The sequence below is a fragment of the Haliotis cracherodii genome, unplaced genomic scaffold, assembly GCF_022045235.1.
Source record: "Haliotis cracherodii isolate W230 unplaced genomic scaffold, xgHalCrac1.p SCAF_19, whole genome shotgun sequence".
Lineage (NCBI taxonomy): Eukaryota > Metazoa > Mollusca > Gastropoda > Lepetellida > Haliotidae > Haliotis > Haliotis cracherodii.
This window is the reverse complement of record NW_027266274.1, coordinates 8,158,073-8,302,251: the sequence shown is the minus strand read 5'-3', so window position 1 is coordinate 8,302,251 and position 144,179 is coordinate 8,158,073. Positions and strand designations below refer to the sequence as shown.

The window sequence follows — 144,179 nt, the reverse complement described above, 5'->3', positions numbered from 1 at the left end:
TATACAGTGAGCACAGAGTAAAAACAACGTTCAAAGTTAGTCGCACTGCAACAGCTTGGAGATTTGTGTTGAGTATAATTGGACTGTGGATAACATCATTCTTAACTATGATTGAAGATCCTCCAGTGGCCCTATCACCAGGAGGAGAAAAATAATGATATGCTTGAAATTGGCGTAAGTTAAAAGTATCTGTCTGCTTTAGATAAGTCTCCTGTAGACAGAATGCCGAAGGTTTTAAATCCTGAACGAATAGATGTAATTCATTAAAATTAGTCCTTAGTCCTCTACAATTCCACTGTACAATATTATTAAAAGAAACTATCTCTTCTGGGGATTGATGGGGGATCTACCCCGCAATTTCTTGTAGGGCGACAAGCTATGTGCCCTAAGTGGATGTTTTCGGACACATCCATGTCCTCCAGGGATCCAAACTTATTAAAAAGTTGGATCGGATTTTCTGACCCCTTTGAGGCTCCGCCTCTTTGATAATTTTTTGAAGTTTCTGATTTTGGTTTCATTTTGCTTTTGGCAAGTTTCAAATCTGATTCAGAGCGAGGTTGTTGAGCAGGTTGAGATGTTGGTTCCTGAGATATTGAAGAACTCTGAGAAGATGACTGTGAGCGAACTTGAGATAGCAGCTGTGTGTCAGGACTAGATTTAGTGGTCTGTGTGGACTGTTCAGTTGCGACAATCTGAGGTGTGTCACTTTTAACCGAAGTCAAGTCAGTTTGACACGTCATAGACGATGTCGTTACTTTTGAGGTGGATTGAGTGGGTGTTCTAGTGACAGAAGCATAAGTTTCTGTTGCTGCTTTGTCGTCAACATTTTTTTTGCATCAGCAAAGCTAATGTTCCTGGTGAACTTAATTTTAGTTATTTCCATTTGTTTTTTCCAAATAGAACAATCTTTAGAAAAAGTTGAATGACTCCCTGAACATTTGGCACACTTTTTGAAATTACTATCACAGTCCTCCGTTTCATGAGTGGTCTCGCTACAGTGAGCACATGTAACAGCCTTCGTGCAGGTATTGACACCATGGCCGTACTTTTGACATTAAAAGCATCTCAGCGGATTGGGAATATAGGTGTCAACTGTAACATTGCAATAACCTACCTTGATTGATTTTGGAGTGGTAGGAGCGGAAAACGAAAATAGGTAGGTGTTTGTTTGAATAGTTTCATTGTTTATGCGGCTTGTAAATCGTTTGACATTGATAACTCCTTGATCTTTCATTTCACATACAATGTCAAATTCACTCATATCAGCTAACAAACGATCATGGTCTCTCACAATGCCTTTACTGGTGTTCAGTGTTCTGTGCGCTGTGACAAACTGAGACTCCAACAAACATTTCTGTTGACATCAGGTTTGTAGCCTGCTGTTTTCTATTGCATTCAATCAATAGAGAGCCTGAACGCAAGCGTTTAATGTTTTTAACATCACCTGCTATGCCATATATTCCCTTAGAAATGACAAAAGGGTTTAGCTTGAGAGGTGTTTTGTCTTGAGTTTCAATAACTAGAAACTGAGGCCAGTATCCTACCGAGTTGGATAGACGCTGTTCAGAATCATCATTGTCAAGTGGACGTTTTGTTTTCTTTGAGGGGGTTTCGTAATCCATGTTGAGTGGTTAAATGTTTCATCATCCGAGCTCCCCACCCACCATGGAGTATCACAATGACAATGCTATGAACAAGTGGACCTCCGACTTGTAGCACCAAGGATACTCGGATGATATACTTAAGCAGAAAAATAAAAAAATCAATTTTTCCACCAGATTGGCCCATGAGCCACCGCCTTCTGGGCATAGGACTCTAGGCAAATTTCATACTTGAAATACATATATTTGAAACACATACATTTGAAACACAACTATTACAACAGTTGTAATAAACAAGGCCAAACCTCAAGTAAAATATAATTTGTGCAAATACAATTTTGAATGCACAGGGCTCGGCATGACCAGCCAATTGATAGGACCGGGCCCATCCTACCACCCGTCTAGGCGAAGTAAGGGTCAAAGTGGTGTATTGGGCAAAGGAACGCTAATCCTGGAACCAGTGCCCTCAACCACCAGACTCCCGTCCTCCGCCGACACAGGGGCGCAACCCACGGCAAACTGGTTGCCCAATTTAGTCGCCTCATACGACCAGCAATGGGAGGCTGTGGAAATATTCTACCCCGGTTCCACACGGGGGAAGAGCGATTAGCGTTACCCAGCACTCACCACGAGGAGGCTGCTCTTCACGAGTGCCCATGTGCATTGTGTAGGCAATGCAATGCAAACATGTATATAAAGTATTCTATGGCTCTGAAGCCACAATGCATGATGATGGTAAACACAATTGCAACAATGAGTATTATAACAGCTCTCCAGCATTATCAACATATATGGGGGATTGCCTAAAAGTCGGGCCAAGAGAACGGGATCAGCGGGTAATACTAAAAATTCATTGCAGAATAATAAAACGAAACGAACATATCTCGGCAGATCTCAAATGTCCACATACCTATAGTTTTTTTCTCATTTAATTGAGTGTAAAAAAATGCATCTTCAACAATGTAATAAATTGATAATTATGACTACATACCATGAGTCTTTGTAGAAAAGTCAGTGTCTTGACTGTGTGGGGTTCTTTTATAAGAAGGTTTCTCTAGGACCTTAGCGTGTAGGGGTGTGATGTCCTGGGCAGGAAATGACAGTATTTTGACTACTCTTCTTTCATTAATTAACGTGTTGGGCATCCCTAATTAAACTTTACTAGTTCATGTTAAACCAACATAGGATGTTTTCTGGAAGTGAATATTCGCTAATGTCATCGGGCTGACACGACACGTGTTAATAACTGTCCTAGCACTTCAAAAGTTACTTAACATTCTTTACAATCACAATCTTCACAATCACATGTATGGTGCTTGCTGTGCGGATTTGAGCACAGTTTCAAGTAGTCCACTGTATATAAAGTATGATTCATACCGTTTCATACGGCGTTTCGTGGCTCTGCATGGTTTATCATATTGACAGATGTTTAACTTCCTGCAGAGATTATACATCTGTATAAGTTCTTTTCTTCTGGATACATTGGAACTTAACATGTTGGCCTGTAGTTTGCAATTATTTTCCTGAAAAATAATTCGGTTGTATGATATAATCCACGATGTTTGGCTTAAACATAGTAACAATCTTCTAAACATACTTCAAATATTAACCGGAAGTAATCACAAAACAAACCCAACTAATCAAACGGGACAGAACACAAGAGTAGTGAGTGAGTGAGATGGGTTTAACGCTGCTTTGAATAGAATAATTCCAGTTATATCACGCCGAGTCAGCTTCATGTGGGAGGAAAGCAGGTCTTAGACGTTCACTACTTTGTTGAAACCCACGAGCACGGGGCGAACCGGGATACGAACACAACTGGGCCATCCGTGCTGTTACAACTGTGGCACTCGTGAAGAGCAACCTCTCTCGTGGTGAAAGCTGGGTAACGCTAATAGCTCTTCCCCTGTGCGGAACCGGGGCAGAATATTTCCAAAGCACCACATTGCTGGTCGTATGAGACGACTAAATTGGGCAACCCGTTTGCCGTGGGTTGCGCCCCTGTGTCGGCAGAGGAAGGGAGTCTGGTAGTAAAGGGCGACGGAACCGGCAATAGTGTTCCTCAGTCCAACACACAACTTTGACCCTAACTTTGCCTAGACGGGCGGTAGAATGGGCCCGGTTCTGTCAATCGGCTGGTCATCTCAAGCCCTGTGTATGAAGTCTTTGATATAGTTTGATACTGTACATTTACGTTTTGAATAGTCTTCTGTTCGTATACTTGTTTAGATACTTGCCTAGAGCATATACCCAGAAGGTGGTGGCTCATGGGCCAATCTGGTTGATCTTTTCGATCCTCTGGAGTATACCATTCCTGTATCCCTATGGTGTTAGTTTGCTGGAACTCCGCATACATACGACATCGCCCTTGTTTGCGCTCCGTGGTGGGCAGGGACCAGGTTTGCTGAATAAATACATATATAACCATTGGTAAAAACAATCAAAAAAACAAACAAAACGGCAGTTTTCAGAATCTGATTCTGAACTTGATTCATCTGATGATGAAACAGTGACGAAATTATTGTATTCCGAAAGGAATACTTGGCCTCTTTTTCTGGTAATGGAAGCTAAGGGTGACCGTACTCTAGCTTCCTATTCACCATTTCTGTTGGAAAAAGGACTGAAGGGTAAAGCTGGTGAGTTGAAGGATGTAAAGAAATTACGTTCTGGAGCGCTTTTAATTAAATGTACTCGGAAAACACAGGCTATCAATCTCATGACATCCACTAAGTTGGTTGATATACCCGTTACATGTTCTGCTCACAAAACCCTAAATTTCAGCAAGGGTATAATCATCAATAGTTTCTTCAGCCAGACATCTCGCAGTCTGGCTGAAGAAACTATTGATGAAATTGTGTCTGAACTTCGGTATCAAGGTGCCATTGAGGCCAAAAGATTTATATATCGTAAAGAGGGCCGTGTTTTTCCATCAAACACATATCTTTTGACTTTCGACACAACTGTTCTACCAAGTTCCATTAAAGTTGGTTGTTTCTCCATGCCTGTGGATCTCTACATCCCATGACCTACTCGTTGCTTTAAATGTCAAAAGTTTGGACATGGGCAGAATTCATGCACACGTAAAGCTGCTTGCTTTAGTTGTGGTCAACTCAATCATGATGGTAACACCTGTACCCAGCCTCCTAAATGCTCAAACTGTCAGGGTGATCACATGTCTTCCTCCACTGACTGCAATGGATACAAGTTTCAGTCTGTTGTGCAGAAAAATAAATATGAACAAAACTTAAGCTACTTTGATGCTAGGAAACAGGCAAAATGAGTTTCATCTGCGAACATAAGAGGACATTCGTCTGCTTCTGTTGTTAAAACTGTTACAGCAATTAAAACCGCAACAGTTCATTGTCAGACAGATCTGTCATGGACAGTTGGTGAAACACCAAAGCTTGTTACTGAAACCGAAACTATTAAACATCCTACAAACAAAGTTACTGCTCCAAAATCTACCCAGGAAGCATCCACATCAACATCAAAAGAAACCATCCCAAAAGCTAGGTCATCAAACATTTTTGAAAATCCAAAAAAGAAAATTCAATCTGAAGGAGTGTCAAAGGCACTCAAGGATCCTGTGCAGCTCTTCAACAAGTATGGGCTGCTCGAGGACATGGATACTGAGGTATCCCCTCCTGTGAGTACTAGTGGTCATACAAGTGGCCATTCTCCCAAGAAGAAAGACAGGAGTCCTTCTCCTGTTAACCCACCTTAATGAATTACAATAATTATTTAATTCAGTGGAATTGCAGAGGTCTCAGGACCAATTTTAATGATTTACAACTACTAATACAAGATTATAGGCCGTCAGCAATCGTTGGTATTCGACTTACATTGACATGGCATTTACCTTGTGAACTTTATATATACCACCTTCAACTGCTCTTCACATGTCTGATCTTCAGAATCTTTATGATCAGCTCCCTTAGGCCTGTATCATAATGGGCGATTTAAATGGGCATAACCACTTTGGGGAAGTGCAAGTACAAACGGTAAGGGGCAAATCTTTGAAGATTTCATTTCTGATAACACTTTATGTCTCTTTAATGACGACTCAAACACCTATTTACATCCTGCTAGTGGAACATATTCTGCCCTTGATCTGTCCCTTACTGATAAATCTGTTTACCATGAATTTGAAGGTTTGTACATGATGACCTTTGTGGAAGTGATCATTTCCCTACTGTCCTAAAAGCTATAAGACCAGATGTTAAACCCTCTTCTTCACGTTGGAATTTCACAAAGGCTAACTGGCCCTTGCATGAAACACTATGTAAAGAAACATTGAAACCTGACAATTTCAGAAATGTCCCAGATCCAATCCAGTTGTTTTAAGGTCAATTAAATAGTAGTGCTGACAAAACAACTCCTAAGTTATTTGCAATTCCTCATGTTCGTAAACCATGGTTTACCAATGAATGCAAACAAGCAAGAAAGTGTAGGAAGAAAGCAGAAAAGTACTGCTGGCCGGGATCATACAGCTCCCTCAAATTATCGCCCTATATCGTTAACCAGTTGTGTTTGCAAAACCATGGAACGAATGGTGAATAATAGATTAGTTTGGTATCTGGAAACCAATAACCTCCTCACAAATATTCAGTGTGGTTTCCGGAAAAATAGAAGTACTATTGATCATTTAGTACGATTAGAATCCTATGTTAAAAATGCTATTGGTAATAAACAATACGTTACCTCATTTTATATCTCAGTTTTTAACAGACAGGCAATTTAAAGTACAGGCAATTTAAAGTCCGAGTGGGTACAACCCTGTCTGACCATTATAATCAGGATCAGGGTGTCCCACAAGGACGTATTTTGTCTGTCACTCTATTTAGTATAATGATGAATAGCCTTTTAAAGGTTTTAAGTGACTCAGTGGATGGATCACTTCTCGTGGATGACTTTAATGTTTCTTGCTGTGAAAAAAATATGCATACAATAGAGAGGCAGTTACAAATCTGTCTAAATAAAATTCATAAATGGCCCCTCGAAAATGGGTTTAAATTTTCTACATCCAAAACTAATTGTATACATTACTGCAGAAAATATAAGCCGCATAAGGACCCTGAACTGTACTTAAATGGTACCCCTATAAAAGTTGTGAAGGAGGCCAAGTTCTTGGGACTTATTTTCGATAGCCATTTAACTTTTTTACCACACATTAAATACCTTAAAGCTAAATGCCTGAAGGCACTTGATTTGTTGAAAGTCGTTTCTAATTCGAAGTAGGGAGGGGATCAGACAATACTCTTGCACTTGTACAGGTCCCTGATCCGCTCAAAACTTGATTACGGCTCCATCGTCTATGGTGGAGCCTGCAAAAGTAACTTTAAAAAACTAGATACTGTCCATCAGCAGGGCCTGAGGCTTTGCCTTGGAGCCTTTAGAACGTCTCCAATTCACAGTCTGTATGTAGAAGCGGATGAACCTTCTCTTAAACAACATCGTTACATTCTGTCACTACATTATATTCTAATCAGTGAAATCCAGCTTTTAATTGCGTCTTTAATCCTCTTTTCCAAGATATTTACAATGCAAAATCATCTCTCGTTCCACCACTTGGAATAAGAATCCAGTCTGCCATGTTTGCTTCATAATTAAATTGCACGATATTGCTCCCTCTCAACTGTTTTCATCACTTCCTTGGCAAATGGTGAGACCAGAGGTAGACCTTACATTAACAAAATTAAAGAAATCAGACACAAATCAACTTATTTACCAACAAGAATACAATTAAGAAACATTTACCGCACTAAACTATATCAAAAACCAATCTAAACATAAACAATTCATTATTTTTTCAGATTCTTTATCGTGCCTTCAGGCGATTAAAAATACATGTATATCAGGCAAACATCCACTTTTAATCAAAATTCTTGAATTATTTAATCATCTTGCTACTGGCCAATATGACATCGTTTTTTGTTGGCTGCCAAGCCATGCTGGTATCATTGGTAACACAATGGCCGATGATGCTGCAAAAGCAGCACTCAACAAATCTGTGACACCACTTTTAATCCCATATTCTGATTATAAACCTGTAATCAGATCTTACATCCGTGCTATTATGCAAAAGAAGTGGGACACCCAGGTAGGTTCCAATAAATTACATGAAATTAAACCACATATCGGTTTCACCTACTTGGGCTGTCAGTCCAGATTTGAAGAGGTCATTATGCGACGATGTCGTATTGGCCATTCTAGATATACAAATGAATATTTGTTAAAAGGTGAGGTTCCTCCGTTTTGTATCCCTTGTGATGAAAGAATCACGGTCAAGCATGTCCTGCTTGACAGCATTGATTTTTCCATCACAAGGGATAAATATTTCAGCGTCAAAACATTTAATGTCAATTCTCATTTAATATTTAACTTTTTCAAAGAAATAGAACTTGTCCATAAATTTTGATGTACTGAATATATTATTTTATATATTGGTAGTGCTAAGTAATAACTTAGATCGAGAGTGGCTGTACCCTCGGTGGGGGGGGGGGGGGGGGGGGGGGGGGTTGAAGTAGCGTAAAATTATTGTCCCCCTAAGAGGGTATGTAAGTCCCATATCATTCGAAGTATTTTTATGCATACCAGACTTTTAGAACGTAGCATTTTTGTCATTTTAATCTCAGGCTTAACTGGTAAACTATCGCCAGTGACTGAAGGGATGATATAAATCCTGCCGGGGTCCAGGCAGGAAGCAAAGGCATGGAGATCTACCTTCAGTTGCTGGGGATCTCTAGCCCATTTTTATATTGTGTTGTTCTCTGATACTTATGACTTTTATATATTCTCAGCTAGTTTTAAATAGATTCTGGGATATTCTAGTTATTGTACTGTCCTTCGTTGACAGCTTTTTATATTGTATACATTTATGTATTATTAATGCACTTCTCGTCACGATATGGCTGAAATATTGCCGATGTGACGTTAAATATTAACTCACTCACTCACTCACTGTTACAACTGTTACAAACTATCATACAAAGATGTTTAAAATAAGACATTGTTTGCGTAACATTCCCTGAAGAGACAGTGGCAATAAAAAATTACAAAATATATGCAAAATAAGTGCAAAGCACACAAGTACATTCAACATAAAAAGAAGGCACATTGTAACAAGTTTATTTTAAAACAAGTGTATTATAATTGTAGGGAATGAAATTTAAGGCAATATTTCTGTACGCAGTCATTTATTCAACAACCGCAGCTGTTAAACACATGTTTCGAACCATGTCACAATTCCAACTGACCGCAGACAGAAGGAAAAATGTCACAATTTTCACATTACTCCAAATCAGCATTCAAATAGTTTGGCTGGCCAATTCAACATTGACAACATATTGTGGTTGAACGACTGTCTTGACTGAACAAACTTGACTGACAGACCGATTGTCATAATGTTCACTGGTTTACAAAGTTGACTTTGACTGAATGACTGCATGAAACTGGTACATTGATTGGTACAAGCTGTAATAAAATAAATAAAACCTAATAAGTATAAAGTTCAAACAAAATTAAGTTGATCTACAAAAGAAATGATACATGAATGTGATAGTAGCATGAAAATACCACATTGTTACACCATAATGCGGACAGCATTGTTTACATAATATTTTAATAATAATATTTAAGCAGTTACAATGATCGAAATCTTTCGCCGATAAAATATACAAAATTTACCTTTTTACAACATGTAAACTGAAGAATATTATGTATTTGATACAGACAAAGCATTCTCCGTTCAAACTCACAAAATTTTGGTGCCTCAAATCCCCACAAAAGTCAAAGTTTGTCGATAACCGCAGCTATCATCTTCAATACAAAACGTGGTTTCCAAAATAGTGACCAAAATCATAAACAGCACAAACCAAAACCGAGCAACTGAAACTTGGTGAAACATCTGGGACAAACCCAAACCCGGTAAATTCAAACTTGGTAAAACAGCCTTGAAATACAAAAACTGTTTCAATTCCCAACAATAATGATATGGGAATTGAGCCAAACACTTTTGATATAGTTTATGTTCAGAATGTAGAGGGAAAAGGGCTTCATTTTGAGCACCTTATTTTCTTTAAATACCGCGATACCCGTGCTCGTGTACTGTGACAAACGAAATGCCTGAAACACATGAAAAAGATATTAGAAACAGATTTACAAAAAAGAAGAAGAATCAGACATCAACAAATGTACTTGTTATTTGAACTGCCGTGAAATCAAGCGAGAGAGGCGACATCATAAAACACTACCCTTATATACCCCCGAATATCAGCGCCATTACCTCCCTTGATTATAGAACATACCACTTGGAGAAAGTAGTTTTCCTCTAGTTCAATACTTCAAACGAGGGAAACATCATTTCAACACAACACAAATATACACTGGAACGACTGTAAACAAGGGAAAGTGAAACTTTCAGCCTGAATTGAAGACTATATTTCACGTAGCATCTTTGGCTTTTTCACTTCTCCAACGACCGTGTCTTTTAAACAAGCGGTCGGGGATGCCGTTATTAGCTGCTGCAAACGCACCACCACTTCGAAGACTGCAGTCCAAAATGCTTTATATTGTCAGCAAATGGCGTAAATGCTTCAAAGAACGATTCCCTCAAACAAGAATAAGGTACATTAATATTTTTAAGTTTATAACCAGCAATACATTTGGACAAATTTCTGAATATATATTCAGATGAATCGAGACTTATCTCGGCACTATTGAGATATCTCAGAAACATACCACTGAATTAAGCTTGGTGTTTGTCCGCCCAATAACCAGCTACAACCAGTCTCTGTAGACATCAGGTTTATACTGCTCATTAAATACCATCATATGAGCATCATAATATATGATGTCTGATCTCGTGATCTGCAACAATTCTGCTGACCTTTAAATCCAAGCAAAGGCTAATAAGCACATTGACATAATTCGCAAATCATACAGTAATGGATCTGCCATTCCACCATCAAACCATATTTCAGTCAATTGAACGAAAATGGGGTCCACATCAAACAGACCGATTTCCGTCATATTATAACAGTAAACTTCAGTGTTTAAATTCCCGGTACAGCAATCCTGGAAGTGACGCTGTGGACTGTTTCATTGTCAACTGGGGTGGTGGTATGAACTGGGTGGTTCCTCCTGTATGTTTGATTCCGAGGGCAATCAAACACATGTCGGAATGTAAAGCTAAAGGTACCCTTGTGATACCAGGGTGGCACGCTGTTTGTTTTTGATATGTCCAAACTCAGTATTCATTCAACAAGTGAGAGATTGGATGTATTTCGATGTAAAATCAATCATTCTGCTAAGATTGTCAACTCTGATTATCACATTGTGAAATCCACTGCATATACAACTGTATTGACTGTTTTGTACATATTTCAAATATATGCAAAGCAAAATTTTGCAACTGTATTTTCATACTGCCTTTCTAAATGATTGATATAACGCTTGTCTTGTCAATACACCACATAACACGGTCGTTCTTCAGGTTGTGAATCTAGCACAGTAATGTCAAGTGAACAGCCTTTAACTCCCTCCATGTAGAACTTCCACGAACTTCTTCCGCAGACCACTGACCATGGGACTTCCCAACACAGTATCCACCATAACCACTATCACTGGCATCAGAATAAACAAGTCTTCTAGTTAGAGATTCATCAACAAGTGCTCTGGAAGAATGTTTGTCAATATTACCCAGCCAAAATTTCAATTGATGGATACTGTCACATAAAGATTTAATTAACTATGCCAATAAGAAACAATAAGTGTGTCTATGCTTGTCATAAGCTGTGATAACAAACCCAGTACCAGTTTCATGGACACTAGCTGACCGACAACAGAAGCTACATCACGCACTTTGACATTGTTTGAATTGGATTTTAATAGGTCTGTATTGAACACTTCAACTTGACTATATTCCTCTGAGGAACAGATGTAGTCATATTTATAGTCTGAATATGAAAACCAAGCCATTCCAAGGACTGTGATGGTGCTCATTAATATTTCTCAACTTAAGGTACAAACTAAGACTTAATCAAGTCATGTTTAATGATTCTTGATTCTGACACAGTCACATTCTTGGATGGTGGTATATTATCAGCTATGACATGTCTCTTCTTTACAAGCTGGCGAGTGACTTTTGTAAAAACGTATGGAGCTGTTGTCAGTCTAAAGGGAAGTACTACAAAACTATTAAAAAGTGTTTTTCCATCAAAGGCAAGCAAAGGCCAAAAAAGTCAGTATGCCCTTCGTAGATATCTATATGATGACATTCTGAATGGATGTCAAACTTGATTAGCCAATCATTTTCACTGATATATTCTGAAGCAGTCTTCCAATCTTCAAATTTCAAAGTCTGTTTGAACACAAACATATATACGATACTCAGGTCTAAAATCAAGCGTTTCTTATCCGATGACTGTATAGCGACAGATAGAGGATTAACAGCATACAGCGGAGTATCACACTCGACAACTAGATGCTTTTTGACAATCTCTGATACAGCTTCACACACAAAATCAGCGTTATTCAGGGCACACTTGTTGTTGTGTAAGTACATTTTGGGTGGCATGCACAAAAAGGAATTGTGTATCCATTTTTGATTATATTTGATTGTTGCCTAAAGTTTTCATTTTGTTTCAAACGACCTTAACGACAATGTCTGCAGCACCCTTCTCATATTCAAAGTACTTATCAGTCAATTTAAGATCATATGCATCAAAGCATTGAGCAGATGAACACTTAACTGATAGACCTTGGTCTGTGCCCTCTCTACTGCTTGACAACCTTACAGTCTGGACATGTGCGTTGATATAGGGACAATCTCGTGAATTCTCCGCAGTGAAAACATGATCCTTGTCGCTGACCTCTGCCTTGAAAAAGCTTGTTGTTGATTGGTAGAATCGACTGCACACCAGAACACTGCAGGTAATGCAAACTGCACGGGCTGTGTCGTGAAAGTCGTGGACCTGGCTCTTGACCTTGTCGAATACGGCGCATTCCAGTTTCGTTTTTGCTTGATTTTTCTTACTGCTTTTAAATGAGCCCTCGTAATGTTCTTTTCATCGTCAGAATCATCTGCTTAATCGTTTGTCACGTAGTTCGAACTGTTTCCCAACCACATTCTGATGAATCTGCAATCTTGATAAGCTTGTTCCTCTGCTGTATTCTCTGGAACCATTACCAATTGTTGAAGCATAATTCGCTGTTAATGCTTCTTGGTATATTTATACATATGGGAACGTGGTACATTACCAGATTCCTGATACCAAGCAATCATCCATCATTCCTCTTCTTGAGCCAGGCAAAGATAATACAAATCCATCAAATTCCATCCAACTGCCTCGACGAGCTATGTTTGTAAAAAGTTGTAGAAAGAAATATTGACAATAGACTTGTTTGACATCTTGAATCTTAATTAATAATGATAACTTAATAACATATATCCAATGTCGACTTAGACGTCATAAAAGTACAGTTGATCATCTTGTTCGTAATGCCTTCATAAATAAACAACAAGCTGTTTCAATATTCTTTGATTTGGAGAAGGCCTATGATACCACTTGGAAATATGGTATATTGAATGACATATATTAGATAGGTTTCAATGGGTGTATGCCTGCTTTTATTTCTCAATTCCTTGACAATAGAAAATTTCAAGTTCGTGTTGGATAGACTGGGTGTATCACAGGTGAGTATTCTACCAATTACCTTGTTTATCATTAAGATCAATAGTCTCGCCAAAGTACCAAATGTACATACTGATGGTTCTTTGTTTGTTGACGACAGTAATGTGTGTTGTTGTAGAACTAACATGCAGACCATTTAGAGACAGCTGCAAATGTGTCGCAACAAAATTCAAAAGTGGTCTAAAGAGAATGGTTTTAAGTTCTGCAATAAGAGGAAAATACATAATAATGCTGAATTGTTCTTGAATACTACACCGATCAAAGTAGTTAAAGAGACAAAGTTTTTGGGTTTTACATGTGATAGCAAACTGTCGTTTTTCCCCATATTAAAAATCTTAAGACCAAATGTCTAAAGGCACTGGATATTATTAAAGTTGGGTCGAATGCTCATCATGGTGGAGATAAAGAAACGCTTCTGTATCTCTACAGAGCGTTAGTTCGAACTAAGCTAGACTATGGATGTTTTATCTATGGTTAAACCCGTAAATCCTATTTATGGTTACTAGATAGTATTCACCATCAGGGACTGAGGTTGTGCTCCGCAGCATTCAGAACCTCTCCTATCAAAAGTCTCTATGCTGAAGCCAAAGAACCATGTCCTAAATTAAGACGGATTAAGCTTGCTCTTCAATATATCACGGAACTCAAATCGAATCCTCCTAATCCAGCCTTTGACAGTGTTTTTGAACCCCTGTACAATGTATGTGGGTTTGTTTGCCCAAAGGTGTAACGCATGAAACCTCACAACACAGATGCTAATTTAAATCTTGCTTCTATGGCCAGGTTGCAAATGTCAGATTAACCTGGATAGCAATGTCTACAGCCTTTGGTCAATATTGAACCATCAAGACTGAAAAAGGCCAATACAAATGCATTACAATATCAGCAAGCTTTTCCAGAAGTTAGAGATGAATTCCCCTCTTATGCATGCATTTACACAGATGGCTCAAAAGAAGGGGAACTGATAGTACGTTTTTGCATAGATTGACTAATGGCACTTCCGTTTTTGCTGCAGAGGCAAAAGGCTATTTTGTAAGCTTTGCAGTTTATTAAGCACTCGCCGAACATACATTTTATCATTTTTCCTGATAGTTAATCATGCATGCAGGCGATAAATGGTCGGAAATCTGATCATCCTTTTGGGGCTGAAATTTTAGAACGAAACCTGAACTTATCGGTGGCCGATGATGATATTGACTTTTGTTGGCTTCCAAGCCATGTTGCAATAAAAGGTAACAACAAAGTTGCGCAGCAGCAAAAGCTGCTATTGAACAAAGAGTAACGCAAACTTAACTCCCTTATACTGATAGTAAACCAGTTATTAGGCAATATGTTAATAAATTTTGACAGTCCATTTGGGATACACAAACCACAGTAACAAGCTGCACAATATTCATCCACTCATATGTCATAACAATATCAGTGTCTAAATTGTTTGATAGGCATTACTTAGAAGTTGACGGAAGACAAGATAGACAAATTTTTTATGGATAACAACTTCTTTAATACTGTGAAAAGCGACGTTTTGGTATAGATCCTTATACCGTTGTCAAGCAAAAATTGTGTCTATCTTGAATATCAGTGTCGGTTGTCATAGAAATGACATTGTTTTAAGCCGATGCCTTATAGGACATTCACATTTTACTCATGCTTTCTTTTTAATCCATCACCAAGTAATCTACTACCTTAACTATAAAGCGCCAAAACTCGTAGGTCTATGAAAAGAATTAAACGTTCTTCATGGCGAACATTTGTTTCTAAAATAAATACTCGAACGCCTCTAAATAAGGTGTGGAACATGATCCAGAAAATTAAATGTAAGGGATCTCGACACAGTGTGCATCATCTCAGGATTCATGGTGCTATTTTAACAAGTAAACAAGACATCAAAAACAAATGAGGGGAAACAATAGCAAATAGTTCTAATGAAACTCCTGAATTTCTAAAATATAAAACCAAGCAAGAGCAGAAGCATATCAAATTTTCCTCCGACAATTCGGATGATTATTGTTTTAAGCCGATGCCTTATAGGACATTCACATTTTACTCCTTTTAAAGGGAGAAGATGTTCCCATGTGTATTCCTTGTTGATGTCAAGTTACCATGAAACACATACTTTTTAAACTGTGTAGATGCTGATTTAATACATCAGACATATACTGAACAGCATTGAAAACGCACCAGCAATAAATCTTGAAATATACTGATTGAAAAAAATAAGGGATCGGATAGTGTGTTTGGTCAATGAGTCCGAATGGTGTGATATTTTTGTGGCCGTTTTTCGGAAGTACATGGTCAACATCTCCATAACGCAGACTATCACCTATAGAAAGATATGCAGTGCAAGTGTTTCAGTAGTTTTGCATGGCACACCATGTTCAGCGATGAGTCTCGTTTAGATATGGACAATGCAGAAAGTCGGATACGTGTTTGGAGACGACGTAATGAACGATACAAAGCATGCACTGTCAACAGCATGACAGATACGGAAAGGGATCAGTGATGGTCTGGGGTGGAATCACCTACGACAACCGAACAGATTTGATTCGTGTGGATGGTCGCCTAACTGGTGTTCTTTACCGTGACGAAGTGTTACGCCCAGTGGTGCTTCCGTTCGCTAACAGAGTTGGGCGGTTGTTCGAGTTTCAGCAGGACAATGCAAGGCCACATACTGCTCATGTTTCAGCCGATTTTTTTAGGCAGAACCAGGTCGCTGTGCTTTCATGGCCGGCTAAAAGTCTAGACGTTACCCTATAGAACATTTATGGGACGTTCTTGGTCGTCGCGTGCGAGATCGCATTAATCAACCTCGTAATCTGGACGAGATGTTTGACTGTTTAAGACACGAGTCTTCAAGTTCCAAAGTTCCAAGGGCTACAATCCGGGCATTATTTCGGAGTATGCCACGACGTTGTCAGGCTGTTGTGAGAGCTCGTGGTATTCACACGTCATACTGAAGAACTGAGATTAAGTCATTATTTACCCTGTAGCTTTCATTTGATCAAGTGTTGTATTAAAATCTCATGTGTGCACCATCTATGCGATCCTTTATTTTATTCCATCAGTGTATTACAAAAACAACTTGAGCAATGACCGATTTTGATTAGAACAGACATAGACATAGATATAGGATTATTAAGAAAGACGACAAAGGAAACAGGAATACCACACAGTAATTACAATTACGTCATCAGTGTAAGGAAGACACATAGGGTTAAAATGAAAAGTCAATATCTGGTATGTCCGCCATTGACAGCATCACAGGCCATGCAACGTCTTCTCATTGATCGAATAAGTCTGCGAATAGTGTTCTGGGGCATTCCACTCTTGACGTAGTGTATCTTCAAGTCCTCTCAGGTTCTGTTGACCCAGAAAATCCCATAAATGTTCAATTGGCAATAGATCAGGTGACAGGGCTGGCCATCATAGAACAGCACACCATGCCACTGCCGCAATCTGCAATGACGATGCCTTTTGGCTCTATGCAGACGTTCATTTCGATGTCGATCAGTGAGTATGGGTCCACCATATGGACGTCGAGCATGTAGCCCTGCTGAGCGGAGACGTCGACGTACGGTGTCAGCACTGATCAATTCCGTCGGCCTGGTACGGTTGCTGCAGTCCTGGTAGCCGTAAGTGTACGATCAAGAAGATGCCGACGAACAATATGGCGATCCTGACGTGGTGTAGTTACACGACGTTTACCCGGACGTGGTCGTTCTCTGGTGGTTCTTGTCTGGTGGTATCTGCTCAGTAGCCTGAGGACTGTTGAATGATCACATTGAAACTGTTGTGCAACGACTCTACATGACGTACAAACTTGAAGCATGCCCAAGGCACGTTCGCGTTCCTCTGCTGTTAATCTTGGCATTTCTTGTGTCAGTACCCTTTACGTCTGCAGCAACAAGTGATGTGGCTTTTAAAAGTCTGTCTTTTATAGCCCTATTCTGCAGGCTTCCCATGAAACAAAACACGTTTTCCATGATGTGCACGCAATTTGTTGCGTTTTGGCGATTTCGCTCACAAAAAAATTAGGAATGTGTTTTGACGAGCTGTTCTTCTTCATGCTTCGTCCAGAACGTCGTATATTACTCATACACTTATATATTTTCATATGACAAGCCCTGATAAAAATACATCCGTTTTCATGGTTGTGCGTTTTTCAATGCTGTTCAGTATATTTGAATATTTCTACTTTGAAACAACTTTTTACTCAAGTTCATAGCTGAAAAATTATAGCATTTATGAAAAAAAAAATCTTTATGACAAGATATAGGTTTCAACCCAAATGGTAAGTTCTTTTCTATTTGTATATGATATATGACTGATATTTTATATACTTAATAAGTACGTTTTTTAAATATTGATTCATTCATTTCCACCCTCCTCACATCTGCTGACACGTGACCTTCCTCCCACCGTCCATACATTTGCTGACACGTGACCTTCTTCCAACCGTCCATACACCTGCTGACACGTGACCATACCCCCACCGTCCTTCCATCTGCTGACACGTGACCTTCCTCCCACTGTCCTTACATCTACTGACACGTGACCTTACTCCCACCGTGATTACATCTACTGACACGTGACCTTCCTCCTACTGTCCATACATCTGCTGACACGAGACCTTCCTCCCACCGTCCTTACATCTGCTGACACGTGACCTTACTCCCACCGTGATTACATCTACTGACACGTGACCTTCCTCCTACTGTCCATACATCTGCTGACACGTGACCTTCCTCCCACCGTCCATACACCTGCCCCTCTATGGGGTAGTTCCAATACAAACAACAAAGGGAAAATACTTGAAGATTTTATTTCTAATAATAATCTATGCATATTCAACGATGGCTCGAACACATATTTGCATCCTGCAACGGGTACGTATTCTGCATTAGATCTGTCAATCACTGATTCTAACATATATAATGATTTGAATGGTCAGTCCATGATGACCTTTGTGGAAGTGATCATTTTCCAACGGTACTTACAGCTATAAATCCCACTGATGCTCCACCTTCCACACGATGGAATTTTTTCAAAGCAAATTGGCCATTATATCAAACCATATGTGCTAACACACTGAAACCAAACCTTTTTATAGATGTTCATGACCCAATTCAATTGTTTTCTGACAAACTGAAGAACATAGCTGATGAAACTATTCCTAGGTCCTCTGTGAACCCACATATTCGTAAACCATGGTTTACTGACGAATGCAAACAAGCTAGGAAGCGTAGGAAGAAGGCAGAGAAGTATTTTCGACGCCATCCTACCGTTCATAATTTAAACAATGTGAAAATCAATTCTGCCAAGGCTCGACGAACATTTAAACAAAATAAACGTCAGTCTTGGAAGAATTATGTGTCTAAAATAAATTCACGCACGCCTATGTCAACGGTATGGAACATGATCCAAAGAATTAAAGGCAAAGGTTCTAAAACGAGTATTCATCATCTCAAGGATGACAATAACTTATTGACTGAAAAATCTGACATTGCCAACAAATTGGGCGAAACTTTAGCTACCCATTCTTCTTCATCAAATTATAATCCAAAGTTTCAGAAGTATAAACAACAACAAGAGAGAAAAAAAGTTAATTTGAGTTCTGACAATGGCGAAGACTATAATGAAGTTTTTTCACTACATGAACTACATACTGCTTTAGCTCAAGCTCATGATACTGCTACTGGTGCTGATGATATTCATTATCAGCTTTTAAAACACTTGCCTGAATCTTGCCTCACAACACTACTGACTATTTTTGATGATATTTGGACAACAGGACATTTTCCTCCTTCATGGAGACATGCGATAGTTATACCCATACCAAAGCCTGGCAGGGATCATACAGATCCATCCAATTATAGACCTATTTCGTTAAGTAGCTGTGTTTGTAAAACCATGGAGCGCATGGTAAATAATCGATTAGTTTGGTTTTTAGAGACCAATAAGTTGATTAGTAATATCCAATGTGGTTTCCGTAAAAACCGAAGTACAATAGACCATTTGGTTCGTTTAGAATCATTTATTAAAAATGGTTTTGTCAATAAACAACATGCTGTATCTATCTTTTTTGATCTTGAAAAAGCTTATGATACCACTTGGAAGCATGGTATTTTAAAAGATTTACATGACTTTGGTTTAAGAGGCCGCTTGCCTCAATTTGTATCACAGTTTTTAACAGACAGACAATTTCAAGTTCGTGTTGGTTCAACCCTGTCTGATCATTATAATCAGGATCAGGGTGTTCCACAGGGCAGTATTTTGTCTGTTACATTGTTTAGCATAAAAATAGATAGTTTAACTACAGTATTAAATGACTCAATAGATGGGTCATTGTTTGTGGATGATTTTAATATTTCATGTCGTGGTAAAAATATGCGTACCATTGAAAGACAGTTACAGTTGTGTCTTAATAAAATTAATAAATGGTGTCTTGAGAATGGATTTAAGTTTTCACAGACCAAAACAAATTGTATTCATTTCTGTCGGAAATATAAACTCCATAAAGATCCAGAACTCTCTTTAGATGGCACTCCAATTAAGGTTGTTAAAGAAGCCAAATTTTTTGGATTAATTTTCGACCACCATTTGACGTTTTTGCCACATATCAAATATTTAAAGACTAAATGCCTGAAGGCCCTAGATCTGTTAAAAGTCGTCTCGAATTCTAAGTGGGGAGGTGATCAGACAACCCTCCTTCACCTTTATAGATCTTTGATTCGTTCTAAATTAGATTATTGCTCCATTGTATATGCTGGAGCTTGCAAGAGCAATTTAAAAAAGCTAGATTCAATCCACCACCAAGGACTCAGACTGTGCCTTGGTGCTTTTAGAACTTCTGTTAACAGCCTCTATGTCGAGGCTGATGAACTCTCTTTGAAACAACGCTGTGTTAAACTGTCTCTTCAATATATCACTAAAATACACTCTAATCCTTTAAATCCTGCTTATGACTCCATTTTTCAACCCCTATATGAAGAGCTGTTTCAGAAAAAAACAAAGCTGATTCCACCACTTGGAATTCTGATGAAATCACATATTATTGCTGCAAATATAGATCTTGATATTATCTCACCATATCGTCTCTTGTCTACTCCTCCCTGGCAGCTGGTGAGGCCAGAAGTAGATGTTTCTCTAACCCGTTTTATTAAATCTGACACTAATCAACTTATATATCAACAGGAATATGTACAATTAAGAAATAAATATGACACCCACCGTTCAATCTTTACTGATGGATCCAAGGATGGTGGCAAGGTGGCATGTGCCACTGTCGTTGGAACAAAACATATCTCATCTAGAATACCAGACACTAGCTCTATTTTCACTGCTGAGGCCAATGCTCTTCTTACAGCCTTAAAATACATTCAACGACAGTCTGCATATAAACAATTTATCATCTTTTCTGATTCTTTGTCTTGCCTTCAGGCACTGAAAAAAGTCTCCTCTAATCATCCAATTATTTTAAACATTTTAGAACTTTATAATGATTTTTCAACTGGCCAATATGACATCGTCTTTTGTTGGTTGCCCAGTCATGTGGGCATAAAAGGCAACACAATGGCTGATGCTGCAGCTAAAGCAGCACTCAACAAATCTGTGACACCACTTCTTCTTCCCTACAGTGACTATAAACCTGTTATCCGTTCTTACATCAGAAATCTAATGCAGAAGAAGTGGGACACCCAAGTGGGTATAAATAAATTACATGCAATAAAACCAAATATCGGTTATACCTACTTGGGTTGTCAGTCCAGATTTGAAGAGGTCATTATGCGACGATGTCGTATTGGCCATTCAGGATATACACATGAGTATCTATTGAAAGGTGAGGATCCTCCGTTTTGCATCCCTTGTGATGAAAGAATCACAGTCAAGCATGTCCTGCTTGACTGTATTGATTTTGCCATCACAAGGGATAAATATTTCAAATCTTCATCTCTTAAGGATCTTTTTAATAATATCAGTTGTCATTTAATTGTTGGATTTTTAAAAGAAATAGAACTTCTTGATAAATTTTGATTGTGTACATAGTTTATTTTTATAATATTGGTAGTGTTTAATGAGTAACATAGATGGTAAGTGGCTGTATCCTCAAAGGGGGTTGAAGTAGTGTAAAATTATTGTCCCCCTGAGAGGATATGTAAGACCACGTCCTGAAAGTACGTTTCTTCATACCACTGTTTTTAAACGTAGTATATTTGTTTTGTTTTAATTATGGCTTAATTGCGTACCATGGTGTAAATCCTGCTGGGGAGCCGTGCAGGTAGCAGAAGTATTGTAAGTCCCCACGGGCCCCAGTTAGGTGGCCTAACTTTGGTTGCTGGCGATCTCTAGCCCGTTTTTTATACTGTATTGTTGAATAATAGGTTATTCTTTTAATTGTTTTAAACTAGTTTTACTTATAAACTGTGATATGCTAGTTGTTCTACTGTCCGTCGATGACAGGTGTTTTATTGTAATGTCCGTATTATAACTGTTCTCGTCACGATATGGCTGAAATATTGCCGATGTGACGTAAAGCTTTAACTCACTCACTCACTCACCATACACCTGCTGACTCGTGACCTTCCTCCCACCGTCCATACACCTGCTGACACGTGACCTTCCTCCCACCGTCCATACACCTGCTGACACGTGACCTTACTCCCATTGTCCTTACATCTGCTGACACGTGACCTTCCTCCCACCGTCCATACACCTGCTGACACGTGACCTTCCTCCCACAGTCCATACATCTGCTGACACCTGACCTTCCCCCTACCGTCCTTACATCTGCTGACACGTGACCTTCCTCCCATTGTCCTTACATCTGCTGACACGTGACCTTCCCCCCACCGTCCATACATCTGCTGACACGTGACCTTCCCCCCACCGTCCTTACATCTGCTGACACGTGATCTTCCTCCCACTGTCCTTACATCTGCTGACACGTGACCTTCCTCCCACCGTCCTTACATCTGCTGACACGTGACCTTCCTCCCACTGTCCATACATCTACTGACACGTGACCTTCCTCCCACCGTCCATACATCTGCTGACACGTGACCTTCCTCCCACCGTCTTTACATCTGCTGACACGTGACCTTCCTCCCACAGTCCTTACATCTGCTGACACGTGACCTTTCTCCCACCGTCCTAACATCTGCTGACACGTGACCTTCCTCACACCATCCTTCCATCTGCTGACACGTGACCTTCCTCCCACCGTCCTTACATCTGCTGACACGTGACCTTCCTCCCACCGTCCTTACATCTGCCACATTGTGATCTTTTTACTAGTATTACTTCTCGTTTAATTATAGGTTTTTTTTAAAGAATATTGAATTGTTTGCAAAATTTGGATTAATAATATGAATAATTTTGTATCAAATAATATGTTTTAAATTTGGTAGATTTAATTAACTGCGTTAAAATCGTTAGTGGTTAAGGTACTTTATAATTCAGTACTAGTTTTAAATCCTTTTCTGTGATACGTCTAGTTATTTTACTGTCCTTCGTTGGCAGGATTTTATATAAGTCTCACTGTTTTTATTACGTTTAACCCTTAATAGTCACGATGTGGCTGAAATATTGCCAATGTGACTTAAATTTGTAACTCACTCACTCAAATACCTGCTGGCTCGTGACCTTCCACCTACCGCCCTTACATTTGCTAAAACTCTCCTACTGAAAACTATGTGAATGTATTAGAGAAAATCAGTTATCATGCCATGCCAGAAATCAACTTCCCTTTATTTGAAGACAACTTAAATAATTAAGATTTTTTTTAAATTTCAGCTTCAATGCATCTTGTATTTTGGAGAAGAGACTGGGTTATTTTTCAATGACTTCATGCAATCAGTGTAATGATATCAATATAGACATGAGTGAGATGAAACCATTTATTGACAATTGCATAAACACGAATAGGGCATATTTCCTTTTACGTACTTTGAGAACCAGTGAACAGAAGCGTTAGTAATAGAACCGAGCAGGGCGGCGATAACACATTTAATTATGAGGCAAACTGTACGCAGCTGTAAGTGTAAGCTATATATAAACTGTGCTATTAACGTAGTCACCAGGTTAAACAGAGACAGAAGACTTTCAGTGACTCTTATCTTTGTATGTTTACACAGGGCGCTTGATATATTTTGAGATGAGAAATATCATGAAATATATGAAATGTCGCCGTATTTACTTTAACTCTGAATTAATGTGACGTTCACATTTATTTATACTTGGATATTAGAGACCCATTAGTTTAAATTCATCGAGTAATTTTGCAGTCATCAGTGTGGTAGTGCTAAATATTCGACATTGATGCAGTCACAAACTACTTGAAAAAAACAATCAGAATAGGGGATGATGACAGGATAAAACATCTATTCAGTAATACGTCAGCCTACGCGTTAAGCATACAAATAACGACTACCCTAGATTCTTTCACGGGCACCGATGCAGGAGACACAATGTTGTAGTGAAAAGTTTCTCTCTGGGATAGCTTTGTAAAATAATTATGATGTGTATGCGCAAACTGGTCAGATGAAGCCAGTATGAGAGGGTGAATCGACATTTGAAGCAGCATTGGTTCCAGCATTTGTCAGTATAATGTGGGAGAAACATTTACCACTTTTATGAAGCTTCAGGTCTAATGGTAGAGCGTCCGCCAGGAGAACGGAAGGTCCGAGATTCGATCCCCGGTCGCGTCATACCAAAAGACGATAAAACATGGTACTTGTTGTTCCCCTGTCTGGCGCTCGGCATTAAGGGGCTAAAGCAAGGACTGGTCAGCTCGGAGTCAGTATACTGTGTCTGAGTGGGGTATTCATGTTAAACTGCGCCATGGTTTATCAGTGTGCTATCACTATAAACCGACATCAGTCCGGACTAGTACAAGCAGCCACACACACAAACACGCGTGTATGGACGACGCTATATAAGTGCAATAATCTTTGACGCGTCGTTAAACCCCATTTCACCTCACCTTATGACGCTTTACGAGGAGCACGACTATGGTTCTGACCACTTAACCCCAAACAAGTTCTAATATCAAACAGTGTCAGAGACAACTGGGTGTTCAGGGGTACTTTTAATTCAATTCAAAAACCATAACAGCTCAATCGGGCCTTGAACATGGGTACACACGCAAGTGGTAATTGTTGGCATCGATCCCCGCCGCGAGGACAATGGCAAACTGAACCACCCTGGTGATCCAGGTCTTGCGGGAACACAAGCCGAATATTGGTTCTTGATCAGCAAGCAGATTGATCCACATTCACGTCACTACCAGACCAGAGATTATATTGTTAATGTAGCTTTACTGCTACAATTGAAACTGTGCTATGCAAAGAAGGCAATCCAAACCTTCCGTCTTCCTTGGTATGAAATTATTCAGGTGATATACTTACTTTTAATATTTGTTTTGTTTTGAACGGCGGTGCGACAGGTGAGCCTAGAAACCGAGCTCCTATCATCACTATTAGAGAGTAAGTCAAGAACATGATACCGTCGGAAAAATATACACGACTCTGCTTTAAGAAGAAATTTCTCATCATGATTATGGTAAGAATTTCATCATTTATTTAATGGTTTTCGCGTAAATAATGTTCAAAGAAATTATGATTACAAGAGGGAATAAATATTAATATACATGTACAGTGAATTGCCACATCAAAAAGGGAGTGCATGAATATTCGAGTCTGGACCAGGCAACCAATCACTGAATGTATTCGAAATAATCCCCGCAAACGGGGCACAATGACAGGGGCCATCAGTCAGTTATGGAGCCTGAACATTGAAAGAAGTAATTTGTCGTGGATTCGTTGACGGCCTGGAAGCCAGTGCAATTCCTTCAGAACATGAGTTCGCCATACATTCTGGTACGTGTGATTACTGTTGCTGCAGAAAAATATTGGACCTTCTAGGCCTTCTTTTAACTATATTTTGGATTTCAGTAGATCAAATCATTGCAGTGATCAATTGTAGAGGTGGCAGATACTTGGATTGGAGTTGCTGGAGTTGATTTGTAAATATATAGAGGATATTTCATGTGTCGAGTGAAATATCATGTGACGTTAGTAGAGGAGATATATTCACGAGTGGCGTAGTCAAGAATAAAAATCTCTCCTTTTCCTCCTTCACGAGATGAGAGAAAAATGATATTTCACGAGAGATGTGGAATATTCTATTTATTATATACTTTTTGTGTCGTGGTCTATCGGGAAATTAAATTATTTCATTACAAATCTAAATCCTTGAAACGTAAATTCTCCCTAACTAACTCACAGGGCCGGGTCACCACCACCCGTTGTATTTGCGACTTAAAAATTATATCATACATATAGATATGAATATATACAAAGTAAACTTCAACAAAAAATATTCTCGAAAACTTCGAGATCGCCGTTGGAAGCAAAATAATACACGCTGGTCAAATCGCAAAAATGGCGCTTTGCAAACGAAAGGTCTCGATTGACGAGGTATGTGGGACATTTACAGTTTATTACGGAACATTTTCAAAAGAATAACAAACGCCATAAAGTTATCTTAACTCTGTAAATGACCATCTGACATCATTTTGCCTGATCAATCAAACGTAAAAAAGAAGTCAACAGTTTGTGAAAATGCCAGGCACTTACGATAAAGGGAGACAATTATAAGGGAGGTCACTCTTGCATGACAATAGTTCCATGAAAGTGTTATGTTCACAGCAGTGAAATATCAAGTGTTATGTTCACTGCAGTGAAATATCAATTGTTATGTTCACTGCAATGAAAATATCACTTTTCTCAACTTCCTGATGTGGCTATTGTTTTTTGCATGATAATAATAAGTTTTGCAGATGTTAAGGATCTGTTTCTCCATGCTCATTGTAGAATAAAAATGTTGCGTGTATCATTACATAGGCGAATAATAAAGTCATTTGTTTCTATGGAATACATTATTTCATCACCAAATAGATAACAACTTGTTTTGTTCAGCAAAGGGGTGTTTATTTACGAAACGAGTTTATTGATAATTCGTCAATGTACTCACCGTTGTTCAAAAGGGTAGATAACATCCACTTTATTCAGTGACCTACACAAAGGCCACGTCATCAGCTTCATTCATCACTACAATGTTTCAGTATACCCTTCAGGACAATATATCACATTTGTACCGTTTAAGTCAGATCATCAACAGCGCTGTACTGGTATGTTAGAAGTTCATTTCACGTGTCGACTTTTAAAAAATTGTGTACAGACATGTCACATTCAACAGCAATATATAGACACACAGATACAATAAGGTATTGCATTCAATGATGATAGTAAAAGCATGACTGTAATTGTAATTTCAGAAGTTAGCAAGTAACCAAGAAACTTTCAACTCTGTTATTTCACTTCATGTCAGGGTCATCCTGAGTATGTTGGCAGCCAGGAGTGTACCGAGGAGTGACAACAGAGAGATCTCCTTGGGCGCACCTGTTATAAACATGAAACAAATGTATACACACCTGACGCTCAGTTGTGTTTGTTTGTTGTTTAACACCGGACTCAGCTATATTAGTTATCCAGAATCAGAATCCAGAATCATACGACGTTGTTTTGCACATTTTGATCCATGATGGAAGTGGTGTTGTTGATGTGAATGTGGAAAATACGCCCGTCTATAGGAACAGCAAGCAACGCCTGTATCACAGTTGATGATGTCTCCTTGTCGTAACAACATCATGACCGTGCGAGTTGTTGGTCGTTTAACGCCGCACTCAGCAATATTCCAGCTATATGACGGCGGTCTGTAAATAATCGAGTCTGGACCAAACAATTCAGTGACTGACATCATGAACATCGATCTACGCATTGGGATCGATGACATGCATCAACCAAGTCAGCGAGCCTGACCACCCGATCCTGTTAGTCGCCTTTTACGACAGGCATGGGTTGCTGAAGACCTATTCTACCCCGGAATCTTCACGGGTCGACGCTCAGTTGTGAATCGGGGACCATGCTTTGACTAAAGTCACGAACATTGCCTTAATTTAGGGCTTTCATTTAACATCCTCGATCAGGACGCAATGTGATAATTTCAACGGTACAATTATATATACTCATAGTATAGTAAGATCGAATCATATGTTGATAATGGTTTGCTTGTATAGATACAATAATTTTCCTGTAGCCGTTAAATTGGTTTGTTTGTTATTTAACGCCTCACTCAGCACTTTTCCAACTATATGACGGCGGTCTGTAAATAATCGAGTCAGGACCAGACAATCCAGTGATTAATATCATGAGCATCGATCCACGCAATTGGGATTGATGACATGGTTTGTGCAACGAGCCAGACCACGCACCCGATCCCGTTAGTCGCCTCTTACGATAAGCATAGTCGCCTTTTACAGCATGCATGGGTTGCTGTAGACCTATTCTACCGCGGATTTTCACGGGTCTGTAGCCGTTAAAGATATCTCTTAAACACATGCTCAATGTAATGGTAACACACTGCTTTCATAACATTAGTGAAAATGCACAAGAATCTATACTGCTTACCATTTTCACAATGGTCTCCTGTAAATCCGGTTTTACAGACACACACTCCCTTTGTTTTGTCCTTTTTGTCAGCCATGCATTTCCCCTTGTCATGACAGCTGAAGGTGGCACATGGACCTGGTATGAAATAGACAGAAATATAATGATTCTTTCCGTACACTTCCTTAACACATTCCGTCAGATGATCTCGCATGAGACCCTTCAAGCGATCTCAACACTGTAAGTGCTGGCGAGGTTTTTGATTCTGCATCCAAAAATTCTAATCAGTTTGATCCACATATCAATGTGTCTCATTCAATCCGGACTCAGACATTGTAAAGGTCACAGAATAATTTCAATGGGTAAACATGTTCACATTGTCTGACCAGCTTTCGAAATGACCGTCGTTTCCATACATATCAATTTTTTTGCAAATTGAATAGTTTATGTCATGTACAGACAGTTTGGACTAACAGATATATTCCTTGTTATTACATCTGTTTAGAAGCTTTGATTACCTCTACTACTGCCTACCTCCATTGCAGATCCTCCCACTATATCCTGAAGTACAAGCACACGTGTAGTTCCCGCCATTGTCAGTTACATTGCATCTTCCCCCATTCTTGCAGGGTCCGCTCGAACAAACAGTTGTTTCTGTGTCATACATTAGAAACATCTCGATAAAATAATATGCCTAAACTTAAGGCGATAGAAAATGTTATGTGATGCAGGGAACTAGTTCGGTTGTATTCTTACATCGAGCGTGTTTCATCTCAAATATAAAAAGAAAGGCGACTATGCTTGTCGTAAAAGGCAACTAACGGGATCGTGTTGTCAGGCTCGCTGACTTGGTTGATGCATGTCATCGTGTCCAAAATGCGTAGATCGATGTCTGGTCGAGACTCGATGATTTACAGACCACCGACATACAGTTGAAATATTACTGAGTTCGTCGTTAAACAACAACACAACAAACAAAGAAACAAATACAAATTTAGATCCATAAGAATGACACGCAATTCGGGATTTCTAACGATATTTCCGGTTTGAATAAAATACATCGCAAATGAAATACTAGTATGTCTTTAAAACAAAACGTCCCAAGGCTCTAGTTACCTCGAAAGACCATGACTTTCAAAGTCTATTTATTTCAGCCACGTTTTTAATTGCAGCATATATGTTCCTTTAAATTGTGGCTAGATTTGTCAATAATCGCCAACAGCTGAAGGGATGATGTAAATCCGGCTGGGGTCCATGCAGGTAGCAAAAGTACTGTAAGTCCCCATGGACCCTAGCATGGTGATCTCTCTTCAGTGGCTGGCGATCTATAGCTCATTTTTATCGTGTATTGTTTCGTATGATGTTATATTTTTATGGCTAACTACTAGTTTTAGATATAATCTGTGATAAATCTAGTGATTTTACTGTCCTTCGTTGACAGGTTTTTATTTCGTATAAATACGTGTATTCTTAATGTACTTCTCGTCACGATATGGCTGAAATACTGCCGATGTGACGTTAAATCTTAGGAACGCAGGAAGTGTTCAGTACACAAAGAAGCAGAAGTACTTTACGAATGACCATTCTAGTGACTAACTTTAAAGAAGGTCGCTCAAAACCTCAACACTTATCATACTACAGTACACATTACTATCCGGACCACTGCACATTTAAAGATTGAGAGTGTCATCTCTTGTCATACATAGGTATTCGAATAACATAGCCGTCATATGGATAAGTCTTTCAGAAAATCTGGAAAACGATTAAAGAAGATACATGTAAGAATGACCTTCACTGTCACTCAGTTCCCTGTTAGGTTGTGGCCCCATCTCAAGGATGGCATAAGAGGTTTCATAGATGTGTCAATGCAAATTCCCAGAGCTATACATGGGATGTGCTGGATGTTGCAGAGATGCCTGATCGGTGGCGGTGATAAAATTCTGGTGAAACCTTAAGGTATACAGGTTAGCTTGATTAGTTAGTATAATGACTTACCGTCCTGACATTGATCACCCTCGTATCCGTCAGTGCAATTACAGACAAACTTGGCGGGGAGGGTTGGATCCGGACTACATGTTCCGTAAGAACTGCAGCTCTGGCCTTTGCATGGGTCACCTGGAATGTCAAATGAAGGTTAATCATCTCTTTCTGGGTATTCTATATTCACCACTCCCGTTCCAGTAATAGAAATGTGCTATCACGTTTGTTGAGCTGTGGTTGCTTTTGGTGTCCGAACAAACATCACCATTTACTTGTGTTAACCATACTACGCTGCTTATTGCAATTCTTGTGGTTTTTGAAACTTTTGCAACCAGTGGTCATCCACAGAGATGAAATTAGTGTAGGAATAAAACTCTATTGTACTTACTGCAATCTGCATATCTCGTCTTAGCGCTGGCAACAAGAGTTGAAACGTTGAACCCAGCCGTACATGATGTGTCGTTAAAGTTAACTTTGAGACATGCAATGAAGGTCTTCAGTGAACTGAAACAAATGTTTCATTGAAATTGTATTTGACTGTAACTAATATATGATAATTGGAGCCTGATACTAGACATGTAAAACTAAAACGTCAAAGCTAAAGAATAAATATAACCAGTCTCGATTATCTGCCAAAACATTCGGTGTAAAGGGCAAAATGGCGGTGAACATTATATGTATGGATCACCGCAAATCGGAGTCTGTAGTTGACGCTCAGACATGCAGTGTAGTTCGTTAGTGCCCTTGAACAATTACAAATGATCTAAATTCTGAAATTGTATTGGACTCTTGCAAGCAAATAAAATATGATGATTGGAGAACTTTACTAGTCATGTAATACATTAACAAATGGTTCTTCAGAACATCAGAAAGAATAATGAAATATCAATTTCCTTAAAATCCGATCCTTTACTGCAATACAATTTATTGTACTGAGGACACGACCATAGAAGGTCACGTCAGGAGAACTTTCAAATAGGACACTCAGCTGCGATGCTTCTCAATTCAGGAAGCATTCTTACCAGCATGCCTGATTTTTGTATCCCTGAAATTACCTTTATTGTCCTGTTTCGGTTAAGAATTATAAACGCTGCATCATTATATATTTTAATGATCCTGTTGTTTCAGAGCACCATGACATTTGAATACAAAACGAAGCACTATCGAAGAAATATGTCTGTTCTGTGTCGGTTTTTCTTGTGTAAAAAGCGACATTCGCGAAACTAGGTGGGAAACAAATTAACTGAACGTTTTTGAAAGCTGACATCTGATTGGCTCAAGGAACCGAGTATCCTTAACTTAGACTGGGCGGTCATGGATTTGTCGTCAGATCTTCAGTCAATTTGTAAAATATGTTTTTTTAAGTTATTGATTAAATAATAAACTAACGACTGAGAACAATAATACAAAAACTAATTAGGTTGACATCATTCATAAATATATAAATCAATAACTCATTCATAGATGTGTTTACTTGAACTTGTAAAAATTGGTATCATCACTATAAACACATGCTCTTGATATAATTCGAATTGAACAATCGACTCTGTTGGTGGCAGAAATTTGTTATTAATATGGAAGGGTTTAGTCGCTATTAGTTAGAAAATTATAACCTTCTTTGATAGGCATTTAGAAGTTGGAGTACTAAGTAAGGATAAGAATTTATGGATGAACAACTTCTTTATTACAATAAAGAGCGACGTTTCGGTGTAGGTTCTAACACCGTTATCAAGCAAGTGATTTACAGAGTACTTACTTACTTTGGAGATTTAACGTGCGCTTTCCGACTGATGCGTATTTCGCACACGGGCCAGGCCAGGCCATTTAATGTGTTTCCGAAAGGGGCGAAGGTGGTCTGTGCACTGACTGATATAGAAGATTTAACGTGCGCTTTCCGACTACAGCGTATTTCGCACACGGGCCTGGCCGGACCATTTAGTGTATTCTTAGAAGGGTGAAAGTGGTGTGTGCAACCCAAGAAGGGGCTTTTAGGGGTTGCTTATATTAATTTTTTGAAATTTTTAAATTTGGAATAAATGCCGAGGTGGGTGGAGGAGGGAACTAAGGGAGCCGGGTGAGGTGGGTGTTTGTATGTTTATTGGATTTTGGATTGGTAGATTAATTAATTTTTAGATGCGCTTAATTAGGTCTGTTTTGATTAGGAATACGCCTAGGGCCTTGAAGTTTTCTAGTTTATTTTGAGGGTTTAGTATTTCATCTAGAGTAGGAACCTTATTTAGATTGAGGGTGGTTTGTAGTGTGGTTCTGTGTGTTTGATAGTGGGTGCAGTGAATGAGTGCGTGTTCTGTGGTTTCGGGTTGTTTGCAGTGGGGGCAGTTGCCTGTGGTGTGTCTTTTAAGTTGTTTTAGGTGGTTATTTAGGTTAGTGTGTCCTGTTTGGAGTTTTGTAATTAATCTGTCAATTTTTTTAGAGGGGTGTAGGATTTTAGGTTTGGCTAGTGGTTTTCTGAGCACTTTTTGGATTTGGCTATTTGAGTTTTGATATTGATTATGCCATTTTTTGGTTATTCTTTGTTTGTTTACACTTTTAATTTCTGATTTTGAGATGGGTAGGTTTAGGCTTTTTTCTGGTATTTTGAGAGATAATTTAGCTGCTTTATCGGCGCTTTCGTTGCCGTAAATTCCTACGTGGGCGGGGATCCACAAGAAGGTTATTTGTTTGCCTGCTTTTGTTAGGTCGTTGGAGCTTTTAAGTATTTGGTTTATTAATTTAGGTCGTTTTTTGGTATTTTTGTTTTGGAGGGCTTGTAGTCCGCTAAGGGAGTCAGTGAGAATTAGGATTTTTTTGTTGTTTTTAGATTGTTGGTTATGCAGGGCTGAGGCCATGCCCATAAGTTCGGCCGTGAATATAGATTGGTTGTTAGGGAGTCGGTAAGATTGTGTGGATATAACTGGTTTGTGTGGTATGGACTCCGAAGCCTGTGTGGTTGGAGATCGGGTCTGAAGATCCGTCAGTGTATATGTGACACCAATTTGGCCAATTTTCGTGTATGTATGCAAGTGTGGTGGTTTTAGCTATGTTTGGGTCGGTTTGTTTATTTATTTGGTTAGCTAGCGTTGTGTCTATTTGGGGTATTTTGAGTTTAGGGGTGAAGATATTTGATTTTTTGCAGTTCTGTTTAAGATTTTGAGATTGGTGTTCATTGAGGTAGTTAGTTATTCTTTGGGATATTGGGGTGAGTAAGGGGTGTTTGCGAGCTAGAGCTTGGTTTCTTGGGCTAATGTTTTGGTTAATTAGGTTTTGGATGAGAGGGTTTGTTTGGGACGCGGCCCAGAAATTAAGGCTTAGATGTTCCCTGCGTAGATCTAGTGGCATTTCTCCTGTAAGTGCCTGAAGTGAGGTGTAGGAGGTGCCATGTTGGGTGCGTGTAATTAGTTTGAGAGCCTGATATTGTATTGAGTCAAGTTTTTTAGAAAGAGAGTTGTTTAGGGTATTGTATATGGCACAGCCGTAGTCTAGTTTTGATCTAATTAGTGTTGTATATAGTGAGAGGAGGGTATCTTTGGAGGCTCCCCAGTTAGAGCCGGTGAGACATCTTAATGTGTTAAGGTCTTTGCTGCATCTAGTTTTTAGGTTTTGGACGTGAGCCTCCCAGGTGAGGTGTTGATCGAAAATAAGTCCTAAGAATTTTGTTTGTTTTTGGAATTTGATTGTTTGGTTGTTTAGCTGGAGGATTGGGTAGGCAGGTTTCATGTTTTTATGTTTGAATACTACTCCTGTTGTTTTATCTGAGTTAAGGGAGAAGCCCCATTTGTCTGCCCATTGTTGTATTTTATTTAGAGATTTTTGGATTAAGTTTTCTGCCATTTTAATGCTTTTAGTGCGGATCCATAGGGCTCCATCATCCGCAAATTGTGAAGTGTTTAGTTTAGGGGATAAGCCCTCGAATAGATCATTTATCATTATATTGAAGAGGGTTGGGCTGAGGATGCTGCCCTGGGGAGTGCCATTTTCTAGGGGACACTGGTCCGATAGTGTATGGTCTATGCCCACGGTAATTTTGCGATTGTTTAGGAAATCTTGGATGAAGTTTATTATTTGACCTTTTAGTCCTATTTTTTTTAGTTTTTGTATTAGCCCGTGGTGCCATACCATATCGAAAGCTTTAGAGAAGTCGAGGAATATGCCTATGGTGTATTGCTTGTTTAGCTGTCCTGTTTTTATATCCTGTTCTAGTCGGGCAAGGTTATCGAGAGTTGATCGGCCAGGAGTGAAGCCGCTTTGGTCAGGATTTATGATGTTGTTTTGGTCTAGGTAGTGCTGTAGCCTATTTTTAGTCATAAGTTCCATTATTTTGCAGAGATTTGAGGTTAGGGAGATGGGCCTATAGGAGTTTGCCTGATCTGCTGGTTTATTTGGTTTAGGTATTGGGATTACTAGAGCTTCCTTCCACGAGGAAGGGACCTGTCCGTTTAGGTAGACTAGGTTGTATAGTTTAAGTCAAGTTTGGAGTAGTTTGGTAGGTAAGTGTTTGATTATTTGGTAAGAGGTGAGGTCTAGGCCAGGGGCTGTTCCTTTTTTTCTGTTGTTTAGTACGTGATTTAGTTCTTCTATGGTGTAAGGTTGATTTATTTCTAGGTTGTCTTGTCTGTTTTCTTTGGAGAATTTGGTTTCTTTATTTAGTTTATCTTGGAATTTCTTACTGAAGTTACTGTTGCTGCTAACTTTAGAGAAGTGTTTGGCTAGGTTGTTGGCCTTTTGGGTGGGGTTAGTTGAGTTGTTTATATTGGGGCTTTTTTGTGCCGTTTGATGCCTCGGATGGCGTGAATTTTGCGCCACACCTTCCTAGCGTCGGTGTGGTGGTTTAGCTCCTCACAGAATTTTTTCCAGTTTTTGGTTTTAGCAGTTTTAACTAGGTATTGCACTTGGTGGTTAAGTTCATGAGCTGTTTTGAGATGAGAGGGGTCTCGTTTAGCTCTGTTGAAAGCTGATTTGCGTTTTAGTCTAGTTAGCTCTATTTCCTCATTCCACCAAGGGACAGTGGGTTTTCCTGGGTTGGATGATTTGAAGGGGATTGCGGATTTGGCTGCGTTGATTATGAAGTTAGTTAGGTTTTGACAGAATGTTTCGGGGCCTGTTGTTTCTAAATCCTTTAGATTAGCTTCGTTGCATAATTCTTGGAATTGGTCCCAGTTGGCGTTTTTGTACTGAAATTTAGGTTCCTGTTTAGGGGTTTGATTTGGTATTTTTATATTTCCTAGGGTTATATTTATGGGAAAGTGGTCGCTGCCTAGAGGTACTGGATGGACGTCCCACATCAGACTTTGTGCTAAGTCTGGCGTACATATTGTTAAGTCGATAGCCGACATGGTGTGGTGGGTTTTGTCGTATCTAGTTGGTTGGTTATTGTTTAATAGTATTAGGTCATTTTTTTCGATCCACTCTGATATTAGTTGTCCATGGTTGTCTAGTTTATCTGCAATGCCCCAGGTAGGATGATGGGCATTGAAGTCTCCTAGGAAGATGGTTGATTTATTTCCTAATTGGTAAAGGACATCTAGGTCTGTATCTTTAATTGGTTTTAGTGTTGAGTGATAGATGTTAATAATTTTTATTTTTTGGTTATTGATGGTGACTTGGATTCCATTGGCTTCTAGATTAGGAGTGTTTACTTTAACTTCCTCGTAGTTAATATCCTCTCTAACGTAGATGATTAGACCTCCTCCTGTTCTGCCTGGCATGGTTTTGGACCTGTCGGTTCTCACTGCGTTATAATTTGGTAGGTTGAATTTAGTTTTATGTGAGAATTTGGTTTCTTGAATCCAAGCTATATGGGGACCTTTATCTATTTTGAATTTAGCTTTGAGTTCAGAACCATGGCCGGCGAGGCCATTGGCATTCCATTGAAAAATGTTTAGGCCTTCCATTGGGAAATTGGGTGGATTTATGTTTGGTTTAGGCTTGGTTTAGGTATTTACTTTAGTAGGTTATTAAGGTTGCTGCTGAAACGGTCGAAAGAGGTGGTGACGAGTTTTAGTTTATGTGCTACACCAAAGAAGGCTTTGGAGCTGGTTTCTGGATTAGACTGCTTTAACACGTAAGCTAGTAGGAGGACTAAGTTGTTTAGATTTTTGCTTGCTACGTTTTGGGTGAGTTTTTTTCTATAGCTTTTGGTTTTGGGGGCTGACAAGGTAAGATCGTTTATTTCCTCTGAGGATGTGTACTCGTCCTCTTCGGTTAAGTTGTCTTTAGTTTGGTCAATCTGTTCGGTGGTGGGTTGCATGCTGGGTGGTCTGTGCAACCCAAGAGGGGGCTTCAGGGGTTGCTTATATAGAATTTGGGAATTTTGAGATTTGGAATAGATGCCGATTGGGTTTGATGATGGTACGTCAGGGGTATGTAATAGCCTTGGTCACGGTTGATTGAGGGCTGAAATCTTTTGTTGTTGATGGCTTCTTGTAGTTTCCTGATCTTGAAGTCTTTGAGGTTGGTGGCGAGGGTTGTGACTCGTCATCAATCAACCGTGACCAAGGCTATTACATACCCCTGGCGTACCATCAACTCATCAAAGACCCCAATCAGCCATAATCCTGTTGTTTATATTACTGGCTTCATCCTTTGTATCACGGCACTGACTTCATCCATGGTCATCATCACTGCCCTTGTGTGTACACAGCAGGCTTCGCTACTCCAGTATATCTACCCTACTGTATAAACATTGCCTCCTACGTGTATATATACTTGCTTACTTCACTCTGTACAAAAACGCCAACTGGGACCAATTCCAAGAATTATGCAACGAAGCTAATCTAAAGGATTTAGAAACAACAGACCCCGAAACATTCTGTCAAAACCTAACTAACTTCTTAATCAACACAGCCAAATCCGCAATCCCCTTCAAATCATCCAACCCAGGAAAACCCACTGTCCCTTGGTGGAATGAGGAAATAGAGCTAACTAGACTAAAACGCAACACTTACCTACCAAACTACTCCAAACTTTACTTAAACTATACAACCTAGTCTACCTAAACGGACAGGTCCCATCCTTATGGAAGGAAGCTCTAGTAATCCCAATACCTAAACCAAATAAACCAGCAGATCAGGCAAACTCCTATAGGCCCATCTCCCTAACCTCAAATCTCTGCAAAATAATGGAACTTATGACTAAAAATAGGCTACAGCACTACCTAGACCAAAACAACATCATAAATCCTGACCAAAGCGGCTTCACTCCTGGCCGATCAACTCTCGATAACCTTGCCCGACTAGAACAGGATATAAAAACAGGACAGCTAAACAAGCAATACACCATAGGCATATTCCTCGACTTCTCTAGAGCTTTCGATATGGTATGGCACCACGGGCTAATACAAAAACTAAAAAAAATAGGACTAAAAGGTCAAATAATAAACTTCATCCAAGATTTCCTAAACAATCGCAAAATTACCGTGGGTATAGACCATACACTATCGGACCAGTGTCCCCTAGAAAATGGCACTCCCCAGGGCAGCATCCTCAGCCCAACCCTCTTCAATATAATGATAAATGATCTATTCGAGGGCTTATCCCCTAAACTAAACACTTCACAATTTGCGGATGATGGAGCCCTATGGATCCGCACTAAAAGCATTAAAATGGCAGAAAACTTAATCCAAAAATCTCTAAATAAAATACAACAATGGGCAGAAAAATGGGGCTTCTCCCTTAACTCAGATAAAACAACAGGAGTAGTATTCAAACATAAAAACATGAAACCTGCCTACCCAATCCTCCAGCTAAACAACCAAACAATCAAATTCCAAAAACAAACAAAATTCTTAGGACTTATTTTCGATCAACACCTCACCTGGGAGGCTCACGTCCAAAACCTAAAAACTAGATGCAGCAAAGACCTTAACACATTAAGATGTCTCACCGGCTCTAACTGGGGAGCCTCCAAAGATACCCTCCTCTCACTATATACAACACTAATTAGATCAAAACTAGACTACGGCTGTGCCATATACAATACCCTAAACAACTCTCTTTCTAAAAAACTTGACTCAATACAATATCAGGCTCTCAAACTAATTACACGCACCCAACATGGCACCTCCTACACCTCACTTCAGGCCCTTACAGGAGAAATGCCACTAAATCTACGCAGGGAACATCTAAGCCTTAATTTCTGGGCCGCGTCCCAAACAAACCCTCTCATCCAAAACCTAATTAACCAAAACATTAGCCCAAGAAACCAAGCTCTAGCTCGCAAACACCCCTTACTCACCCCAATATCCCAAAGAATAACTAACTACCTCAATGAACACCAAACTCAAAATCTTAAACAAAACTGCAAAAAATCAAATATCTTCACCCCTAAACTCAAAATACCCCAAATAGACACAACGCTAGCTAACCAAATAAATAAACAAACCGACCCAAACATAGCTAAAACCACCACACTTGCATACATACACGAACATTGGACAAATTGGTGTCACATATACACTGGCGGATCTTCAGACCCGATCTCCAACCACACAGGCTTCGGAGTCCATACCACACAAACCAGTTATATCCACACAATCTTACCGACTCCCTAACAACCAATCTATATTCACGGCCGAACTTATGGGCATGGCCTCAGCCCTGCATAACCAACAATCTAAAAACAACAAAAAAATCCTAATTCTCACTGACTCCCTTAGTGGACTACAAGCCCTCCAAAACAAAAATACCAAAAAACGACCTAAATTAATAAACCAAATACTTAAAAGCTCCAACGACCTAACAAAAGCAGGCAAACAAATAACCTTCTTGTGGATCCCCGCCCACGTAGGAATTTACGGCAACGAAAGCGCCGATAAAGCAGCTAAATTATCTCTCAAAATACCAGAAATAAGCCTAAACCTACCCATCTCAAAATCAGAAATTAAAAGTGTAAACAAACAAAAAATAACCAAAAAATGGCATAATCAATATCAAAACTCAAATAGCCAAATCAAAAAAGTGCTCAGAAAACCACTAGCCAAACCTAAAATCCTACACCCCTCTAAAAAAATTGACAGATTAATTACAAAACTCCAAACAGGACACACTAACCTAAATAACCACCTAAAACAACTTAAAAGACACACCACAGGCAACTGCCCCCACTGCAAACAACCCGAAACCACAGAACACGCACTCATTCACTGCACCCACTATCAAACACACAGAACCACACTACAAACCACCCTCAATCTAAATAAGGTTCCTACTCTAGATGAAATACTAAACCCTCAAAATAAACTAGAAAACTTCAAGGCCCTAGGCGTATTCCTAATCAAAACAGATCTAATTAAGCGCATCTAAAAATTAATTAATCTACCAATCCAAAATCCAATAAACATACAAACACCCACCTCACCCGGCTCCCTTAGTTCCCTCCTCCACCCACCTCGGCATTAATTCCAAATTTAAAAATTTCAAAAAATCAATATAAGCAACCCCTAAAAGCCCCCCCTTGGGTTGCACACACCACTTTCACCCTTCTCGGAATACACTAAATGGTCCGGCCAGGCCCGTGTGCGAAATACGCTGTAGTCGGAAAGCGCACGTTAAATCTTCTATATCAGTCAGACTCTGTAAATCACTTGCTTGACAACGGTGTTAGAACCTACACCGAAACGTCGCTCTTAATTGTAATAAAGAAGTTGTTCATCCATAAATTCTTATCCTTACTAAATTATAACCTGTATGTGTAAGCTGCATTACACCAAAGTATAACAAACCTTTACCTGCATTTCTCGTCATCAGTCCCGTTTGTCCCCCATAAGTCCTTTAGGCAACTGCATGCTTTGGGCAATGATGGGGCTGAAAAAAAATGTTTGTTTGTGTTTTAATGCTGCACTGTTCTGGTAATGATGGTGGTATGTACTTAACAGTGTCAAGACCAGACAAACGCCAGTGATTCATATTATACGAAACGTCCCATGCCTTAGGCCGTACTATACGCCCAATAAGCCAATTAAGTGACCCAATTCCCACATTGGGGCGGAGTGGGATGGTATGATGTTGATTGTACTCGAATGCAGCAATCTGAAAGTTTCGTAGTATAACTGCTGCTTACTGCATTTAGCGTTCTTGATCTTCAAGGCATCAGCTGCTGTTAGGTTACACGAAGCTCCTGCTCCCGAGGCATTCTCAAGGCACCCCAGGTAGGTTTTCAGGACTCTGCAGTTAACAAGATATTGTATTTTAACGTACATGTGAGATGCAAATATTTACAATTACAACGATATACTTGAAATCGAGACCAGTTGAATAACATTATACCGCTGTTTTCGGACCGTGCTCCAAAGGTTTTTCTTGAAGTCAACACAAGTTTCATGTCATTAAATAGTCCATCCTTCTTACCATGTTTTCGTCCTCATACAGTCATGTACGTTTTGTTTGTGGCATGTATATTGCAACACCATTCATTGGACTGTATGAAAACGATATGTTTTCTTGCAACATGTGTTTTGCAAGAATGGCAAACGACAGATGACCGGCCCGTATTCAATTAATATCCACAATCAATAAACAGCAAATAACAGTATATATTTTCATAAGATAGGCTTCTACAATTAAGGAAAAGGGAAAAGGGAGGACGTAGTATACTTACGAGCAATCGGCATCACCTGTCGCATTGTATGTACAGTTAGCACAAGTAGCAGCCGCAAACCTGATAAACGTAGCTGTCAAGATGCCTGTAAATTAAAGAGACAAAACCATAGCCGAAAGCATAAGATGATTTATTTTTGTTGTTTAACGCCGCACTCAGCAATATTCCAGCTATATGGCAGCGGTCATACAATCCAGTGAATGATATGAGCATCGATCCACGCAAATGGGATCGATGACATGCTTCAACCAAGTCAGCGAGCCTGACCAACCGATCCCGTTGGTCGCCTCTTGCGACCAGCATATTCGCATTTTACGGCAAAAATGGGTTGCTGAAGACCTTTTCCACCCCGTATTTTCACGGATACCATGCAATTGGGATACGATGACATGCATCAATTAAGTCAGCACCCCTAGTCGCCTCTTACGACAAGCATAGTCGCCTTTACGACAAGCATTGTTGCCGAAGACCTATTCTAACCCGGATCTACGTATAATACGTATAATACTTTCTTTGAATTTGACAAATAAGCAATACAGCCGAAAATGCACCAACTGATCTCAATTTGATATTCGATGGAAATTGGATTTACCAGAACAAGATAAAATTAACATATCCGTAACTCAAAGGGTATTTATGTAAACTATATTGTTCTCACTGATCACATGATATTCCTTTAGTGTAGAGTACAAGTTATAAATCAATTGTGTAAATATCTGGGAGAAGGTGTCCCAAGTTGGAGTACCTAATCCCATTCACTTTTGGTGAATAAAATTTTAAGTCGAACCAATCATGCCGTCAACCACAAATATATGTCAGCTAACATATCTGTCACTTCCTCCACATCCTCGCACGCTCAAAACCCGTGAAGATTCCGGGGTAGAATAGGTCTTCAGCAACCCATGCTTGCCGTAAAAGACGACTATGCTTGTTGTAAGAGGCGACTAACGGGATCGGGTGGTCAGGCGCACTGACTTGGTTGATGCATATCATCGAACCCATATGCGTGGATTGATGCTCATGATATCAATCACTGGATTGTCTGTTCCAGACTTGATTATTTACAGACCGCCGTCATATAGCTGGAATATTGCTGAGTGCGGCGTTAAACAACAAACAACCAACAACTCGCACGGTCATGGTGTTGTTACGACAAGGAAACATCATCAACTGTGATACAGGCGTTGCTTGCTATCTATACACGGGCGTATTTTCTACATTCACATCAACAACACCAGTTCCATCAAGGTTCAAACATGCAAAGCAACGTCGTATGATTCTGGATTCTGATTCTGGATAACTAAGCACAACTTGATGATAAATAATCTAGATCCATCCATACATCTCACACTGGTATGCATGTATGGCGTTGCTCAGTGTTCGAATCCGTGAAAACTGGCCACTGAACCGATGTAACAATACGCCAACACGTGTGGCCAGCTTCAGCAACATTCTCCCACTCGCCGATGTTGGTGTCTAAAATTTTCACTTGTTAAAGTTCATGTATTGAACTGATACAACTATACTAAATTTGAATTTCGCTTGTTTATGATTGCGTAGGGATACTTGCTTTCGGGTTGGGTTACACACGCTGAAAATTTCGAAGGTGGTTAGAGATGAGATTCAGAAATGTTTGCACTATATTTGATTGTGGGTAAGAAAGAGAATAATCAACTCGAAACTCGGAATATAAAGAGTTATCTTTCCTTGGGGAATTAATGTCATAGATCTATGACGTTATATTAATTCCCGAGGGAAAGATAAAGCGTTAGGTCTTCTCAAAATAACTACCATGGTCTCATACTGGCTGTACGCTTGTCTCGAACTACGAATAATAAATGTGCATATTTTGGTCGAGTTCTTTAATCTCGGAAACGAAGTTTATACATACCTCATTCATGATTTATGTGAACTCGAAACGTTGAGATTAACAAATATAATTTGTATCTTGTTGGAAATACATTATTTATGCGGTATATATTTTATCATGGGACTTGGAAACAATTAGTAATTAAAACGACATCTTCGAATTTAATATACTAAATACTAAATGATATCTAAATAGAACGAAAAATAAACACATGCGACTAACAGTATTAAAAATGGGAATAACTGTTAAATATAATAAGTAAGGGAACAATGTAAATTAAAACATATCGAAATATAAAGTTGATCACTCACATAAAAGCAGCGGAAAAGTAGGCAACGTCCACATCCTGCCCACTCCTCGGCGTTATGTGGTCTGACCTCACTGCAACACACCCTCCCTACCTGTGTGACGTGGGACTTTATAGCATTTGTTGCCTTGGCGTTCTCAGTTGTCGGCAACACAGGTATGAACTGTGCCAATAGCGATTGCTTCCTTATACAAATGTTTTTACAACACTGCGACCTGTCTTGCACAATATTAATCGCATATGATACTAAATGGCTGGATCAGAACTTGTTTGGCTTACTATTGTATTGGGATATATGACAATGTTTTATATATACACTTCAAAAAAAGAAACTTGACACTGACTTTCAAAATGTAATATAATGCGATTGTTTCAAAATAGGACACAGAAACCATAATTGAAACACTGTTTGAACATCAATGTACACAATGTTCAAAACATTGTCACCTAGGCAGACACACGTACACGATACAGTTAATGACACAGGGGTACAAAAAATGTCATTATCGGTTGTGCCCACCACGTGCATCAATCACCGCTTGACACCGACGACCCATAGATGCAATCAAGTTGTCAATAACACGCTGTTGGATGTGCTGCCATTCATGCTGAAGTGCATAAAGAAGCGCCGGAAGTGTTTGGGGCGGTGGATTCCTTTTGCGAACGCGTCGATGCAACTCGTCCCACAGATGCTCAATCGGGGACAAATCTGGTGACCGGGCTGGCCAAGGTAATGTCTGGATGTTCTTCTGCTGTAAGAAGTCCTTACAAACACGTGCAATATACGGTCGAGCGTTGTCCTGCTGGAACTGTCCGCCATGAACGTTGACGTGAGGAAGAACGTAAGGCTGTAGGATCAAGTCTCTGTAACGCACACCTATCAATGCACCTGCCACATGCACGAGAGGCGTCCTACCACAGTGATGAATTCCGGTCCATACCATGGCACTCCCGCTGCCAAATGGACAACCTGCTGCACACAGTTGGGGGCGTAACGTTCACCCCGACGTCCGTAGACACGTGCGCGCCCATCAGCACGTGTGAGTAGGAAACGGGACTCGTCAGTAAATAGTACATTTCTCCACCTTGCACGTGCCCATCTAACCCTCTGTTGGCACCAAAGCAGAAGGTCCGCCAGAAGACGTGGGGTCAATACATGACGTCGAACAGGTCTTCGTGCCTCCAGCCTCCCTCAGCCTCCCTCAGATTGTTGAGTACCGTTTGATCTGATATTCTGCGCACCCCAGGGATCTGTGTGGTTGTAGACGTGGCTGTGGTAGTGCGGTCTCGGAGGTGTCGCAGCCGGATTTATCGATCTTGTGCTTGGGTTGTCACCTTTGGTCTTCCTGACCTTGGTCTGTCGTCAACTCTGTCGGTGTTGTATCGGGTCCACAGTGCGGAGATTGTCTGTCTGGATACGCAAAAGTGCCTGGCCACTTCTTGCTGAGTTGCTCCAGCTTGTAATCTCCCAATGGCGTTGTTCCGTTGAGCTGCATTCAGTCTTGGCATTCTGTCACCGCCTCTACAGCCGTTATAAGGACTGTATGAGCAGCCGTGGATGTGGATTTTTATACCCATTCAGAAGGTGTGTGGGGGGGGGGGGGGGGGGGGGGGGGGGGGGCTGCATGCCTAAATGCAGGATCCTGTGCTGCACGTTTATTACAGGCGGTTGCGTTTGGATGAAGCTGTAAAATTGATCCCCAAACGCTACCTTTATGCGCTTTGCATGTGTTTTCGCGAATTATATACACATCATCTCTCTGTTTGACTTATTTGGTTCTCATTTAATGTAATTATTTTAGATATTTGGCAAAAAGTGGTTTTACTTACATCTATGTCAAGTTTCTTTTTTGGAAGAGTATATATAGTACTGTTAGAGTACTCTTGTACCTAATCAAAACATAACACGTTAACTTGAATTTATCCATACGATGAAACAACGAATAGAATTGAGAGCACAAATGCAATGAATCAATGACAAGAGACTATCCATATATACTCTTATAAAACGTAGGGGACCGTGAAATATAGATGTTAAGACAAAGACAAACATCCTATGCATGAACGTTATGTCTGTAAAACAGGGGACACGGGTGGCCCAGTCGTCTAAGGCCCCGAGATTCGTTGTGCAGAGTTGCGTCCCTTGGGCACGCTAGAAACCTATGACTGTGGGTTCGAATCCCGGTTCCCCCCGATTATGTTTGTCAGCACCATACCCGTGCTCGAAGTGGTAAACGTCTTAGACCTGCATCAATTCGGGCTTTCCTGCCACATTAAGCTGACACGCCTTGATATAACTGGAATAATGTTAAAACGGCGTTAAACCCAACTCACTCACTGCAAAACACCCTATAGTTGGCACGTGCCACACGCAGTAGCGCCACACACTTTCTAGGAAGGTCGAATTATCTATGTTGACCATTACTTCTGTCAATCTTATTCCGCTCATCACACAGTTGTGATTAACTTGATTCCATTCATTGTTCGTGTATATACTAGCGACGCTGCGTCGGCAACGCGTCTTGCCTCTACGGCGAATCATATTGCTGCAAACTTTCATCAGGGTACCGGAGTAGTTACGAGTCAGACCAACAGAAATCGTCTTCATTGCAGCTCATCGCCATGCTCGACGGCCACCTGTTGTGATCCACCTTACAGATCGCCATATAGTCAATAATGTCCTATTGTCAGTTGCGTGCACACCGTCGTAACAGGGGTAGGATAGGATAGGATAAGTTGAATTCCATACTGAAAAGCCTCAGGCCCATAGTACAATTCTGTTTTCGGGAGTGGTTACAGATCCGTTTAACAGGTCATATCCTTATTAACATAGCATGATAAATGAACATTGATAGATTTTTTAGAGAATCTTTATCAGTTGTTGACATGATCGTTGTAAATTTTTGTAAGGTGGGGTGTACATAACCAGGCAGATCAATATATTTTCTTCTAAGGTGGTCGTATTTTGGACTAACAGAAAATGAAACTCATCTTCAAACACATCTAAATCACATTGCTCACATATTCTCAATTCTCTAGCTATGTTTCTATGCCTGCCTACTTCGATCCCAAGTCTGTGAGAGCTGCATCTAAATTGTGCTAAACTGATTCTACACCTTTTAAAGTTGATGTCAAACAAATAGTAACAGGGGTACTCGTCGCTGGTCAGGTGTCAACTTTTGAGATGAGTTAGAAACCTCCTGACATATTTGGCGGTGGGTCGATTATGGTGTGGGATGGCATCACTGTGACTGAGCGAACTCCACTCCATATTGTGCAAGGAAGGGTCACTGGACAGTACCGTCGGGACAACATACTGACACCCTTTGTTGTCCCGTTTGCAAGGTGTGTGGGTCGACAACTTCAGCAGTAAAACATCCTTAGAATGCGATTGCAGCAATGCGCCCAGTCCTTGTCCCCATTGCTTATGTCTGGGAAATGGTCGGTTGGTTTATTTGTTTGTTGTTTTACGCCGCACTCAGCAATATTCCAGCTATATGACGGCGGTCTGTAAATAATCAAGTCTGGACCAGACAATCCAGTGATTAATAGTATGAATATCGAGCCATGCAATTGGGATCGATGACATGCATCAGCCATGTCAGCGAGCCTGACCACCCGATCCCGTTAGTCGCCTCTTACGAGTAGCATAGTCGCCATTCACAGCAAGCATATGTTGCTGAACATGAATGTAGGTGGCAGTGGCAGTCGAAATAAAAATGACGAAAGCGAATGACTATTGGGCAAAATGAAAAGGCTCGAGATTTTTCTAAGGTGCAGGTAAACACCATCCGATATTTGCTAATCTAATTCCCAGATTGTTTAGTTCAGCAGGAATGTGCGAACAGAATAGTTTCATCGTTGGGCAGATTATAGTTAGTAAGGCTTTATCTTTCTGTTTCTATAGTTACTTCGTGTCGAAAGACTGAGACACACCCTGGAGCTGGTACACGATACCTGCTTCATGTCATGACCTGAGTGAAAGTGACTCATGGCAACTCGTCAGGCTTCGTAAAAATCAATGACGGATAGTCGTCGATTGAAATACAAAGACATTTGTCATAACGAGGAATAATAATAATGATGCTCCGGTCAGTGGAAACAGTGTGCACTCTTGCTCGACTCCCTGGGGAGTATACAACCCAAGCTGTCAGGCGCTAGAAGGCTAACATCGTCTTATCCTACCGGGTACCAATTCACTGCTGGGGGAAATTATTGTCCCCCTAAGAGAGAATTAGCGAACCTGAAGAAGTCTGACACTAATCAATTATTTTAACAACAAGAATTTCATGAACTGAAGAACCGATATTCCTCTTATACCAGTATTTACACTGATGGTTCAAAAGATGATGAAAAAGTGTCTGCTGCAGCTGTTGCTAACAATTATACAGTGTCTATGCGTATAACTGACGGAAGTTCGATATTTACGGCAGAAGCTCAGGCTATATTATTAGCTTTGCAATATATTGAACAGTCTTCTAAAAGCAGTTTTCTCATATTTTCTGATAGTTTGTCCTGTTTACAGGCCATCAAAAACCGAAAAGTGGATCATCCATTTTTAGCTGAAATTTTAAGGTGTCATCTCAATTTATCCGTAGCTGGAAAAGATATAATTTTTTGTTGGCTGCCCAGTCATGTTGGCATCAGTGGTAACTATAAAGCAGATTCTTCGGCAAAAGCCGCTCTTAATAAACCAATTTCCAACGCAAACTTCCCCTATTCTGATCTAAAACCTTCCATCAGACAATATGTGAATGACCTTTGGCAAAAAAGTTGGAATACCAAGACTATGAACAAACTTCATGCTTTCAAACCACTGATTGGTGGTCACGCACATTCTGGTTTATATCGTCATGATGAAGTTGCTTTGCAGCGGTGCCGCATTGGCCACAGTTATTATACACATTCATTTTTATTAAAGGGTGAAGATCCACCTTTTTGTATACCTTGCCATAGCCCTCTTACTATGATGCACATTCTGCTGGAATGTGTTGATTTTGCACTTGTCAGACACAGTTTCTAATCACTTGATTTTAGCGTAAGAATTCAGTTGATCCTTCCTATATCTTTGTGAGAGACTTCCAATACCGGCAGCTGAACAAAATCTTTTATACTGGTCAGGTATGAGACCACTGCTGTAAAATGCATGTCCAAGCTTCTCATTAACCAGGAATTTGTTGTTGGGAAGATAGGGTGACGATGCTAAACGGTACTGGTGTGACCTAGAACACTGCACTTTCATCGTTACAGCATGTCCTTTGTAGTTGGTCTGCTTCAGAGACAGTTTACTTGAACATTTACGCCCATGCTGCTCTGCTACATCAAGGCACATTTTCATGGATGACTCGGATATGATGAAAAACCTGTCATCAGTGTCCCCAGCTCCTGCTCTGAGGTGTCTCACGGGTGGATCTTCTGGGACAGTCAGGCAATGGTTTTGGAGGTAGTACGTCAAGACACGATCGAGGACGGCAGCATTATTGGCAGGCATATTAGTTTCTGCCCGCATATGTATCTTCACCTGTTTAATCTTTTGAAGAATGCCTCTCTTCACATCATCATTACCAGGTACTTCAATAGTAAAGCGCGCTGATCGCCAACTTGGATCCGCCATAGTAGAAGATCACTTTTATCACTTAGATAATTCAGAAACAAGAGATTGGTTGTCGAAGGTCAGTAGTCAATTGAAAACAAAAGGATAATGAAGTCAGTGACTAAGACAAGGGCTGGCCAGAGTCCACTTTTTAAGAGGTAGGGGAGGACATACATGGCAAAACAACCATGGTACAGAAAATGGTAATTATAATATAATAATGGTGTGTCTAGAATCATCAGTGGTTGAATGTGGGGGTTAAAGGAAATATTAACATTAAATGTACTGAAAGATGACCCAATACCAATAACAAATAATCTTGCACAACTGTCTCCACCCCCACTGATATAGAATGAAGGGTCCCCCAAAGTGTGCCATGCTATCATCACAGAGCGGGAGGTCAGTGCATGGGGGGTCAGTTTCACTCCCAGCTGATGGGAGAATGTAATGTGAAACCATGAATGAAATTCTCCCTTCCACCCAGGGAAGTTGCTATGGATACTCACCGCCCTCTGGCTGTCTGACTGACAGGAGGGAAATTCAAATTTGAATCACAAAGTTTATATTTCTTTTCTAAATGCAGACTTATTTGACTATCCTGTACAGATGTTTTTCACAGTATGTATTCCTATCACCCTTGTGCATGGTCCTAACAATTATCATCTTGAAATATTAGATAGTATTCGAAATATTTCATAAAATGTATTTGAATGTTGCTCTGCTCTTAGCATTAAGACAGTTGGTGCCATACTGGGAGGACACACCCCCTGCCTCTTTTATACCCGCATGCCGGCCTTTAAAGGAAATCAAGCTCTATGATAAAATATAGACTTTTACCTGAACAGTCAGTCTTTTACCTCTGAATGTGATATATGACTGAGATTTTAGTGATTTTCAACATCACTTTTATTCTACTGGTTGATATCTGATTACACAAAAGACATTTCTCGCCGCGAATAGCTGCAAAATTGCTGATGCGGCGTTAAGCAATATTCACTCACTCACTCACCCCCTAAGAGTCCCCCTAAGAGTAAGAGTAAGAGTAAGTCCCATATCATTCAAAGTATTTTTCTGCATGCCAGGTTTTTAATCGTAGAATATTCGTCATTTTAATGTTTGGCTTAATTGGTACAGTGTCGCCAGTGACTGAAGGGATGATATAAATCCTGCCGGGGTCCATGCAGGAAGCAAAGGTACTGTAGGTCCCCATGAACCCTAGCATGGTGATCTACCTTTAGTTGCTGGCGATCTCTAGCCCATTTTTATATTGTGTTCTCTCATACTTATGACTTTTATATATTCTCAACTAGTTTTAAATAGATTCTGTGATATTCTAGTTATTGTACTGTTCTTCGTTGACAGCTTTTCATATTGTGTACATTTATGTATTATTAATGTACTTCTCGTCACGATATGGCTGAAATATTGCCGATGTGACGTTAAATATTAACTCACTCACTCACTCACTGCTGGGGGACAGATGCATATTTCAAATACAATGCACTTGCCTCATGAGACATTGCATGTGCTACATGTGCTTTAGTGGGGCCAATGCCTTTGAATCTCTTAAGAGACAGTCTGCCGAACACGGTCATCCATCCAACTATTTCTGCGACCAACGTTTCTTTAATCGTCTGAATTATGACCTGCGCGCTGTGACTTATGGGATCACGAGCCAACAACTTCTTTGACGGCTGCACAGAAAGGTATAACTGTTATATTGGTCAGCAATATTCAAGCTATATGACGGTTGTCTATAAATTATCGAGTCTGGACCAGATAATCCAGTGATTGATGTCATGAGCATCGATCCACGCAATTGGGATCGATGACATGCTTCAAATCAAGTCAGCAAGCCTGACCAACTGATCCCGTTAGTCGCCTACGCTTAAGACAAGCATGGGCTGCTGAAGACCTATTCTACCCCTCATCTTCAGGGGTCTATAACTGTTATAACAATGTACGACATCGTGACTGCGTCTTCGTTTGGTCAATGTGCTTGTATTCATGCCGGACATGTAGCTGGTGTGACGTCGTACCCTAACGATTTTCATCATCGCTCAATCCAAACAGTGCTGAATAACATATTTCACCCCTCATACAATAAGCTTAAATTATGATGTTTTCATTCTTTCAATTACATTTGTTAAAAAGAGTTGTGGTTTTTCACATATTGTTTTCAAACAACAACTTTATATACGCACATCCACGTTGACGGTCATTTGCTTCTAACACTACAAAGAAAATGTTGCCGGATATTTATTCGATCAGTTATGATACCATGCACCAGCTATCAGTGAATTGTTTTATCGCCAAGGAGAAATATTGATTTGAGCTTTATCTTTCTCAGTCCATAGTAACCACTTCATATCGAAAGACCTCGTTTATTCATTTATTCATTTGTCTTCATTATTCAAACAGGAAACATCATTCACGGAATCTTGATAAGCTTCATAAGGTGGAGTAATATTGAAAACATTGTGTGTTATGCAAAAGAAACAAAGTTAATAAGTTAGTATTGAATATTTTTGTATGTACAAATATATATCTTTTTCTTATTAACTTAACGAAGATGTAAATACTACTACGCGTAAACAAATCATATTTGACGTATGGTGCAATTCTTACCTCGAAGGTTAGAATTGCACCATACGTCAATTATAATTTGTTTACGCTTTGGAATGCTTACATCTTCGTAAAGTTAATAAGATTTTTTATTATATTTTGACGTATGTTGCGATTCTACTCTTGTACACCCTTGAAGATCCGGGGTAGAATAATTCTTCAACAACCCATACTTGCCGTGAAAGGCGACAATGCTTGTTATAAGAGGCGACTAACAGGATCGGTAGGTCAGGCTTGCTGATTTCTTTGATGTATTTCATCGTATCCCAATTGCGTGGATCGATGCTCCTGATGTCAATCACTGGTTTGTCTGGTCCAGACTCTATTATTTACAGGCCGCCACCGTATAGCTGGTGTATTGCGGCGTTAAACAACAACAAACAAACAAAAAAGCGTCGGCTGTCATCACAGTGAACAAAGTACATTAAGGATACGATGCTGCCGAGGGGATTCCGGGGTAGAAAAGGGCCACCAACCTACGGAAGTACATGTAGTAAGAGTCGACAAAGTGGGTCGAGTGGTCAAGTTTTGTGACTTGGTTTGATTGCGTGTCATCATACTCCGAAAGCATGAAACGTTGCTTATAATATCCATTACTGGATTTCCTGGTCCAGAGTAGGTTGTATAAAAACCGCCGTCACATGACGCGTGAGTGAGCTGGGTTTAACGCCTCTTTTAACAGTATTCCAGTTATATCACGGCGTGTTACCTTAATGTAAGAGGAAAGCCCGAAGTGATGCAGGTCTTAGACGTTTACCACTTTGGTGAAACCCACGAGCACGGGTGTGGTTGTGACAAACCTAGAACCATAATCGGTGCGAACCGTGATCTGAACCCACAATCATCTCTGCACAGCAAATTACGGCGCCTTAGATGACGGGGCCACCATCGCCCCCCACGAGGCTGGAATATTGTTTAGTTGGGCGTAAAACAATAAATAAAAGATCAGAATACTTCTTTCTTATTTAAATATTCCACATGCGTAAGGAAAGATTTAAAGCAATCAGACAAACAGAGAGTCTCATTCAGAGCTGTATCTGAACAAATCTAACCTCTTTAAAAAAACTCATAAATATTCTAAACGTCTCATTTTGTTATGCCGCTGTTTTGCAATGTTTGTTTAGTTTATCGATAAACGACAGGGAGTTTGACATCAATGTCACATCCGGAACTACCTGAGCGTTATACCTGATAAAGACCCGGACTTTGTCCTACTGTGAAGGTCATATTGACATCAGTGCGCTCTCTGTCGGGAGCGATTGAGTTATGTATTACAGATAACGCCAATCCCATCTCCTTCTAACACCACTGTTCATGATTACGGGGTTACACTTGTACACAGCAGACAGAAGTACAAAATCACTGATGTTTTAAGTTCCATATCTTAATTGACTGGTTTGTTTACATGCCGAAGTCGCATGGCAAGGAGTACTGCTGTGCTGCATCCAGCAACAAATACATACTTGTTTGTGCAAACTGTGAGAGTGGCAGTTGCTACCGGTAGGGCAGAACATGATTATGCTTTTAGCGGACGCCTGGTGTCTTCGCCGATTTTCAGCGATCCATTTATATCATTTTCACGCTATTTTGCCTTTTACGCTTAATGGATGGTTGGTTAGTTTGTTGTTTCACGCCGCGCTCAGCAATATTCCAGCTATATGACGGCGGTCTGTAAATAATCGAGTCTGGACCAGACAATCCAGTGATTAATATCATGAGCATCGAACCACGCAATTGGGATCGATGACATGCATCAACCAAGTCAGCAAGCCTCACCACCCGATCCCGTTAGTCGCCTTTTACGACATGCTTAGTCACCTTTTACGGCAAGCATGGGTTGCCGAAGACCTATTCTACCCCGAAATCTTCACGGGTCTTTTACGCTTAATGAAATGTTTCGTCCGAGACTGTTTAACCTCTTGATTTTACGGTTTTTTTATAGTTTTAATAATTGCCAGATACTATACAGTGAGGGATGGGGTGAAAGATCATTTCACTTATATAACGCGTGTGCTTGCGCGGATGCCTGCCTTTTACTGGACATTGGCTCTGGTCGTATTATAACGCAAGCTCACTGAGATACCATGCCGTAGTTTATAGCATGGTTGCCATTGACTCAAGAGGCGACTCGTCCTTGTTTTATGCCCTTAATGCCGAGAGCCAGGAAGGGTGACAAGAAGTTCGTAAGCTGACTAGGTTTAATGCCGCTTTGAACAGTATTCCATTTATATAACAGCGTGTCGGATTAATGTTGGAGGAAAGCTGGAAGTGATGCGGGTCTCAGACCTCTATCACTTTGGTGAAACCCACGAGCACGGGTATGGTGCTGACAAACCTGGAAACATAATCAGGTCGAACCGGGATTCGAACCTACGATCATAGGTTTCCCAAGGGAGAAACTCTGCACAGCGAATTGCAGCGCATCAGACGACTGGTCAACTTGCGCCCGCGGTAACAAGTACCAACTTTTAATGTCTTCTGGTATTACGCGGCTAGAGAATCGAACCATGGCCTTTCGCTCTCCTAACAAACGATCTATCCATTACACCACAGAGACGAAGCTCCACACAGTAAGAGCACACAGCGATAGAGTGTTGCTTAACACCGGAGTCAGCATTATCCCTACTATATAAAGGCACTATGTAAGGAATGTCAGTTTTGTGGTACAGTCTAACCCGGGCTTCACACCGTGTTTGCTTACTGTCGCAGTACCCAATAGCTATATATCATGGTTTGTTTGTTTGTTAGTTTGTTTGTTGTTTAAGTTCGCATTGAGCAATATTCGAGATATATGACGGCGGTCTGTAAATAACAGAGTTTGGGCAAGACAATCCTGTGATTGACATCATGAGCATCATTCTACGTTAATCGCCTCCTCCGACAAGCATAGTCGCCTTTACGGCAAGCATGGGTTGCTGAAGACCTATTCAAACCTGTATCTTCACGGGTCTAGAATGCAAATAACTAGGGATATATATGCCTTGACATCTGCCATCTAAAAGATCATTTGAATGAACTTCATGAAGTTTAAAGTTTTTAAAAGTAACAACACTCGTCTAGAGGAAAAGGATTACCGAGAAACATATTTACTCGTGTCATACATAAAGCACACGGTGGCTACGAATGTCAGCCATGAAACCACCCATGAAGAATCGGGTTAGAATTGTTCTTCTTTCATCCATCCTTGTCGTACGTGGCGAGTAACGGGATCGGGTTGTCAGGCTCTGACTTGGTTGATGAATGTAATCGTATCCCTTTTCCGAAGATCGATGCTATGTCAGTCCCTTGATTTTCTGATCTAGACTCGATTGTTTACAGAACGCCGTCATATAGCTGGAATTCTGCTTTAAACAAACTCATATGAAACAATGAACGTTATATAGACCATAAGCAACGAGTGCATAACTTGACCCATCTTTCCAAGGCAAGCTTGTTCACAAGTCGATATCAAAGACTTTGATAAAAACGACCAGTGGACGCTCTTGCCTCGGGAAGATGAACTTGACCTTTCGTACATCCTATTATCACGACATATTTCATGATAATTTTTGTTTTCGCGATCTTATTTCTTCATGTTCCCGTTTTATGATTCTCCAGTGACGTTATGTCATTGTTTTTACGGCGCCTTAATTTCGTTGAAAAGCCTCTCAGCAGGGATTTTCTCCTGAAGACAGCCTCCGTGATCTAGTGGTAGAGCGTCCGCGGAAAGTCGGGGGTTCGATCCCCGGCCGCGTCATACCAAAAGACGTTAAAAGATTATACTTGTTGTTATCCTGCCTGGCGCTCGTCATTTAAGGGCAAAAACAAGGACTGGTGGGCTAGCACTGTAAAATCGGCATTAGTCCGGACAAGTGTAAGCACACACGCACGCACGTCGATGTATCAGTGCAATATTCTTGAACGCGACGTTAAACCCCATTCACCTCACCCTTCCCCAGAATTTCCCTCAGTTCCAAGTATTTCAATAGAATGTCCATCACTAGAGATTTATTTTGCATTTGAACACAATCTATACGAAATGACGTAAAAAAAAGACAAATACCTCTTTTACAGGTGCACCATCAAGCGATATTGTACGGCCGTTTCCCAAGCTTCGTAACAAAAACAATCTTGGAAACAATTGTTACAGATTTTATTTTCGATGAATAAGATCGATGTTTTCTGTGACGAGTGAAGCAATACGACTAGACAATCAACAATCGACTTGAACTTGAAAAGTAAACACATTAAGAGTGAGTGAGTTAAAGTTTAACGTCACATCGGCAGTATTTCAGCCATATCGTGACGAAACAAAATTTGATATGAACAATATATATTAAACTATATAAAATTCTGCTGACAAAGAGCAGTACAATAACTAGTACATCACAGAATTTCGTAAAACTAGTTTGAGAACAAGTAAAACTAGAGAACTAACTAATCATTTAACAACACATTATAAAAACAGGCTATAGATCGCCACCAACTGAAGGTTGATCACCGCGCTGGGGACCATGGAGACTTACAGTACTTTTGCTACCTGCATGGACCCCAGTCGGATTTACATCATCCCTTCAGTTGATGACGACGAGTGACAAATTTAGCCAAACAGTAAAATAACACATATACTACTATTAAAAACGTGGAAGAAACAAATATACCTTGAAAGACATGTGTCATGGTCAAATGGAATAAATCATAGATATTCTTATTAATATGCTCCTTAATTGTACACAACTCAGTCTGGAGGGGCAGTTGCATGCTGGGTGATTTGTAGGAACAGCTTGATACATCGTATACCATAATGCCTGTTAGAACCAATACATATATTGTCCCCCGGATATCAGCGTTGTAAGATCTAGAAAAGGATATTTTATTAGTCCTTCTGTAAATTGCTTGCATGCGCAAAGGGACGTTACTCTGGTTTGTGAACCAGTAGAAACCATGTGCAATGAGAGGCAGACGTGTCTGAGAAGCGGGATGCATGAAAAAGTGAGTGAGTACAGTTTTACGCCGCTTTTAGAGATATTCCAGCGATATCACGGTGGGTGACACCAGAAATGGGCTTCACACATTGTACCCCTGTCGGGAACGGAACCTGTGTCTTCGGCGTGACGAGCGAACGTTCTAACCACAAGGCTACCCGACCGCAGAAAACACATTGGGAAATGGGCCTAACGAAATGGTATGTGGTTTTTAGTATAGCTAGGGCTAGTATTTTGTTAGGAATTAAGTAATGTTGTAACCATAAGCATGATAAATAAGCATAAATAGTCTCATTTATCCCATAGTATAGTGTACAGAGGTTTCGTGTATTGTGAACATTTGTCTATTTGATAGTAAAGTCGTAATTTTAGTTTGAATTGCTTATTGAATGTTGTCGATTATTCAATTCTTTATTTTCTATTTGTCAATCGTCATTGAGAATGGAACAAAGAATAAATGAGACGAGAGAGGAATTGGCTTTTTGTAAAAAAGCTCTCCCTACTGATATCATTCCGTAGAAACTCGAGAAAAATGGTTGGATGCAACCTTTACCGGTAGGCTTGTTACAGTATTCGAGGTCATTTTTTACATGTATACGTTACTTGTAAGTGCTGATTCCCAAACTGAAACGGGAATGTCAACCCAGAAATCGGTACATACTGACCTCAGCAGTGAAATCAACTGACCCACAAGATCAATCAATAATATACACTATACTGAAATGCACAGGTTGGTTGGTTGGTTTGTTGTTTAACGCCGCACTCAGCAATATTCAAGCTTTAAGCCGGCTCTCTGTAAATAATCAAGTCTGGACCAGACAGCGATGGACATCATAAGCATCGATCCACACACACACACACACACACACACACACACACACACACACACACACACACACACACACACGTGTATGCACGTCGCTACATAAGTGCAATACTCTTGGACGCGACGTTAAACCTATTTTCACCTCACCTCACCTTTTTCTAAATTGTAAATATATTAACTTGGTCTCGTCGCTATATGGCTGAGATAATGCCGATGCGACGTTAAATTTTAACTCGCTCACTCACTATTCCCGTAAACAGGGCACTTGGCATTTTATAAACGCCTCATTAAATTGCTGTCAGTAATTCATCTGAGTTTATTTGTTATTTAATGCCGGAATCCAGTGATTGACATCATGAGCATCGATCAACGCAATTGGGACGCAACTGCCAAAAGTGCGTGTACCTTTTGGCCATAGCTCCCCCATTTAAGGTCGGAAGTATAACAGACTATATATTTCTAGGTTCCTCATGACTGGACGAGTAATTTAATATGCATATCGACACAATTTTGAATTTGACCCCTGTTTGACCTTTGTTGACCCTTCCCCCAAATGCCCGGGATTTTCAACCGGGCAGCCAAGTCAAAATTGTTCAGTATGCATCAGCAAACTCAAAAACAGTTTCAAACCTTTGTTTCCATGATTTGGTCACGGGACCTACAGGTTGGTCCTTGGCTAAACATCTGAGTCTACATTGTAAACATCTTCTACCGGAAACAGTCAGTTCAGTTTCCAAACAGCAACACTTGGCACACTGTCTTTTTTCACAGACCTGTACACATGATACGCCATGGAAACGTGAAGATACCCAAGACAATGGACTATTCACATTTCTGCTTCAACAGTCTGTACACGTTCAGGACTCACCTGAACCTGCAACGAAGAGGCGTCAACAGCCAGCGTCGCACATGAAGAGGCGAGGGGCGGTGTATGGAATCAGCCCCATTGTTTCGTACATCTGTGCTTTGTAAATGCAGAGCACCTTTAAAATGTATAATGTGTTTTTCGATCATAAATTTTTACTTAGTTCTATATTCTTTTTTTTCATCATTTCTTTGGGAGAGGGGAAGGGGTTTCGTTTTGGCTGTCTGGTTTGTTTGTTGTTTAGATAACAATTAAATTATACTTAATTGAATAAGAAAACTATAACTGTTACTTATCAAATTAATGCAATTCACAATATCTATATGTCTCTTTTAGGGATCAGGTGGTCAGACTCGCTGACTTGGTTGAGGGATGTCATCATATCCCAGTTGCATCGATCTTTATGATGACATCCATTAATCAAGTCAGCTATATCGTCACAGAGTATCATCCTGTCTACTACTATCAATTGTGTCACGTTAGGTCTTCAGCAACCCATTCTTGACGTAAATGGAGACTAACGGGATCAGGTGGTCAGACTCGCTGACTTGGTTGATGGATGTCATCATATCCCAGTTGCATCGATGAATCCATCCATCAATCAAGTCAGCTATTTCGTCACAGAGTATCATCCTGTCTACTACTATCAATTGTGTCACGTTATTGAACGTTTTCACAGGCCGATGCCGATGGAGAGATGGCAAGACAACGCTTTTCCTGATCATGAAGCCAAGAGAAGGGTCGTCACTTTCAACAAACGGAGAATGCCTTCTGTGGTCGGGATGCAGACAGAAGGCAGGAGGGACTGCATATGGGAGGATGTCAGTTCAGTATCCTAACAGCAACACTTGGCACACTGTTCTTGTTCACAGACTTGTCTACATGATACGCCATTGAAACGTGAAGACACCGAAGGCTATGGACTATTCACATTTATGCTTAAACAGTCTCTGTATCAACTGTGATCACTTGTACCTGGACTGTAGAGGCGTCAACAGTCCGCGCCACATGTGAAGAGGGGAGGGGCGGTGTATGGGATCAGACCCATTGTTTCGTACATCTGTGTTGTGTAAATTCAGAAACATTTGTTATATACATAATTCTTTCTTTCTCTTTCATCACTATTTAGGGAGAGGGGAGGGGGGTTTGTTTTCGGCTGTCTGGTTTGTTGTTTAGATAACAATTAAAGGCTACTTAACTGAATAAGAAAACTATTACTGTAATTCACTTAAGTTCTTTATCTATATTCCAATTTCAGTTTGTGACCCTAAAGATCTGAGGTAGAATAGGTCTTCAGCAACCCATTTTTGCCGTAAATGGCGACTAACTGGATCAGGTGGTCAGGCTCGCTGACTTGGTTGATGGATGTCGTCATATCCCACAGTTGCTTAGATCGATGCTCAACTTTGATATGATGACATCCATCAACCAAGTCAGCGAGCGCGACCCGTGAGGATCCAGGTTGGAATAGGTCTCCAGCAAGCCATGCTTGCCGTAAAAGGGAACTACGCTTCTCAAAAAAATAGATGCATGTCATCAATCCAAATTGCGTGGATCAATCCTCATGATGTCAAACACTGGATTGTATGGTCCAGACTCGTATTGTCTACAGACCTCGGTCATATAGCTGGAATATTGCTGAATGCGGCATTAAACAAAAAAACAAAATCTTACAGAGCAAGACAATAAGATTTACAGGAATGAATAGTGTGGACTGTTAACACTGATTGAGGTCACACAATTTCACGAGCTGCAGTGAGCTTCTTCCCTTAAAGAGGACACTTGACATTTTATGAACGCCTCATTAAATTGGTGTCAGTATTTCATCTGATTTTGTTTGTTAATTAACGCCGCATTCCAGTGATTGACATCATGAGCATCGATCAACGCAATTGACACACGATGGCATGCATCAGTACATGGGTACAGTCAGATTGCCAAAGACTTCCATCAAGAAGTGACTGGAATCATTTAGTTTCCGGAAGTTGATAACTGTAAATAAGCCAGCTCCTCACATCGGAGCCCTCTATACCGAGAGGGAAGGAAAGCGACAGTGGCAGACAGTAAATATAACATTTGCTGGTACTGTGCCACTGACGGTATATGATCATATCACATAGGACACCATTTTCTTTACATTAACGATCTATGTCAGCTACAATGTGATCCCATTTCCAATTTTAGCCAAAAATTACAATATTCAATTAAAGATGAAACTCTCTAATACAATGACATAACACCCGAGTCTACAAACATCTTCCACCGGAAACCGTCAGTTCAGTATCCAAACAGCAACACTTGGCACAGTGTCCTTGTTCACAGACCTGTACACATGATACGCCATGGAAACGTGAAGACCGAAGACAATGGACTATTCACATTTATTCTTGAACAGTCTGTACAAATACAGGACTCACCTGGACCTTGACGAAGAAGCGTCAACAGCCAGCGTCGAAAATGAAGAGAGGGTGGTGTAGGGGATCAGCCCCATTTTTCCTCCATCTGTGCATGGTAAATGCAGGACACCTTTGAACTGTATAAAAAAAGGTATTTTTCGCTCATAATTATGTTCTTAATTCCTTTCTTTTTTCATCATTTCTTTGGAAGAGGGGAGGGGGTTTTCTTTTTGGCTGTCTGGTTTGTTTGTTGTTTAGTTAACAATTTAATGCTACTTTATTGAATGAGAAAACTATTGATGTTATTTTACACACTTATGCAATTCACTTGTGTTCGTTGGCTATATTTCTATTTCAGTTTTTGACACGTAAAGATCCAGGGTAGAAATGGAGACTAACGGGATCGGGTGTTTAGGCTCGCTCACTTGGTTGATTGATGTTATATATGATGACATCCATGAACCAAGTCAGCTATATCGTCACAGAGCATAATCCTGTCTACTACTCTCAAATATGTCACTGTTTTTAAATGTTTTCACAGGCTGATGCCGATGGAGAGATGGCAAGAAAACGTTTCTCCTGAAGCCAAGGAAAGGTCGTCCCTTTCAACAAATAGAGAATGCGTTCTGTGGTGGGGATGCAGACAGAAGTCAGGAGGGACTGCATATGGGAGGATGTCAGTTCAGTATCCAAACACCAACTTTTGACAAACTGTCCTTGTTCACAGACTAGCCTACATGATACGCCATGGAAACGTGATTTGGTTGGTTGGTTGTTTAACGCCGCACTCAGCAATATTCCAGCTCTGTGACGGCGGTCTGTAAATAATCGAGTCTGGACCAGACAATCCAGTGATTAATATTATGAGCATCAATCCACGCAACTGGGAAAGATGACATGCATCAACCAAGTCAGCGAGCCTGACCACCTGATCCCGTTAGTCGCCTCTTACGACAAGCACAGCCACCTTTTACGGCAAGCATGGGTTACTGAAGACCCATTCTACCCCGGAATCTTTACGGGTCCCGCGCAATTGGAATCGATGACATGTATCAACCAAGTCAGCGAGCCTGACCACCCGATCCCTTACGACAAGCATACATGGAAACGTGAAGATACCCAAGACAATCACCTGATTGTCTGGTCCAGACTCGATTATTTACAGACTGCCGTATTATAGCTGATTTCGGCATTGAACAACAAACAAACATTCAGTTATTATCATTATCAATATCTCCAGACCGTGAAGATACGGGATAGAATATGTCTTCAGCAACCCATGCTTGTCGTAAGAGGCGACTAACGGGGTCAGGCTCGCCGACTTGGTTGATGATGCATGTTATCGTACCCCAGTTGCGTGGCACCCGTGAAGATTCCGGGGTAGAATAGGTCTTCAGTAACCCATGCTTGCTGCAAAAGGTGACTACGCTTGTCGTAAAAGGCGACTAACGGGTTCGGGTGGTCAGGCTCGCTGACTTGGTTGATGCATGTCATCGATCCCAATTGCGTGGATCGATGCTTATTTGTCAATCACTGGATTGTCTGGTCCAAACTCGATTATTTACAGACCGACGTCACATAGCTGGATTTATTGCTTAGTGAGGCGTTAAACATCAAATCAACCAACCCAGTAGCGTGGATCGATGCTTAAGAAGTCAATCACTGGATGGTCTGGTCCAGTCACGATTATTTTACAGATTATTTACCAGACCGCCGTCATATTGTTCGAATATTGCTGAGTGCGGCGTTAAATAACAATCAAAACCAAAACCAATAACTTAAGCGAATCTCCTGGTCTCTTACAAGTCATGCGGCATTTATTCTTTTGACATGCTGGTGGGAAAGGTCTTCAGCAACCCATTCTTGTCGTAAAAGGCGACTAACGGGATCGGGTGGTCAGGCTCGCTGACTTGGTTTGAAGCATGTCATCGATCCCAATTGCGTGGATCGATGCTCATGATATTAATAACTGGGTTGTCAGGTCCAGACTCGATTATTTACAGACCGCCGTCATGTAGCTGCAATATTGCTGAGTGCGGCGTTAAACAACAAACCAACTAACATGCTGGCTGCTCTGACCCGTATTAGCTGTGCCCCTTCAACTGTCAAGTACCGGACAAAGGAGGTAGGAGGTAGGAGACGGACTGCAAGACTGTACAGAAAATTCGGTTTTACAAGAAGACAGTGTGGCATTCTTCAGCAGAGGACAAGTAATCGGTGCAATCGTTGGGGGCAAGCCAAATACGGAGAACTTGATTCTGGAGAAAATCATCAAACACCAGGCAAACGACCCTCCATTCAAAATTGGAAAGGTTCGAATGAGGCACAATACTTCTGACCCCAAGTTAAGCACATCAAACATAATCTCCGGACATCGAAGCTTCGGCCACAAATTCCAACCCGAGGAACTCCGAGGATGTGCATGCGTCAATTGCGTTTTGTGTCGGGCGCCTTCTTTACGCCATTGGGTAGATTTGAAAGTGTGTTCCCTAGTGAGGGTAGTTAGTGTGCACTTTGAGTTCTGGTGTCCATGTTCTGATGAAAATAAATAGGACACCTGAGCAGTGCATATGTGCATAATATTTGAAAATGTTTGGATTTGGGCCGTTGTATTTATTAACCAGTACCATTATGTAACTTGTATAATTGCTCATTTACGGATCACTTGCGACAAGGATAGAATTTGTAGCCCTGGAAGCGCACTATATCTGGTAAAGGGAGATCACTGTTGGTCGGCCAATCATCCGACCGAAATCCGATGTTCGGTTTGTTTGTTGTATACCGCCGCATGGCGATGACGGCGCTCTGTGTGAAATAATCGAGTCTGGACCTTACAGACAATCCAGTGATTAACATAATGAGCATCGATGCACACAATTTGGATCGATGACATGCATGAAAACAAATTAGCGAGCCTAACCACCAAATCTCGTTAATCGCCTCTTTCCCGAAATCCGTGAAGATCCGGGGTAGAACGGCAACCCATGCTTGCCGTGAAATGTTTTGGTTTATTGTTTAAGGCCGCAGTCAGCAATAATCCAGCTAAATGACGGCGGTCTGTAAATAAACGTGTCTGGACCAGACAATCCAGTGATTAATATCATGAGCATCGATCCACGCAATTGGGATCGATGACATGCATCAACCAAGTCAGCAAGCCTGACCACCCGATCCCTTTAGTTGCCTTTTACGTCAAGAATAGTCACCTATTACGGCAAGCATTGGTTGCTGAAGACCTATTCTACCCCGTCTAACTACAGAAGTAAGCAATTCGGTGGCCGGCTCAGTGGTCCCTTATACTTGGATGATTTATGATGCAGCGGTTTAATCGCTACAACTCTTCAGGGCAGTGTATATTCCCTGCCCGACATCTGGCCGGTACCGTTAGACCACTTACTCCATTTCATTGCACACCTCTCCTTGTCAGGTAGGTCACCTAGTACAGCGGGCTCTTATGTCTCAGCCTTGGCATCAGTGCAGAGGCTAAATTCTATGCTGGGCATGTGTAGCCATTTTCTAGTGCAGAAGGCCATTGCCGGGATGTCCAGGCTATCTCGGCTCACTGACGCAAGACAACCTATCACAGTGGAATTATTACTTTGCATCATGAAGCTCCTCCCCATGGTATGTAGCAATTCTTATGAAACATCACTTTTCTCGTCGGCATACCTGTTAACCTTCTTTGGCTTTCGCAAGGTGAGCGAAGTAGTGGGTGGCTCAGCAACAGACACAACACAAAGGGCATTTTTGTTATCCGACTTGTCTTTTGCCAGCGATCTATCTTACATGAAGGTTTTCCTAAGATCATCGAAGACGGACCAGCAAGGCCGTGGCACTCGCATTTTTATATAAGCCGCTCCTCAGTCCACACTATGCCCTGTGAAAGCCCTGGCATCTTTCTTGACAGTTCGGCTAGCAACAAGTAGATCTTTATTCTCACATGCAAACTCTTTGCCTTTAACAAAATTTCAATTTCAGACCGTGCTGAGAAAGACATTAATGGCAACAAAAGACGACATAAATGCTAATCTTTACTCTTCACATTCCTTCCGTATCGGAGCAGCGACAACAGATGCCTTACAGGGTATCCCGCCGCAACAGATACAGCAGTTGGGGCGGACATCAGCTGCATTCAAAAGTTACATCAGAAAACCTCCACTACTTGGGCAATACTAACATCACTGTTGTTGCAAGTGATATTGCAAATTGCGGCGCCCATTACCCACGTTGCTCGACAGCATGAGTCTTTTAAAGTTTCTTGGTTTACCTGAAGACAAGAAGAAATGCAAAGTCACTGGCTGAAAGAGACAAGATCTCATAGCACGAAGCGAAAAAGAACGATCGTTCCTACTTGGAAAACTGAATTTTCATGGTTGGTGACAGACGATAATCGTGAGCTTTTTGTAATGTAGTACTTGCCGTTCTGTATATGGTCCACTCGCTAGGTGAGTGAGTTAAAATTTAACGTCACATCGGCAATATGTCAGCCATATAGTGACGAGAACATTAATATTAAAGAAATTTAGTCGAATAAAAAACCTGTCATCGACGGACAGTGTAAATAACTAGACTATCACAGTTTAGAAGTAAAACTAGTTGCGTGAACAATTAAAAGAATAACCAAAGACTCAACAATACATTATGAAAACGGGCTATAGATCACAAGCAACCAAAGTTAGGTCACCATACTAGGGACAGTGGGGACTTACGATACTTCTGCCACCTACACGGTTCCCCAGCAGGATTTACACTTCCGCTTCAGCTCCTGGTGATAGCCAGTAATTAAAATTTACAAATATTCTACGATTTAAAATTGCGGTAGGAATAACGAACTGAAGGATTTGGTCTTATGATACCCTCTCAGGAGGACAATAATTTTACGTTACTTCAACCCCCTTTGAGGGCACAGGCAAAATCAATCTAGGTTAATAATTAAACACAACCATTTCGTAAAAAGTAACTATATACATCAAAATTTATCAATTTATTCAATTTCTTTTGAAACACTTATTATTACATGAGAACTGAGATTTAATAAATCCTTTATGGATGAAACTTTGAAATATTGATCCCTTGTAAAGGCAAAATCAATACAGTCAAGCAATACGTGCTTGACTGTGATTCTCTCATCACAAGGGATACAGAATGAAGGATCCTCAGCTTTTAATAAATACTCGTGTGTATATCTAGAATGGCCAATACGACATCGTCGTAAAACGACCTGTGCAAATCTGGATTGACAACCAAAGTAGGTGAAACCGATATTTGGTTTAATTTGGTGTAAGTTATTGATATCTACTTGAGTGTCCCACTTCTTTTGCATAAGAGCTCGGACGTAACATCTGATCACAGGTTTGTAATCACTGTATGGAATTAGAAGTGGTGTCACAGATTTGTTGAGTGCTGCTTTGGCAGCAGCATCTGCCATGGTGTTGCCTTTTATGCCCCCATGACTGGGCAATCAATGAAAGACCATTATGAAGTTCTAAAATGTTTAAAATAAGTGGATGACTAGAAGAGACATTTTTCAGTGCCTGAAGACAAGATAAAGAATCCGAAAAGATTATAAATTGTTTATATGCAGTCTGTTTTCCACTCACTAGGAAAGTGGTTAGTGACTAGTTTAGAAAATATCCACTCGCTAGGAAAGTGGTTAGTGACAAGTTTAGAAAATATTTAAAGGGGCCGTTTGTTACTGGTTGCAGTAACTTGAGGCATGATGCATTAACTACCCATAACAAGTCAGAAGGACATCGAGACTCTCATTCTGCAGAGGTGAGCATTGCAGAAAAAAAAAAAGTTAAATGCTGCAGTGTTTGACAGATTGACAAAGCTGTTCAGGAATGCACATTATTTAGCGAAAACGTCGAGACCAATATCTGATTTTAAGACAACGTTGTCTTGTGTCTAAACAGATTAGTGTTGATCTCGGCAATACTTACCTGAATGATAACTCATGTAAAGAATTTTTGGTGGCCATTGCATAAGTTGAGAGACAGAAAATTGAGAAGAAAATTATGGAAGCTCATTTTTGCACCATTCTTTCTGATGGCTCGACAGATATATCTGTAACTGAAAATAAGTTAGTGTATATTCACTTTGCTCACCAGGGGGTGACTCATTGCTACTTTCTTGGCATGATGAACTGTGTTTCTGCTTCAGCTACTGGCATATTTGAAGCAATTGAAAAAACTCTCATATTTCATATCTTTCAAAGGATGTACTTTATCAGAAAATTGGTCACATATTGGTGTTATTATTGCACATTTTCAAAGGAACATTAGTCCTGGGATTATTATGATACAGTGTGTCACATCGAGTGGTATTAGCCATGAAAGATGCAGCAAAGACAGTTCCACTCTTCAGAAAGGTGTTTGAGCTACTTGACAACATTTTCAAGTTCTACCGAATCCCAAAATAAAAGTCAGGTTTGAAAGCCTCATTCGCTGACCAAAAGCTGAAATCATCAATGCCAACTAGAGTTGGGGGAACACGCTGGGTGGGCCATGTATTGACTGCTCTCAAGGCATTACTGAAAGGATACAAAGCTGTTGTGACCCACTTGTCAAAGGTAAAATATTTATAACACAAACAGTTGAAAATAAAAGAAAGCATTATTTCTTGGAATTATTATTGAAAAGTAAAAACTGTTTGGTAAAATGTTGACATCATAGAAAAAACATTCATCAGTTGGTCATTAAATCAATTATCTATTTCAAATTCAGTTTTGAATTTATTGTATGGTTTAATTTTGTAGGTAGCTGCTGTGCGAAGTCAATCAGCATCACAGTCAAAAGCTGAGTACTTCCCCAGTCTCCTCGGGTCTAACGACATTGTGATGTTGGCTCATTTGATGTTTTGAACAAGCACACAGTACTGTCAAAGTTGCTGCAACTAAGACAGGCATTCATCTTTAATGTTCACCAGCAGTTGCACACTTCCTTGACTAAAAGGCGACTATGCTTGTCGTAAGAGGCGACTAACGGGATCGGGTAGTCAGGCTCGCTGACTTGGTTGATGCATGTCATCGATCCCAATTGTGTGGATCAATGTTCATGATATCAATCACTGGATTGTCTGGTCTAGACTCGATTTATTTACAGACCGCCGTCATATAGCTGGAATATTGCAGAGTGCGGCGTTGAACAACAAACCAAACCAAACACTAAAGCGTCGTGCCGTGCTCGCTAACACTTTTGGCTTCTCCTTTGTATCGCTCAAATTCCCCACCCTCCCGTTCCCCTACAATAGCATAACCGGCTTGTCAAATGCGACTAAAGGGATCGGGTGGTCAGGCTCGCTGACTTGGTTGAAGCATGTCATAGATCCCAATTGCCTTGATCGATGCGCATGATGTCAATCACTGGATTGTCGGGTCCAGATTTGATTATTTACAGACCGCCGTCATATAGCTGGAATATTGCTGCGTGTGGCGTTAAACAACCAACCAGCTTACATGTAAATGGACTCGTGTGTTTATGAAAGAAGGAACGTACAGCGCATTGCCATTCATGTTTGGTTGTGTCCTCCGTGGAGTTGCGGAGGATGAATTCCCTGACTCATATCATGTTGTGTGAAAACCTCCGGCGAAACCGTATTATCGGTGTTTCGAGAAGGGAGCTAACTCTGTTTGCTAATCGAAAGTTTGAGGTGGGCCCACATTTCTTTGTCGCTTACCGCCGCACTCGGAAATATTCCAGCTGTACGACGGTGGCGGCCCACATTCGAAACTAAACGCACTTGTGGAGAATATGTACTACGTCAAAAATCTGTATTACGAACAACAATTATGTCTATTTAAAATGAGACCGCCTCCGTTGTCTTGTGGTAGAGCGTCCGCCTGGAGAGCAGAAGGTCCGGGGTTCGATCACCGGCCGCGTCATATCAAAAGACGTTAGATTAATGTGTTATACTGGAAAACGTGGAATGCATGGTATTGTCTCTCAATTTTGATTTAAAGTACGTTTCTTGAGTTGTAACTATTTTTGCAAAACTTTGTTTTGGAACGAAAGTGATCAGCTGATGATGTTATTAAAACTTCATAGACTTTGTGCACCTATCGTAGAGGTAACGTTACACTAAATAATTTATAAAGACATTTCCCATCAATATATCAAACTGAGAACCATATATATTGCTACATATCCATAGAAAATAATTACAAATGTGAGCCCACTTAATGACTTACTCAACCAAATGAAGCCTAGCGATTTACAAATTTGGGCCACCTGAGTCGATCACTAGATCCATATATATCACGGAAGGAGTGGATCCACATTTAAGAAAACGGTTATACGTGAGCCAACCTAATGAAAAACCGGCGATAGGTTAAGAACAGGCAGGTTTCGCATCCGAAACATTACGTGCAATTTTGCATGCACATAAGGAAATTGCTGAAAGTGCTTTTTGCTATTCGCATTTCTTTGAAAAATATTTTTGGACATTTCCAGGGAATCAACTCGGACTCTTGTGGAAATGGTTGTTGCAGGGTTACAAGTTCGTGTCACAGCCTATCAGCTGGTCTGAACAAATGACCCACCTTTGATCAAACTAAAATGTTGGCTTCTGGATTGCCAGAAAGTTCGCTTGAAGATAGGATAAGTATTCACAGTGCCGAATATTTATCTAAGAAATGTAAGATCATGTATTTCACTTTGTATGATAAGCTATAATGCATTAATATTTTATATTGTGCGTATATGCATCAAAATATAAAGTAAGGTGCCAATTACTGTTCGTAAAACTTAATACATTCATTTTTACTGATTCAGACGAGCTCTGGTGTGAAGGTCGATTGTTATTTACATCCTGATGAAGAGAACACTGCAGTCCAACATGCAGGGACTGTTTCCATTCCTTCTCTGTCTTCCAAAGATGTTTAACATGACAATAATGTTGCCTTTTATATTATTTTGTCATCATAGAGATACTTCGAATTCCCTCGTGATTACAGGATGCCATTCAAAACCGTGAATTTGACTTCTAGTTTTTGCCAGTGTCAACCATCAATTGCCTGCCTTAAACGGCCATGGTGCAGCATCATTCCCTAACCATGTTCTGGCTGCCCTTGTGTAGCATCATACGCAAACATGTCCTGGCAGCACATGTGTAGCATAACACCCAAAGAAAGGCTACCCTAGTGTAGATTCCTACCCGAACCCTTGCTGCCCTGTTGTAGCATCATACCCGAACCCTGGCCTGGCTGTTATGGTGTGACATCGTGCAGCATTATGCACGAACGATTGATGGCTGTCCTTGTGTGACATCGCACCCGAACCATGACCTGGCAGCCCTAGTGTAGAAACATACCCGAACCATGGCCTGGCTGCCCTAGTGTAGAATCATACCCAAACCCTATTCTGGCTGTTCTTGTGTAGCATGATACCCGAACTAAGGTTTGGCTGCCCTAGTGTAGAATCATACGCGAAGCATGGCCTGGCTGCCCTGTTGTAGCATCATACCCGTACCCGCGCCTCGCTGTTATGGTGGGGCATCGTACCCCGTGTATGGCCTGGCTGTCCTGGTGTAGCATCATACCCGAACCATGTCCTGGCTGCCCTGGTGTAGCATCATACCCAAACTAGCATCATACCTGAATCATGGCTGTCCTAGTGTAGAATCATACCCGAACTATGGCCTGGCTGTCCTCGTGTAGCATCATACCCGAATCATGGCAGCCTTAGTGTGGAATCATACCCAAACAATCGCCTGGCTGTTCTTGTGTAGCATTACACCCGAAGAAAGGCTGCCCTTGTGTAAAATCATACCCGAACCATGACATGGCTGTCCCGGTGTAACATCATACCTGCACCATGGCCTAGCTGCCCTGGTGTAGAATAATACCTGAACCATGGCATGGCTGCCCTTGTGTTGAACCATACCCGAAGCATGGCCTGGCTGCCCTTGTGTTGAACCATACCCGAACCATGGCCTGGCTGCCCTTGTGTAGAATAATACCTGAACCATGGCATGGCTGCCCTTGTGTTGAACCATACCCGAACCATGGCCTGGCTGCCCTTGTGTTGAACCATACCCGAACCATGGCCTGGCTGCCCTTGTGTAGAATAATACCCGAACCATGGCCTGGCTGCCCTGTTGTGACATTGTACCCGAACCATGGCCTGGCAGCCCTAGTGTAGAATAATACCCGAACCATGGCCTGGCTGCCCTGGTGTGACATTGTACCCGAACCATGGCCTGGCTGCCCTGGTGTGACATTGTACCCGAACCATGGCCTGGCAGCCCTTGTGTTGAACCATACCTGAACCATGGCCTGACAGCCCTAGTGTTGAATCATACCTGAACCATGGTCTGGCTGCCCTAGTGTAGAGTCATACCCAAACCCTCCCCTGGCTGTTCTTGTGTAGCATGATACCCTAACTATGCTCTGGCTGTCTTGGTGTAGCATCATACCCGAATCATGGCTGCCCTAGTGTAGAATCATACCCGAACAATGGCCTGGATGCTCTAGTGTAGAATCATACCCGAACTATGCCCTGGCTGCCCTGGTGTAGCATCATACACGAATCATGGCTGCCCTAGTGTAGAATCATACCCGAACTATGGCCTGGCTGTTCTGGTGTATCATCGTACCCAAACCCTCGCCTGGCTGTTCTTGTGTAGCATGGTACCCAAACTATGGCCAGGCTGCCCTGGTGTAGCATCATACCCGAATCATGGCTGTCCTAGTGTAGAATCATACCCGAACTATAGCCTGGCTGTTCTGGTGTATCATCGTACCCGAACCATAGCCTGGCTGTCCTGCTGTAACATCGTACCCGAACCATGGCCTGGCTGCCCTTGTGTAGCATTACACCCGAAGAAATGCTGCCCTTGTGTAAAATCATACCCAAACCATGGCATGGCTGTCCCGGTGTAACATCATACCTGAACCATGGCCTAGCTGCCCTGGTGTGACATTGTACCCGAGCCCTAGTGTAGAATAATACCTGAACCATGGCCTGGCAGCCCTAGTGTAGAATAATACCTGAACCATGGCCTGGCAGCCCTAGTGTAGAATAATACCTGAACCATGGCCTGGCTGCCCTTGTGTAGAATAATACCCGAACCATGGCCTGGCTGCCCTGGTGTGACATTGTACCCGAACCATGGCCTGGCTGCCCTAGTGTAGAGTCATACCCAAACCCTCGCCTGGCTGTTCTTGTGTAGCATGATACCGTATGATCTGGCTGTCCTGGTGTAGCATCATACCCGAATCATGGCTGCCCTAGTGTAGAATAATACCCGAACAATGGCCTGGATGCTCTAGTGTAGAATCATACCCGAACCATGGCCTGGCTGCCCTGGTGTGACATTGTACCCGAACCATGGCCTGACAGCCCTAGTGTTGAATCATACCTGAACCATGGTCTGGCTGCCCTAGTGTAGAGTCATACCCAAACCCTCGCCTGGCTGTTCTTGTGTAGCATGATACCCTAACTATGCTCTGGCTGTCCTGGTGTAGCATCATACCCGAATCATGGCTGCCTTAGTGTAGAATCATACCCGAACAATGGCCTGGATGCTCTAGTGTAGAATCATACCCGAACTATGGCCTGGCTGCCCTGGTGTATCATCGTACCCAAACCCTCGCCTGGCTGTTCTTGTGTAGCATGGTACCCGAACTATGGCCTGGCTGCCCTGGTGTATCATCGTACCCGAACCATTGCCTGGCTGTCCTGGTGTGACATTGTACCCGAACCATCGCCTGGCTGTCCTTGTGTAGCATGATACCCGAACTATGGTCTGGCTGTCCTGGTGTAGCATCATACCCGAATCACGGCTGCCCTAGTGTAGAATCATACCCAAACTATGGCCAGGCTGCCCTGGTGTAGCATCATACCCGAATCATGGCTGTCCTAGTGTAGAATCATACCCGAACTATAGCCTGGCTGTTCTGGTGTATCATCGTACCCGAACCATAGCCTGGCTGTCCTGCTGTAACATCGTACCCGAACCATGGCCTGGCTGCCCTTGTGTAGCATTACACCCGAAGAAATGCTGCCCTTGTGTAAAATCATACCCAAACCATGGCATGGCTGTCCCGGTGTAACATCATACCTGAACCATGGCCTAGCTGCCCTGGTGTGACATTGTACCCGAGCCCTAGTGTAGAATAATACCTGAACCATGGCCTGGCAGCCCTAGTGTAGAATAATACCTGAACCATGGCCTGGCAGCCCTAGTGTAGAATAATACCTGAACCATGGCCTGGCAGCCCTAGTGTAGAATAATACCCGAACCATGGCCTGGCTGCCCTGGTGTGACATTGTACCCGAACCATGGCCTGGCTGCCCTAGTGTAGAGTCATACCCAAACCCTCCCCTGGCTGTTCTTGTGTAGCATGATACCCTATGATCTGGCTGTCCTGGTGTAGCATCATACCCGAATCATGGCTGCCCTAGTGTAGAATCATACCCGAACAATGGCCTGGATGCTCTAGTGTAGAATCATACCCGAACTATGGCCTGGCTGCCCTGGTGTAGCATCATACCCGAATCATGGCTGTCCTAGTGTAGAATCATTCCCGAACTATGGCCTGGCTGTTCTGGTGTGACATTGAACCCGAACCATAGCCTGGCAGCCCTAGTGTTGAATCATACCTGAACCATGGTCTGGCTGTTCTAGTGTATCATCATACCCAAACCCTCGCCTGGCTGTTCTTGTGTAGCATGGTACCCGAACTATGGCCTGGCTGCCCTGGTGTATCATCGTACCCGAACCATTGCCTGGCTGTCCTGGTGTGACATTGTACCCGAACCATCGCCTGGCTGTCCTTGTGTAGCATGATACCCGAACTATGGTCTGGCTGTCCTGGTGTAGCATCATACCCGAATCACGGCTGCCCTAGTGTAGAATCATACCCAAACTATGGCCTGGCTGCCCTGGTGTAGCATCATACCCGAATCATGGCTGTCCTAGTGTAGAATCATACCCGAACTATGGCCGGGCTGTTCTGGAGTATCATCGTACCCGAACCATAGCCTGGCTGTCCTGCTGTAACATCGTACCCGAACCATGGCCTGGCTGCCCTTGCGTAGCATTAGAACCGAACAATGTCCCTAGCTGCCCTTGTGTAGCATTAGAACCGAACAATGTCCTGGCTGGCCTAGTGTAGAAACATACCCGAACTATGGTCTGGCTTCCCTGTTGTAGCATCATAACCGATGAAAGGCTGCCCTGTGTAGCATAATACCCGAACCCTGGCTGCCCGAGTGTAGAATCCTACCCGAACCCTGGTCTGGCTGTTCTGGTGTATCATACCCAAACTATAGCCATGGCCTGGCTGCCCTAGTGTAGCATCATACCCGAAGATACCGATGAAGATACCGGGGTAGAATAGGTCTTCATCAACCCATGCTTGTCGTAAAAGGCGAATAACGGGATCGGGTGGTCAGGCTCGCTGACTTGGGTGATGCATGTCATCGATCCCAATTGCGTGGATCGATGTTCATGGTATTAGTGACTGGATTGTCTGGTCCAGAGTCAATTATTTACAGACCACCGTCATATAGCTGTAATATTGCTGAGTGCGGCGTTAAACAACAAACCAAACCAATCATACCCGAAGAAAGGCTGCCCTGGTGTAGAATCATACCCGAACCGTCGCCTGATTGTTTTAGTGTAGCATCGTTCCCGAACTAGCCATGGCCTGGCTGTCCTGGTGTTACATCATTCCCTACCTATGGCCTGGCGTGACAACGTAACAGAACTAGGGACTGACTGTCCTTGTGCAGCGTTATGCCCGAACCACTGTCTGGCTGCCCTTGTGAAGCATCATACCCGAGACCTCACCTGGCTGTCTGGTGTAGCATAATACCCGAACCCTCGCCTGGGTGTTCTGGTGTAGCATAATGCCCGAACCCTTGCTTTCCTGGCGTTACATCGTACCCGAAACATGGTCTGGCTGTCCTTGTGTAGCATTATACCCGAAGTGGCTTCCCTTATGGAGCATTATACAAGAACTATGGCCTGGCTGCCCTGATGTAACATCGTTCACCACCTAATGCCTGGCTGTCCTGGTGTGACAACGTACCCGAACTAGGGACTGGCTCTCCTTGTGTAGCATTATGCCCGAACCATTGTCTTGCTGCCCTGGCGTGTTCAATGTATTGTTTTTAAAAATTGGAAGTGCGAAATTCAAAACTTAGATTGTTAGTGGCTGTACCCTTGAGGGGGGTTGAAGTAGCGTAAAATTATTGTCCCCCTAAGAGGGTATGTAAGTCCCATATCATTCGAAGTATTTTTCCGCACACTAAGATTTTAAACGTAGTGTCTTCGTTCTTTTAATCTAAGGCTTAACTGGTACACTGCCGCCAGTGACTGAAGGGATGATATAAATCCTGCCGGGGTCCATGCAGGAAGCAAAAGTACAGTTAGTCCCCATGGTCCCCAGTATGGTGATCTCCCTTCAGTTGCTGACGATTTCTAGCCCATTTTTATATTGTGGTGTTCATTAATGCTTACTGCCTTTTAATATTCTCAACAAGTTTTAAAAAAAGTCTGTGATATTCTAGTTATTCTACTGTCCTTCGTTTTTTATTCAGTTTAAATATATGTATCATAAATGTAACTTCTCGTCACGATATGGCTGAAATATTGCCCATGTGACGTTAAATAATAACTCACTCACTCACCTGTTGTGGCATCATACCCTAGCAATGGCCCGGCTGTCCTGGTGAAGCATCAAACCTGAACCATGGCCTGGCTCCCTGCCTTGGACTATATGAGTGAAGATTGAACGTAGTATTAGTAGTAGTCTCACATCCTGGTTCTAATGATGTGATCCTCACATGGTATAACGCGTGAAGCCCGCTTCTGTGTGTGATGCTGCAGGATTATTGCCTTCAGCGGTGTGAAACCATACTAACTCGCTATAATAATGTGAAGATGTCAGTGCCCAGCGTGTTCTGCCTCTCTGGAGGCTACGATATGATGTCAGCCTTATTTAATCGAATGAGATGTGAGGTTATTCATGATTATGAGGGGTTAGTGGGGTAGCTTTGTGATTAAAGCTTGGCTCGTCACGCCGAAGACCCTGGTTCGATTCCCCACATGGGTAAAACGTGTGAAGCCCATTTTCCGGTGTCCTCTGCCGTGATATTGCTGGAATATTGCTAAAAGCGGACTAAAACAATACTCATGATCATGAACCTTGACATTGTATTGAAAATTTACCAAACATAAAGGGTTGATCTAGATCACATTCCAGATCAGTTTCGAAAGAAGTGCTCTCGTCTTCACCTTGAATGCGTTGAATTCTGAATACTTGGACCTGTAAAGGAATATAAGAATGCAGAAGCCCTATGTTTGCAAAAGACATCGGTGAGCTGGGAAAGATCTCTCAAAATAGCCACACGGCTTCGGGGGAGAGAGGTTGTCAGAGGTTTATCTCAATACAAGTACGTATTTGCCTCAGCCTGAACCAATGAAATAACGTAAGCAAATAAATATAAATATAAAATTCGAATTCAATAAATATTTTCAAATTGTTACACTATCTCTTTGCATATATAAAATAAATATATCACTTTCATTAAAAAAATTATGTTTTCATCTGTCTATGTAATTGGACAATACATCGAGATATACATGTAGAGGGAAAAAATACACGATTGAATTGTCTCCTTTTCCCCCGTCACGAGATTAGAGAAACATGATATTTCACGAGACACATGGAATATCCTATATACTTCTCGTGTAATTGTCTACTGTAAAATTAAATTGTTTTATTACAAATGTAAAAACTTGGAACGTAATTTCTCCCTATGTAAAACATAGGGTCGGTTCACCACTCCTTGTTTTGCGACTTAAAAAATATTTTCGTGTTTGCAGAATCTGAAAAAAAATATAAAAAAAGCTTCAAAAATTATTTAGGGTCACTAAAACTCTTTATCATACATTTAGATATGATTATATACAAAATCAACTTTAACAAAAAATATTCTTGAAAACTAGGGGTCCGCTGTTGGGAGGCCAAAGAATACACCCTAAGTGACAATGTCGCTTGTCGAAGCTGTCTCGATTGACGAGTTAAATTAGAAATTTACAGTTTATAACGAAACATTTTCAAGAGAACAACAAACGGCAAAAAGTGATGTTAACTCCATAAAGGGTCATCTTTTATTATTTTGCCGTTCCCTACATCATATCTCACTCATTACAACAGCACATGAACAACTTGTCACTCTCCATTGATCATGTCTTTCACTCAGTCAAGCTTAATGATGTGACCAGCAGCATCAAGGAAGTCGAGGGGACTTTTGTGTCCATTTGATAGCTGATCTTTCAGTCTCTGGTCAAGTTCAACATAGATTTGTTTGCGAGGAGGGGGGTGCGCACCATGCTGAAACTGTGCCAGTTTGTTTCTCTCGGTCTTCTCCAGTTGCTGCAACACTCGGATCAAGGCGAAGATGTTTCGATGGGCACGCTGGACCGTCTTGTTGAGGTGACTGTGCCATCCTTCCAGATGATTGTTTGTCCTTGGACCTGTGTTGTCACCGTGGTTCCAAATTGATGGCTTGAACCGGGCGTCGTCATCCACTTATATGGTCACCATGTAATCGAAGGGGGTGGCTTGAGGGATGTTGGGAGTGTGGTCCATGGCATCCAACATGGCATTCCTGGACTAAGGAATCTCGTATGGCCCTCATCTTCGGGAGGATGGTTGTGGGGCGCAGTTTCGGACAAAATCACCAGTTGTACATTTGCCAAGGCACCCGATATCTACACACTTCCAGTGTACACAGGTCTGACGGCGATTGCTCAGTCAGTATCTGTACCCACCAAGGAGCACCTGTCTACCACCTCTCTGGGACATGCTCTACACGCTGTGGATTTGCCATGGCATCTGATGAAACTTAGATTTTTCCTACATGTTTCATATCTAAACTCCAGTTTGAGTCCTTAATCCCTATTTACTGTAGTTGCATGTTTAGACTAACCAGTATCACCGTGTATGGCTGAACCTTCATACTTGATTAAATGTTGTTACTGATATCATACTTTGTTGTTTATTATATGCTGGCTTCTCTCTTCTTATGAGAGATACTCAGGTAAATACATTGTAACAACATAACAAGACACGGTAGACAATTGTATTGATAACAACTTCTTTAATAGTGTAAAAAGCGACGTTTCGGTATAGATCCTTATACCGTTGTCAAGCAAGTCTTGCTTTTACAGTATTAAAGAAGTTGTTGTCCATAAAATTGTGTCTACCTTGTCATCCGTCAACTTCTTAGTAATGCCTATCAAACAATTTAACATAAGATGAGAGTAACAAGTCTAATCTTATATATATTTAACCTGTAACGAGATAGTGAGTGGACTAATCCATTTGTCAGTTAGGGATGTATTATTCTTAGTGTAGACAAACTACCACACCATGCTACAATTTATGTAGGCAAAGTGACTGTAGCCAAAGTGCACTGTAGGCGATAGTAGACTCCACCGATCATGATCAGTGATTCGCATTTGGAATTTCTGGTAGCTGGGGTAATTATTTAATCTAAGATTGGGTTACGATTCCAAGTCTGGCTGTGGTGAGTAAATTACATGTTATGTAATATGCACGTGGCAACGCAAGGGTTATAATATCCGAAAATGCTAAATATATTTTAAAATATCAGATTGCTACAATGACACGTGACATCGAAACAGTTTCTTTGTACAGCCTCAGATGTATGGGATATTGTTCCTTCGTATACATTACTCGAACAAGGTAACTGTCTGATATTACAAATAATACTTTTGTCGGTTGTAATTACGATATTCGCATTTTGTTTTCATCCAATTCCTGTAGCAAGAACGCGGGAGGCATCAACGTTGACTGATTGACTGTTCCGTATATATGTATAACACAGCCAGCAAAAGCAATCAGTTGTTCCCCAGTGCTACACTAGACTTATTATTTTAAATATGTATAGTAAAGATGCAACTAAAATTACTCAATACTGAAATATATTATCTGATAAAATAGTTTCAGATACAGTTCATCCGATCATTGCATCAGTTTTTCTTTGAAGTTATATTAATGGGTATTTTCTAAACCGAATCACCGGTAGATTGGTAAAGAAATGTGCGTACAGTTGATAGCTATTTCCGGCTTAGTATACGAGAATATACACACGGTTTACTTTATTTCTGCGTATAAAACTGCCTGGAAGAACATAAAATACACTGTAAATGTTAAATCATGTCTAGTGGTAATTTATCTTAAATTTCACATTTCTAATGACCAAGTTTGTTATCACCTGTTCTTTTACCTGAATTCTGTAAGGGAATGCTATGTTTTTTTTATTGTGCATAATATCATGTTGATCGATAGACCAAAAATATGAATTTCATCAGTACAAAAACAGAAAATAGTACCTCACGATAGTACCTCACAATTGTACTCTGCTCACACAGAAAGAGTCCCTAAGAGGGACAGGTCAGCCGGAGTTGCTACGACAGAAGGCGAACACTTAAAGCAACAACCCCAACCATTGAGTTATTCCTGCTTTTTGTCCGAGAACCTGTGTTTGTTTCTGAAGGTAAGTCACTTTTACTTATTACTTTACCATGTTGTTAAACTTGCTTAAAATCACTCTAACTTTGCTACTTTGCTTGGACAATGAACTTGTTACATTAGTTCAAAATTGATGTTCGAATCTTCGGTTGGCTGCTATATGCTAATGGGAAAGACTATGTAATGCACATAATAGGAACTCATGTGGGAACAATAAGTGGACGATGGGCAAGAAATCAATTTGAGTTTGTGAGATATTCTGGACTGAAACCTGCAGATGTCCCTGAAACAACATTATCTGCTCGTGAAATCGCGAGAGCTCATAGTGTTTGCGACAAAATAGCCACAATGCCAAAGCAACAAATCCTGTGCAAATTGATGTGAGTCAGAGACTCTTTATATCAGAAAAAAACACTGCCTGATATGTTTGTTTTTTTAGACAATAAAGTTTCTTAAGATCACACATTTGTTTGGTTGTTAATTATTACAGTTTATTCACTTGGTAATAGAGTTTACTTTATTAAAAATATATACAAATTTCAATTGCGTGCTTTGGGTAGAACACTTACCTGACCACTGCGTGAAATAAGCAAGCTGGTTGCCAATATTGGGAATTTTTGGGCATTCACAACTACAACTATGCAATGATCACACAATTGTTTGCACATTGCATGCATTGCGCAAGCTGTGTTGCCAATTGCATGCATTGGGCAAACGGCATGCCCCATGCACACAATGGGCAGTTGCATAGATTGGATGTAACAGATGCAGAGCTGCTCAATCCTTTTCATTAATAACATTTATATTTTTGAGGAGGGATACGGGTGGAAGTTATACCATTTCGTGTAGTTTAACTAGACATCAAATACAATACTGAATAATACAGTCACGGATAAAATATTAGTGTTTCTTAAACCAGCATTAGTATTCCAGTCGTTTAAGTATCAATCTAAAACATTACGTCCTTTAGTTTTTGAAGTCGTGGATGCTTATTAAACATTATGTCCCACGTGTATAACTTTTACTGTATCAATTGACTTGGTTGTCAACGTGTTCTATCAATTGCATTTATATTTATGTCATATTATTTGTCTTATTGATTGTATTTTCACTGGAAATATTTTATATATCAATATAATGAGAAGCTTAGCGTCGGCAGCTAAATGTATTAATTTAAAGATAACCAGTCTGTGACCGTATATGTCCAGAATACAAAACACAAAAAGTAAAACGCTAAATGCGCACAGACTTGGCAATGTCTTTAAAATACATGTTTATATAATTGCATCCGCACTATCGTCAATTTTGTATTTTATGTTGTAGAATAATAGATACAGGTATTTCATTTGCAGTCTCATATGTAAGAATTACAAGCATGTCTTTTAGAAACACTCTCATGTTATATGTTATTTACTTGTAAGTTGTAAACTATAGAAAGTTAAACATATTTAATCATTATCTTGAAGTAATTATCTTCAGTTACATGTACCTTGTTTTACTTAAGGTGTAACGGTTCGATGCACGCTCAGCGAATTAAGCGAAATTATGTTTCTATAGGGCAATGTTGAATTCATTGAACAAGAAGAGCATTTTAAAATGATCGTTTATGTCCACGTTTTAATTGAATTAATGAATTATGTAAGTTATGAATATGATTGTCAATCACTGCTACATTATATGGGCACAATGTTTTAGGCGACCATGGCGCTTATAATATGATATCTTAATGAGTCCACTCTTATATAACTCATTATTATTTCTTAACTATTAATTTCAATATCTAAATACTTTACTGGTTAATTGCTCTATATACTGTCTCAACTTTTAACTATGAAATGGAATACCTAGATGCTTGTTTAATGTATGTTTGTTGCCTCTTCGTATCATATATGATAAAGATTTCCGCTTTTTGCCTGAGAACATCCCTGTTTTTGAAGGTGTGTGGACCCCGGAGTTAATTCCCAACAACAATTCTAGAAATAAACGGTCCTTAAAACAGACTGTTTCATTATGATCATACTCGTTCTTCGATCCCCTGATAGATGTCGTTTCGAGCAGCGCAGCGAGAATAGCGCCGAACACAAGTCAAACCAGTCGATTTTTTTGTCCATAACCAGCAAATTTTGAATCCGCGAAGAAAAAGCCTATCCATATTTCAATACTTTCAAAATTGGGTGCTGTTTCCCTTTAACATAACGTACAGGATTGCTTAAACCCTTGCTAGCAACATACATAAAATAATGACATTGTAAAAAAAATCTATAAATAAACCAGCCGCTCAAAACAAACATACCACATTCATACACGTTCACTTACCCAGATACATTAATCTATCATGTCAAACCTACTGACATGCATTACGGCAAAGATAGTGTTTTTTTCCTTATGCTCTTTAGTTGGTTATTTATTTAGATTTAGAGTTTAATACTTAAGTCATGCTGATTTGTAGAGATAATCAATATATCACTGAGATGTGAATTCATCAACAACTATAAATATATACACAGTGCATTATATTTCTAATAAATACAATCAGAAATGAACTACAAAATACATCCTATTTCTGATATCAATAAACTAGAAATAATCCACTTATACGACATACAATACATTATCGACTAACCTTTGTATGAATGACTTTTCTCACATTAAATCCTCACATGATGAGAAACGGTGACTGGGAACAAGGCGGTAAAGAAACGCTGTACTACATATGTGCTTCCTGTAGAAAATATACTGGCAACTGATTTTAAATGTCCAAAATCTGAACATTGAAGTCGAACTATGGCCAGCTTGGCCAATCAACGAGACAACAGACTGGGACGGGGATGCAGGGGAAAAGACTGTTGCAAGTCAAAAGCATGCTGTCTGTCAATTAGTGGAGGTAAAACTGAGAACAAGCTTACTTATGGTTACAGAGCTACAGCGTGAATGTTTTAAGGTATAAAATGCTGAAGTATAAAACATAACTAATATTCTAACTAATGAATATATTCTTATTGTAAGTATCAAATGTACTTAACTAATTAAATGACAACAAGGTGATACAACCTTACTACTTATAACTAATTGGAGAAAAAATCATAGTTAAAAGTTATGTACATATTCATAAATATTTGACCCTGCCACAAGAGAGCCAGACGATGTTTGTCAGCAACAGGATACACTTCCTACGATCACTTTATAGAACGTGGATACTTGAACTGGCGCAAAATAGCCACCACAACATATAAGCGGTGTTAATCGTACAAAAAAACATTGCAGGGAGAAGAAGCCGTGATCTCCTTGGTTTATTCTCCCTGCTGTGTTTTATTGTACGATAAACAACTCCCGTCGTTTATTTCTTATGTGGGATATTAACATTTTGAAAGCCTTTTTAAGAATGTCAATACATTGTACAAGCTTTCGAAACAAGTAATGATGACTCCCCGAATACAATCCGACCTCGGCAATGTAGCGATCGAGAGATTAATAAACGCAGGTGGGGTTGGTATTATTTGCTTGGTTACGGTTAATATTTAATTATAAGTTGATATTTTCCAACAGTTTTTCTCATAAGATGAAAGAAATATTGTTGCAAAACAGACTAGCAATTAACACTATAACCGTGATGCAGTCGCGTTACTCAATACAAACAAAAAGGAACACTATATAAGGCGCCGTTTTTAACTATGTATTCTCTTTTTTATGGTTGGTTGGTTTGTTGTTTAACGCCGCCCTCAGCAGTATTCCAGCCATATGACGGCGGTCTGTAAATAATCGAGTCTGGACCAGACAATCCAGTGATTGACATCATGAGCATCGATAACGCAATTGGGATCGATGACATGCATCAACAAAGACAGCGAGCCTGACCACCCGATCGCGTTAGTCGCCTTTTACGACAAGCATAGTCACCTTTTACGGCAAGCATGTTTTTTGAAGACCTATTCTACCCCGGAATCTTCACGGGTCTTATTTTATGATATCAGCAATTCATTTATTGATTCCAAAGAAGGAATTTATATCACATAATATACATATTAATATTAATATACATACATTGTCGGTTAACATACGAAGTCTTAATGAAGGTTTCAGTTATTGGTGGATTTATGAGATGATTAGCGAAACATTCTCTTCTCGGTTGGGACAATCTTGGGGGATCACGTTCTCACGCAAAAGAATCGGGGACGCTCACTGTACCACATCTCAGCACAGGAACTCATGAGATCACGTGTGTATCAGCGGAAGAACACACGGCTCGTGCTCGTTGGAGACAGTACAGAGATTTAGGCCGGTTTTAAATTTGTTGTCAGGAACAGGTGGAACGTCAGTCAGGCAGACTTTAATACAAACAAGATGGCTAAAATAATTAAATGTTCATGCTGAATAAAAGGCAGGAGGAAAGTACAATTTGTGTTACGGGGAAAGGTGGTTTGCTTCTTTAGTACTTGACAAAAAAATTAATGGTATGGATATTGTCAGTTGACATAAGTCTTACAAAGGTTCCAGTTATTAGTGGACTTTTGAGATGGTTAGCGAAGCATTCATTGTCGAATGGGAATAGCTGTCACATAACAACAATCCTTGTAGTTCATCCTCAACATGATCCAAGACTCTGGCATGGAAGAAATAAACGGAAACGTTCGGTATATGTAGTCTTTGTATGGCAGTCACATTCAACAGCAAGTCTGAAGTTTATTGCACCGAAACATGGTTAATATTTTCCCTTGACAGGGGAGAAGATCACAAGTTAAAAAGGTTTGCACATTTAGTAAAGATTTAAACTGAGAATAATAATTACATTCAGATGAAGCGTCGAGGGAGTGATGTCAATATTGAAAGAAGCAGTCATAAAATTGCCATAAATGACAAGATGCAACCAATGTCTCGAGACAGTCATATAAATCCAAAACCATATCTCAGTAAATTATGTCTTATATATGATATGCCAAAGTATTTTAACCATTATCATCAAGAGTTTTAATTATTTTATATGCTTGTTGGTGAAGTCTATGCTGTGGTAACTGGATCAGTCTGCACCAGTACTTAACTGCCCTGGATGTACACTGATTTTGCATGGATATACTGCCACACTCTCCCAGGACAATATGTGTATAATTATACTTGTTTACTCTCAGATATTATTTACAGAATCCTGTGTGCACACTCCCGATGATGTTACAGTAAGCGGTTCCCCATCTCACAGATCCATAGCACAGAATAGGTGTGATAGCAACACAAATGTTAAAAAGATCATTTTGACTAAGATATCCAAAATGTTTCTGATAGTTGTTAATTGAGAATACTGCTTTTCTTGCTTGTGCTGCTAGACATGTCCATGACAACTGAGGTGAAAAAAACAGTTGACAAGTTGACAATTTCTATTTCTACTCCATTCAGAAGTCATTTCTTTTCTGAATACCATAATTTTATGTCAGTTTTGTTGGGATTTACTTTCATTCCGGTTTCTGCACAAACACGTCCCAAAACATAAATTTTCTTTTGAAACTGTAGATACAGATGAGACTTCATCAGCAACTGATAATGAAAACACATCAGACATGTGAGGAGATATAAAAACACCTCTCCCACCTTCCCCCTCCAACACTGACGAAAGTTTTGAAGATTTAGGGACACAGGATACACCCTTGACGTGTGCCAATGTTACATTTGAAGTATGATGATAAGCCAGAATCAGTTCTCACACAAGGTACAAAGTGATGAATACATGTTCACAACGACCTTGAAGAAATTACAGTTGGAACGTGTGGTGTTGAACGCACATCTCACAGCGCAACGTGACACCGGCGAAACATTGCTCAAGCTTCCAGTTGTTCTTCACTATCTTCAACAGAACCCATTGATCTTGTTGAACAAGTCTACAAACTGTCCGTCACTTTCTACAGCAATACGTCAACGTTTCGGCTTGAGCAGCTCGCTCCCCTGACATCAACACTTCTAGGACCACCTTCATCGTCATAGCCTTGCTTGGCCAGCGAATATATATGCATTCTATTATCATAGAAAGCGTAACCCATTCGCTAGCTAACGTCCACCCGTGAAGATCCGGGTATGAGATGATCTTCACCATCCACCCAGCTCGCTGACTTGGTTGATGCATGTCATCGTATCCCAGTTGCATGGATCGATGATCATGATGTCAATCACTGGATTTTCTGGTCCATACTCGATTATTTACAGACCACCGTCATGGATGGAATATTGCTGAGTGCGGCGTTAAAAAAATAAATTAAATGAAAACAATGATGTATCCTTATTATACGGGCTACATACTGACAACCGTCATATATAGCTGAGTGCGGCATTAAACAACAAACAAACGTAACGTCCGATTCTGATCAAAATAAACTCATAGTGGAGTTTTTTGAGAGACAGTACGCTGGTCATGTTACTTCTTAAACTAAGCTATGTTCAAATGGCAGCGATTGGCGATGGATTCAGCGTATTTATAACAGAAAAGATATACGGGACGGTGTATAACCGCGAATGCGAGTTTACTGGTATTACACTTTTCCTTTATACAAACGAACCGCTAGGTAATGAATAAGGCACACCCAAAATAGAATATGGGCCATTCTCAAAGTATTCGTTGAGAAATGAATAAGTAGAAACATTGAGAAAATGTTTTATTATTCGACACAAAAATGAAAGGACAGACAATCAAATGATAATGTTCCTGGATGATTGCTCGAGCTTCGCATTGTCCTCTATTTGTCCGTTGCATCATATATTACCTAATTAAATGGAATGGCACAAAGAAATAATGAAGGTTCCAACATTCGGACTATTAGTAAGCATAGCATAACATGAATTGATGAACATGCAGCATACATGAGATGATAATACGAAAAGGTGTCAGACATGATTGGACATAAGAATGCATAAAAACGAAAAGGAAGCGACGATTTATAAAAAAAAAAGTATTCTATTTTTTTCATTTCACCTCATTAAACAGGTGTTCATGAAAGGGTTTTCATCTCCTATATGCAGCCTCCATCGTGCTTGAATGTAATTGACTTTACTACTTTCAGGTATATGACAACCTTAGCGGTACGACTGTCTTAAGTCTCAAAATATGAGTTAGTTCATGTTACGATCGTCTTAGCGCTAACCCTATTTGTAGGACATGTTGTATACAAAGTGATCTTGGCGCTAAGGTGACTGTAACTCCCATACCTTACCACAGACTTCGACAGTCGTAGCGCTGAGGTTGTTTTCTACAATGGCAACATGGGCCCTTTCAGAATAAGATCATTGGTGCCTTTCAGTATGCTACTTCTACAATGAGCTTGTAAGGTTGGTCAATCCGTGTAGACATTGTCTGTGTCTGGTGCTGTTGTACACAGTTTACACAATCAAGATACAGTAAACTACGGTTATATCGAACACGCTTATAATGAACTGACGGATATAACGAACTTACTTTTTTGGTCCCGACTATTTGCTGTAGTTATGCTGTATATTTGCTTATAACGAACTACGGTTATAACGAACTAAAATTAGTAGTCCCTTTGAGTTCGTTTTAACCGTAGTTTACTGTATATTTTAATACCCATGCCGTGACGTAGTGTGATGTAAATATGAATTGCATTGGTATTATTCCTGTTGTATGCATTACTACGCATTGCCATCTTAGTACAATGAAACAATCACTTACAAACAGATCATTAATGGTTTCCAACAATATGCAAATTGTATGGCGAAAGTTACCCTGACATTTACTGCCGGGCAAAAGGTCCTATACACCCCTGTTTGATGGTGCCTAAAAATGACAAAAAGAAAATGAAATGGATATTGGATGGCGCTGTATTTGATACAGGAAATCAGAGTTATTTTTTGGACCTTAAGTTTGCAGTGTTTCGGTGACTGTTTTCTGCCTCGTAACATTTTAAATACGTTTGAGATGTTTTGGTCAAATCCAATTTTCAAGTGTAAACGTTCTTTTGCCCGGCATTTTAAGAAAGAAAGACAGACAAGAGGATCAAGATCTTTCGTATCAATACAGATTATATCAACATCCTTTTTTCTAGAAGGTGATGCCTGGGTCACAATCGAAGACGGACATCTGAAGGAAGAGAATAAGATAAGTCAGAGATCACAGCTTCACACTTTCCATAATACGTTTTCTTGAGAGTTAACTGGAATAATGCTATAATAAACGTCAATTTCCGAATATGCATGCAATCTTGTAGATATTTACTTTTGCCTTTTGATGTATGTAAAACAATGGTAAATATTATGATTAATTGACGAATTTGATTAGGATTCAGCGGAATACGAATAAATCGTCTTTACCTGTTTTACTCATTCGACCTATTATTTATGATATGTATGTATGTGGCGTTCTTATTGACATTCCAGTGGTTCCTACCATGTATAAGTGAGTGACTTTGGTTTAACTGTATTCCAGTCATATCAAGGCATGTCAGCTCAATGTGGGAAGAAAGCCCGAAGAGATGCAGGTTTCAGAGCTACTACTATGGTGAAACCTACGAGTACGGGTATGAATCACAATCGGGTCGAACGGGGATTCCAACCCACAATTTTGGTTTTCTGGCTTGCCTAAAGGGACGATACCCTGCATAGAGAATTGCGGTGCCTTAGACGAACGACCTAAGTATCCTATTTTGAAGAATCTGTCAAACTCCTTGTGTGACCTACCTTGTCTATGTCACCAAGGAAGGCTGTCTTTTGATCAGAAGATGCATCAGAACCGAGTTGCACTCCGTTCGTCAGGACATTTACATTGTTAGCTGAAACAGTATGGAGTGTATGTAAGTGTTGAATAGCTTAGCTTATCCAATACATAGTGACTGAGTGAGTATGGTTTTACGCCGCTTTTAGCAATATTCCGGCAATGGGGACACCAGAAATTGGCTTCACTTCAATTTACCAAGCTACAGATAGGGCATGGTCAATATTTGTTACTACGTACCGATCAGACTACACCAAATTTGGGTAATCATTTTCACGGATCTTTTACTAAAACACTTTGAGAAATTGATAGAAATAATCACTGAGCTGGTTTAAAGATACTGACATGAAATGCATTTAAAAAATCAAATAATAAATATTACAATAAAGACACCTTACCATATACTTGGGATATGTATTTGACAGTGCCTGTCTCCACCACGCCGTTCAGGTACCTGTCCTTGTACAACGCTGTGACTGTCTTCCAGTCAGTTCGAGATGTGCCCTTGAAATTGGAACAATTGCAATGCACGTAAAAACTAAATACTAACATTCTATGTTCTCTTTGTGCACAGTTGTAAGACAGAACTCGGACAGTATTACATTGTTTGCTGTGGTGTTATCACTCTGGCAGTTATTTTGTTTGAACATGTCTCACGAACATGGTTTTTAAGTAAAAAACAAATTCACGATGATATCAGTGAAAAAGTTTCAAATTCATATTTGATACTCCTTATGCATACAGTCCATCGGCTTCTATGCTTATGCGAAGAAGGTTAGTTGGTAGGTTGGTTTTTTTATTTACGCCGCACTCAACAATATTCCGGCTATATGACGGCGGTCTGTAAATAATCGAGTGTGGACCAGACAATCCAGTGATTGACATCATGAGCTTCGATCCACGCAATTGGGATCGATGACATGCTTCAACCAAGTCAGCGAGCCTGACCACCCGATCCCGTTAGTCGCCTCATACGACAATCATAGTAGCTTTTACGGCAAGCATGGGTTTCTGAAGACCTATTCTATCCCGGATCTTCACGGGTCGCTTGCGTAGAAGGAAAAATCCGTACACCCGAGCAGTTATGCTGAGATCGAATTGCGGGATGAAGCAAGACTAAACCGAGAAACCTTTGTGTTAGCTTTCTTATCCTGGACCACACAGGTCGTGCTTGAGTAATTGATGGAACGTTACTTATGCTGTCATCTCGTTGTTTGCCTACCAAGTTTCAGTTATACAGGCAGTTAAGATAACTGTATAAATGTAATGTAACCAGCTGCGATGTTCACTCCCTCTATCATACTTACATTTGTGGAAATGAAAATCCTGGAGACGATGTCGTATCTGTTCGTAATGGCGAATTGTATTCCGTCATTGTTACTCGTGATAACAAGTTTGTCTGTACAATTGACCAAAACCCTGCTGTCGTTTACTCCAGCGTTCTCCCGAAACCGTAACTTTACTGCAAGCGGTTGGTTAGATGTCGTCATCTTTATGTCCAGGAAGACGGAGCTGTTGATGTTGAAGATGCCGACGTCGTTACGGGTAATCACGTTTCGGATGGTCAACCATGACGGGGTGGTTGCTGCACCAAAGGCCCACGCATATCTTGCTTCACAGGTCTCTGAAAGATGTTGTCAGTGAAAACATATTTAGGTTTCTAGTTTAAATTAAAGAATATCTTGTTTTGCTTCTGTATGAAATAATAAAAAAGTGGCCATATCCCCCGCCCCCTAGAATATAAAATGGTCGGTCCCTAAAGACATCCAGTATATATTCAGTAGATATGATTAATAAACTACAAAAATAACACTCATCCACTCTGTGGCATGTTACTATATTTTCATTCATAAAATATAATACCTATAGAATAAATAAAATAATGTTAAGTTCATTGTTTGGGTTGCGTTGCCTTTGGACTTTTGTCTTTAAATTTGCTCTTATATACTATATCAATGCATACTGTCTAACGCGTCGTTGGGGAGTTTGGGTGTTCGCTCACTATGAATAGACGGAGAATGTGATCCGAAGCAGAGGTTCCGTGCATACATTGAGTGATTTTAATGTCGCTTTGGACAGTATCTTAGTCATATGAAATGCCAGCTGAGTGTGGAAAGTGAGCCTGAAGCGACACGAGTCGTCTTGGTTTACCGACTGTTACTGAAACCAAGCATATGTATAGAAAGTGCTGACAAGCCAAATATCGAACAAACGATCATCGGATCCGGGAATCCCCGAGGGACGCAACTCTTCACAGCCAATGTCGATGCCTTACATCATTGTGCCAGCCAACTCATTCTTAACAGAAGGACACAGAGCCTGTTTCTGGTTATACTGAACTAATCTGAAGGGTAATAATGTTCTATGTTCCATTTAGGAGCTTTATTTTGCCTGGCGGTCAATGTGTTCGTGTTCGTCCCACCGAGGATTAATACCTGACATCTATGGAATATTTGAAGTGTATTTCCCTACCGTGTTGTGTCTGGAATGTGGCTAAAATAACACAGAGTTATACAATATAATTAGTTTATAACGAACACGGTTATGACGAACTGTTGGATAAAACCAACTTATTTTTTGGTCCCGGCCGTTTGCTTATACGCTGTATACATTACGCTTATAACAAAATACGGTTACCACGAACTAAAATTAGTGGCCCCTTTGAGTTCGTTATAACTGTAGTTTACTGTACATTAAAAGCGGTGTTATAATCCCAACCGCTCATCCACATAACCTACCAGTATTCCGTATGCTGCAGCCACAGTCCAGGATGTCGAAAGCACTCTTCGGAGGACAAGATGTACGACTCCATCCGAAATCTCCAACAGAGATGTTGTAGAATTGTGGACTGGTCCAGTCTGGATGCTTGTCACATACATCTTCAACAGAAGAACAACCAAGACATGCAACGATGTCCTTACAGTGTGTGCTGCACGATTTAAATGTGCGGCGACTATTCCGTTGATTCTACTTCCAAAATTAACACATTTTTCTGATTTCTGTGACTTAAGTTTCTTTTGTTTGTTGTTTGTAGTCAACATTCCAGCTATATGATGGCGGTTGGTAAATAATATAGTCTGGAACAGGCAATGCAGTGATTGATATCATGAGCATCGATTCACGCAATTGGGATCCATGACACGCATAAAAAAGTCAGCAAGCCTTACCACCGGATCCCGTAAGTCACCTTTTACGCCAAGCATGGTCCTTTTTTACGGCAAACATAGGTTGCTGAATTCCTATTCTATCCCGGATCTTCACGGGTATCCCTGACTTAAACCATGTTATTGTTCATATATATTTTCTCTCTATTTTGCTTAATGACCTATAGTTGCTTCAGTTTTACTTCTACAAAAAGCACTTTCACAATTGCAAGTGAATACCTGGCTGAGAATCAAAGTCTCGATTGACGTTGCGTATATACACAAGACTACACGTATGAGCGTCTTTAAATACTGCTAACCTTCAATAACTGAGAAGGCGTGTGTTTATCTTCAGACTTATCCTCGATTATCCATGCCAGATTATTAAATTGTCATTCTATTATGATAAATGCCCTTGACCCATTCGCCACCAAAGCTTCCTTCAGTAAATGTCACCATTTCATCTCTCTTAACACCAGCTTACCACAGACCCGTGAAGAACAGGTTTAGCATCCCATGTTTGCCGTAAAAGGCGACTATATGCTTGTCGCAAGAGGCGACTAACGGGATCGGGTGGTCAGGCTCGGGTGGTTGATGCATGTCATCGTATCCAAATCGATGCTCATGGTATCTATCACTGAATTGTCTGTTCCAGACTCAATTATTTACAGACCATTTGTTTGGAATATTGCTAAGTGTTGCGTCAAACATTAAACAACAAGCTTACCACAGAATGTCTCTCTCATAAACTTTAAATCAACAGTCAATCGAATCGCCTATTAGATTAAAAATAGCGTCCACGTGCGTACATGTCCTTCAAATATGCCTTCTAAATCACTATTCCGTCTAATGTGTGAATCAACCATTTAAGCTTATCTAATAACTAAAAATGAAACGAGTGAAATTGTAGAATTTTGTTTCATATCATATTAATATATTACAAGCAATTGTTGCGTTATGCCAATTACTCAGTTTATATAATGACTTCCTCCATCACGGCTCTGTTTGTCAACTGGAGTGCATAAAGATTCAGGTTTTGTTAAACACATTGTAATTACCTGATCTAACCCGCTTTGAAAGGCTTCAGTATTGCTAAAATATAGCAAACCTCTATTCATTTTTTATTCAGCTGATACATATCCTAAATTAGGAAATAAACATATGTATTCCTAACATAGAGTATTTACACTCAGCTAATCTCTAATTCTTAAGGGATTAGGTATTTGTACTACTCTTGGTACTGTACCCCGTTGATTCCAATTGAACAACGGTTCCCATCAGCGACGGAAAACATGGCGTGCTATGACTATGGAAAGTATTTTATGCCACAATCAGCAATATATTAACTATATTATGACAGCTTGTAGAACTGTGAGGCTTGGTCAGGCCATGTTAGTAAGGAAACAATCCAAACCGTCCGGTGACAAACACAATCACCCAGCCACACTGTGAAACAGCCTTCTAACGATAAGGGCCTAGCCTGCCCTTGTACTCGTACACCCACAAACAGATCGACTACAGGGCTGTAACTTACCTCTTGATAGGTATGGAGAGGGACAGACATCGTCACAGTAGAAGTTCGGACGACATCCTACGGTAGGTGAGAAACTGAAGCCCTCTGAACAACACCTCGCCTCTAACCTTCCCTTCTCATACTTCCGATAGGATCTGCAGTTGCCCTCCATCTTGTAAATGGCTCCACATTGCTGGGCTGCTATAATAATATAATAATATTACAAATATTATCATGGAAATTTTTCCACAGAGGAATAAACAAAGCGCATAGTGCTGTAGGCTTACAATAGAGTGGGTGATTGAGTGAGTTTTTACAGCACTTTTTGCAACATTCTTGCAATATCACGGCGGGGGACACCAGAATTGGGTTTCAAACATTGTATCCATTGTATATGGGGAATCCGACCCTGGTCTTACACATCAGTAGATCTTTGCGCTCTATAAATGATCTATGAATGTTATAAATACATTATATATCAATGCATAAAAACATACGATGCATAATGAGCCTAAAACGTACAAATACAAAACTATTTTTTTGGTGGTACACATCTGATATTACATCATTATAACTTGCATCTAAATTAATTCCTTTTCATTGTGAAGTCACACGTTTTTGCCTAAGATGCAATTAACGTGTATGGACCTGGTGTGGGTTAAAATGTGGGAATTATTCAAGAAGAAATGGCAACAGACGCCTACCCATAGGACAGGAGACCTTCCCTGTTTCGACACATCTCAGCGTTGCCTGATCCCATGCGTAGCCGAAGGAGCAGCTTCTGTGGATGCCGATGACGCTGCCGTTGGGGTTGAAGTAACACTGGATGTACTTGTCGCAGTCAGTAGGATGGTAGCGGTAGCCTATTCCGTATCGCATCACCACGTTGTCACACACTCCAGTCACTGCTACAATTAAATCACAATCAATAAGAGCAAAAACCAAACATTTAAAATAATATTAGAAATTTACGATTCGTGGAATAAAGGTGATGAATTATGATTATCTTCTACAATTATCATATTCTGGTATTCGAACTCACATCCTGAAGTAGACATATCAGCTCGACCTGAAACGTAGGCAATAAAAACACACGTCCGTCCAAGGGTCCACACCGTTTTATTCTCAGTGCTTCAAAATACGTTTGGCTCTCAACTCCAAGCTCCAACGACACAACTCTTGCTGGTTAACAGGCGTATACACTCCGACATCATATTCCTAATAAGGTACTACGAAAATAGATCCTCGTTCGCAATGCCTCTTGTACAGTGGTCATCCGAGTGATCTTACCCTTGACCTTATAAGACTACTATGAAGGTTTCCTCCAACCAGCAAAACCTTTGTGTTAGAAGAGAAATACAGAATGGTAATATATAGGATGTACTGGCGCGTTGTGTTGTAACCGATATGCGGGATGGTATTGTTTAGTATATACTGACGCGTTGTTAAAAGACGTATGCTTGATTATATTATTTATTATGGATGATATTATTTAGCATGTAGCTTACGTGTTGTGTTATAGTAATGGCGATATACTCAATGATATCATTTAGCATATACTGACGCGATTTTTAAGTGATATTCTGGTTGATATTATTTAACGTATACTGACGTTTTGTGTTTAAAGGGTGTCCTGGACAGGAATATTTAGCATATACTGACGTGTTGTTTTATAAGCGATATGCTGGATGATACTTTTTTTATGATATACTGACGAGTGTTTTAAATGTGGTGTACTAAATGATATTATTAAGCATATACTGACGCGTTGCGCTATAAGCGACAAACTGTATGATATTATTTAGTATATGCTCATGATGCCACATTTTCTTTCGCAAAAAAGTGGATGGCATTAGTTATTATATATTGATGAGATGTGGTCAGAGAGATATACTGAATTATACGATTAGTATATACTGTCGTGTTGTGTTATTAAGTATCCTAACTAGGTTCCTACATGATATTGTATTACCAGATGATAAGATACGTGAAAGAAAAACAATAGCTACAATCATCTGAACTGGGAATAATATTTAAATTCTTAACCAATCTCTTCAAAACTATTTTTTTAAAGGCATCACTTAACAGACGTCTCTGTAGACAATAACATCTATTCATGAAAAGTAGTATAGACTATGTAGTTATATAAGTATTTTTGATGAACTAGCATGTTCGAGTGCGTGAATGAAATCGTTGTACTTCACATTTTTCATTTTTTGAATGACGAGATTAGTAAGCGCACGAGGATGAGGTGCTTCCCAGTTTGAGCACAATTCAAACTGTACCGGGACACAAGAAATGGTCTTTGCATATCGTACTCATGTCCATCGCCTGAGAAGGAGTGTTTAAACTACAAGGGTGGGAACAAAAATCACAGGTTTACTTGAATAGGCAGAGCCTAAAATTTCTTACTAACAGGCAGACGGTTTCTATTTAAATGTATTTTCTTACTTAAGATCAAATTATTGTCAGCACATAAATGTCCTCCATTTCCCAGTATATCCATTCATGTCAAATTAGATTTAACAGTGATCTTGGAAACACTATGGACATAACAAGCCCTAACAATATTTCACCAACCCTTTACTTACACGGCACACAGAGAAATGTCCAATGTCATTATATCTTCAAGGATGTTTTCTCGAAATGTGTGAGGCAATTTACTTGCATCACCTTTTGACTTTTGACTATGCTGATATAATATACGCATCCCTTCCCCTGCTATATTGTGATCCTGCATAGCCTTGAACAGGAGATACACTCTTATAACGAACTGGCTGATATAACGAACTTATGGAGTCCAGGCCATTTGTTGTAAAAATGTTGTGCATATGCTAATATACCCGTGAAGATCTGGGGTAGAATAGGTCTTCAGCAACCCATACTTGCCTAAAGGGCGACTATGCTTGTCGTAAGAGGCGACTAACGGGATCGGGTGGTCAGCCTCGCTGACTTGGTTGATGCATGTCATTGATCCCAATTGCGTGGATCAATGATCATGATATCAATCACTGGATGGTCTGGTCCAGACTCCATTATTTACAAACCGCCGTCATATAGCTGGAACATTGTTGAGTGCGGCGCTAAACAACAAACCAACCAACCAACCAACAACATATGCTTAACTACGGTTATTACGAACTAAAATTAGTCGTCCCTTTGAGTTCGTTATAACCGTAGTTTACTGTAATTCACAAGACAGCTGATGGGAATCCGGAACATAGAACAAGGAAACAAAGCTACTGGATATTAGCAAAGGCACAGTGAAAGAAGTATCTGTGAAATTTCTTTCATGGATGAAATAGGCATAAGTGATACAAGATTTACAGTGCAAACTTCTTATTTTGCTGTTTTGATTATTTGAAGACATGATCAAATAACCGTATTCAGTGCTGATCAAATCTGTATCGCTCCGAATATAGATTCAAGTGACATAGTGTCCAACGGCTCTCACGAGTCCTTGCGATTTTTCACAAGCATCGGGATAACATAGCTATCAAAATCATATTGTTACAATATAAGACATGGTCAGTTGAATTATCCATGATTCAGTTGAACATTGTCCTTTTCCAATGTCTCGCAGCCGTCCTTTTTCTGTTTAACATTGTATGTCGGACAAATGAAAGCTACAGGTGGCTTGGATGTTCAAATGTTAGCGACGTTGCGTTTCGGTTTTTCCTGCTCACCCTGATAGGAAAACGGTGTTGCTACCCTTCGCAAGCTTGTGATGCATCGCAACTGATTTATGCAAAGGACCCCCGTACTTTTACGAAAAACTTAGAAATCCAACTATATATACTGAGAGTATAAAAGCACACATGTGTTTTATTATGGAATTATACTCACTAGGACACGGATCTAGGCCACAGTTCACGGATGTAGTCTGGCGGGAAGGTCCTACACAGTTGGCTCCACCGGACTGTGGGTTGATGCAGGTTCTTTGTCTGGTCACTGTCTTCGTAGCTGTCTGTCCACATGTCACACCACATGGGGTGTTACTCCATTCACCCCACTCGGTGAAGTTGCCATCAACTGTAAGGCAATGATGAGAATGTGTAACTTTGTGTAACAACATGATACCTATTCCTAAGGTATGCTTTATGTATGAATATCGAGTGAGAGTACACTTGTCACCCGACTGCTGGTGTATCAGATTCCACTGAATGAAGTCTGCAGTGGTGATCATAAACAGCTGCAATATTGACACTTCCATTGCATTACGTTTATTCATTTACTCACGTGTACAAAATATGGTGATACAGGGATAGCTACCTTGACTCTCCACTGTCAGATTGCCTTGTATGAAGTCCCCATTGATGACGTAACCATAAGACCCTGCATCCGATTCTGTGACATTAGTGATTGTCAGGTCGTGGTTTAGCCCAGACACAGAGTACCTAGTTCGGTCATTGTCAACTACAGGGATGTTGTCCATCAACCAGAAGCCTTGCGATGCATTCGCAGACAAAACAACTCTCAAAGTTATGTTGGCGCCAACGTAGGTTGCAATGTTATTGATCAGCATCTGAATATCTTGATCATCTGAAAATAGAAACGTGTTAAAAACATGTCTGCGCCGCTCATGTTTTATTCTCCCAGTAGTGTTTTATTGTACGATAAACAACTCCTACTAGTTGTTTATTTTTTAAGTTGCGATATCACATCGGCTGCCACCAAGAATTGTCTGCACATACTGCTCCAAAGTAAGGCATATCTATCAACTAAATGAAATAAGTAATAATGATTAATGAAAACGTACTTGGACATCTCGGCAGAGTACAACTTCTCGTCATGGACTCAAATCGAGTCTCTGTACAGTCTCTTCCACCAAATCTGGGCTGAGGTCTGGAGCAGTTCCTTGTCCTGGTCACAACAGATGTCTGTCTCTCGCCACAAGTTGCTGTACAAGGACTCGTCGGGGTCCACATACCCCAATCTGATATTCCTCCATCAACTATTAAGGATATAAAACGAATTCATAAATTCATATCGCCTGTGCCAGAGAATACTATGCCTCGAGCAATGAATTAAAGTCATTTTAATGACGGTTTGGATGGTACTAAACTGCAAATCAAGGGACTCAGTGAACTCTATATAATACATACATATGTTCTTAAGTAAATCTTATGGAAGTTGGAATTTATCAGGATACGCATGTGAAGTGATCCTAAGATTATCATTAGATTATTTGCAAGTGTGTATCTCTTATTTCCTATGACTTGTAGGGCATGTGACCTTGTGCAATATGATATATCGTATCAACATATCACATTAAAGAAGCGATTATTCTTAATCGATCGACATATATCATGTACCGTTGTACAGATATCAGGCGGCACACAATCAATACCCATGCATGTCAACCCTGGCAATCTCACTGACAGTCTATCAGAAAAAAGCCTAGCTGTGCAGACACAACGTCATAATGAGTAAACCGTTCTTTTCTGATAATGAACTCCTGTTAACAGGGGCGGGGGGGGGGGGGGGGGGGGGGGGTAGCCTCGGGTTAACGTGTTCCCTCGTCACGCCTTAGGCTCTCGTACTATCCCCACATAGTTTTAATGTGGTAGGCCATTCATTGTGTCCCTCCGGGCACTTATGTCCTGCTCTACTGGTAGCACCCGAAACTCACACAATTTGCATAAAACCGTAAGAGTTCGTTGCAAATTCGTTGCAACTCATTAAACTGCTGATTTACATTTATCTTAACTCAAGTAACTTCTGTGTAAAAACTATATTCTCATCCATTAAGATGCGCCCCTCATGTTTTATTCTCCCAGCAGTGTTTTATTGTACGATAAACAACTCCCACTAGTTGTTTATTTTTTAAGTTGCGATATCACATAGGCTGCCACCAAGAATTGACTCCACATACTGCTCCAAAGTAAGGCATATCTATCAACTAAATGAAATAAGTAATAATGATTAATGAAAACGTACTTGGACATCTCGACAGATTACAACTTCTCGTCATGGACTCAAATCGAGTCTCTGTACAGTCTCTTCCACCGAATCTGGGCTGAGGTCTGGAGCAGTTCCTTGTCCTGGTCACAACTGATGTCTGTCTCTCGCCACAAGTTGCTGTACAAGGACTCGTCGGGGTCCACATACCCCAATCTGATATTCCTCCATCAACTATTAAGGATATAAAACGAATTCATAAATTCATATCGCCTGTGCCAGAGAATACTATGCCTCGAGCAATGAATTAAAGTCATTTTAGTGACGGTTTGGATGTTACTAAACTGCAAATCAAGGGACTCAGTGAACTCTATATAATACATACATATGTTCTTAAGTAAGTCTTATGGAAGTTGGGATTTATCAGGATACGCATGTGAAGTGATCCTAAGATTATCATTAGATTTTATATTTGCAAGTGTGTATTTCTTATTTCCTATGACTTAATGTAGGGCATATGACCTTGTGCAATATGATATATCGTATCAACTAATCACATTAAAGAAGCAATTATTCTTAATCGATCGACATATATCATGTACCGTTGTACCGATATCACACAGTCGATACCCATGTATTCAACTCTGGCAATCTCACTGACAGTCTATCAGAAAAAGCCTAGCTGTACAGACACAACGTCATAATGAGTAAACCGTTCTCCGACTGATTATGGATAGCTAGACACTGTCAGCACCAGAGACACATAAATGTACAAGTTACATCTTCGCGAACACCTGCTGTCATTTCTGTTTTTTTACACATAAATTGGCTTTTACGCACAATGCAATCTGTTTCGGTGGATAATCGTGATTGCTTCTGCTTGTTCGAGTTTTATATTTACTCGGCTCTATCCCACCCATGAGCGAGAACTACCAAAACATACAAAATCAAGCAACATACGTATATACACCCATGTGTTTTTTCATGGAATTATACTCACTAGGACATGGATCTAGGCCACAGCTAACGGATTTAGTCTGGAGGGTAGGTCCAACACAGTTGGCCCCGCCGGACTGTGGGTTGATACAGGTCCTATTTCTAGCCTCTGTCTTCGTAGCTGTCTGTCCACATGTCACACCACATGGTGTGTTACTCCATTCACCCCACTCGGTGAAGTTGCCATCAACTGTAAGGCAATGATGAGAATGTGTAACTTTGTGTAACAACATGATACCTATTCCTAAGGTATGCTTTATGTAGAAATCTCGAGTGAGAGCACACTTGTTAACCGACCGCTGGTGTATCAGATTCCACTGAATAAAGTCTGCAGTGGTGATCATAAACAGCTGCAATATTGACACTTCCATTGCATTACGTTTATTCATTTATTCACGTGTACAAAATACGGTGATACAGGGATAGCTACCTTGACTCTCCACTGTCAGATTGCCTTGTATGAAATCCCCATTGATGACGTAACCATAAGACCCTGCATCCGATTCCGTGACATTAGTGATTGTCAGGTCGTGGTTTAGCCCAGACACAGAGTACCTAGTTCGGTCACTGTCAACGACAGGGATGTTGTCCTTCAACCAGAAGCCTTGCGATGCATTCGCAGACAAAACAACTCTCAAAGTTATGTTGGCGCCAACGTAGGTTGCAATGTTATTGATCAGTATATGAATATCTGGATCATCTGAAAACAGAAACGTGTTAAAAACATGAACCAACTGAAAATATATGGGAATGAAAACGTCAAAACCCTTTTCCATGAGCATATGAAAGTCCATTATCCAAAATAGGTCATTAAAGCAAATCAAGTGTTATTGATAGAGGCATGAATAACTGGTACATTTTAACATATCATTATATTCAGACATAAAAAATATATCAATATAGTACACAATCGGAATTAGAACCTCCTCTCTCTCTCTCTCTCTCTCTCTCTCTCTCTCTCTCTCTCTCTCTCTCTCTCTCTCTCTCTTTCTCTCTCTCTATCTCTCTCTCTCTCTCTCTCGCACATTAATATCCAAGCTCGCTATAACACGAACAATATGTCCATACTAATCCATGGGAGAGGGAATTTTACTGGGTATGTTGGCTTTTGTCATATTGTGTTTACAGTACTCGTAAATTCGACACAAGTATTTCATGCTTCACAACATCTGTTGAGAGTGCAGTGGTGAAATGAAACCAAGGGAATCTATGTGGAGTATCTGGGATTGGAGCCAACATTCTTGTTCGCGGTTTGAAAGCAGTTACTCCACACGTCTCTGAACATTCCCCATCGACCCAATCACTCCACTCACTTACGCCTCCATCAACTGAGGACAGAAACAAAACATGTTATACCATATTATGTACAATAGTGTGCACATCTTTCCCATTGGACGAAGTGGTATGGACAATCTTAACCTCTGATAAGAGCTTTTCTTTACCTGGGCAGTTACTGACATCGCAGGTTCTTGTCACTGTTTCAATCAAAGTTTCTCTGCAGATTTGACCGCCGAATTGAGGTGGAGGATTTGTACAAGTCCTATACCTGTTGAGCGTCCTCGTAGATGCATCACTACAATTACACGACGGTCCCGACCACTCTGTCCACGCTGTTACGTCCCCATCAACTGTACAATACAAGGAATAGCAATAATGATACTCACACAGAAAATGGGCTTCCATGCAGTTGGCAAATTAATACTAACAGATAGTGTAAATACATTATTTTACATGTAAACTGCATTTGTACCTCAGTTTTTGATAAGGATCAATGACGAAATCAACGTCATCTCACAGGGTTTTTTTGATGAACGCACAGGAAAATTATAATTTTGTGTGAATAACAAATTACAGGTTTAAAACCATACTTTCATATCTAAGCTCTTTGATAAAATTAAGTAAATATCTGATAGGATTATGTCTGTATTGATGTAAACAATTTGTCATAAATTGTCTGATAGTCTTGATTTAAGTAAAGTAACCTATTAATACTGTAAGTGTTTTGTCATGTTTTTCATGGTACAGAGCCTATTTCTGAAAGCAAACTTGACTATTTCAATTATAACGTTTAGAACTTCATTTATATCCTAAAAGAATGCTAAATTTGGTCAAATTAGGTTTTTCTATTTTTTCTTTATTCCGCTTGGTGGTCTTATGCTAGATCACGTGTGCTTTGGAAAGTCATGAACGAACGAGTTATAGTTTCCCTCCTCAGAATGTTTGTAAATGAATATTTGCATACCTGATCGAAAAACTGTCCCAAGAAACGTATGGTTAAGACCGTTTACATATCTTCCTGATTCTTAATATTATTCCTTTATACATGATGCCTTCACGTTTCTTAATTGCTTAAGTACTTTACTTTGAGCAAATTTAACGGAATTTAATTACAAACAAGCCTTTCAATCATCAAGTGATGAGTCAGCTTTGACCAGTCTGTGAAGCTGATACCTTACATCCACGGGATACTGTTTGCTATGTCGATATAGATATCTGTATTTTAATATAGATCCATAAACCAGCTTTATCCGTGTTATTAGGGACAGAATTGATGGATTTCTCAATGTGTTATAACTTAATACACATACTGGGACAGTTTCGGTCAGTACAATTGACAGTTTCCACAGAAACCAGCGGTTGAGTACAGCCACTTCCGCCAAATGCTGGTGTTGGGTTGGTGCAAGTCCTGCTTCTTGTCCCAACCCTCTGTCCTGGACCGCAGGTTACTGAACAGGGAGAGTAAATCCACTGTGCCCATTGCGTTACATTGCCATCAACTGTTACATGTGATAAGATAATATTATTATTATTTCCACATAAAAAAAATGAATTAATCAACATGTCTACTAATCTAGTGAGAAATGTGTTACTGACTAAGAATATATAATAAAATATGTTAAAAATAATGATGGTATCTACAGTAAGTCTGGAGAATATGCAATTTCGAATTAAACGAATGAACTCAGGGTTGATGGTGGAAACGTCTGATTCTTGTTTAACACTACACTCTGATATTTTCCAACATTATTGCAGTGACTGGTAAAGAGTTATAGTAAAGGAATACGTATGACTTATAAATAATATAATCGCAACTGCAATGGCATGTTATTGAAAATGAAGTGGCATAGTATGAGATGGACAGCATGATCAATTGTATTTTACAACAATGACAAACAGTTTTCTGCATTATTTACTTCAGTTTTAGGGTAAGTTAGTGATGGAGGACGGAGAAGTTTTACACTTTTCTTAGCCATATTCCTGCCACAACAGGACTGGGGTCACCAGAAATATGCTGATAACAAAGACGTTATTTCGAGATCGAAACCACTTGCTATCCCTTATAGCGTCCGCAAACCCCTTGAGATAAATAACAGGATATTTATAAGATAGATGATACTAAACGATCATAATGATGTTTGAATTACACGAGCATAATGTGATTCAGTCAAGGTCAATAAACTTTGGACAAAGAACAAGACGTTGAACATGTACAGATTTCTGTCTCAAGAATTTACAAATATCCGTAAGGTCAATGGGGTAAAATGCAGTTGGAAAATGTGTATGGAAACACTGACACACTTACTGGGGCAAGGAGTAGAATTACAGCTAACATTGGTCCTTGCTGTTAGTGTTACTCGGCAGTCGAGTCCACCATTGCTGGGTGGTGGGTTGGTGCATGTTCTTGTTCTTGTTCGAGGTTTGAAAGCAGATACTCCACACGTCTGTGAACATTCCCCATCGACCCAGTCACTCCACTCACTTACGCCTCCATCAACTGAGGACAGAAACAAAACATGTTATACCATATTATGTACAATAGTGTGCACATCTTTCCCATTGGACGAAGTGGTATGGACAATCTTAACCTCTGATAAGAGCTTTTCTTTACCTGGGCAGTTACTGACATCGCAGGTTCTTGTCACTGTTTCAATCAAAGTTTCTCTGCAGATTTGACCGCCGAATTGAGGTGGAGGATTTGTACAAGTCCTATACCTGTTGAGCGTCCTCGTAGATGCATCACTACAATTACACGACGGTCCCGACCACTCTGTCCACGCTGTTACGTCCCCATCAACTGTACAATACAAGGAATAGCAATAATGATACTCACACAGAAAATGGGCTTCCATGCAGTTGGCAAATTAATACTAACAAATAGTGTAAATACATTATTTTACATGTAAACTGCATTTGTACCTCAGTTTTTGATAAGGATCAATGACGAAATCAACGTCATCTCACAGGGTTTTTTTGATCAACGCACAGGAAAATTATAATTTTGTGTGAATAACAAGTTACAGGTTTTAAACCACACTTTCATATCTAAGCTCTTTGATAAAATTAAGTAAATATCTGATAGGATTATGTCTGTATTGATGTAAACAATTTGTCATAAATTGTCTGATAGTCTTGATTTAAGTAAAGTAACCTATTAATACTGTAAGTGTTTTGTCATGTTTTTCATGGTACAGAGCCTATTTCTGAAAGCAAACTTGACTATTTCAATTATAACGTTTAGAACTTCATTTATATCCTAAAAGAATGCTAAATTTGGTCAAATTAAGTTTTTCTATTTTTTCTTTATTCCGCTTGGTGGTCTTATGCTAGATCACGTGTGCTTTGGAAAGTCATGAACGAACGAGTTATAGTTTCCCTCCTCAGAATGTTTGTAAATGAATATTTGTATACCCGATCGAAAAACTGTCCCAAGAAACGTATGGTTAAGACCGTTTACATATCTTCCTGATTCTTAATATTATTCCTTTATACATGATGCCTTCACGTTTCTTAATTGCTTAAGTACTTTACTTTGAGCAAATTTAACGGAATTTAATTACAAACAAGCCTTTCAATCATCAAGTGATGAGTCAGCTTTGACCAGTCTGTGAAGCTGATACCTTACATCCACGGGATACTGTTTGCTATGTCGATTTTAGATATCTGTATTCTAATATAGATCCATAAACCAGCTTTGTCCGTGTTATTAGGGACAGAATTGGTGGATTTCTCAATGTGTTATAACTTAATACACATACTGGGACAGTTTCGGTCAGTACAATTGACAGTTTCCACAGAAACCAGTGGTTGAGTACAGCCACTCCCGCCAAATGCTGGTGTTGGGTTGGTGCAAGTCCTACTTCTTGTCCCAACCCTCTGTCCTGGACCGCAGGTTACTGAACAGGGAGAGTAATTCCACTGTGCCCATTGCGTTACATTGCCATCAACTGTTACATGTGATAAGATAATATTATTATTATTTCCACATAAAAAAAATTAATTAATCAACATGTCTACTAATCTAGTGAGAAATGTGTTACTGACTAAGAATATATAATAAAATATGCTAAAAATAATGATGGTATCTACAGTAAGTCTGGAGAATATGCAATTTCGAATTAAATGAATGAACTCAGGGTTGATGGTGGAAACGTCTGATTCTTGTTTAACACTACACTCTGATATTTTCCAGCATTATTGCAGTGACTGGTAAAGAATTATAGTAAAGGAATACGTATGACTTATAAAAAATTTAATCGCAACTGCAATGGCACGTTATTGAAAAAGAAGTGGCATGGTATGAGATGGACAGCATGATCAATTGTATTTTACAACAATGATAAACAGTTTTCTGCATTATTTACTTCAGTTTTAGGGTAAGTTAGTGATGGAGGACGGAGAAGTTTTACACTTTTCTTAGCCATATTCCTGCCACAACAGGACTGGGGTCACCAGAAATATGCTGATAACAAAGACGTTATTTCGAGATCGAAACCACTTGCTATCCCTTATAGCGTCCGCAAACCCTTTGAGATAAATAACAGGATATTTATAAGATAGATGATACTAAACGATCATAATGATGTTTGAATTACACGAGCATAATGTGATTCAGTCAAGGTCAATAAACTTTGGACAAAGAACAAGACGTTGAACATGTACAGATTTCTGTCTCAAGAATTTACAAATATCCGTAAGGTCAATGGGGTAAAATGCAGTTGGAAAATGTGTATGGAAACACTGACACACTTACTGGGGCAAGGAGCAGAGTTACAGCTAACATTGGTCCTTGCTGTTAGTGTTACTCGGCAGTCGAGTCCACCATTGCTGGGTGGTGGGTTGGTGCATGTTCTTGTTCTTGTTCGAGGTTTGAAAGCAGTTACTCCACACGTCTGTGAACATTCCCCATCGACCCAATCACTCCACTCACTTACGCCTCCATCAACTGAGGACAGAAACAAAACATGTTATACCATATTATGTACAATAGTGTGCACATCTTTCCCATTGGACGAAGTGGTATGGACAATCTTAACCTCTGATAAGAGCTTTTCTTTACCTGGGCAGTTACTGACATCGCAGGTTCTTGTCACTGTTTCAATCAAAGTTTCTCTGCAGATTTGACCGCCGTATTGAGGTGGAGGATTTGTACAAGTCCTAAACCTGTTGAGCGTCCTCGTAGATGCATCACTACAATTACACGACGGTCCCGACCACTCTGTCCACGCTGTTACGTCCCCATCAACTGTACAATACAAGGAATAGCAATAATGATACTCACACAGAAAATGGGCTTCCATGCAGTTGGCAAATTAATACTAACAGATAGTGTAAATACATTATTTTACATGTAAACTGAATTTGTACCTCAGTTTTTGTTAAGGATCAATGACGAAATCAACGTCATCTCACAGGGTTTTGGATGAACGCACAGGAAAATTATAATTTTGTGTGAATAACAAATTACAGGTTTAAAACCATACTTTCATATCTAAGCTCTTTGATAAAATTAAGTAAATATCTGATAGGATTATGTCTGTATTGATGTAAACAATTTGTCATAAATTGTCTGATAGTCTTGATTTAAGTAAAGTAACCTATTAATACTGTAAGTGTTTTGTCATGTTTTTCATGGTACAGAGCCTATTTCTGAAAGCAAACTTGACTATTTCAATTATAACGTTTAGAACTTCATTTTATATCCTAAAAGAATGCTTAATTTGGTCAAATTAAGTTTTTCTATTTTTTCTTTATTCCGCTTGGTGGTCTTATGCTAGATCACGTGTGCTTTGGAAAGTCATGAACGAACGAGTTATAGTTTCCCTCCTCAGAATGTTTGTAAATGAATATTTGTATACCCGATCGAAAAACTGTCCCAAGAAACGTATGGTTTAGACCGTTTACATATCTTCCTGATTCTTAATATTATTCCTTTATACATGATGCCTTCACGTTTCTTAATTGCTTAAGTACTTTACTTTGAGCAAATTTAACGGAATTTAATTACAAACAAGCCTTTCAATCATCAAGTGATGAGTCAGCTTTGACCAGTCTGTGAAGCTGATACCTTACATCCACGGGATAATGTTTGCTATGTCGATATAGATATCTGTATTTTAATATAGATCCATAAACCAGCTTTATCCGTATTATTAGGGACAGAATTGATGGATTTCTCAATGTGTTATAACTTAATACACATACTGGGACAGTTTCGGTCAGTACAATTGACAGTTTCCACAGAAACCAGTGGTTGAGTACAGCCACTTCCGCCAAATGCTGGTGTTGGGTTGGTGCAAGTCCTGCTTCTTGTCCCGCTCCTCTGTCCTGGACCGCAGGTTGCTGAACAGGGAGAGTAATTCCACTGTGCCCATTGCGTTACATTGCCATCAACTGTTACATGTGATAAGATAATATTATTATTATTTCCACATAAAAAAATAAATTAATCAACATGTCTACTTATCTAGTGAGAAATGTGTTACTGACTAAGAATATATAATAAAATATGATAAATAATGATGGTATCTACAGTAAGTCTGGAGAATATGCAATTTCGAATTAAATGAATGAACTCAGGGTTGATGGTGGAAACGTCTGATTCTTGTTTAACACTACACTCTGATATTTTCCAGCATTATTGCAGTGACTGGTAAAGAATTATAGTAAAGGAATACGTATGACTTATAAAAAATTTAATCGCAACTGCAATGGCACGTTATTGAAAAAGAAGTGGCATGGTATGAGATGCACAGCATGATCAATTGTATTTTACAACAATGATAAACAGTTTTCTGCATTATTTACTTCAGTTTTAGGGTAAGTTAGTGATGGAGGACGGAGAAGTTTTACACTTTTCTTAGCCATATTCCTGCCACAACAGGACTGGGGTCACCAGAAATATGCTGATAACAAAGACGTTATTTCGAGATCGAAACCACTTGCTATCCCTTATAGCGTCCGCAAACACTTTGAGATAAATAACAGGATATTTATAAGATAGATGATACTAAACGATCATAATGATGTTTGAATTACACGAGCATAATGTGATTCAGTCAAGGTCAATAAACTTTGGACAAAGAACAAGACGTTGAACATGTACAGATTTCTGTCTCAAGAATTTACAAATATCCGTAAGGTCAATGGGGTAAAATGCAGTTGGAAAATGTGTATGGAAACACTGACACACTTACTGGGGCAAGGAGCAGAGTTACAGCTAACATTGGTCCTTGCTGTTAGTGTTACTCGGCAGTCGAGTCCACCATTGCTGGGTGGCGGGTCGGTGCATGTTCTTGTTCTTGTTCGAGGTTTGAAAGCAGTTACTCCACACGTCTGTGAACATTCCCCATCGACCCAATCACTCCACTCACTTACGCCTCCATCAACTGAGGACAGAAACAAAACATGTTATACCATATTATGTACAATAGTGTGCACATCTTTCCCATTGGACGAAGTGGTATGGACAATCTTAACCTCTGATAAGAGCTTTTCTTTACCTGGGCAGTTACTGACATCGCAGGTTCTTGTCACTGTTTCAATCAAAGTTTTTCTGCAGATTTGACCGCCGTATTGAGGTGGAGGATTTGTACAAGTCCTAAACCTGTTGAGCGTCCTCGTAGATGCATCACTACAATTACACGACGGTCCCGACCACTCTGTCCACGCTGTTACGTCCCCATCAACTGTACAATACAAGGAATAGCAATAATGATACTCACACAGAAAATGGGCTTCCATGCAGTTGGCAAATTAATACTAACAGATAGTGTAAATACATTATTTTACATGTAAACTGAATTTGTACCTCAGTTTTTGTTAAGGATCAATGACGAAATCAACGTCATCTCACAGGGTTTTGGATGAACGCACAGGAAAATTATAATTTTGTGTGAATAACAAATTACAGGTTTAAAACCATACTTTCATATCTAAGCTCTTTGATAAAATTAAGTAAATATCTGATAGGATTATGTCTGTATTGATGTAAACAATTTGTCATAAATTGTCTGATAGTCTTGATTTAAGTAAAGTAACCTATTAATACTGTAAGTGTTTTGTCATGTTTTTCATGGTACAGAGCCTATTTCTGAAAGCAAACTTGACTATTTCAATTATAACGTTTAGAACTTCATTTTATATCCTAAAAGAATGCTTAATTTGGTCAAATTAAGTTTTTCTATTTTTTCTTTATTCCGCTTGGTGGTCTTATGCTAGATCACGTGTGCTTTGGAAAGTCATGAACGAACGAGTTATAGTTTCCCTCCTCAGAATGTTTGTAAATGAATATTTGTATACCCGATCGAAAAACTGTCCCAAGAAACGTATGGTTTAGACCGTTTACATATCTTCCTGATTCTTAATATTATTCCTTTATACATGATGCCTTCACGTTTCTTAATTGCTTAAGTACTTTACTTTGAGCAAATTTAACGGAATTTAATTACAAACAAGCCTTTCAATCATCAAGTGATAAGTCAGCTTTGACCAGTCTGTGAAGCTGATACCTTACATCCACGGGATAATGTTTGCTATGTCGATATAGATATCTGTATTTTAATATAGATCCATAAACCAGCTTTATCCGTATTATTAGGGACAGAATTGATGGATTTCTCAATGTGTTATAACTTAATACACATACTGGGACAGTTTCGGTCAGTACAATTGACAGTTTCCACAGAAACCAGTGGTTGAGTACAGCCACTTCCGCCAAATGCTGGTGTTGGGTTGGTGCAAGTCCTGCTTCTTGTCCCAACCCTCTGTCCTGGACCGCAGGTTGCTGAACAGGGAGAGTAATTCCACTGTGCCCATTGCGTTACATTGCCATCAACTGTTACATGTGATAAGATAATATTATTATTATTTCCACATAAAAAAATAAATTAATCAACATGTCTACTTATCTAGTGAGAAATGTGTTACTGACTAAGAATATATAATAAAATATGATAAATAATGATGGTATCTACAGTAAGTCTGGAGAATATGCAATTTCGAATTAAATGAATGAACTCAGGGTTGATGGTGGAAACGTCTGATTCTTGTTTAACACTACACTCTGATATTTTCCAGCATTATTGCAGTGACTGGTAAAGAATTATAGTAAAGGAATACGTATGACTTATAAAAAATTTAATCGCAACTGCAATGGCACGTTATTGAAAAAGAAGTGGCATGGTATGAGATGCACAGCATGATCAATTGTATTTTACAACAATGATAAACAGTTTTCTGCATTATTTACTTCAGTTTTAGGGTAAGTTAGTGATGGAGGACGGAGAAGTTTTACACTTTTCTTAGCCATATTCCTGCCACAACAGGACTGGGGTCACCAGAAATATGCTGATAACAAAGACGTTATTTCGAGATCGAAACCACTTGCTATCCCTTATAGCGTCCGCAAACACTTTGAGATAAATAACAGGATATTTATAAGATAGATGATACTAAACGATCATAATGATGTTTGAATTACACGAGCATAATGTGATTCAGTCAAGGTCAATAAACTTTGGACAAAGAACAAGACGTTGAACATGTACAGATTTCTGTCTCAAGAATTTACAAATATCCGTAAGGTCAATGGGGTAAAATGCAGTTGGAAAATGTGTATGGAAACACTGACACACTTACTGGGGCAAGGAGCAGAGTTACAGCTAACATTGGTCCTTGCTGTTAGTGTTACTCGGCAGTCGAGTCCACCATTGCTGGGTGGCGGGTCGGTGCATGTTCTTGTTCTTGTTCGAGGTTTGAAAGCAGTTACTCCACACGTCTGTGAACATTCCCCATCGACCCAATCACTCCACTCACTTACGCCTCCATCAACTGAGGACAGAAACAAAACATGTTATACCATATTATGTACAATAGTGTGCACATCTTTCCCATTGGACGAAGTGGTATGGACAATCTTAACCTCTGATAAGAGCTTTTCTTTACCTGGGCAGTTACTGACATCGCAGGTTCTTGTCACTGTTTCAATCAAAGTTTTTCTGCAGATTTGACCGCCGTATTGAGGTGGAGGATTTGTACAAGTCCTAAACCTGTTGAGCGTCCTCGTAGATGCATCACTACAATTACACGACGGTCCCGACCACTCTGTCCACGCTGTTACGTCCCCATCAACTGTACAATACAAGGAATAGCAATAATGATACTCACACAGAAAATGGGCTTCCATGCAGTTGGCAAATTAATACTAACAGATAGTGTAAATACATTATTTTACATGTAAACTGAATTTGTACCTCAGTTTTTGTTAAGGATCAATGACGAAATCAACGTCATCTCACAGGGTTTTGGATGAACGCACAGGAAAATTATAATTTTGTGTGAATAACAAATTACAGGTTTAAAACCATACTTTCATATCTAAGCTCTTTGATAAAATTAAGTAAATATCTGATAGGATTATGTCTGTATTGATGTAAACAATTTGTCATAAATTGTCTGATAGTCTTGATTTAAGTAAAGTAACCTATTAATACTGTAAGTGTTTTGTCATGTTTTTCATGGTACAGAGCCTATTTCTGAAAGCAAACTTGACTATTTCAATTATAACGTTTAGAACTTCATTTTATATCCTAAAAGAATGCTTAATTTGGTCAAATTAAGTTTTTCTATTTTTTCTTTATTCCGCTTGGTGGTCTTATGCTAGATCACGTGTGCTTTGGAAAGTCATGAACGAACGAGTTATAGTTTCCCTCCTCAGAATGTTTGTAAATGAATATTTGTATACCCGATCGAAAAACTGTCCCAAGAAACGTATGGTTTAGACCGTTTACATATCTTCCTGATTCTTAATATTATTCCTTTATACATGATGCCTTCACGTTTCTTAATTGCTTAAGTACTTTACTTTGAGCAAATTTAACGGAATTTAATTACAAACAAGCCTTTCAATCATCAAGTGATGAGTCAGCTTTGACCAGTCTGTGAAGCTGATACCTTACATCCACGGGATAATGTTTGCTATGTCGATATAGATATCTGTATTTTAATATAGATCCATAAACCAGCTTTATCCGTATTATTAGGGACAGAATTGATGGATTTCTCAATGTGTTATAACTTAATACACATACTGGGACAGTTTCGGTCAGTACAATTGACAGTTTCCACAGAAACCAGTGGTTGAGTACAGCCACTTCCGCCAAATGCTGGTGTTGGGTTGGTGCAAGTCCTGCTTCTTGTCCCGCTCCTCTGTCCTGGACCGCAGGTTGCTGAACAGGGAGAGTAATTCCACTGTGCCCATTGCGTTACATTGCCATCAACTGTTACATGTGATAAGATAATATTATTATTATTTCCACATAAAAAAATAAATTAATCAACATGTCTACTTATCTAGTGAGAAATGTGTTACTGACTAAGAATATATAATAAAATATGATAAATAATGATGGTATCTACAGTAAGTCTGGAGAATATGCAATTTCGAATTAAATGAATGAACTCAGGGTTGATGGTGGAAACGTCTGATTCTTGTTTAACACTACACTCTGATATTTTCCAGCATTATTGCAGTGACTGGTAAAGAATTATAGTAAAGGAATACGTATGACTTATAAAGAATTTAATCGCAACTGCAATGGCACGTTATTGAAAAAGAAGTGGCATGGTATGAGATGCACAGCATGATCAATTGTATTTTACAACAATGATAAACAGTTTTCTGCATTATTTACTTCAGTTTTAGGGTAAGTCAGTGATGGAGGACGGAGAAGTTTTACACTTTTCTTAGCCATATTCCTGCCACAACAGGACTGGGGTCACCAGAAATATGCTGATAACAAAGACGTTATTTCGAGATCGAAACCACTTGCTATCCCTTATAGCGTCCGCAAACCCTTTGAGATAAATAACAGGATATTTATAAGATAGATGATACTAAACGATCATAATGATGTTTGAATTACACGAGCATAATGTGATTCAGTCAAGGTCAATAAACTTTGGACAAAGAACAAGACGTTGAACATGTACAGATTTCTGTCTCAAGAATTTACAAATATCCGTAAGGTCAATGGGGTAAAATGCAGTTGGAAAATGTGTATGGAAACACTGACACACTTACTGGGGCAAGGAGCAGAGTTACAGCTAACATTGGTCCTTGCTGTTAGTGTTACTCGGCAGTCGAGTCCACCATTGCTGGGTGGCGGGTCGGTGCATGTTCTTGTTCTTGTTCGAGGTTTGAAAGCAGTTACTCCACACGTCTGTGAACATTCCCCATCGACCCAATCACTCCACTCACTTACGCCTCCATCAACTGAGGACAGAAACAAAACATGTTATACCATATTATGTACAATAGTGTGCACATCTTTCCCATTGGACGAAGTGGTATGGACAATCTTAACCTCTGATCAGAGCTTTTCTTTACCTGGGCAGTTACTGACATCGCAGGTTCTTGTCACTGTTTCAATCAAAGTTTCTCTGCAGATTTGACCGCCGTATTGAGGTGGAGGATTTGTACAAGTCCTAAACCTGTTGAGCGTCCTCGTAGATGCATCACTACAATTACACGACGGTCCCGACCACTCTGTCCACACTGTTACGTCCCCATCAACTGTACAATACAAGGAATAGCAATAATGATACTCACACAGAAAATGGGCTTCCATGCAGTTGGCAAATTAATACTAACAGATAGTGTAAATACATTATTTTACATGTAAACTGAATTTGTACCTCAGTTTTTGTTAAGGATCAATGACGAAATCAACGTCATCTCACGGGGTTTTGGATGAACGCACAGGAAAATTATAATTTTGTGTGAATAACAAATTACAGGTTTAAAACCATACTTTCATATCTAAGCTCTTTGATAAAATTAAGTAAATATCTGATAGGATTATGTCTGTATTGATGTAAACAATTTGTCATAAATTGTCTGATAGTCTTGATTTAAGTAAAGTAACCTATTAATACTGTAAGTGTTTTGTCATGTTTTTCATGGTACAGAGCCTATTTCTGAAAGCAAACTTGACTATTTCAATTATAACGTTTAGAACTTCATTTTATATCCTAAAAGAATGCTTAATTTGGTCAAATTAAGTTTTTCTATTTTTTCTTTATTCCGCTTGGTGGTCTTATGCTAGATCACGTGTGCTTTGGAAAGTCATGAACGAACGAGTTATAGTTTCCCTCCTCAGAATGTTTGTAAATGAATATTTGCATACCCGATCGAAAAACTGTCCCAAGAAACGTATGGTTTAGACAGTTTACATATCTTTCTGATTCTTAATATTATTCCTTTATACATGATGCCTTCACGTTTCTTAATTGCTTAAGTACTTTACTTTGAGCAAATTTAACGGAATTTAATTACAAACAAGCCTTTCAATCATCAAGTGATAAGTCAGCTTTGACCAGTCTGTGAAGCTGATACCTTACATCCACGGGATAATGTTTGCTATGTCGATATAGATATCTGTATTTTAATATAGATCCATAAACCAGCTTTATCCGTATTATTAGGGACAGAATTGATGGATTTCTCAATGTGTTATAACTTAATACACATACTGGGACAGTTTCGGTCAGTACAATTGACAGTTTCCACAGAAACCAGTGGTTGAGTACAGCCACTTCCGCCAAATGCTGGTGTTGGGTTGGTGCAAGTCCTACTTCTTGTCCCAACCCTCTGTCCTGGACCGCAGGTTGCTGAACAGGGAGAGTAATTCCACTGTGCCCATTGCGTTACATTGCCATCAACTGTTACATGTGATAAGATAATATTATTATTATTTCCACATAAAAAAATAAATTAATCAACATGTCTACTTATCTAGTGAGAAATGTGTACTGACTAAGAATATATAATAAAATATGATAAATAATGATGGTATCTACAGTAAGTCTGGAGAATATGCAATTTCGAATTAAATGAATGAACTCAGGGTTGATGGTGGAAACGTCTGATTCTTGTTTAACACTACACTCTGATATTTTCCAGCATTATTGCAGTGACTGGTAAAGAATTATAGTAAAGGAATACGTATGACTTATAAAAAATTTAATCGCAACTGCAATGGCACGTTATTGAAAAAGAAGTGGCATGGTATGAGATGCACAGCATGATCAATTGTATTTTACAACAATGATAAACAGTTTTCTGCATTATTTACTTCAGTTTTAGGGTAAGTTAGTGATGGAGGACGGAGAAGTTTTACACTTTTCTTAGCCATATTCCTGCCACAACAGGACTGGGGTCACCAGAAATATGCTGATAACAAAGACGTTATTTCGAGATCGAAACCACTTGCTATCCCTTATAGCGTCCGCAAACCCTTTGAGATAAATAACAGGATATTTATAAGATAGATGATACTAAACGATCATAATGATGTTTGAATTACACGAGCATAATGTGATTCAGTCAAGGTCAATAAACTTTGGACAAAGAACAAGACGTTGAACATGTACAGATTTCTGTCTCAAGAATTTACAAATATCCGTAAGGTCAATGGGGTAAAATGCAGTTGGAGAATGTGTATGGAAACACTGACACACTTACTGGGGCAAGGAGCAGAGTTACAGCTAACATTGGTCCTTGCTGTTAGTGTTACTCGGCAGTCGAGTCCACCATTGCTGGGTGGCGGGTCGGTGCATGTTCTTGTTCTTGTTCGAGGTTTGAAAGCAGTTACTCCACACGTCTGTGAACATTCCCCATCGACCCAATCACTCCACTCACTTACGCCTCCATCAACTGAGGACAGAAACAAAACATGTTATACCATATTATGTACAATAGTGTGCACATCTTTCCCATTGGACGAAGTGGTATGGACAATCTTAACCTCTGATAAGAGCTTTTCTTTACCTGGGCAGTTACTGACATCGCAGGTTCTTGTCACTGTTTCAATCAAAGTTTCTCTGCAGATTTGACCGCCGTATTGAGGTGGAGGATTTGTACAAGTCCTAAACCTGTTGAGCGTCCTCGTAGATGCATCACTACAATTACACGACGGTCCCGACCACTCTGTCCACACTGTTACGTCCCCATCAACTGTACAATACAAGGAATAGCAATAATGATACTCACACAGAAAATGGGCTTCCATGCAGTTGGCAAATTAATACTAACAGATAGTGTAAATACATTATTTTACATGTAAACTGAATTTGTACCTCAGTTTTTGTTAAGGATCAATGACGAAATCAACGTCATCTCACGGGGTTTTGGATGAACGCACAGGAAAATTATAATTTTGTGTGAATAACAAATTACAGGTTTAAAACCATACTTTCATATCTAAGCTCTTTGATAAAATTAAGTAAATATCTGATAGGATTATGTCTGTATTGATGTAAACAATTTGTCATAAATTGTCTGATAGTCTTGATTTAAGTAAAGTAACCTATTAATACTGTAAGTGTTTTGTCATGTTTTTCATGGTACAGAGCCTATTTCTGAAAGCAAACTTGACTATTTCAATTATAACGTTTAGAACTTCATTTTATATCCTAAAAGAATGCTTAATTTGGTCAAATTAAGTTTTTCTATTTTTTCTTTATTCCGCTTGGTGGTCTTATGCTAGATCACGTGTGCTTTGGAAAGTCATGAACGAACGAGTTATAGTTTCCCTCCTCAGAATGTTTGTAAATGAATATTTGCATACCCGATCGAAAAACTGTCCCAAGAAACGTATGGTTTAGACAGTTTACATATCTTTCTGATTCTTAATATTATTCCTTTATACATGATGCCTTCACGTTTCTTAATTGCTTAAGTACTTTACTTTGAGCAAATTTAACGGAATTTAATTACAAACAAGCCTTTCAATCATCAAGTGATAAGTCAGCTTTGACCAGTCTGTGAAGCTGATACCTTACATCCACGGGATAATGTTTGCTATGTCGATATAGATATCTGTATTTTAATATAGATCCATAAACCAGCTTTATCCGTATTATTAGGGACAGAATTGATGGATTTCTCAATGTGTTATAACTTAATACACATACTGGGACAGTTTCGGTCAGTACAATTGACAGTTTCCACAGAAACCAGTGGTTGAGTACAGCCACTTCCGCCAAATGCTGGTGTTGGGTTGGTGCAAGTCCTACTTCTTGTCCCAACCCTCTGTCCTGGACCGCAGGTTGCTGAACAGGGAGAGTAATTCCACTGTGCCCATTGCGTTACATTGCCATCAACTGTTACATGTGATAAGATAATATTATTATTATTTCCACATAAAAAAATAAATTAATCAACATGTCTACTTATCTAGTGAGAAATGTGTACTGACTAAGAATATATAATAAAATATGATAAATAATGATGGTATCTACAGTAAGTCTGGAGAATATGCAATTTCGAATTAAATGAATGAACTCAGGGTTGATGGTGGAAACGTCTGATTCTTGTTTAACACTACACTCTGATATTTTCCAGCATTATTGCAGTGACTGGTAAAGAATTATAGTAAAGGAATACGTATGACTTATAAAAAATTTAATCGCAACTGCAATGGCACGTTATTGAAAAAGAAGTGGCATGGTATGAGATGCACAGCATGATCAATTGTATTTTACAACAATGATAAACAGTTTTCTGCATTATTTACTTCAGTTTTAGGGTAAGTTAGTGATGGAGGACGGAGAAGTTTTACACTTTTCTTAGCCATATTCCTGCCACAACAGGACTGGGGTCACCAGAAATATGCTGATAACAAAGACGTTATTTCGAGATCGAAACCACTTGCTATCCCTTATAGCGTCCGCAAACCCTTTGAGATAAATAACAGGATATTTATAAGATAGATGATACTAAACGATCATAATGATGTTTGAATTACACGAGCATAATGTGATTCAGTCAAGGTCAATAAACTTTGGACAAAGAACAAGACGTTGAACATGTACAGATTTCTGTCTCAAGAATTTACAAATATCCGTAAGGTCAATGGGGTAAAATGCAGTTGGAGAATGTGTATGGAAACACTGACACACTTACTGGGGCAAGGAGCAGAGTTACAGCTAACATTGGTCCTTGCTGTTAGTGTTACTCGGCAGTCGAGTCCACCATTGCTGGGTGGCGGGTCGGTGCATGTTCTTGTTCTTGTTCGAGGTTTGAAAGCAGTTACTCCACACGTCTGTGAACATTCCCCATCGACCCAATCACTCCACTCACTTACGCCTCCATCAACTGAGGACAGAAACAAAACATGTTATACCATATTATGTACAATAGTGTGCACATCTTTCCCATTGGACGAAGTGGTATGGACAATCTTAACCTCTGATAAGAGCTTTTCTTTACCTGGGCAGTTACTGACATCGCAGGTTCTTGTCACTGTTTCAATCAAAGTTTCTCTGCAGATTTGACCGCCGTATTGAGGTGGAGGATTTGTACAAGTCCTAAACCTGTTGAGCGTCCTCGTAGATGCATCACTACAATTACACGACGGTCCCGACCACTCTGTCCACGCTGTTACGTCCCCATCAACTGTACAATACAAGGAATAGCAATAATGATACTCACACAGAAAATGGGCTTCCATGCAGTTGGCAAATTAATACTAACAGATAGTGTAAATACATTATTTTACATGTAAACTGAATTTGTACCTCAGTTTTTGTTAAGGATCAATGACGAAATCAACGTCATCTCACAGGGTTTTGGATGAACGCACAGGAAAATTATAATTTTGTGTGAATAACAAATTACAGGTTTAAAACCATACTTTCATATCTAAGCTCTTTGATAAAATTAAGTAAATATCTGATAGGATTATGTCTGTATTGATGTAAACAATTTGTCATAAATTGTCTGATAGTCTTGATTTAAGTAAAGTAACCTATTAATACTGTAAGTGTTTTGTCATGTTTTTCATGGTACAGAGCCTATTTCTGAAAGCAAACTTGACTATTTCAATTATAACGTTTAGAACTTCATTTTATATCCTAAAAGAATGCTTAATTTGGTCAAATTAAGTTTTTCTATTTTTTCTTTATTCCGCTTGGTGGTCTTATGCTAGATCACGTGTGCTTTGGAAAGTCATGAACGAACGAGTTATAGTTTCCCTCCTCAGAATGTTTGTAAATGAATATTTGTATACCCGATCGAAAAACTGTCCCAAGAAACGTATGGTTTAGACCGTTTACATATCTTCCTGATTCTTAATATTATTCCTTTATACATGATGCCTTCACGTTTCTTAATTGCTTAAGTACTTCACTTTGAGCAAATTTAACGGAATTTAATTACAAACAAGCCTTTCAATCATCAAGTGATGAGTCAGCTTTGACCAGTCTGTGAAGCTGATACCTTACATCCACGGGATAATGTTTGCTATGTCGATATAGATATCTGTATTTTAATATAGATCCATAAACCAGCTTTATCCGTATTATTAGGGACAGAATTGATGGATTTCTCAATGTGTTATAACTTAATACACATACTGGGACAGTTTCGGTCAGTACAATTGACAGTTTCCACAGAAACCAGTGGTTGAGTACAGCCACTTCCGCCAAATGCTGGTGTTGGGTTGGTGCAAGTCCTGCTTCTTGTCCCGCTCCTCTGTCCTGGACCGCAGGTTGCTGAACAGGGAGAGTAATTCCACTGTGCCCATTGCGTTACATTGCCATCAACTGTTACATGTGATAAGATAATATTATTATTATTTCCACATAAAAAAATAAATTAATCAACATGTCTACTTATCTAGTGAGAAATGTGTTACTGACTAAGAATATATAATAAAATATGATAAATAATGATGGTATCTACAGTAAGTCTGGAGAATATGCAATTTCGAATTAAATGAATGAACTCAGGGTTGATGGTGGAAACGTCTGATTCTTGTTTAACACTACACTCTGATATTTTCCAGCATTATTGCAGTGACTGGTAAAGAATTTTAGTAAAGGAATACGTATGACTTATAAAGAATTTAATCGCAACTGCAATGGCACGTTATTGAAAAAGAAGTGGCATGGTATGAGATGCACAGCATGATCAATTGTATTTTACAACAATGATAAACAGTTTTCTGCATTATTTACTTCAGTTTTAGGGTAAGTTAGTGATGGAGGACGGAGAAGTTTTACACTTTTCTTAGCCATATTCCTGCCACAACAGGACTGGGGTCACCAGAAATATGCTGATAACAAAGACGTTATTTCGAGATCGAAACCACTTGCTATCCCTTATAGCGTCCGCAAACCCTTTGAGATAAATAACAGGATATTTATAAGATAGATGATACTAAACGATCATAATGATGTTTGAATTACACGAGCATAATGTGATTCAGTCAAGGTCAATAAACTTTGGACAAAGAACAAGACGTTGAACATGTACAGATTTCTGTCTCAAGAATTTACAAATATCCGTAAGGTCAATGGGGTAAAATGCAGTTGGAAAATGTGTATGGAAACACTGACACACTTACTGGGGCAAGGAGCAGAGTTACAGCTAACATTGGTCCTTGCTGTTAGTGTTACTCGGCAGTCGAGTCCACCATTGCTGGGTGGCGGGTTGGTGCATGTTCTTGTTCTTGTTCGAGGTTTGAAAGCAGTTACTCCACACGTCTGTGAACATTCCCCATCGACCCAATCACTCCACTCACTTACGCCTCCATCAACTGAGGACAGAAACAAAACATGTTATACCATATTATGTACAATAGTGTGCACATCTTTCCCATTGGACGAAGTGGTATGGACAATCTTAACCTCTGATAAGAGCTTTTCTTTACCTGGGCAGTTACTGACATCGCAGGTTCTTGTCACTGTTTCAATCAAAGTTTCTCTGCAGATTTGACCGCCGTATTGAGGTGGAGGATTTGTACAAGTCCTAAACCTGTTGAGCGTCCTCGTAGATGCATCACTACAATTACACGACGGTCCCGACCACTCTGTCCACGCTGTTACGTCCCCATCAACTGTACAATACAAGGAATAGCAATAATGATACTCACACAGAAAATGGGCTTCCATGCAGTTGGCAAATTAATACTAACAGATAGTGTAAATACATTATTTTACATGTAAACTGAATTTGTACCTCAGTTTTTGTTAAGGATCAATGACGAAATCAACGTCATCTCACGGGGTTTTGGATGAACGCACAGGAAAATTATAATTTTGTGTGAATAACAAATTACAGGTTTAAAACCATACTTTCATATCTAAGCTCTTTGATAAAATTAAGTAAATATCTGATAGGATTATGTCTGTATTGATGTAAACAATTTGTCATAAATTGTCTGATAGTCTTGATTTAAGTAAAGTAACCTATTAATACTGTAAGTGTTTTGTCATGTTTTTCATGGTACAGAGCCTATTTCTGAAAGCAAACTTGACTATTTCAATTATAACGTTTAGAACTTCATTTTATATCCTAAAAGAATGCTTAATTTGGTCAAATTAAGTTTTTCTATTTTTTCTTTATTCCGCTTGGTGGTCTTATGCTAGATCACGTGTGCTTTGGAAAGTCATGAACGAACGAGTTATAGTTTCCCTCCTCAGAATGTTTGTAAATGAATATTTGCATACCCGATCGAAAAACTGTCCCAAGAAACGTATGGTTTAGACCGTTTACATATCTTCCTGATTCTTAATATTATTCCTTTATACATGATGCCTTCACGTTTCTTAATTGCTTAAGTACTTTACTTTGAGCAAATTTAACGGAATTTAATTACAAACAAGCCTTTCAATCATCAAGTGATGAGTCAGCTTTGACCAGTCTGTGAAGCTGATACCTTACATCCACGGGATAATGTTTGCTATGTCGATATAGATATCTGTATTTTAATATAGATCCATAAACCAGCTTTATCCGTATTATTAGGGACAGAATTGATGGATTTCTCAATGTGTTATAACTTAATACACATACTGGGACAGTTTCGGTCAGTACAATTGACAGTTTCCACAGAAACCAGTGGTTGAGTACAGCCACTTCCGCCAAATGCTGGTGTTGGGTTGGTGCAAGTCCTGCTTCTTGTCCCGCTCCTCTGTCCTGGACCGCAGGTTGCTGAACAGGGAGAGTAATTCCACTGTGCCCATTGCGTTACATTGCCATCAACTGTTACATGTGATAAGATAATATTATTATTATTTCCACATAAAAAAATAAATTAATCAACATGTCTACTTATCTAGTGAGAAATGTGTTACTGACTAAGAATATATAATAAAATATGATAAATAATGATGGTATCTACAGTAAGTCTGGAGAATATGCAATTTCGAATTAAATGAATGAACTCAGGGTTGATGGTGGAAACGTCTGATTCTTGTTTAACACTACACTCTGATATTTTCCAGCATTATTGCAGTGACTGGTAAAGAGTTATAGTAAAGGAATACGTATGACTTATAAAGAATTTAATCGCAACTGCAATGGCACGTTATTGAAAAAGAAGTGGCATGGTATGAGATGGACAGCATGATCAATTGTATTTTACAACAATGATAAACAGTTTTCTGCATTATTTACTTCAGTTTTAGGGTAAGTTAGTGATGGAGGACGGAGAAGTTTTACACTTTTCTTAGCCATATTCCTGCCACAACAGGACTGGGGTCACCAGAAATATGCTGATAACAAAGACGTTATTTCGAGTTTGAAACCACTTGCTATCCCTTATAGCGTCCGCAAACCCTTTGAGATAAATAACAGGATATTTATAAGATAGATGATACTAAACGATCATAATGATGTTTGAATTACACGAGCATAATGTGATTCAGTCAAGGTCAATAAACTTTGGACAAAGAACAAGACGTTGAACATGTACAGATTTCTGTCTCAAGAATTTACAAATATCCGTAAGGTCAATGGGGTAAAATGCAGTTGGAAAATGTGTATGGAAACACTGACACACTTACTGGGGCAAGGAGCAGAGTTACAGCTAACATTGGTCCTTGCTGTTAGTGTTACTCGGCAGTCGAGTCCACCATTGCTGGGTGGTGGGTTGGTGCATGTTCTTGTTCTTGTTCGAGGTTTGAAAGCAGTTACTCCACACGTCTGTGAACATTCCCCATCGACCCAATCACTCCACTCACTTACGCCTCCATCAACTGAGGACAGAAACAAAACATGTTATACCATATTATGTACAATAGTGTGCACATCTTTCCCATTGGACGAAGTGGTATGGACAATCTTAACCTCTGATAAGAGCTTTTCTTTACCTGGGCAGTTACTGACATCGCAGGTTCTTGTCACTGTTTCAATCAAAGTTTCTCTGCAGATTTGACCGCCGTATTGAGGTGGAGGATTTGTACAAGTCCTATACCTGTTGAGCGTCCTCGTAGATGCATCACTACAATTACACGACGGTCCCGACCACTCTGTCCACACTGTTACGTCCCCATCAACTGTACAATACAAGGAATAGCAATAATGATACTCACACAGAAAATGGGCTTCCATGCAGTTGGCAAATTAATACTAACAAATAGTGTAAATACATTATTTTACATGTAAACTGCATTTGTACCTCAGTTTTTGATAAGGATCAATGACGAAATCAACGTCATCTCACGGGGTTTTGGATGAACGCACAGGAAAATTATAATTTTGTGTGAATAACAAATTACAGGTTTAAAACCATACTTTCATATCTTAGCTCTTTGATAAAATTAAGTAAATATCTGATAGGATTATGTCTGTATTGATGTAAACAATTTGTCATAAATTGTCTGATAGTCTTGATTTAAGTAAAGTAACCTATTAATACTGTAAGTGTTTTGTCATGTTTTTCATGGTACAGAGCCTATTTCTGAAAACAAACTTGACTATTTCAATTATAACGTTTAGAACTTCATTTTATATCCTAAAAGAATGCTTAATTTGGTCAAATTAAGTTTTTCTATTTTTTCTTTATTCCGCTTGGTGGTCTTATGCTAGATCACGTGTGCTTTGGAAAGTCATGAACGAACGAGTTATAGTTTCCCTCCTCAGAATGTTTGTAAATGAATATTTGTATACCCGATCGAAAAACTGTCCCAAGAAACGTATGGTTTAGACCGTTTACATATCTTCCTGATTCTTAATATTATTCCTTTATACATGATGCCTTCACGTTTCTTAATTGCTTAAGTACTTTACTTTGAGCAAATTTAACGGAATTTAATTACAAACAAGCCTTTCAATCATCAAGTGATGAGTCAGCTTTGACCAGTCTGTGAAGCTGATACCTTACATCCACGGGATAATGTTTGCTATGTCGATATAGATATCTGTATTTTAATATAGATCCATAAACCAGCTTTATCCGTATTATTAGGGACAGAATTGATGGATTTCTCAATGTGTTATAACTTAATACACATACTGGGACAGTTTCGGTCAGTACAATTGGCAGTTTCCACAGAAACCAGCGGTTGAGTACAGCCACTTCCGCCAAATGCTGGTGTTGGGTTGGTGCAAGTCCTGCTTCTTGTCCCACTCCTCTGTCCTGGACCGCAGGTTGCTGAACAGGGAGAGTAGTTCCACTGTGTCCATTGCGTCACGTTACCATCAACTGTTATGTAAGATAATATTAATATTTCCACATAAAAAAAGTTAAATTAATCAGCATGTCTAACAACTTATGAAAAATATGTTACTTACTAAGAATATAAAATAAAATGTGAGAAATAATGATGGTATCTACAGCAAGTCCGAAAAACATCCAATTTCGAATTGAACAGATGAACCTGGGGTTGTCGGTGGAAACGTCTGATGCCTGTTTAATACTGCAATCTGATAATTTCCAGCAATAAGGCAGTTAACGTTAAATAGTTAAATCTAGACCAGACAATCCAAAGTGTGATATTGTGTGCAACGGCCCACGCAATCGGGGTGGTTGACACGCCATACAACCAAGTCATCGAGTCTGACCAACCGTTCCATTGAGTTGCCCCTTGCGACCAACAAATGTTACTGAGGACCATTACTGACCTGGAATCTCCAAGGGTGCCATCATAAAATGGTGACATGAGTTGTGTTCTTCCACACTGATAATAAGTCCTGCACAGTTTCACATGTATTGCAAATACACGAGTGAATAAGTAGTTTTGAACGACATTTACAAACTTTTAAAAGTAGAACTCGACAATGCGACATAATCATTGCGCACGTGAAGTAAGTGAATTGTACTATGCATGCACAGAAATAACTGTTGGATCCAGCTTGATAAAGGGATAAGAATCCGCATCTCAAGGTCGCTATATGCAATGAAGAAAAAATTGTTATCCATGAAGTGGTGTGTTTTCTTATCAATGTACAGAAATGTTTATACTTTTCTTCATTGCCATAGATTCTTAAACAATTAAAGTACCAATGACAACATGGGTTACATTCTCAAAATGGAAACAAGTTTTTATCATTTCTTTTGAAATTAGATGACATATCTTAATTGTCGGTTTTCCAAACAAACTCGATTTAACCTATGCTACAGTCGATAACATCTTGAGGGTTTTATTTAGCATTAAGCTATACTTTGTCATATCAAGGATGGAACACCGTAAATTTTATTCTTACTATCAACCTATGTGGGGAATCGATTCTTCAGACGAGCGAACGCTTTTGCCACAAGGCTATCCAAACACAACGAAATTTGAAAATATTCCGTAGAAAAGAAAGAAAACAACCTACAATAGGTTGTTCTTACCTGGGCAGACAGGAATTGCACAAGTTCTTATTATAGACTGAAATGGAGCTCCAACGCACTCGGATCCTCCAAACATTGGACTCGGGTTTGTACAAGTTCTGTTTCTGGTGACAACTTGAACTCCTTCTGATCCACAGGTTGGGTTACACCCACTACCTGCCCAATTTGTCCAGGTGGTGAATCCTCCATTGACTGTCATGATCAATTCATGTCTTTAATATTTCAATCGCATTACGATCTTTATTATTATCACAATTATATCCCTTAATAATAAATATATATATTCATAAGAAATCTCTCCCGAAAGCAGAGTCGATTTTACGAACCCGACTTCATCATGATAATGCTGAACAATGTCGAACAATCTGATACTATGATTTGGCAAAAAGGAATCACACCTTTCTCTCCCTTACCTGAACACCTTTCCGTACCTTCTAATGAAAAATACATCATCATCATCCTACTATTTGGGGAAAATAATTGCAAGACAAGTATACTGATTACTGTCAAGATACGAGTACATTATCATGTATCCATAACACATTAAACTGCTTTTATAAACCTACAGCAACGTTTGCCTATTGTATTGTAGATAACACCTTTTCTCACAGTAGCCTTGTGAAAGGTATCATTTTCAAGTGAGGACTGTTGGGAGGTTTTACATTTGAATTGTAAGGCCTGCTTGGGGGTTTTACGATTGAATTACAAATCATATGTCGTGTTTGACTGGTTCAAATTAAAAACTATGAACACATGAAAATCCCATGAGTCAGTGAATGGAACATCGCATCCAAACTGAAGCTGTAACTTTATGGCATGCATCGAACCTGCAACCTCACTTATCAAGTTTAGCATTGTAACACACTGTTTTGCCACTGAACCGCCGAGGCAGGTGATCAATGTTAGAATGTTGTTATTACGACCAATTTTAGTATTGAATTATGGTAAAAATATCAGGATTAAATTAAGTTGTGTATGTGTTTCATGTTGTCTGTTTTCTCGCATGCTGTCGTCCAAATCGTTTTATATTGCAGCTACTGTATTGTTTCACTAGGAGGTATCCAGATTTTTTCCTGAATCTTGTCGATCACATTAGTGTCAAAAGGGACATAAAATTCAATAATATAAATGATTTTGGGGGATTTTACAAAAAAGGACAACATCAGGTTTCTCAGACTGTATAGGTCTGAGGCTGTATACGGGCCTCTTCCAGAGAATTATATATTTTCATATATCTCATTTCATATCTCATTTTCCATATCGCACTGTACATGTTTTGGGTCGTACCAAGATGGACCTCGGTGTCAAAACCACAAGCATGATGACCCCGATTATGTTTCTAGGTTTGTCAGCACCATACCCGTGCTCGTGGGTTTCACCGAAGTGGTAAACGTCTGAGACCTCCATCACTTCGGGCTTTCCTCCCACTTTAAGCTGACACGCCGCGATATAACTGGAATACTGTTAAAAACGGCGTTAAACCCAACTCACTCACTCACTCACAAGCATGATGAAGACAGTAGTAAAAGGATCGAGCCCTTCATCATGTCACTTAAGATACATCCACTGACAATGTGTTGGACATTCTCATTACATTCATTGCATAATTATTGAATAACCCACGAGGTACGAGTGATTACGGAAAATATGTCACGAGTGAAATTAATGTTTTAAGTTCCGAGCTTTAGCGAGGAACTTAAAACATTAATTTCACGAGTGACATATTTTACGTAATCACTCGTACCGAGTGGGTTATTCTATTTATTACCCATATTCATATTAAAGACATGTTTCAAGAAAAAACAATCAACTGTCGCCGATTAAGAATCAGCTGTTTTGTATCAATCCGCGTGTGAAAAGACACTGTCCACTCATTCCAACCGCATTACTCAATTCACGTGTTGTTACGCGTGAAAAATATAGTTCTGTTAAAAAATTGTAAAGATCACATTATTACAGCTATATTTCTGTCCGATTTACACAGCGTACACTTTCTAGCATTGATAAGGAAGACAGGTTTTCAAAAAGGTTCATCAGGGTTTTTAATCAAAGCTTGTTTTGACAAGATCTCGTCACTGACAGACAGCCCCCGTCGTGCATCGGCAGATACATGCATTTCACACTGAGAAGAGGAAACACGGAAAACCTGTCATTTTTTTTGACAAAAATGCCAAAACCTATAACAACAACATAGACGGAATGTACAGAAGTTTTGTTTGTCAGAGAAAAGTTACAAAAGGAAGGTAAACTTTGAAAAGTACGATTGCTGTCACAGTGTCGGAATGAATGACCCGACTTGACCCAGATATGAGACAGCCGAAACCAGGAATGACAAGAGAACCGGCGTTACAGATTAATCCGGACAACAAGTTTAATGAACATCGTGTGTGATTTGAGACAAGTGTCACTGATGGGAAACATGTGCATGTGGGATTTCAGGTGGATTTGTCAAACGCAGTGGACACAGTCAGATGACGGGTGTTTGTTGATATTTTGATGTGATTCATAATGGTCGAATACCTGTTGATAGACAAACACGGTATCTGGAGACTTGGTGCTAAACTGTCCGCATTCACGGAGTTCAATTAGTTCAATATCGGACACAGTATCTGCTCGCTTGGGTAAGTTTTCTTTTCCTTGTATTTTTGATTATTTTTGTTTTGATTTCAAAACCTCTCCGAGTTCAGCAAAGTGCATCGATTTCGCAACCAGATGCTGGTAATCATGTCGCTAAGGTAACACTCTAGGCTACCCTTGATCTCCTTCAAAGTAGACAGTTCGAATTCCGAACTGTCTGATGTGCATGCCGAAATGATAAATTTGCAAATGATAATGTTTAGTTGCACCTTCCTGTGAGCCTGCATACCGTTCAGCGCCGTGCTTTGCAGACGTCGCGGTTACGAAAAACGTATACATTGTATAAAAAAGTGTCACGTTCTTATTTCTTCACACAACGTTACAAAATTGTACGAAATAATGTATCTTTATGATGTCTTTAGGAAAGTCTAAATGTTGTTGCAAAATGAATTTGTTTTTATTCTCATGCCATCGTTGAAATTGTGAGTAGTCAAATTTTTCGTGTTTTTCTTACCCGTATACATTTGTGAACTCAGTTCATGTAAACTTGTCAAGTTTAATCTTTTTCATTGTGTTTTCATTTTCATTGGCAGTTATTGATGTCATCATCGTTCACAAAGGCAAACCTGTCTATACAAAGTCCGGTTTTTGGATTCGGGTGGTCGAAAAATTCATCAAACAGCAAGCCCTCTAACATAGACGCAAACAAGGACTTGGTGGTGATGATCTTGGCGCTCTAGAAACAGTTTCTGGCAACATCACAATCTGAATCTTGGAACTTCAATCTGGCCATATGCAGTTTTGACAACAAAGACATTAAATGTGTTCAGAGGTTGAATTATACGAATAACTTTTCATGTCAGTCAGATCTCCGTCCGCTTTAACGAGGTCATTAAGTTTGACAGGCCTCAAATGGCCAGCCATGTTTGTTTACAAACGGGGACGTAGTTTTGGTTTTTACTGTAAAATGAAAATCATGTGTAATAAATGAAAAAAATAATGATGTGAAATCATGTTGTTAATATGAAACTATGTGTCTTATCTTAAAAATCTTAAATCAGTGAGATTGTAGCACGTAAAACATCTGAAGGGAAAGGCGTGGATTTGTGAATGAATGGAATGAGAAAAAAAAATAGTTCCGTTGTCCAATGAAAATTGATATTTGTTCCACTGACCAATCAGCTTCACGAATCACTAATTGCACACTGTGCAAATATCAAAAAGTTATTACACTGCATATTTGAGCCCATATGGGTAATAATCTACATTTCTCATTTACATTTTGATGCAAAATCACACATTGACGGTTTTGAGTGGGCAGTGACTGGTCCTGAGCAACAAACTGAAAGTCTTCTGTTTCACTTTTCAGTCCAACAGACTCTGCGGGGTAGTCGATTTTCTCAACACACAATTATCATTTCATAAGATTTTAAAATGTATTCAACATGTGTAACGATTTTTTTTGTGAGACACGTTAATGACATTTTTGACACAATATGAAAAAGAAATGTTTACGTATTAGGTTCGTAAAAGATCCTATTAACAATTAAACGGATGGCTTAGGGTTTTGTGATGGACAAGTTTATTTCTTGTTTAACATGGCACTCTGCAAAAGTTACCAAAGCTTATATCAGTGACGTGGAACTTCCATTTTCTAATATTTATTTTTTTACCAATTCATTCCAAGTAGGTTTCTAGCCTATATCCAAGAACAACACTAACACTCAATATGTTACAACATAATATACATACCAGGACAGTTTCGGTCAGTACAAATGACAGTTTCCTCAGAAAGCAGCGGTTGAGTACAGGTCCTCCCGCCAAATGCTGGTGCTGGGTTGGTGCAAGTCCTGCTTCTTGTCCCACTCCTCTGACCTGGACCGCAGGTTGCTGAACAGGGAGAGTAATTCCACTGTGTCCATTGCGTCACGTTACCATCAACTGTTACAAAATATATTATTATTATTACCACGGAAGAAATTCACATTTATCAACATGTGTAACAATCAAGTAAAAAAAATTCTTACTAAGAATGGAACGTAATGTGAGAAATAATGCTGATATACACAGAAGGTCAAGATATCATATCTTGAACAGAACGGACGAACTATGGGTTTGTTTCTGTTCCTTGTACCACACTGTAATCTGATATATTCTCGCTATATGGCAGTGGCATGTAAATAAATGTGTCAAGACCAGACATTCCAGTTAGTGATATTGTGTGCAACAGTCCAGGCCGTCGGGGTTGTTGACATGCCATGCTACCAAGTCATCGAGTCTGACCACACGTTTCATAACGTTGACCCTTACGACCAGGAAAGTTTGCTGAGAACCATTACCAACTTGGAACTCAAACGTGGGTTATCATAGAAGGGTGACATACATGTACTTTGCGTTCTACTTCAATGATAATAAGCTCATAAAGATTATGTTTTCTTATTTGTCTATAGACATGTTTAGACTCCTTTTCAATTGCAATGATTCATTTAAAAAGTGGGGCGGTCTGGTAGCCTAGTGGTTAAAGCGTTCGCTCGTCACGCCGAAGACCCGGGTTCGATTCCCGACATGGGTACAATGTGTGAAGCCCATTTCTGGTGTCCCCCGCCGTGATATTGCTGGAATATTGCTAAAAGCGGCGTAAAACCATACTCACTCACTCACTCATTTAAAAAGTACCAATAACAACATGGGTGACATGGTAAAAAGTTGTTAATTGTCGTTGTCGAAACAAACTCTGTAATCCTATTATCCAACAACTATCAAATTTCATAAGGTCGCGTAAGGTTTGCTGAATAGAGCTGGATTCATCACGCTTGATAGAATATAAAATTGGATATGCATGTGTGCATGTGTTACCATTGCGACTAGTCTGGAATTTCGTGTCTCGATTGTAGCGCCACCATTGGTGATTACGAGTTATACCCTTTCTGTGTCCCTCCTATTGACCAATCCGATTCCACCTCTCATGTCACTTGGGGCGGTCGGGTAGCCTAGTGGTTAAAGCGTTCGCTCGTCACGCCTAAGACCCGGGTTCGATTCCCGACCTGGGTACAATGTGTGAAGCCCATTTCTGGTGTCCCCCGCCGTGATATTGCTGGAATATTGCTAAAAGCGGCGTAAAACCATACTCACTCACTCACTCTCATGTCACTTACATTTGCGTCAAACAAAATTGTGGCGCCAAGTAAAGATGATCTGATAGATCATCAAGATCTGTATTGCAGTAAAACGGACCAAGCCTCGCGAAGTACATCAAATCACTTCAACACATTGATTAAAAACATTATAAAATTTGGAAAATATCTGTCCGCGCGTATGTGACGGTACACATGCTCTGCAAATCTTGCAATCGACTTGAATCTGTACTGCAGCCGCCATGTTGTTTATGAACCGAATATGGATTTTGTTACGCGATTATGATTGGCATGTGATTTGATAACTTGTATTTTACAGTTCATGAAATCTGATTAAATGAGTGAGTAATATTTTATTCCACTTACCTGGGCAGGCTGGAACAACACATGCCGTTATTGTAGACTGGAATAAAGGTCCAACGCAGTCAGACCCTCCAGACGTTGGTCTCGGGTTGGTGCAAGTTCTGGTTCTGGTGAAAAGTTGAACTCCTCCTGATCCACAGGTTGGGTTACACCCACTACCTGCCCAATTGGTCCAGAGGGTAAACCCTCCATTGACTGTAACAATAAATCAAGTAAAGCAATACACATCCATGTATAATGTCACTTAATATTCCAATAGAAACCGACAGTCGTTACGGATGAGACAAATGTAGCTTCCAAACCAACGAGTCACACTCCAACGTCAACAGTTGATGACTTGTCAAAATACTGGTAGGACAAAATATTTCCTTGATGGCTCCGACATATATGGTCTACAAGAACAGAATAAAATGTTCTAAATCTGGAGAACATACTCAAATGAATGAGTTCATATGAATTCACCCGAACCTGTCTTAGAGCACTACAGCCACGAATTACGCTTTGTGTATGTCATTGTGTTTACCTTTAGAATGTTTGGAAGATTCATGAAATATATTCGTTGCTGAAGGTGAGGTGAAATTGGGTTTAGCGTTTATTGCACTTATACAGCGACATGCATGCACGTGTGTGTGTGTGTGTGTGTGTGTGTGTGTGTGTGTGTGTGTGTGTATACAATATACTGACTCTGAGCCGACCTATTTTAGCCCCTAATGCCGAGTGCCAGACAGGTAACAACAAGTACCATCTTTTAACGTCTTTTGGTATGACGCGACCGGAGATCGAACCCGCTCTCCGGGCGGACACCACAAGACCACGGAGGAGGGGTTCGTTGCTTAAGAGGTAGAAGTAATTGGTTAAAGGGAGATATCCCTTGAGCAGTTGTAGTCAGTTTGGTAACACGTGTAGTGATATCAAAACAGTAGGCACTTTCCTATTACACGATTAAAATCATAGGTAGGAAATTACATTTAATTCTACATTTCATCAGTTCAGCCAGACCAACAGATTAAAGGTCTGGTTTACGAGTTCCATTGCTTTTAAACCAAACTGGGCATCACCTAATGTACCCATACAAGGGACGAGTTTTCGTTGTGGTGTTCAGCACCTGAACAACTAGGCTACCATGCCCCCTTAATTACATGAGTGAGTGAGTGAGTGAGTTGGGTTCAGCGCTGTTTTTAACAGTATTCCAGTTATACCACGGGCTGTCAGCTTTATGTGGGAGGTGGTGCAGGTCTCAGACGTGTTCCTCTTTGGTGAAACCCACAAGTACAGGTATGGTGCTGACAAAACTAGAAATATAATGGCGGCGAACCGCGATTGAAGCCCACAATAGGTTTCTAGGGCTGATTATGTGAACAGAATGAGAAATGAATAACGTTCATATGGCAAAACCTTGTCATACCGAATGAATTCAACTGCTGGTTTATCGAGCTGTGGTAATGCATGAATATGTATCGTCAATGAAAGAGAATAATCTGTCTTGATTATCCGCCGAAACAGATTCCATTGGACGTAAAGGCCAAAATATCTGTGAAAATTATAGGAATTGAAATTAATAGGAAATTAACGTTTCAAAAATTTTCAAATATTTCAATTATATCGTATTAAATTGCTTTACAACAAGAATAGTCTGAGAGTATGATGCAGTTGTAGCAGCAATCACTCGGTTCTCTCCCTTACCTAAACATCTCTCAAATCTCATTGAGGCGCTTTTTCTAATGAAGAATACACACCAATCATCCTACTTGTTTTTTGCAGTTCATATCCACAAAAGCATAAGGTTAACTGCCATGACACTGTTACGTTTTCATGGAACTTTAACACAGATAACTTCTCATAGAGAGATCAGTTTAATACATTTTACATGTTGTACGGTATCAAATATCACACGATCCGATTTCAGGATAATGTTTTGTATAGAGCGATGGTAAGTCTGTTCACGAGTCATCGATGGGTGTGATTCCACATACGAACACAAGCTATGAAGTCTTATGCTAGTGCCATTCAACCCGACAATAAGTGCAAGTGCAGACTATGTCTGTAGCCCAAACTCGATTGGATTAAGGCTGCTGTCGGTTGGCAGAAATTATCTGGCTGGGGCATTAGGAAACAAACAAGAACTGTTTAATGAAAATTGTGTGAGTGGTGGGTGCTACCGGTGGAGCAGGACACGCCGACCCACCGGTCATCACTGAGTCATCACCGGTCATCACTGACCCATGTATTTACTGTTCATTACTATTATACCTGTTACGCCCAATGGAATCTGTTTCGGGTGGTAATCCAGACTGTTTGATTATACACTGACTTTACTGTACATTATCTCTATTTGATAGCCAATAGCACCTACCGCGTGTCGGCACAACAGTGACCTGAGCCCTGGTGAGGAGACCATTGATTGAATAGGAGTATTCTCCTCCTGCATCTAGACCTGTCTCTGTGATTAATAGGCGCTGTGTTCTTCCCTCAACGGATATCAGGATGTTCTGAGAACCGACGATTTCAAACCCGTCCTTCCTCCAAACACCCGTATCGATATCGGGTAGTGACAGAGTGGTCTCAAGGTTGGTAGAAGAACCCTCCGTCACAGTTAGGGGTTGCAAAAATGCAGTAATCCTTAAAGCTAAAAAGAAAAACAGACACACGATACATGATAAACACCCACGGTTATTAATAAAAAAAAACCGTAATCACTTTTATCACTTTTCAAGAGACTTAAGTTCGATATAAGTGACATAGATGAAGATAATATTTACATTATCCATCAGGATGTTTAGTTTAGTTTTCTATGGAAATCGCAACGAATCGTGTCATAACTATACAAACAAAATGTATTGACTCCTTTCAATTTCCTAACATGTTCGGCTTGCTGTATTTGTACTGATCCTAACTGCCGGACTAAAGGAAATGTACACCAATGTTTGATGGTAGCTACAAATGAAACAAACAAGAAATGGTTATTCGAAGACAAGTACTTAATAGGGGTATAGTTGTGTTTTGGGCCTTATGTTTGAAGTGATTTGGATTGCGCATGTGTGAGAGGGTGCGCACGTGTTTTGAAAACGCTGAGGGTAACTTGCTCTAAGTCAACTACAGCCGATATGAAGATATTACAGGGAATAAGTTTCACAAAGAATTCGCTTTTAACGTTAAACAACAGGTACATGTATGATACCCTCACGGTAGCTTTCCACGAATCCATTGAAACGAGAGAGGAAAACTAACAACTGAAAACCCTACGACTGCGAACAGATAAACTACAAGGAACATTAGACCGCAGTGAAGCCCAAAATTGACGTCACAACGTAATTATGTTTGGTATGGACTGTGAGAACCCCGAAACATGGGATATGACGGAAGAAAAGGTCAAAACATTTATGCAAGAGAAACTGATTATTCATTCCTCGACAGTCGTAATTGACAAAGCACATAGTCTGAACAGAAAACCATCAGAAACAATTACTTTTAATCGTGACATTTGTCCAATCAAAGGATAACCTTTTAGTCCTTCAACAATCCCGACAAGATATGACGAAAACAAAAGAGAAAGTGGTACGCGGGAAATAAGATTTTACGGCGCTTGTTCGGAATGCTCGATAGACTGAGGCTGGCAAGGGGAGAAAATGTGCTGCACTCCAATTCGATATGATGAACTTGTCATCGAAGATATGTCGTTTAACACGCTGTTTTCGTTTCCTACAGTGCAGATTGAATCAGCATGCAGCTCTGATTTTGTGCAAAATGCTTATGTTTTTTATGTCTACATCCATCAAATAAGAAAATCTGACCATGGTTTTGTTTTGTTTTGTTTTTATATATTTTGTGCTGTCTTTGATAACATAATGTCCCAAGCTGAATGTGACCACAGATATTTTCAAGCATGTGACATTTGGTGTGGAACTTGGGTGATGTGTTTAGCTCCCTGTACTCGGAAAATGAACTGGTTAAGGCAGTCCTCTTTTATATATTTATTTTCATTTTATTTTTTGCACTCTTTTGTTTTATGGGGTGGGAGAATGCTGCTTTAAGGCCAGACTATATATACAGATACAGATAAAAGCTGTTGAATGTTTAGGTCTTTATAACGCTACTATGGAGTTGTGGCTGTGTGTAACCACAGACAGAACCAGGGATGATACATCGGGAAGTGGCCGTGGCCTTACGATCTGTGATAAAGCAAACAGTAACTTTTCTGAGGTACAATATAATTTAATACCATACATAATGTGATTATTGCTCAAGCTAATTTATATCTGTGACTTCTGGACCTCTTACAGGGCCAAGAAGAAAAGTACCGAATTAAAGCATCATGTCTCTCTCCTGTTTTCAGCCCAGTAACGTTTTATTAACCTTTGCAAATTGTGTATCTAATCCAATTGTCAAGTGTATGCGTATACTTTCTCTTTCCTGGCAGTTAATTCATCTTTAAATTCGTATTCTGTATCACTATGTATCTTTGAAATAGTTTTTATTTCTTTTACATGAACTCAGATATGCTTATTTATGTTAAGGATAAAACAGTGTTTGTCGTTATGACAGTGATTGTTTAAAAAGAAAGGTAAGTATATGATCTGCACTCTATGTCCTGCAAGATTCACTGACGCGAATTTTTTACAAACCTGTAACTATAAGGTTTCCTCTTGTGGCCACTCCATTGAGAGTGAAGCTGTAGAATCCCTGGTCTGATACTTGCACTGTGTTAATGGCCAGCTGCCGTGACTGTTTGTCCACAAGCTCATTGTTGGTCATTGTGTATTTGCTGGAATTGGCCAAAGCTGCTCCGCTTCTTGACCATTGTCCGCTTGAAACGCCTGCTGGAGCCACGTGAGTTCTAAATACAGCCTGCCCTCCGGTGTATGAAGTGACATTATTTACTGCATCTAAAACAAAACAATGGTTAGGTTGGTTTGAATGTATGATTTCCATAATCATAAGAAATATGTGCTAAAGGCAGAATCCATTATACGATTCCTACTATTTCATAAGCAAGTGTCTATGAATTACTATTAAATAGTGGTGATTCCAGATGTTTCCGAAAAGGTCAGCGTATCCTGCCCCACCGGTGGCACCCGTCACACTAACCAATATTCCAGTTGCTTGACAGCGGTCTGAACGTGGCGTTAAACTACAAAACACATTATAGTTGTACCCAACCGTGATATGTTTGTGAGTTTGTTTGTTGGTAATTGCTGCTCTCAGCAATATTCTCGGCAATTAGTTATATGACACCGGTCTGTTAATTAATCGAGTTTGAGCAGGGCAAATGGAAAACGATGAAATACATCAACCAAGTCATCGACCGATTAAGTCGTCTCTTATAAGAAGCCGTAACCCAACCGCCGTTATATGGTTGAAATAATTCTGAGTGCAGCGTTGAACAAACTTTCTAGCTGAAAGCGGCATAACACCTCATTTACTGTCACAATGTCAGGATACTGACCAAAGAGTGTAACTGATGCTGATGAACTCTGCTTCCCAACGGTGAAAGTGTACAATCCAGCAGAATCCAGGTCTGCATTGTTAATATCAAGCTTCTGAAGGTAGGACGACACAGACTTCTTGTACTTCTGACCCAACACTAGGGGGAGACCATTTTTGCTCCAGACACCCAGAGTCACATTTGAACTGTTGACTCTCACTGTCAAGGATACCAGTGAGCCTGTCAGTGATGTCTGAGACACCATTTCTTGGGTGACTGATATTCCAGCTGAAACAACCATTACAGTTTGCTTTTATTATTTGATGAGATGGAAATATACTCTTCGGATAACGTAGGGAATCATGAAATACTTGGATATATGTTTTCGATAGTGGTTGGTTTCTTGATATATGATCCAGCATTGTAATACAATAGGGTGCCAATGTTGCGTCCCTTAGACACAAAAGAAACCTATGGTCGTAGCTTCGAATCCCGGTTCTGCCCTGATTATGGTTCCAGGGTTGTCAGCACCATAACCGGGCTCGTGGGTCTTACCAAAGTGCTAAACGTCTGAGAACTGCATCTTTTTCGGGTTTACTTCTACATAAGGTGACACGCCATGATATAATTGGAATACTGTTCAAAGCGGCTGTAAACACAACTCACTCATTCAGTCACTCACCTATTATAAATGATGTTTTCTTGATGTACACAATTCCTAACTCTTACCATTTACATACAAGAGTTATTCGGGAATAGGATTAATGATATACATACAATAACAATGTATAGCAGTTACAGAACCGTGCTCATTTTGCAACTAAAACATGAGAACCTTCACTGTTGTAGTCATCACCAAAGAAATATCTCCCTTGTGAATATTATATTTATTTAGAACCACGCAACTTACCCACAAAATTCTGAAAAATCGTGTAGAGAGTCTCAGAAAATATGGCAGTTAGAGAGGAGAATGTTGGGAGACTGATTTTGTTGGAATTGCTGTTAACTATAGTTGATATTTCTTCTTCCAGTTTTGCTAATAATGATGCGGATGATGACACAAATTCTGTGATTCCTACAGCAAAAATAGTTATCCCAGCATCCTTGGCACGCTGTGCGGCAGTACGTGTTTCTACTTCATTGTCGGAGGCGCCATCTGCAACAACTATCATGATCTTTGGGTTCAGTGTGGAGTCCTGCAGCAGCATCTGTCTCGCTTGGTCGATGCCCAGGTGCGTGGATGTCCCCTGTCCTGGGTAGGCCAGTGCATCTATCTGACGGGTGAGGGCTGAGAGATTGGCACTTATTGGAATACTTGTCACGGAATCACTGAACACAACAACGCCAGCTCTGGACTGATTGTTGGCAGTGGAGGTACGACTGATGTACGACTTCATCAGATTTTTCATTATGAGAAAGTTGGCTTCCTGAACACTGTCAGACCCATCAATGACCAAGCAAGCGGTAAAGGCAATTGCATCTGCAAACAAAGTCCCAGTAATTATATCCGATCTTGATGTAGTTATCATACCTGTATATTTTACTGATTGTTCTCTATCGTTGACGTTTTATATTTACCTTTACTAATATGACGACGTGTTTGCAATACACAAATGATTGGGCAAGATAATGCATTACGTGTGTACCATCGATGATTGGAATGAGGAACAGTTGATCAGTGTACACTTGCATGTTGTAGATAATATAAAGTTATTTAAGACGAATGCATTGAATGCAAGTAACTCATGGTGACGTTTTACCATTTGCGATGTTCAGGACTGCCGATGTTTCCTTGCTGCCGATGGTGTATCGATACAAGCCGGCGTCTGTCGACTGGACGGTCCTGATGGTAAGCACCTGATCTTGCCCAAGTGTTGTTATAGTTATCCTACCATCAGTAGACAAGGTCTTCCCGTCTTTCTGCCAGACACCAACGTCGACACCACTTTCAGACAGCCTGCATGTGAAGGAGAGGGTGCTCCCAAGGGTTGCTGTGGAGTCCTCAAGGTTTGTCAGAATGTTAATTTCTGTGGAAAGACACGATATTAGACAATATATAATGTACACCTACAATTGTACTCTGTATAGCATTGCATTTAGAACTTAAACCCGAAGAAAGAAAGAAGGCTCGACAGTGAAATGTTATACCCTTTCTCCTTCTGTTCTGCCCAGGCACAGTATTCCATTTTATGGTTCAATGTGATCATGTTCATGAAGATGTCTTAATTTCAGTTCATATGTTATATTACATAATCAGCATAAAATATCTCAGTATTTCATGAGAAGCAAATGATATCATACGTCTTGAATTTAAGAACACAGACTAATACATGCACAATAATCTGTAGCAAAATGAGGACGAGATCACAAATGTACGATACAGTTGAGTTTAAAATATAAAACGTCAATTCCAGAGAATAATATTTTCCGAACCAAACCCATTGGGCCTAAAAGGCAAAGTTGGAAACGTCCATTTATTAGCATTAATTTCGGGTATCCCTTAAATACTATAATTATTTTGTAACTTTTCTGTTTTGATATTTCATTATGAATTTTAAATTCACAGACAATTAGAAATTAGCCAAACTTAGTGTCAGGGTGTTATGAGAAACAGGATTTATGACCAGGCAGTAAATTATGTGGATTTATGCAGATTATGTGATGGTAGGGCAAGACATGCTTACCCTTTTCGCGAACACCCGGTGTCGTCACACACTTTCAGTGGTCCATTTACATCGTTTTCACAGCTCTTTTGCTCTTTTGGCCAAGTGGAATCGTTTTTGACGTTTAATCTAGACTGGTTATTGGCAATTTATATATTCTCTACATGACTTATTATGTTATTTTGAACATACCCTGCACCGCTATATTAGCAACTGTAACCAGTTGCCGAACAATGTAGACATAAATTCCGGAATCTCTGGCTGCTTGGACATTCGTGATGAGAAGTTGGTGGACAGTTCCATTCACGGAAATTTGTCTGTTTTCCGATTCCGAAACAGGAACCCCATTTCTGTACCAGGTACCAAGTGCTACGTTTGGCTGGGACAGGGTCACCCGGAGTTCAAGAGGTTGACCAGGTGCAACAGTCATTGACTGCAATCTCTGTAGGATCCGTAACACTAGAGAAGAGAAATGAAACGAGCAGCAGGTACATGTAGGTCAACAATATTTAGGCAGGTGACCTTTATATCAGTTCACATTTCTACTGGGATTAAAAAAGATTACAATGATACAGGTGCATTGTGATTTATGATTATGTACATTTGTGATGTAAACGTTTGTTTGTTTCTTTTTTGCACATTTGCAATATTCCCGTAACATAACGACGGGTTTAAACTAATCGGGTCTAGGACAGACAACAAGATTGACATCATGGGACCCCGCAATTGGGATATACACTGTAGGTTATAAAATTGACTGTAGGTTATTGGAGATCTACATTTGTGGATTCTAACCAGGATCGTATGATTATGATCACGGAAATGTCACATATGCAAGACATAAACTTACCTGGATTTGCCTCCACATCAAGATTAGCTGATGTGCGTTTCCCTCGCACCGAATAGGCGTACGTCCCTATGTCACCAGTGGTCAAGCTTGTGATGGTCAGCCGCTGCACCTGATTGCTTACAGTGATTTCATATTTGACCGAGTTGGTCAGTGGAACACCGTTCTTTGTCCAGTAGCCCTCCGTAATATTTGAAGCTGACAGGGTTGTCTGAAACGACATCTGTTTGCCAACTTCGACCTTCACGTCACGGAGACCTATTAGGATGTCGATAGCTGTAAAATATAAGATGGGTGATGAGGGGAAATGTTATTTAATAAGGTTGGTGTAGAAGACATGAAGATAAATTACAGGGCGAGGTGAGGGGATATGGGATTTAGCGCCGCGTTCATGATTGTTGCACTTATATATCAACGTGCGCACGTGTGTGTGTGTGTGTGTGTGTGTGTGTGTGTGTGTGTGTGTGTGTGTGTGTGTGTGTGTGTGTGTGTGTGTGTGTGTGTGTGTGTGTGTGTGTGTGTGTTTGTGTGTGTGTGTGTGGCTGTTTGTACTTGCCCGGACTTATGCCGATATTGTAGTACTAACCCACTGAGATTCCATGATGCAGGCCAACATAGATACCCCACTTAGACACAGTATACTGATCACAACTTGACTGAAGTATCTGTCTATTTATTAAAAGGATTGAATGAGTCAAATTTATTGATAAGTACAAAAGGGCTTAAAACATCACAATCGACGTATGAAGGTTGGACTAGAAGTATATACATTGACTTTCGTTTCTTTTTAGTCATATCAATTTCGGTCACTTGGTGATGAAATTAAACATCAGTTTGGAATTCGTCATCATAATAAAATTTATGAACAGCTTTCTCAGTTAACCTGTACAATAACTGATATATATAGGCGTTGTAAATTACCTAAGTGAAAAGTTACAGATTGACGGTAACATATACAGTGATACACCGTCACTGGAATATGGCTTAATTTGGCTTAAAGGAATAAAATCCTTTATGCCAAAATTTATCATGTGGAGCATTGAAAAGAGACATTAACTAGATAGAAATAACTTCATACAGACGTCACTCAAAAGAAAGAAATATCAGCTGGGATAAAATACATTTTGTTTCAATGATTTCGACAGCTCTCTACTCACTTCCTATTGTGACTGTTGCCGAAGTGTTTACGCCATTGATAGTGAAGGTGTAGTTGCCGGAATCGCCGTACTGCACGTTGTAGATGACCAGTTGGCGAGCTGTGGGCGCATACAGTATCAGCAGTTTGCCTGTTACGCCCTGAACGTCCTTGCCATCTTTGTACCATACTCCTGGATCGTCCACTGTCTGACTCAACAGCACCTGCAGGTGTCCGATGTCTCCCACGTTATATACGCTGTCTTCCAGTCCACGTATTATGACTGTGGTGTTGACAAAATGGGTTATCAGGAATGGGTTATTAGGAATGGGTTATCACATGTTCCTGGTTGAATGTTGGGGCGGTTCTCTCCTGATCAGTTATTGAAATGAGTGAGTATGGTTTTACGCCGAGTTTAGCAATATTCCAGCAATATCAAGGCGGGGACACTAGAAATGGGCTTCACACATTGTACCCATGTCGGGAATCGAACCCGGGTCTTCGGCGTCACGAACGAACGCCATAACCACTAGGCTATCCGACCGCCACGTTATTGAAATGAATGAAATGTCTCATTATATGGAAGCGTATAAGTGCCACATTTTAAAAACTATATCATATTTACCTGGATGACACTTACATCTACGTAGACCATAGTTACACCTTCATAGATTATACTAGATTATATCTACGTAGCTTATGCGTTCATCTAAGTATATGATATTATAATTGTTAGTATCGTTACTCAGATAGTGGTATTGTTTGATAGTAGATGATACTTTCTTCTACATAGATTATATCATAGAAATGTGAGTGGTATCATCTACGTAGCTGTAAATAACATCTACGAATGGGGATATTTGTGTTAGAATGTGGCACTTATACACTTATATATCACAAATATCAACCATTTCAAATCCAAATTGGCTACATCATCCTTAGATGTAACAATAACAGCATGCGTAACAGAGGATGTTAAACTACTACGCGATTTTTCTCATGTAGAAGTGAAATTTTGTATGTTTGTTTGTTATTAGCAATATTCCACCTTAATCATGATGATACTCGATCCTGACCACCCGATCAGATTTCGTCGTTTCTTACGACAAACAATAAAGAGCTGGCCCGGGTAGATATCAATGAGTACAAACTATTGCTTACCGTTTTCTTGACACGACGCCGATGGAACTAGCAACACCACTGCAGCAAGAAGCCACTTCAACCGTTTGTGAAACATCTCCTAGTTGGTACGGAAAATGACACTGTTCATTCTCGTGATATAAAGTGTTCAGCTTCTACTTTGTCACAAATAACACTGATCCCAAAATGATATCAATGTCTGTACAAACGTGACAGTTACGTTAGTCTGATTGCTTGTTGTTTAACACAGCACTCAGCAGTGTTTTATCTATATGACTGCTGTAAGTAAATAATCAAGACCCGACAATCCCGTGATTGACACTATGATTACCGAACCTGACCAGCTGGCCCCGATAGTCGCTCCTACGAAAATCATGGGTTGCTATAAACCGGATTGCTTTAGGTTAGATAAGGATTACGTATCAAGAAACATGGCATAATATGATAACCAAATTAAAGAAATAATCAAGAATAAATGTCAAATGCCTACTTCCATTCTTTCCGATGTGGCGTGTACATGTATCCTTCCTTGTTCGCCCCACTGCTGTGTGCTTCCACGTCAATATCTCATATGGGGATTTTCACACTATCGTTTACACAGCGATTCCTTCTCGATAGTCACCCCACCATACAACTCAGACTTCGTAACACTCGCTCAGTGCTTCTGTATAAAGTGTAGGTTGGTCAAAGGAATGTGTACTGTCTGGAATGAATGCCTGAATACCCTGCATGCAAGTTCGCAGTCACTCTGCGGTACAATAGACTAAAATGATTCTATCATTACTTTCCATGCTAAAAGGCGTGCCGGCATTATACCGATATTGTTAAGCTTGGTTAAAATATATTATGATATGCATTCCCATAAACCAGTGTTCCAGACATACTTTACAAACACGACCATGTTTGTGTCAAAGGAAGGCATTTAGATCAAACTAACTCTTGTCCAAAGTGAACGCCCCAAGACAAATAAATCCAAGCATTAAATTATATATGAATACGAGCAGCATACAAGACAATAATAATTTCAACAATGTAAAATAATGCGAAAAGAAAAGGGTGATCCGTTTGAAATGAAAACCACGACCGATTTACAATCAGTTGTAGCGTGACGGCTGATTTTGTTGACAAGGTCAGGTGAAACGCCTTCACAACCAGTGTAGACAAATGAATAGATGGGAGATCCTTTCACCAGCAGTACACCGACGCTCACGATCTCCATTCACCTAGACGCAGTTCGGCCGTCTCAAAATAGGTGCCTTCAGAATGTCTCCCTGACTTACTCACGTCTGTATTCAGTACCAACACGATCACTGTCGTATCCTAATAGCTACTTTTTATTAGGCACAGGTGAATGTAAAGGGGAATAAACCAGTGCTGTAACCATTTTACTGTTTTTTTATTTCTCTCCAAAAAAGAGTCCCCTAAAAATGTTCCAACAAATGCTCTAAATTATATTGCACACGAATTGTGTGTGGGTGTTGGTAAAATCTTGTGTTTGCCCTCTACCGATTTGTGCGGCCTACGTTGAACGTTGAGGTACATACCAGCACCAGAACTCATATCGACTAAAGCTAGGACAATGAAATTAATAAATGTGAGAGTGAACAGAGAGAATACTTTGGAAACATGTGTGGAATCGAAACCGAGTCGTCGTAACGATCTAAAGCTGACACAACCACATGTCTTTTCTGGAGTATCTACGGATAGCAGTCCTCATCTACCTCCGTTCCCATTTAATGTACACCTTCTATCATTTTGAAAAAAAATGGTTGGCATAAGTATATTTATACACCAATCTTGAAATGCTTATAAAAACTTTACACGATGAAAGACTCAGTGTATAACTTTATTGATCGCTTATATGTATACACATACGGTTTTTGCAATTGAATTCCATTCGTGTGAAGTACTGAATTACAAGCTTCGTGGCCACTGCTTCCTTTGTCTAATATAATAGAAATATACACATTACTGACACAGATAACGGCTATTGATAAATGTGCCTTCGATATGGACATTTCACTGACGATTCAATAATCCTCGTGTATAGTTTGTGAGGCTTGTTGCAAATATGTCAGATCACGGGCTCATTCATTGTACAATTCCAACCGGCTTTACAAGCGCTTACTGACAGTCATGCCTTAAGATTATAAAGGGAACGTTACGAGAACAGCCCCGAATATCCAATTGGTATATACAGAGCGCGTTTGCACAATGAACTGATAAATCACTCAATGCAGAATGCGTGGTTTGAAATTTGCTGTTGAAAAGTACTCTTTCGATAATCACGGTAGTGGTTTAGATAAAGTGAGGATAAAGTCTGGTTAAACGCCGCTTGGTTAAACAGTACTCATTTTGTATGGTCTGCAAAAAAACTGCAAAAGTAATTTTGGAAGTTTACGTTTTCTATCATAC

At 39.7% G+C, this 144,179-nt stretch overlaps 3 protein-coding genes across 3 annotated transcripts in view; 1 reads left to right on the top strand and 2 right to left on the bottom strand.

The window, feature by feature from the left end:
• Window positions 1-655, top strand: part of LOC139466914 (ankyrin-3-like) — a 24,554-nt gene extending 23,899 nt beyond the window's left edge. The window contains exon 5 of the mRNA XM_071248639.1: window positions 551-655. Within this exon, the coding sequence (XP_071104740.1) occupies window positions 551-655 (105 nt within the window). The remainder of the gene's footprint in view (window positions 1-550) is intronic.
• Window positions 656-25,680: 25,025 nt separating this feature from the next.
• Window positions 25,681-42,637, bottom strand: LOC139467072 (adhesive plaque matrix protein 2-like). Its single transcript, XM_071248790.1, has 8 exons — window positions 42,553-42,637; window positions 40,372-40,456; window positions 39,835-39,938; window positions 39,503-39,578; window positions 30,170-30,285; window positions 28,336-28,455; window positions 27,823-27,939; window positions 25,681-26,754 (listed from the first exon to the last, which is right to left on the bottom strand). Exons 1-8 carry the CDS (start codon window positions 42,584-42,586, stop codon window positions 26,675-26,677), a joined length of 732 nt encoding a protein of 243 aa, XP_071104891.1. The 5' UTR covers window positions 42,587-42,637; the 3' UTR covers window positions 25,681-26,674.
• A 42,310-nt stretch (window positions 42,638-84,947) lies between these two features.
• Window positions 84,948-142,379, bottom strand: LOC139466913 (SCO-spondin-like). The gene is made up of 55 exons (XM_071248638.1): window positions 142,255-142,379; window positions 141,786-141,864; window positions 140,647-140,907; window positions 139,493-139,765; window positions 138,835-139,101; window positions 137,740-138,006; window positions 136,890-137,459; window positions 136,001-136,267; window positions 135,180-135,440; window positions 132,911-133,183; window positions 130,561-130,752; window positions 128,813-129,001; window positions 124,484-124,675; window positions 123,164-123,352; window positions 122,019-122,204; window positions 121,713-121,904; window positions 120,721-120,909; window positions 119,576-119,761; window positions 119,270-119,461; window positions 118,278-118,466; window positions 117,133-117,318; window positions 116,827-117,018; window positions 115,836-116,024; window positions 114,691-114,876; window positions 114,385-114,576; window positions 113,394-113,582; window positions 112,249-112,434; window positions 111,943-112,134; window positions 110,951-111,139; window positions 109,806-109,991; window positions 109,500-109,691; window positions 108,508-108,696; window positions 107,363-107,548; window positions 107,057-107,248; window positions 106,065-106,253; window positions 104,920-105,105; window positions 104,614-104,805; window positions 103,619-103,807; window positions 102,472-102,657; window positions 102,187-102,357; window positions 101,171-101,359; window positions 100,025-100,210; window positions 99,013-99,282; window positions 98,587-98,772; window positions 97,626-97,820; window positions 96,445-96,639; window positions 95,958-96,227; window positions 95,532-95,717; window positions 92,390-92,593; window positions 91,707-91,886; window positions 89,768-89,908; window positions 88,337-88,653; window positions 87,428-87,533; window positions 86,996-87,087; window positions 84,948-86,399 (listed from the first exon to the last, which is right to left on the bottom strand). The coding sequence occupies exons 1-55, from the start codon at window positions 142,258-142,260 to the stop codon at window positions 86,361-86,363; spliced, it is 10,935 nt and encodes a 3,644-aa protein (XP_071104739.1). The 5' UTR covers window positions 142,261-142,379; the 3' UTR covers window positions 84,948-86,360.
• Between the last annotated feature and the right edge of the window lie 1,800 nt (window positions 142,380-144,179).

What these genes read in the sequence shown, in the direction of transcription:
- LOC139467072 (XM_071248790.1), bottom strand. Translation starts at nt 42,586, where the DNA reads ATGTGGACGTTGCCTACTTTTCCGCTGCTTTTAT. An exon ending in TACTTTTCCGCTGCTTTTAT is followed by an intron (nt 40,457 to 42,552) that starts GTGAGTGATCAA and finishes TTTAATTTACAG; the next exon opens with GCATCTTGACAGCTACGTTT. An exon ending in GACGAGATATGCAGATTGCA is followed by an intron (nt 28,456 to 30,169) that starts GTAAGTACAATA and finishes TGTATGACACAG; the next exon opens with AAACAACTGTTTGTTCGAGC.
- LOC139466913 (XM_071248638.1), bottom strand. An exon ending in GAAGGTCTCCTGTCCTATGG is followed by an intron (nt 91,887 to 92,389) that starts GTAGGCGTCTGT and finishes ATATTATTATAG; the next exon opens with CAGCCCAGCAATGTGGAGCC. An exon ending in CTGCAGCATACGGAATACTG is followed by an intron (nt 88,654 to 89,767) that starts GTAGGTTATGTG and finishes AACATCTTTCAG; the next exon opens with AGACCTGTGAAGCAAGATAT.